We start from the raw sequence: 143,544 nt of genomic DNA, 5'->3' as shown, positions 1-143,544 counted from the left end.
CCTCCCCACATCACCAAAACATTTATCTTCCCTCTATTTTGCAAGACTAACTCATTTTGAAGAACAAGAGATTAGGGTTTGGCGATTTGGAGTTTAATCTTCAATCAAAGGCTTGCAATTTGTTCATATTAAGTAGGTAAGCCTTTTTCATCCTAAGTTGCAGTATTAGTATGCACATATTACCAGAAAAATTGAATGGGAGTGCATTAAGAATTGAATTTTTGCATAACCAGTAAAGTTGTGTTGATTTTGTGTTGTGATTGTGTTTGATGGTATTGTGTTTGCGGGTAATGTTGGGTAAGTATTGAGGTTGTTTTGGGATTGGATTTGATTAACATTGTCAATTAGAGTGCACAATGGGAGTGTGCAATTGTTGAAGGAAAATTAGGGCATTTTTGTTGGTTTATTTGGTGTTTGATTGTGTGGTTTGTTGTTGGCCAAGTATTGGTTGTGGTATTGGTCTTGTGGTTGTGGAGTGAAGGTGTGCATGAGGTTGAATTGGGGTAAACTGTTGTTGATTACAACTCTCATCATGTTTGTGAAATGGTTCCTACCAAGAGACCTAGAAATAGCGGGGCTGTTGCTAAGGGAAAAAAGAAAGCAGCCCCACATCTGAGTTATGTGCGCTTTGTATGTCCTGCAACAGAGAAGAGTATATTAAGACCATAACGGGCGGTCGTGGGTTTGTAAACAAAAAAGGGTTTGATTTTGAGAATGAATAGCTAGAGGTTGCTGATATGATTGGAGAGATGAAATGGAAGATATTATGTTCCCATCCCAAGCCCGTTGTAGAACCTCTAGTAATGGAATTCTACACAAATGCGTATGAAAGTAAAAAAGGGAAAGATTAGGATTAGAGGAATGAAGGTTAGTTTTGATACAACAACAATTAATCGATTTTATGGCCTTCTTGATATTCCAGTGGCAGAGGATGAACTAAATTCATTCTTCAAGGACCCAGATTATGGATTGGTTTTGCAGCATTAACCGCCGGTCAAGGTGTGTATGGAAAATGTCTAAGGATGGTTACAAAGGCATTTTGGCAAAATTCTTAATACCCCTACATTGATTGTGGTAGTACTTTGTGTATGCCTTGATTTTCCCTACTGTTCATCATAGCACAGTAAACACTGAGAGGGCACTATTGCTTTATGGTATTGCACAGTGGATGTGGGTAGATGTGGGCAATCTTATTTATTATCGGATTACGCACGTAGCAAGAAACCCATCAGTGTCTTGCTTGTTCCCTAATTTGATCACTGCCTTATACAAGCAAGCTGGAGTGCCAATAAGGGACAATGAAGTCTAAAGAAAGCTATCATCTCCATTGAATGGCTGTAACGCCCCACTTGAGGTACGTAGTTAAGATTTGATGAATGGCTTGAATGCTTATTGATTTATCCTCATTTGAGTTTGTATGTTGTTAATATTGTTTGGTTGACCCTTGGTTGAAAGGATATATTGGTTTGGTTGAGTGGTTGTCTTGAAAATTGGTAAGACTTGGCAAAATCTTGATGTTACAGTCTTCGTCGGGGCGAAGAAGAAGCTTCGCTGCGGCGATGAAGTGCTACATCCCCCGTGTAGCTGCTGTGAGTTTTTGTCGGGGTGAAGAAATAGCTTCGCCACGGTGAAGACTCGGCTAAAATTTTCCCTTGAGTTTTAGAGAATTCTTCCTTTTGGGACTCAATGACCATTCTACCCCTAATTAGCAGGAAAAGTGGGGAGTGAAATGCAAGGAAATTGCATGGAGAATAGTTTGAATGGGGATGTTTTTGCAAAGAATTAAGGTCATAGGTGGAATTTCAAAGAAGGAGCAAGGGTATATTGCAAAGAGTGGAGAAAATATGAGAATTAAGGTTTAGCTTTAGAAACTCTTTCATTCATTTCCTCCACCGCCTTTCATCCTTCAATTCTCTCAACTTTCATTCAATTTTCCAAGGATCTTTAAAGAGCTTTTGACTAGAAATTGATACAAGTTGATCCTAAGCACTTAAGGTGAGAATCGTTACTCTAGATGTGATTTATTGTTGAAAGAGTAGGATCCTTATTGAGTTTGTATTGAAGGTTTAAGAGAAAGTACCAAGCCATCAAGAGTAGAGAGCTTAAGTGGATTCTACTTGAGCCTAAGGTAAGTAAATCCACCTAAGTTGTGATTTGCATGATTGAATGAGGTGTAGAGATTATTATGATTAATGCTTTAATTTTTGTTTGAAATGAGTTGAGGAATTTATGAATGAGTTCAATGTTGTTTTACGAAGGAATTTCCACCATGAGAAGGGTGGATTGTGTTGATAAATTTTGGTAGAAGTATGGATAGAATTAGAAAATTTGAGAGGAATATTTGAAGTGTGTTTTCTTTGCAGGATGTGTGATGATTTAAAGGAGTTGAACTCCAATTTGGATGGTTGAAGAAAGTATAATTAAAGTTAGAATAGAGTTTATGTATGCACACATATTGTTTGATGAAATGCTTAAAAGAAGCATGAGTAGAAGTAAGAACCTTACTTTATGCACATAGCATATTGCATTTCATGAATGCATATTTGTATTTCATGAATGCATATAAGAAATTTTAGGCATGAGCCATCCATATGCATATGTTTAATTGAGTAATCACATGAGAAAGAAATATGAGAAATGAGAAAGAAACACTCTAAGAATAGAGATAAAGAAAAAAACCAATTCTCTTAGAATAAAGAAAAGAAAGAATTAGCACTGGAAATAAAATGAATATTAAGTGCTACAGAAAAAAAAGAAAATGTTGTGCGATGGGGAACCAGTGAGTGTAGAGTTTCCCGCATGAAACCACCATGAGAGAGAGCGGTCTCCGCCGTGAGAGAGCGGAATGAGAATGAGAAAAAGAATTTGTATAGCCGTGAGAATACATGCGATGAGAGCTATATATGAGAGAGAGTACACTCACATGGTCAAGGGTTCCGAATCCATGCATCGACCAAGACCGGCAAAGAATAAGAATAAGAAGAATATGACTAAAAATAAGATAAGACCAGAAAGAAAAGAAAAGAAAGAAAATGCATTGTTATGCTTTAGTGTCTCATCCATGCATGGTTATGATATTCTCCATGGGTGATGAGAATAGAAAGAAAGAAAAGAATAGTGAGAACTAGAAGTAGAGAAAGAACAAGAGAGATTGAATTAGAGAAAGTGACAAGAGTACGAACAGAATTGATGAGTAATGCACGGGGATTATAGAGTAGAAGATTTACTCACTGAGCATCTTTGTGCTCACTCCATTGTTTTCACAGGACATAGGTGAGGCGTGGTCGGATGGATGTCGGCAAGCGGGGAGACTTGGTTGCACTGTCCACTGTTTTTGAGAGTCTTTTTGTACAAATGATGTTGTACTATGTAAAGAATGTATTTATTAAGTAAAGAAAATTTTTGGGCCCAAGCTTTTTGATAAATATACTTGTCTTTTTATTAATATATTTTATGAATATTATAGTAGAAAGAAGTTGTTACAATGGCATTTTATTGGAAGCTACACGGTCAGAACATGGGACATCCTGGCATATTCGACCAAGGCCCATTGAGAGAGCTTCACATCCATCCACTGCTGCATCGCCACCCGTGTCAGATTACAAAGTATGAGAGATCAACTGACCTGAGTGAGTGATGAGGTGTCTTGGATGCAGCATGTCAGACTTGGGCCACCGATCAGATGACTTATTTGGCAGCATGTTGGCAGACTATGCAGAGGATTCAACACTTCCACCTTACTCAGGTCGGGGCTGATAGTACTCAGCCTCAGTTTTAGTTTCTGATGTACCTTGGCCATTTTGAGTGTGATATGCCAGATGATATGCTGGATGAGCAGCAAAGTGATGAGGAGCATAATGATGAGGTGTAGGATGATGAGGAGTGAGACGAGGAGTGTGCGGGATCCGAAGGATGTGGACCGTTGTTGTTTCCTTTGTTTTTGTCTTTCTTATGTTGTGTGCATGCTTTTGTTTTGTTGATGACATTTTTAGTGTTTTGATTTTCATTTTCTAGTTGATTAAGTATCGATCTTTATCGAGTATGTGTTTAACAAGAATGTGGTTTCGACTTCAAGGATACCATGTTGTTTCTTTTGTTGGTAGATATTTGAGTCCACTACAAGATGGACTCTTGGTGCTACATTGCGATCGCATTTTGCAATGCTTTCACGTTGGTAATTAATTCTTTCCCATAACCTCCTAATTGCTTTGACTGCAACATTGGGTACAATGTAGGATTTAGGTTGGGGGTAGGGACTTGTGTCAATTTATTCGTAGGAGTTTTGGGATGTTTGTTTCGTTTTATTGTTGTTCTAGCTCAATATATTTGTCTATGATAGTAAGTAATTCAATAACATGAAGCGTTGAAAATAATGAAAATTTTGCTTTAGTCTAGAAATTATTTTGAATGTTAGTTTTACTGTAATTTGAAACTCTCATGAATTGGTGTTAGAGTAGGTGTGATGAGAATGGAAAATGTCATATTTACCCCCTTAATGTCTAGTCTTTTATACTTATTTGTTGCCTAAATGTACTCATTATTATTCTATTTTGATTTAGGATGCAAAGGGAGGAGTTAAATGCAAAACGGAACTAATTAGGTGAATTCGGACAGTTTTGACATTGCTTCGTAATCTGGGCATAACTCTCTCATCCAAGCTCCGATTTAGATGATTCAAAATTCTGTGGAACCCTAAGAAAGAGATCTACAACTTTCATGTTTTGATTTTGAGAGATACTCACTGCATCAAGGTTGTAATCAGGCTTGAAGTTGACGCATCTGCATTGGACGTTCTGGAACATTCTGCCTTGTCATGCAATTCAAATAGGCAGTTTGTTATTGGAATATTTGAAGACCTGTTGCATGAGAGTTACAGCTGGAAACACCACTTTCCTATTTTATTTTATGACTTTATTTTATTTTCAATTACTCAGATTAGGATAAAGGTTATCTTGCGATTTTAGAATATTCTTAGGAGATTTAGATTGAGTAGAATTAGAATTCGAATTAGATATTTTTAAAGGGAGATTAGATTAGGGAATACAAGAACACACATGCCTCTCTCTTCTCTCTCTAGTGGATTTTAGTTTTTCCTTGGAATTCGTGATGGCCATGAGTGGCTAGTTTTTAGAACTTGGTTGAAGGAAACAACACCTCGGAATCAATAAACTGTGAGATCAATCTGGTTTTTTTCTTTAAGTGTTCAATTTATTTTTGAGTATTGGATGTTCTTCTATGCATATTTTCATGATTGTTGTGTTAATTACTAGGAGGCCTACTAGTTTATTATTTGTTGCAATCTACTGCTAAGTTAGATATCAAATCCGTAATTATTTGATCCCTTTAACTTGTGAAGCAATTAGGGTTTAAGAATTTGCTACGTCAGGAATTATTAAGTCTTAAGATGAACATTCAACTAAATTAAATGCAACCGCTTGAGTTTGTGTTGTTTAGCTTCATCGATCTCTCTAGGTCTTAAGGCTGCCACTAGATTAAATCTTTAGCGCTTGTCTAGGGTTGTTTAGTAGAAAGGTTAATTAGATCGCTTGTTTCTTAATTAATTACAACTAAGGAGAGATAGGAAAATAGTTCCAACGGTGAATATTCAGGGTATGAATTGATTTATTTTTGTATCGATGATCAGTTGTACGATTCCAATGGTGGATGCTGACTTAGACCAAGGTTTGTTATTTTGATTGATTGATTAATTTGAATTGTTGTTTTCCTAAAATTGTTTCTGTTTAACTCAAAACCCCCTAGCCTTGTTCACGTGACATTAAACTCGGCTAGACACTCTTCGTGGGAACGATCCCTACCTACTCACACTACTACGTGTATTTTTAGGATTTTAATTTTGGGTGCCTACCACAGCACGCCAAGGTGCCTTAGAGCCAATCAATTATTGCAGAATTGACTCTTTGTAATAATGTTCATTGATCAATAAAAGACATTTTATTCTATATCGTGTAAATCATATCTGTATGTATTGATATATGTTTTTAGGATGGTAGAACTATGACGAGGGTATCAACTGCTTCAAATCTTGATAGTAAAAACCCTATGATCACATATGGTGGCCATTCTAGAAATGTCCATAGCCCCAATATTATTCTGACCAAGGACACACATATTATGGTAAGGCTATCATAGTATTGAACGACCTTATCGAAAGGCAGTGATTGATCTCACTTGTCAAGATTGTTTGCTGAAAACCCGGTGCAACACATGGGTGCTTGCTGTAGGCAAGTTCACTAGACTGACTCACCAGAGGATTCCATATAGATGGTAACCCCAGTGTCTATGGAACAAATCCTCTAACAAATGGTAGTCCATGTGATCCTTAGACTTGAGATCACCGGAGCGCCTTGTTGATAATCCATAAACTATACAGTTTTCATTTGATCTTTTTGTTGGATTTCAGGTACTTTCCAGTGCATTTTTACCTGAATTGGTGCTTAATTCTTTACTTTTCGTGTTTCAGGTTAAAATGGACTTTTTGAACGAATAAAGACAAAAATAGAAAATTTTGACTCAGAATTGAGCGGATTTCAGAAGATAGGAGAGTTCCGGAGCAGGACAACGCACGATGAAGCTTGTTTCCAAGGAAGAGAGCCGAAAATCGAAGAATCGAACGAAGAAGCAAGCGGAGTGGCAGTTNACTAGTTTAACAACTTGTTACACTAAAAATTTAACTTTTAACTTATAACTAATTCTAAGAAATTCAACTAAAAACAAAAATGCATTCATACAAACTTAAATTCAACCAAAATTAATTTCCATTTTTATTGCCAAAAAGAGAAACTCACTACATACCAATCACCAGAACCCACTAAATCAAAAGCAATAATTCAAAACATGAAAGATCACTGATAATTTCAACCACCACCAACACCAATTTCAACACAAAAGGAAAAAAAAATGATTTCATGCCTGTCAAATAAAATCCGCATTCAAACAGTCCAAACAAACTCAAATCAAAATAACTCAATCACTAGAACAGACAACCAAAATTTAAAGGCATTAAATGAAATCCACATTTAAACAGCTTCAAAGCATACCCACATTCAAACTAACGTAGCTCACGGTGTGGATGGAGTAGCTCACGGTGGGTCTACTGAAGTCTCATGGTGGAGTCTGCTGGAGTGCTGGGTGCTGGCGAATGGCGAACGAAGCTCACGGTGTAGATGGAGTAGCTCACGGCGACTGGACAGTGGATTGAGTCAGCTGCTCTGCTTAATAGCTCACGGTGGGAAACTGACAAACTGTGGATGGAGTGGACTGTGGTCTGTGGATGGAGTCACGGTGGGAAACTGACGAACTTGAGTCTGGAATTTGGTCTTTAGAAGTTTTGAAATTTTCAGATTTGAACTTTGGAGAATGGAGGCAGAGAACGAGAGAAAGACGAAAGCGTGAGTGGCTGTCTGGCTGAGTGTGTGACTGCGTCTGCGTGAGGGTGAGAATAAAAAATTTTTGCTTTTATATTTAGGGTTAAACCGATTTAAAAATCGATTTTCGATTAACCGGTTTGAATTTGTTTTCAAACCGAAAACGGAACTGGTTATCTGATTTTTTGAAATCCCCAAACCAAAAACCGAACCGGTTTGAAAAAAAACCTAATTTTCGGTTCGGTTCAGTTTTCGGATTTTTTATCCCACCCCTATGTATATTAGTAATTTTTTTTTTTTTTAGAACTTGAGGGTAGGTGTAGGCCTACCCTCAAAGGGGCTGGATCCGCCCCTGCCTACGGCTGTGTCATTGTTTGTCAATCAATTAGTGAAAACTTTTAAAAAACCATTAAACCTTGAGCAAAAGAAATAATACAATATCAAGAAGCTAAAAGAAAATAATATAATAATATAATACTTTCCTACTTGAATAAATTTGTGAGAAGCAAAATCTTGAACAAATATACTGAAAATAACATCCAATTCACAAGGAAACACAAAAACTTTTTAATGGAAAAACCTCTTCAATGTGAAGAAAGCAAAAACTCACGGGAATCTAACGATCCACTTAAATCCAATATAATCAAAAGAGTTTACAGTAATCACAATCAACCAAAATATGTTCCACACAAATTTAGAGCTCAATTATAACTCTAACACAAGTAAAATACATAAATGTTTACAAAGAGATTGATTAAAATCACTAGAGAAGCAATCAAACTTCAAGCTGTATAACTTCAAATCCAGTCATTAAAATTAAAACTCAACTGTCTAGATTAAATATCCACACATCCTCTAACAAATTATAACATTGATATTGATATTAATAAATTATTTAAGACTTAAGTTTTTTTTTTTTTTTTCAAGGGATTTAGAAATTAATCTCTTTGCTAAGCTTTTAAATGAGATGTACAAAAAGAAACAAAAAAAATAGATTGTATGATAAGGGTCTTATATATATAGTATATATTAAACAAAATTGATTTAATATAAAAAATACTAGTAATTGTGAAAACATTGCATAGAAATTTCTATGGTATATGTAATTATATATATAACATGTTTGTTAGAAAAAAAAAAATGAATGAATATTTTTTTCATTGTTTTATTGGCGCGCCTTCCATTGGATTTTATCAATATTATTATTATTATAGTTTATTTTGGTTTTGTTAGTTAATATTCTTCACAATCAAAGTCATAAATCTATCAATAGAATGAATTTTATATGGAATCTAATAACTAGCTGTAGAATTTAAAAAAAGAATAGGCATCTAAACTATATATAAAAATAAAAAAAATATATATAATTCATCATTTTTCATACGGGCTTAAAAAATGAGACCCAAAATTTATAGAATGGGCCAATGTCTTGAAAGTTTGGCAAAAAAATATCACTAATACTATACTTATAAAGAAATATTACAAAATTTTTTATATAAAGTGAGGTAGTAAAAAATGAATAGGTTCTTTCATTTATTTTTTGTCACATTAATATCTTTATAAGTGTAACATTACTAAAAAAAAATTAAATAAATAGATTTATCTTTTTTAATTTGAGGGTAGGGGTCCGCCCCTGGTTTCATTTACAATGGTGCGGACCTGAAGGCAGGTGCAGTCCTGAAGATCAGCTGCAACAAAGGGGAGCCTGGATTTAATCAAGGAGCTGGTTTTGTAATGGAAAAAGGCATGAGTGAGTATCATCCTATCAGCTTTGTGACAAAGGAGCAAAGAGGGATTTTTTTCTGGCACCAGTACTCAGCTTCAGAGATGAATCTTATACTTTTTATTTCAAAATTACAAATTAATTTAACAAGAAATTTGGAAACAGAATCCTAGTGCTATTTATACGTTGCAATTGTAATGGATATGTTGTAATTTATTTTATCTTTATTATTACATGAAATTTTAATTTATAATAAATTTTACATATCTATTACCGTTAAGTGAACGTTTATGTTTTTTCTGTTAGTTTTTGTGAGCGGGGTGAAAAGAGTAATTTGGTAATCAATTTTATAGTCATTAATAACAATAAAATTATAAGTTAAGAAAATAAAAACAAAACGTTAAATCGTAGCCCCACCAACAACCACTTAGTACTTACTCGGCTGTGCGCACAACTGCTTGTACCCACCTAGTGATCAGAGCCATGCGCACCCCTTTCTCCACCATGTTTCCCCCAATCTCCTCAACAACACCACATCACGGGGAGGTGCGGAGTTGGGAGAGGAGAGTTTAAAAAAGCACGGAAGATATTCGATGAAATGCTGAAAGGTTTCTTTTTTCCTTTTGGTGTAAATTATGGTAGCAGTGGGCGGCTTGCTGGTTGCGATGGTTGAGATGTTGTGGGGGAGTGTTGGGTGTTTTAGGGGAACAACGGTAAGAAGTGGGGTGTTAGGCATGGGAGGATGAGGGCATTAAAGTCATTCAAATTCTTACTGTGAAAACTAACGACCACTACTAATGGCAGAGGGTTTTTATTAACTACCAATTATACCTTATCCTTCTCACTCTTCATTTAGTTGCAGTTAAGAGTTAACAGCATCCTTACAACAGAAAAAGTATCTCTCTTTCTATTCTTGTGAGGATGACCATGCCAATATTATCATTTCAAACAAACGTACTCTGAAACTGACTAACAGCCAGAAGGTTATTTTCTTTACTTATCTTAACAGCCTCTGCACTGTCTCTCAACACTTCCTCTCTATAAATATAATATAGATATTTGAGAATTTTATCCTTGAATTATCAAACAAACAAACATAAAAAATGAAAGGTGTTCTTATCATTCACATAATATTGCCTGTGTTTCTCTTCTGGGGTTTTGCTTTTGGTAAGGAGTGTACAAACAAAATACTTCCTGGATTTGATTCACAGGCTCTAAGAGCTAGCCTGGTAACAAATGAAACCTGGAAACAAGAGATGTTATCTCAGTACCAGTTGAATCCAACGAATGCTTCGGTTGGAGCAAATGATGGTAGCTGGGAATCGATGTATAAGAAGATGAAAAATCCTGGTGAGTTTAAGTTGCCTGCAGGATTTCTCCGGGAAGTGTCATTGCATGATGTGAGGTTGGGTCCGAATTCATTGCATTGGAGGGCACAAGAAACGAATTTGGAGTATTTGTTGATGCTGGAGGTTGATAGATTGGTTTGGAGCTTCAGGAAAACTGCTGATTTGCCAACTCCAGGGATTCCATATGGAGGCTGGGAGAATAGTACCAATGATCTCAGAGGTCATTTTGTAGGTACGTGACTAATAATGTCATTCATATCATTCTGAAAATCTGATTTATGTTTTTTTTTTTTTTTTGATTAACCTTCAATTGTAATGTAGCTAGTTATCCGAATTTTAGTTGACAATATGGTTTCAAATGACTTTCTTTCTTCAAAAATTAATTTGAAGGACATTACTTGAGTGCTTCAGCACTAATGTGGGCAAGCACTCACAATGAAACTCTCAAAGAAAAAATGTCGGCACTGATGTCTGCTCTATCCGACTGTCAGAAAAAAATTGGTTCCGGTTATCTTTCTGCTTTCCCATCTGACCAATTTGATCGCCTTGAAAATTTAGAATTTAAAGTCTGGGCTCCATACTACACCATGCACAAGGTAAACGCCACAACTTCTCTTTCTTTCACAAGAAGCAATTAATTATTTATTATATTTGTGTAAAATTTGACAAAATTCTTTAAACTTGCTAAATCTGACAGATTATGACCGGCTTGTTGGATCAATATACATATGCTCATAATACTCCAGCCTTAAACATGACCATATGGATGGCAGAGTATTTTACTAACCGTGTTCAGAATGTTATAAGAAAATATAGTTTGGAAAGGCATTATCAAACGCTTAATGAAGAAAGTGGTGGCATGAATGATGTACTTTACAGGTTGTACAACATTACGGTAAGTAACTTAAGCAAAATTTTGCTTTTAAAATGATGCAAAATCAAACCTCTTGCGCCCTCTCAGCAGAGGTTTATACATATAGTTGAATGATCAATTCTGATGCTCCACTGTTATGTTACTGAACTCAAGAGGGACAAAAAGCATTTCATATTGGCTCGACTCTTTGACAAACCATGCTTTTTAGGACCGCTTGCAATGCAGGTAACTTGTTAATCAACTAATGTAGGAAGGAAATTAAGAGCTTACAAGTACTTCAATTTGTTCTTTTCTCTTTATGTAATCCAATTTCTTATGCTGGTAGGATGATTTCCTATCTGGTTTCCATGCCAATACACATATTGCTCTTGTTGTTGGAACGCAAAGGCGATATGAAATCACTGGTGATGCTGTTTCCAAGGTAATTTTCAACTTCTTAGGTGATATGTATATATAATCATTTTAGTTTAAATTAAAAGTTCTGGAAAAAAAATTAACTTCTTCTAATATTTGTGTTGCCAGACAATAGGGACTTTCTTCTTGGACATTGTTAATTCTTCTCACAGTTATGCAACAGGAGGAACATCAGCCATGGAATTTTGGTACTAAAAAGAAGAAAAAAAAGGCATTTTGAGTTTAAATTTCTATTTAAACATCAATTGCCACCTAAATTTTCAGGTACTTTTTCTGAGTTTCTATCAATTATATCTATCCTTTATTTTTCTGAGTAGGCAAGATCCAATGCGGCTAGCAACCACTCTAAGTCCAGAGAACGAAGAGTCATGTACAACTTATAACATGCTCAAGGTATTCCATTAATCAATCAATCATTCACTGTGTGTGCTTAGAGCAGAATATATAACTAGATCATTTATCTTACAATTTCATATGTGAATTTCTTTCTGTAGGTGTCTCGCTATCTGCTTAAATGGACAAAATCAGTGGCATATGCAGATTATTATGAGCGTGCACTGACAAATGGTGTGTTTAGCATCCAACGAGGAACAGATCCTGGAATTATGATTTATACACTTCCCCTAGGCGCTGGAACTTCCAAGGCCAACAGTCATTATGGTTGGGGAACAAAATTTGACACTTTCTGGTGCTGTTATGGAACAGGTATAGAATTCATTGCTTTCTGTTGTGTTATAATTAGCCTTTTTAATGAACTGGATATTTGATAGATTTTAATCTTTCTGCTCATGTAGGAATTGAATCATTCTCCAAATTAGGAGATTCAATATATTATGAAGAGGGAGGGAATGTTCCTGCTCTCTACATTGTGCAATATGTATCAAGCTCGATTAATTGGAAATCAGGACGGTTTGTGCTACATCAAACTGTTGATTCTGTTGTTTCTTGGGATTCTTACCTTCGATTGACGATAACATTCTCTTCAACCGAGGTACCAACTTCATTTTATCATCTGAATCAGGATAATAAGTAGATTTTATATTTTCCACAATGTTAACGGAACTAGAGCTAGTCTTGATGCAATTGATCTCACTTATGCAGGAGGCAGTAAAATCAACCATGAACTTGCGGATACCAAGTTGGACATTTTCAACTGGTATCAAGGCAACATTAAACAACGAGAATTTGACTGTACCAGCTCCAGGTTTGAAATACAATTAGATAGAGAAGGGTTCAATTGTTAATTTTTTTTCCAGGTTGATCAATTAAAATTGTTTTTTCTTGATTCAGGTAATTATCTTTCTGTTACAAGAAAATGGAGCTCCAATGACAAATTAACCCTTCAGCTTCCCATCTATCTTTGGACAGAGGCCATTAAAGGTATCTTCATGAGTGATTTAATTACACAAAGTTTACAAAGTTTGAGATTTTTAACATTGACAAAGTTTTTCTTTGTTCAGATGATCGGCCTGAATTTTCTACTCTTCAAGCAATACTTTATGGTCCTTATTTGCTTGCTGGTTATTCTAGTGGAGATTGGGAAATGAACAATAAACCAGCTAAATCTCATTCAGAATGGATAATTCCAGTTCCTGCTTCATACAATGGCAAAGTGGTTACCCTTTCCCAAGTCTCCGGAAATACAACTTTCGTCTTGACGAACAACCAGTCGGTTACAATGGAAAAGATCCCGGTACCAGGCACTAATGCTTCTGTTTATGCCACTTTTAGACTCATCTTTAACAATGCAACTTCCTCAACATTTTTGTCAGTCAAAGATGTTGCTAGGACCAGATGACAAACTTGTGGTCTCCAATTCTCCTCGAAATGGTAGCTCTTCCGTTTTCCAGTTGGTTGCTGGATTGGATGGGAAACCTGAAACAGTATCACTGGAGTTGGAAAGCCGAAAGGGCTGCTTTGTGTATAGCGGTGTGAACTTGAACTTGGGTGCAATCATCGAACTCAGCTGCAACAAATCAGAGCCTGGATTTAACCAGGCAGCTAGCTTTGTAATGGGAAAAGGGATGAGTGAGTATCATCCTATCAGCTTTGTGGCAAAAGGAGAGAAGAGGAATTTTCTTCTGGCTCCGATTTTCAGCTTCCGAGATGAGTCATACACTGTTTATTTCAAAATTAATCCTTGACGAAGAACTTGGGACTAGCACTGCTATAATTGGATTCTTGTATTTCATTTATGCCTAGAGGTTAAGGTGTCATTATTAAGTTATTCAATTATATTTATATAATATCTAATTTCTTTATGAATATCTTCTTCTTTCCAGTAACATTATCTATCTCTTAGGTAATGAAATCTTCATAAAAAACATGAGAAAAATTGTTAAAAGTAATATAATGGTGCAACAAGGAATGTTACCTTTCGAAAAAAAATCTCTTGCTACAATAAAGATAAAAATAAAATGAAATGAAATAAGCACCAGTATAAGTAAGATGCTCTATCATTCAAATTTATAATTAGTAATTAACTATTTGTCACACAAATTATGCTGTAATTGTTAATTAATAAAGAAATTGATACTTTAATACTAGAATAGGATTCAATTAAAAGAAATTTTGGTTTGACTTACAATTATAAGAAACAATTTGTTAATAAAAAGTTAAATATTGTTCACCAATACATTTTAATATTACCTACCCTATATTAATTTAGTGATATAAAATATGATCATCATTAGATAATTTGCTGTTTGGATGCCATTTGACAATGCTAAATATATAATTTTAGATAAAGTTAATTAACTTTATACAATTTAAGGATGATGTAAATTTTAAGTTAATTTGGAAATAATTAATTTTTTTTAATTTTTATATCCTTTATTTTTAAAATATTATACATATATTTGTGGTAAATTTGATTCCATTGTTACAAATATATAACCAAATTGACATTTTAATTCATAAAATATTTTGATAGAAAATTGAACTAATTATTGAATATTATTAATTTAATTAAATAATTATAAATATAAATGAATTTACTACATTAATGAGGTTAGCTTGATATAATTTGATCTAGTACTGCAATAACTTCACTAATTGAATTGTACCCCAAGTCTATATCTATTTTATCATTATGTTTTTTTTTTTTTCTAAAACTTATTCGAAGTTTTTTATTAGTTTTTCAGTTGAACTTCTCTTTCTTATCGTACGTGATAATGTAGTTCCATTCCACCCATAAATATACGTAGAGACTAGAGCATTTTTTTCTTCAGGAGTACTAATCAAATGAAGGGTTTTCATTTCTTTCAAGTATTGCTTGTGTTTCTCTTCTGGGGTTATGCCTTCGGTAAGGAGTGCACAAACGAATTACCAAAAATGTCTGCAGTGGTATCAGCTTTATCTGATTGTCAGAATAAAATTGATTCTGGATATCTTTCTGCTTTCCCAAGTAAGCAATTTCATCTTCCGGAAAATTTAGACATCCACAAGGTAAACATTTCCTTTATTTCTGTTAGGGCCAAAAATCATCCTTGGCCCAAATAGAAAAACGGGCCCGACACTGAAGAAGAAGCCAGGCCCAATCCCGATATGACCGAGCCGGATTAGGCCCTTTCGGAACAAGAAATAGCCGGCCCAAACCACGTGGGCACGAGCCTCCTAATCCTAGTCCATTTCCTAGGTCCATGGGCAAATCTAGAGCCCACAGCCCCCTCAGAGTTGGCATCAAAGTCACATTAGGACTCCTACTCCCACTAGGATTGAGAGACCAGACAGTCACTATATAAACAGAGGCCAACCCTCTCACAGATGAGATTACATTACACTTTCACACCCGAAGCTCCTATTTGAGAGCTTCACATCACTGCCGTAGTCATAGTCCCCGACTAGACTTCTGGTAACGTCTCTACTCCCTAGCCCTCACTATATTAGCCTCTCTCAGCCTTGCTGACTTGAGTGTTGGAGTGCCTACGGCAAACACCACCCCGGTGTTTCCCGTTCACTTCATGTGTGTGTTTCTCTACGTGTGCAGGTGCAGTAGATCGTTAGTGGCCTCAACCTCATGGGATCAAACCCCCCTTCCGTACAGGTAGATTTTTACGTCTACAGTTTGGCGCCCACCGTGGGGCCTCTAGCAATCATTCGGCTCGACGAACCTGGCTACGTGGAGGAACATTCCATGGCTGACAATCCCGACAATGTTAACCTTGGCCTCGAGGCTAGATTGGAGGCTTTGACCTCTCTCATGCAACAAAACTCAGACAAGGTGGCCGCACTAGAAGCCAAGAATAATGCAATCCGGACCGAAAACGCGTCCATTAGGGCTGAAAACCAGTCTCTAAAAGAGAAGGTGAATCAATTCTATGATCTCGAGTTCTTGCCCAACCAAGTACCCCCCAATCGGTTCCGCGGCCCTATCCCATCCATGCAACCTCTCTCCACACCAGAGCATCGGCCCTCGGTCTCCGGTAAAGGGCCACGTCCGTTAAGCGCACTGGCGCTCGACGACTCCGTTTTGACTAATGGAGACAAAGATATGCCAACAGAAACCATCCAACCGACCCATCCTAGCCTCATGACCAAGACGATCCAGCAACAGGTTGCCTGACATTATAACCGCAACGTGAGGATCCGTACTTTCAAGATAGGCGACTGGGTCCTCCGTAGGGTCTTCCAAAACACCAAGGAGATAAATTCTGGCAAACTCGATCCCACTTGGGAAGGCCCCTCCAAGATAATCAAAGCAACAGGGAAGGGCGCCTACAAACTCCAGACCCCCGAGGGCAAAGACATTAACAACAGTTGGAATGCCGTTCACCTCAAACGCTACTACTACTAGGTGAACTTTGTTTTTTTTTCCTTTTTTTTTTTTTTTTCATTTTAATAGGATTAGTGGGCCTATCCACCTCCTCTTAGACAGTCGGCCTCATGGCCAAATATTTAATGAAGTACTATTCAAAAGTTTTTCATCTCCAAACCGACCCCGGTCGATGAATTACTTACACCTTCGAATCGACCCTGCTCGATTCACGATGACACCTTCAGATCGGCCTTGCCCGATAAACGTACTGACACCTTCAAATCGGCCCTGCCCGATAAATGTACATACACCTTTGAATCGACCCTGTTCGATTCACGATGACACCTTCAGATCGGCCCCGCCCGATAAATGTACTTACACTTTTTAATCAACCCTGCTCGATTCACGATGACACCTTCAGATCGGCCCTGCCCGATAAACGTACTGACACCTTCAAATCGACCTTGCTCGATAAACATACGTACACCTTCGAATCGACCCTGCTCGATTCACGATGATACCTTCATATCAGCCCTGTCCAATAAACGTACTGACACCTTCTAATCGGCCCTGCCCGATAAACGTACGTACACCTTCGAATCGACCCTACTCGATTCATGATGACACCTTCAGATTGGCCTTGCCCGATAAACGTACTTGCACCTTTGAATCGACCACGCTCGATTCATGATGACATCTTCAGATCGGCCTTGCCTGATAAACGTACTGACACCTTCAAATTGGCCCTGCCCGATAAACGTATGGACACTTTCGAATCGAACATGCTCGATTCACGATAACACCTTCGGATCGGCCCTGCCTGATCCACGGATTTGCACCTTCGGATCGACCCTGCTCGATCCACAGATTTACACCTTCGAATTGACCTTGCTCAATCTACGGATTTACACCTTCGGATCGACCCTGCTCGATCTACGGATTTACACCTTCGGATTGACCCTGCTCGATCCACAGATCTACACCTTCGGATCGGCCCTGCCCAATCCATGGATTTACACCTATGGATCGACCCTGATCGATCCACAGATTTACACCTTCGGATCGACCCTGCTCGATCCATGGATTTACACCTTTGGATTGACCCTGCTTAATCCACGGATCTACACCTTCGGATCGGCTCTGCCCGATCCACAGATTTACACCTTCGGATCGACCCTGCTCGATCCATAGATTTATACCTTTGAATCGGCCCTGCCCGATCCATGGATTTACACCTTCAGATCGACCCTGCTTGATCCACAGATTTACACCTTTGGATCGACCCTGCTCGATCCACAGATTTACACCTTCGGATTGACCCTGCTCAATCCACGGATCTACACCTTCGGATCGGCCCTGCCCGATCCACAGATTTACACCTTCGAATCGACCCTTCGAATTAGCATTGCTCAATCTACGGATTTACACCTTCGGATCGACCCTGCTTGATCCACGGATTTACACTTTCGGATTGGCCTTGCTCAATCCACGGATCTCCACTCCACCCGACCGACTAACCGACTCAACTCCACCCGACCGACTGACCGACTCAACTCCACCATCCTTATTCCTCAAGAACCAAGTATTGGATCTCCACTCTACACAACCGACTGACCAACTCGACTCCACCATCCTCCGTAGGAACCAAGTATTGGATCTCCACTCCACCCGAGCGACCGACCGACTCAACTCCACCATCCTTATTCCCCAAGAAACAAGTATTGGATCTCCACTCTACCCGACCGATCGACCAACTCAACTCCATCATCCTCCCTAGGAACCAAATATTGGATCTCCACTCCACCCGACCAACCGACCGACTCAACTCCACCATCCTCCCTAGGAACCAAGTATTGGATCTCCACTCCACTCCACTCGGCTGACCGATCGATTCAACTCTACCGTCCTTATTCCCCAAGAACCAAGTATTGGACCTCCACTCTACCCGATCGACCGACCGACTCAACTTTACCATCCTTACTCCCCAGGAACCAAGTATTGGATCTCCACTCTACCCAACCGACCGATCGACTCGACTCCACCATCCTCCCTAGGAACCAAGTATTAGATCTCCACTCCACCCAATCGACCGACCGACTCAACTCTATCATGCTCACTCCCTAGGAACTAAGTATTGGATCACCATTCTCCCTATGCCACCGATCGACCGACCGACCCGGTCTTTTCAAACTTTGATTATCACCACTCACCCCACCCCATGCCACCGATCAACACACAGACTTAAACTTGTCTAAAAGATTTAATCGCCCTTCCTACCCAACTGAGCCAGCACACTGCAACAGGCCGGCTCCCGTAACCAAACTGACACTCCCATGCTTCACGTCCAGGAGATTTTCCAAATCTGGGTGATTGGCTAGGAGCAGTCTAGCACTTGTTCACCCTCGAGGTGATCAAGCCAAGGGGCCTCGCCGATTCGGTCTTCTATAGTGGACGAGTGGGCAGCCATAGGTCAAATGTTTGCGCATTTTGTTTGGCCCTTTGGCATCCAATAAAGAGCGTCGTGGAATCACAAGTGCAAGTCTTACGGTCCAACAAGTCGGCCGAGCAGATTCCATCCCACTCGATCACCCGAGTACCCCGACCGAGCAAGCGTCCAGTTTAACGCTCATGTTCATTCGACCTAGCCCGCCGAGCGGACACCGCGGCAATAGAAACACCTCACCTCTCCAGTTGGCAGTATGTACTGGACGAGCTTATGAGCCCCCAAAGCCTCATTGACCATTCCGTCGACCCTTTATACCGATCGGGCACACCACTCCAATGATGGCATACTCCGGATCAGCAATGGATATCGAACGACCCCGGGACAAGGATCACCTGCAGGATCAGCTACACCAACAACCGGTCATCCCAAAAGGATGACCGAGCACCCATCGATCGCTTCCTACTCTCGGACTTAAGAAACTCTTAACTCAGAGAGTGGGCGGCAAACTGTTAGGGCCAAAAATCGTCCTTGGCCCAAATAGGAAAACGGGCCCGACACTGAAGAAGAAGTCAGGCCCAATCCCGATATGACCCAACCGGATTAGGCCCTTTTGGAACAAGAAATAGCCGGCCCAAACCACGTGGGCACGAGCCTCCTAATCCTAGTCTATTTCCTAGGTCCATGGGTGAATCTAGAGCCCACAACCCCCTCAGGGTTTGCATCAAAGTCACATTAGGACTCCTACTCCCACCAGGATTGGGAGACCAGACAGTCACTATATAAACAGAGGCCAGCCCTCTCACAGATGAGATTACATTACACCTTCACACCCGAAGCTTCTACTTGAGAGCTTCACATCACTGCCATAGTCACAGTCCCCGACTAGATTTCCGGTAACATCTCTACTCCCTAGCCCTCACTATATTAGCCTCTCTCAGCCTTGCTGACTTGAGCGTCGGAGTGCCTACGGCAAACACCACCCCGGTGTTTCCCGTTCGCTTCATGTGTGTGTTTCTCTACGTGTGCAGGTGCAGCAGATTGCTAGTGACCTCAACCTCATGGGATCAGACCCTTCTTCCGTACAGGTAGATTTTTTCACAAAAAGTAAATTATTATTATTTATTTGGTTTGGCTTTAAAACTTGATTCCTTGAACATTTCTGACAGATTATGAACGGGTTGTTGGATCAAAATACATATTCTGATAATGCTTTGGCCTTGAATATGACGATATGGATGGCTGAGTATTTTGGCCACGTGTTCATAATGTTATAAGAAAATATGGTTTGGAAAGCCACTATCAAACGCTTAATGAAGAAAGTGGTGGCATGAATGATGTATTTTACAGGTTATATAACATAACAGTAAGTAACTTACACTAGTTTTATTAGACATGTCATTAATTACATGTGAATTTATTTCTAATGCTGTCTATTCTGATACTTCATTCATACTGTTACGCCTAAAAATATAAGGGCTGACGTCAGGACCCTTTGGCCCGCAAAAGTCAGATCATTGGAACAGCCACCGTCTGCGTCTGTCAGGATAGTGGGCGCACATCAGGCCAGTCAGGAGGCTGTGGTGCTCCCATGTGTCCAATCCCTGCTCTAAATCGCGCAAATCACTCTGGAAAGTGGGCAATGTGACATAAAGAAGGATTTGCACGGATAATCCCACCAACTCGTAGATTTAGTGATGATTGCCTCAAGGCATCTTACTATAAATTAGGAATTCATCTTTCATTAAAGGGATTCGCACACTATTCGCTTGATTAATTACACTCTCTCTTTCCTTAGCAATTGATACCTTGTAATATCATTATAAAGTCAGTCAGCTAATAGCGACCTGACCCCTATCATCAATACAAGCATCAGTGGACGTAGGATTTGCTACCTTAGCATCCGAACCACTTTAAAAACTGTCTCCATTGCATTTACTGTCTCCTACCATTACTTTCACGTGTGATTTCGGGGCCCCCCACAACATTTCACACGTGCGTTTTGTTGGTGCCAAAATCACGCATCAACAGTTTAGCGCTAGAAGGAGGGCCTCATTTAGTGTTCATCCTTCATCAGGAGAGTCTCCAACCTACCAGTTCTACAACAACGAATGGCCCGCCAACTAGAACATGAGCAAACCAACTAGGGCACTCAGGGTTCTCCCCAAGCTCAGGGGGATAACTCTTCCAAAAAACCTTCAGCCCCACAGAATGCTGTGGGAGATATCCTGTCAAGCTCATAGCTTGACCCCACTATAAAAAGCTACCTGGAGAGGTTTGACAATACTCTCCAGACGGTCAACCAAAGGTTGGACTGTTTGGACCAAGGTGCGCCATCCAAGTCAACTGTGGCGGTACAACTGCCAAAAACGCCTGCAGGTCATGCGAAAGCGCGGCAGAGGGAAATAGCCTGTGCCGCGAGCACTGCAGCGCGAAGGCAAAAGGGTAAGCAAGTGGCAAAAAGCAAGCCCATGGGCTCCAAAGGGCCGGCAAACACTAACCGCATCCCAAGCAGAATACCGATCTCGCTGAGACTCGGTGAAAAGACACAGCCTAAGCTGTCCCATGCCACGTCGCAGGTACATACCCATAAAAGTGCTGGACGGGTCGATTCTTATCACCGTCAGCAAGCCAATCCTGGTCACCATCGTGCGAAGGGGTCACACACTTTGCGGGGCGGTTCTTACCACCGCGAAGGTCGTGAGAATACCCCACACCTCTCATCGCCATCACACGCCTCTAGTCAGCGTGTGTCGAGAGTGACTGGAACCGCCAACCGAGGCAAAGAAGAGCCCAACCTCTGGGCATTCCTCAATCGTAACCGCGAGAATCGAACTCGCGTAGGTGAAAGCAACCCCCAAGTGGCTCCGTTGCCGCAAATTAAAGAGCTGCAGCGAGCTCTAGACAGGCTAAGGGCCTAGCAAAATGAGCAGGGACAGGTCACATCTGCGTCCCCCTTCTCTCCCAAAGTGTTAGCCGGTCCACTCCTGCACGGATTTAGGATGCCTGACATGCAGGCATTTGATGGAAACTCCGATCCGCAGGATCATCTGTATGAATTTAACGATCTGATGGAGCTCCACTAGGTCTCAGACTTGGCAAAATGCCGCTGTTTGGCAGTAACATTGAACTCCCATGCCAAACAATGGTTCAGGTCGCTCTCAGCAGGGTCGGTCAGTTCGTGGCCTCAGATGATCACGACGTTCCTAAGGCATTTTCAAGCGAATCGGAAGTTTTCAATGCCTTTGAGCTACCTTAACAACATAAAGCAAGAAAGGGATGAATCCCTCCAGTCATACATTGACCGTTTCCATAGGGAACTCAATAAGGTGGCTCACACTCCCAAAGAGTCTGTTCAGACTCTTATTATAGCCGGGGTTCACTCGCAAACCGACCTGTGGAAGGAATCGCAAGCTGAGGACGATGTCTCCCTCACAGGATTCTACAATCTTGCGGAGAAATACCTCCGAATAGAAAATTCGTTGGCGGCGCTACGCCGTCATGACCCCAACGCATTGAGCAGTATGTCTGGTCGGGGGAAAAGTAGAAGAATTGATTGCAGAGGGGACACTGACGATCAGCAAAAAGGGAAGAAACCCCGCTACGAGCACAAGAAATCCTATGCTCCTGTTCCTCATCGCGACCACGACAGGGTTCAATATACTCCACTGAATGTGTCTGTATCGGCCATTCTTGATAAATCCGAGAAGGTCAGTCTGCTCGGTGAACCAGAACCCATGAAAACTCTCGTAACAGCCAGAAATAATAAAAAATAATGTCGCTTCCATTGGGACAACGGGCATCATACGGATGAATGCTGAGCTCTAAAGCAAGCAATCGAAGAGCTCATCAAGAAAGGGCACTTCAAAGAGTATATTGATGACTCCGCTTCGGCAAAAGAGAAGAACCAAGAGGAACAAGGAAGAAAGCATCGTGATCGCAGTGGGTATAGTAGTGTTAACATAATCTTTGGAGGACCGCACCTCACAAGAAATACGCGAGGCGCACAGGAAAGGTACACTCACAAAGCCCATCACGACCCGATCAGGGTGATGAGTACATCACAACGACCACAAAAGGCTCGAAAGGAGGAGCTGATTGACTTCTATGAGAAGGAGGCAGCTCGTTTGCATCACCCTCACGATGATGCTCTTGTGATCACGCCCCTGATAGGGTGCCATAATGTCTGTAGAATGCTCATGGACAACGGAAGCGCTATGAACATCCTGTTCCAAGCCGCTTTCGAAAGAATGAATTTAGACAAGGCTAACCTGAAGCTCGCTTCGATCCCTCTTTACGGCTTTACAAGGGACCACCTAATCCCCAAAGGAATGATCCAGCTGCCAGTCACGCTCGGTGACTACGACGAGGTGACTAGGGTTACTGAATTCCTGGTCGTGGATTGCTCATCAGCCTTCAATGGAATCTTGGGACGACCTCTGTTGAGAAGCTTCAAGGCTGTCACTTCCATATACCATCTCAAGATGAAGTTCCCAACTCCAACGGGGATAGGGGAAGTGAGCAGATCGCAGAGTGCATCTCGCGACTACTACATAAGATCAGTACAGATGGTGTGTAAAGGAAAGGGCATTTGGCGATGTGTGCCTCGCCAGGCTATGACGATTAGTCAGATCAAGCCATAGCCTGGCCCAGCAGAGGATAATATAGATCCTCAAATCCAGGAAATCCCTCCCAGCAGCCCGGTTGAGGATCTATCCGAGGTTTCGGTTGATCCAAAAGAGCCGAGCTGAGTGTTAAGAATTGGAAGTTGTCTCAACCCCAAGGTCGCGTCCGAGCTAATTAGCTTCCTGATTGAAAATATCAATGTGTTTCCCTGGTCACATGCAGATGTGGTCAGGATCAGCCCGGACATCATTTGCCATGCGTTAAACATCGACAGCAAAGCCAAGCCAGTTCGCCAGAAAAGAAGAGCAATGGATCCGGAGCGGTATGCCGCCTTGAAATTAGAAGTGGACAACCTCCTCCGAAATGGGTCCATCCGAGAGGCACTCTACCTGACTTGGGTTGCCAACCTGGTTCTGGTAAAGAAGCCAAATGGCAAGTGGTGAACCTGCGTCAACTTCAGCGACCTCAATAAGGCTTGCCCTAAAGACAGCTTCCCCCTGCCAAGAATTAACCAGCTCGTGGATGCCACCTCGGGGCACGAGCTACTCAGTTTTATGGATGCATACTCGGGATACAATCAAATTCTGATGTATGGGCCGGACGAGGAGCATACATCCTTCATTACAGACTGGGGGCTGTATTGTTACAAAGTTATGCCTTTCGGCCTCAAGAACGCTGGCGCAACCTACCAGCGATTGGTTAACCGAATGTTCTTCGACCAGATCGGAAGAACAATGGAGGTCTATGTGGACGACATGCTAGTCAAATCCCAGGTCGCCTCAGACCAAATTGCGCATCTCGCTAAAATGTTTGACATCCTCCGGCTGTATGGGATGAAACTGAATCCTTTCAAGTGTTCATTCGGAGTGTCATCAGGAAAGTTCCTAGGGTACATGGTTAACCAGCGGGGGATAGAAATAAACCCCGAGAAGATTCAGGCTCTGCTCGACATGGAGAGCCCGACCAGCAAAAAGCAGGTCATGTGCCTTAACGGGCGAATAGCGGCACTTACTCACTTCATATCAAGATTAACAAATCGCTGCTTGCCATTCTTCAATGTCCTAAAGGCTAACAAGAAGTTCGAGTGGACACCTGAATGCGAACAGGCGTTCCAAAGCATAAAAGAACACCTCGGGAAACCACCTCTCCTGTCCAAGCCTTTTCCCCAAGAAATCCTACTTCTATACCTGTCCGTTACTCAGTTCGCAGCCAATGCAGCTTTGATTCGGGAATAGGAAAAGGCACAGTGGCCAGTGTACTATGCGAGCAAGCGCCTGACAGATGCCGAAATGCGGTATCCAGAAATGGAGCGATTAGCTTATGCCCTGCTGATCGCCTCCAGAAAGTTGCGACCTTACTTCCATGCCCATACTATCCATCTGATGACTAATTACCCACTCAGACAAGTCCTTCAAAAGCTAGAAGCATTGGGTAAACTACTTAAATGGGCCATGGAATTAAGTCAGTTCAATTTTAAGTATAAGCCGATATCGACTATAAAAGGGCAGGCAGTTGCTGACTTCATCTCAGAATTCTCCTATCTTTCGAGCGAGCAATAGCCTGGCGAAGCCATTCAGGAAGATATTAAGAACCTGTCGACCTAGAGTCTCTACGTCGATGGGTCGTCAAACAGAAAAAGGGCTAGTGCCGGTCTCCTTCTTTTAAGCCCCGAAGAGGCTCGTATTCACGGTATTCTTCAGTTCAGATTTAAAGCGACCAACAACGAGGCTGAGTATGAAGCTCTGCTCGCCAGGTTACGGTTGGCCAAAGAAATTCACGGTATTCTTCAGTTCAGATTTAAAGCGACCAACCACGATCAGTGTGTACAACAATTCCATGCTGGTCGTCAACCAAATTTTGGAGGAATATCAAGCCAAGGAAGAAAACATGGTCCACTATCTGAAAGAAGCCAAGGCCGCACTCGAGCCATTCAAACATTTTGAAATTGCTCAGATTCCCAGAGACAACAACTCTGTGGCGGATGCCCTGGCAAGGATAACCTCGTCGTTAGACTCAGAGGCACCAGATACCATTCCTGTTTGGCTCGTCGAAACCCCAAGTATTTTCCCAATCAAACAGGTCATGAATGCGATCCATTCAGATTCCTGGATGACTCTTATTTTTCTGTACCTCAAGAATGGAATCTTGCCGGACAACAAGGTCGAGGCAAGGGTCATGCGAACAAGATCTGCTCGCTATACCATCATCGGAGAGCAGTTGTATAGGAGAGGATTTAGTACCCCTCTCCTTCAATGTGTAACCAGCGAAGAAGCAGACTATATTATGAGGGAAATTCATGAAGGGATCTGCGGTAATCACACCACCGCACGATCTCTTGCAAACAAGGTTGTTCGCCAAGGGTACTATTGGCCTCGAATTCAAGACGACGCTTACGGCTTTGTCAAGAAATGTGATAAGTGTCAACGGTTCACAAGCATATCGCGAGCTCCCTCCCATAAACTGATAACTATGACTAGCCCCTGGCCTTTTTCCATGTGGGGGATTGATCTTATTAGCCCCCTGCCAGTTGGGAAAAGAGGAGTCAAATATGCCGTGGTCACGGTAGATTACTTCACTAAATGGGTAGAAGCTGAACCGCTAGCCGCTATCACGACCAGAAAGTTGAAGGACTTCATCTTCAGGAATATTGTGTGCCATTTTGGAATTCCTCATACCCTCATTTCAAATAATGGAAAACAATTCGACAATGAGTAATTCAAACAGTTTTGTGACGAACTGGGCATCCATAAGAAATTCGCCTCTGTGGCAAGACTGCAAGCAAATGGCCAAGTTGAAGCTGTCAACAAAACCATCAAGCACACTCTGAAGGCAAAGCTTGGTGCAGCCAAGGGGAATTAGGCCGACGACCTCTCCGAAGTCCTATGGGCATACCAAACAACTCCAAGGACCTCCACCTCGGAGACACCATTTTCGTTGGCATACGGGTGCGAAGCAATGATTCCCGTCGAGGTAGGAACTGGTTCGCTTCGAAAAGACTTGTACAATGAGGCCGATAACGAAGCACTCATAAGGGCGAGCCTGGACCTTATTGAAGAACATTGCAGCAAGGCTTCGCTAAGGATAGCAACCTATCAGCAACGCACGAAAAAGTTCTTCGATTCAAAGGTCAGGCGAAGAGACTTCCAGGTCGGCGACTTGGTATTAAAAGAAGTTCTCCTCGGAGCCAGAGAACCAAGTGCGGGAGTTTTAGGGTCGAACTAGGAAGGTCCATACCGTATTGATAAAGTAATCAGACCGGGAACTTACCATCTCAAAAGGTTAAACAGTTCCAAGGTACCTCGGGCTTGGAATGCTGAACATCTTCGGCCATACTGTCAGTAATTCCGAACTCAGCTTTCCTTGTAAATTAATTTCTAATTTTTGTAAGTCATTTCTTTGTAAAGTTTTTATCTTGAGCGTTTGTAAACAATCTCTATGTATAATCCATTTCGTGTAAATAAGTTATGTTATCTTTAACTCAATGAATGTAAACGATCAGAAAGAACTTATGTATGATAAAGCGAACAGAAAATTGTAAAGGCAAAAATGTATTTCATTAGTATAAAGTACAACAGGAAAGAAGACATGACTGCAAGACCTAATCCAGCCCTTACAAGGCCGACCTCCTCGCCCTAGGGTTGGTCAGCTAGGGGTTTGTCTGCGGCATGCCCTGAACTTTCTGGTCGGAAGGCCGCCGCTTCATCGTCCTCCCAAGCCATGGACATGAGTGTTTCCTGCCAGTCTACCGGGAGGTCGAACATGTCAAGAAGAGGATTCTTTGGTCGCAAGGCATAAATGGAGTCAATTGCCCATTCGGTAGCCTTCTCCTCGAGCTCTTCTGTCAAAGAAGCAACTTTCCCTTCACTCTCCTGAAGTGCAGCTTCAAGAGCCTACCTTAGCTTTTCAGAGGTCTCTCTCCTTTTCTACTTGCGCGACCTGGAAGGAGGTCGCCTTCAGCTCCTGGTCCTTCTCCCCGACCAGTCTGGAGAATCTGGATACAGTCCTCTGCAGCTCCTTTATCTCCTCTCCCTGCTTCTCAAGCTATGCTCTCTGGAAATCCATAGTGCGAAGAGCCGTGTTTCTTTCGTTCAAATAATTGTTCGCTGATTCGAGAGACAGGTTTCTCTCTACTTTGGCAGCTTCTAAGTTTTGCTTAAGCACTGCGTTCTCTTCCTACAGGGTAGCACCTCCCTTTGCAGCACCTAGTTGTGCCTTTTCCATGGACATTCTCATGGAAAGAAGAGCCTGCGAACAGAAGAAGAAAGAGTTAGGTAATCAAAAGAAGTTAAGTCCTCGTCAAGGACAATTCGCTCACCTTGCTTATATGCTGGATTGATGTGGACATTAGGTCCACGTCGCTGGAACTCGCGAACTGCTCGAAAGATTCTGAAAGTCCACATTCCAGCAGGGCATACACCATCGACTGCAGGTACTCCGGCAGGTTCCCCAGCGAGTCCAACAATGTAGGACCCTTCTTTGTGGTCTCATCAGCCGACGTGTTGTCCATAGGCGCCTTACCCGATTTGCTCGTGTCAGGTCGCGACTTCTTTGACTGCTCGCCTTCAGATTCAGTCTCCGATTCCTCGGCCTGAATCTGCTTCCTCTTTTTCCGCTGAGCCATGGTTTTCATCCTTGGCCAAGCAGACCATGGCTGGGCGACCTTCGTGGTTCGCGTTGGTACGTCCTCTGTCGGCTGTGGCTGGGACGTTCTGGAAGGTCGCGCCCTCAGCCTGGGAGGCTGTTCATGCAGCTTCGGCCGCCTTAGCTTTCTTCGTCCAAAGAAAATTGATGGGCCTTCGACGAGGTTGCTCTGTTTCCTTCGCTGTCATGGTTGTTGCTGCATACAAGGCGAGGTTAGTGAAGACATTCTGTTCCACGACCAAGAAAAGAACCAGTTAGGGAAACTTACATGGTGGAGGTGGTGGAGGCTCTAACGATGTGCTGGTGTTGAAGAAACCATACTTTCGCAAATTCGCGGTTGTCACAAGTGTCCTCGCGTCGCGCTTGTCCTCAGGAAGGGAGCCGAACTGAAAAATTCTCCTCCTACCGTGGAGTAGCCCTATTTCAGTTGTCTTGTTAACTGTCAAGAAATAAAAACCTGGTCGTTAGAGCGAGCGCAATGAGTTCGCCAAAAATAAAATAGAAATACAAACAAAAAGAGAAAGATGCCTACTCGGGTCTTGGAAGTGGCAATGGCCATCATAACGAAAGAAGAAAAACTTCGTTTCATAGGCCCCCGCGTTGCTGGGATAACTGTGTATCCCGTCGGCAACGGTAGGTCACCTAGACAAGTAATATGAATCCTTGTCCTTGCTCTTCTTCAGATAATACGAGCAGACGAGCTCCAAGGCTGTCAGTTCCCCAGTCCGTTTTCCTGGCACGCGATGGACATTACAACAGCAATGACATACGCGTTCGGGGTCAACTGCATCGGTGCGACCCCAAAGTGGTCCAAAAATGACCTGATGAAAGGGTGTAGGGGGATAAGTCCTCCACCCTTGATGATCTCCTCGGAGATCATGGCCATGCCTTTTGATGGGTATCGCGACGAATGCGTCAGGTAATGGAATACGTCCACTTCGATGCCGAACTAGTTTATTACCCTCTCAAGTTGTTCCTCAGTGAGTACCAAGAATGTTAGTGTATATTAGTGTATGCCCTAGAAACCATTCGTGTTGTCCGTTTCAGAGCATTTTGTCTTGTATCTATATATATCATAAATAATAGAAGAAAGAGTTCTTCAATTCATATATGTAAATTGCTTCCTTTATTCAGTCATGCATTTAAAATAAAGTATGTATATGAATTGTCCAGATGATTCATTTAATAGGTAAATGAGTTATCGAAAAGGGTTCCTTACGGAAGNGGATAACTATGTATCCCGTCGGCAATGGTAGGTTGCCTAGACAAGTAATACGAATCTTTGTCCTTGCTCTTCTTCAGATAATACGAGCAGCCGAGCTCCAAGGCTATCAGCTCACCTAGTTCGTTTTCCTAGCACGCGATGTACATTGCAATAGCAATGACGTAAGTGTTCGGGGTCAGCTGCATCGGTGCGACCCCAAAGTGGTCCAAAAACGACCTGATGAAAGGGTGTAGGGGGATAAGTCCTCCACCCTAGATGATCTCCTCGAAGATCGTGGCCAGGCCTTTTGATGGGTATCGCGACGAGTGCGTCAGGTCGTGGAATACGTCCACTTCGATGCCGAACTAGTTTATTACCCTCTCAAGTTCTTCCTCGGTGAGTACCGAGAAAACCTCAAAAGGGATGCTAGGAGCACCATGCGGGGACGTGCTGGTTCCCTGCTTAGGTCTAGTATCCGAGGGGTCTATTTTGCTAGTCTGCAATAGCGACAAGCAGAGGGATTATTTGGTCTCCGTACACTATATCGTATGATGACATGGGAGGAAATAAACTCCCTAAACCCTAAATAAATACCCTAGCAACATGGTTTGAGCCGCCATTCGTGGCTCGAACCCGGCATAGATGGCTAGTCTCCGATGGGTTACCGGAAGACCGACGCCATTAACTCATGGAAAAAATGAGATGATGGCAAGAAAACTCTTACCTCTCGAAGTACAACGACGGTGTTTGCTTCAGATGTCGGAAAAATGCAAGTCTGGAAGACAAAGGTTCTTGGCCTGCGAAAATCTTTTGTTCTCTGTGAAAAAGGCTTTGGTGACATTGTCTGAGAACAATTTGTGGTTTTTATAGCGCGTGGATCGGCGTTTGGATTTCCTGGAATTGAAACGACGTTCGAGCGGTAAAGGTTTCTTACCATTGATCTTGGCCACGTGTCACTCATCAGCGAGGAAGGGTGAGCGAAACGACTCGATGAAGTCAGACTTTCACATTTCCAGTTGAAAAGCTTAAACGACGGCCATATCTCCCTCAGTGTATTAATTGCGCCTCAAATCTTCATTTAATGCTCGGTTAGGTGCATTGTTCCAACGCATATTGCATTTAATGTCCTGATAAAGCGCACTGTTTTAGCATGCAAGGCATTAAATGTGATTGGCTGACATTCCCCACGCAAGAGGTACACCTGTCAACGCAGGGATGGCTTCATTAAATGCCTTCCTGTTACCAGAATAAACGGGTGATGTCAGACGGAACCAGGTCGCTTGTCCTTGAGCATGCGAGGTCGCGCTCGTGCATATGCCGCCCCGACCTACTTTCGAACAGATTAAAGTTTTCAGAAGTCATCTAACTGCGGCACGACCTGTAGTTTCCAAGGTTCAATTCTCAAACCTTAAAAACTAGGGGGCTTTTGTTACGCCTAAAAATATAAGGGCTGACGTCAGGACCCTTTAGCCCTCAAAAGTCAGATCATTTGAACAGCCACCGTCTGCATCTGTCAGGATAGTGGGGGCGCGTCAGGCTAGTCAGGAGGCTGTGGTGCTCCCACGTGTCCAATCCTTGCTCTAAATCGCGCAAATCACTCTAGAAGGTGGGCAATGTGACATAAAGAAGGATTTGCACGGATAATCCCGCCAACTCGCAGATTTAGTGATGATTGCCTCAAGGCATCTGACTATAAATTAGGAATTCATCTCTCATGAAGGGGATTCGCACACTTTTCCACTAGATTAATTACTCTTTCTTTTCTTAGCAATCGATACCTTGTAATATCATGATAAAGTAAGTCAGCTAATAAGCGACCTGGCCCCTATCATCAATATAAGCATCAGTGGACGTAGGACTTGCTACCTTAGCATCCGAACCACTTTAAAAACTGTCTCCATTGTATTTACTATCTTCTACCCATTACTTTCACGAGTGAATTCGGGGCCCCCCACAACATCTCACACATACGTTTTGTTGGTGCAAAATCTCGCATCAACAGTCACAAATGGTGGGAAAGATTGAATTATTGGTCACAAATAATGGCGAGCGAAGATAAGACTTTCATGATGTTAACGCTAGCCATCCGCGGCCCAGCACAGACTAACAACAATGAAAGCAAATAGTCATGAGTGAAATTTCCGCGAAAGAGCTAGGAAATTTTCCATTCCCAACCTTTTTTTTTTTTTTCCACTTTTGTTTTCAGTTTTTGTTGGATTGAATGTGACTATGATGAACTTTCAAGTCAGTTTCAGGATGCTAAAGCTAGGCATCCGTGGCCCATGCCATCACTTAAAAACTTTTGACTATAATGAATAATGCTAAATTCGGAATTTAATCAATGCTAGTCAGTTTCAGGATGTTGCGGTGAAACCAGCTGGAAACTTAAGCTAGTGAACACGCTTAGTCTGTGAATTAATTATCTGTAAATTTGAAGCATAAGAAAAGAAGAAACACAAAATTAGATTTTAAAAGCGAATATCAACTGTTTATCCTCTATCCCCTGAAGCACAAAAACTGAAATAAAATTAATGCACTTCTCTTAAACCTACCATTTCCAAAGGGAGAAATTTTTATTCAAAAAAAAAAAAAAAAACAACAGTAGCTTGCGAACCATGGTGGATGCAGTTGTCTCATATGTGGTGGAGAGGCTTGGAGACTNTTAATCCATACCAATGCCCCAGTGACATGACTATCATCGTCATCCGTACTTATATCAACTCATGATATCTTTCGGAAGCATCCGGTATGCCTACTGTGCAATATAGTTGCCCAAATTTATATTGCTTCCATAAGGAACCATTTTCGATAATTCATTTACCTATTAAATGAATCATCTGGACAATTCATATACGTACTTTATTTTAAATGCATGACTGAATAAAGGAAGCAATTTACATATAAGAATTAAAGAACTCTTTCTTCTATTATTTATGATATATATAGATACAAGACAAAATGCTCTGAAACCGACAACACGAATGGTTTCTAGGGCATACACTAATATACACTAATAGTAACATTGACCTCCCATGCCAAACGATGGTTCAGGTCACTCCCAGCAGGGTCGGTCAGTTCGTGGCCTCAGATGAGCACGACGTTCCTAAGGCATTTTCAAGCGAATCGGAAGTTTTCAATGCCTTTGAGCTGCCTTAGCAACATAAGGCAAGAAAGGGATGAATCCCTCCAGTCATACATTGACCGTTTCCACAGGGAACTCAATAAGGTGGCTCATACTCCCGAAGAGTCTGTTCGAACTCTCATTATAGCTGGGGTTCGCCCGTAAACCAACCTGTGGAAGGAATTACAAGCTAAGGACGATGTCTCCCTCACAGGATTCTACAATCTTGCGGAGAAATACCTAATCGCAGAGGGGACACTGACGATCAGCGAAAAGGGAAGAAACCCCACTACGAGCACAAGAAATCCTATGCTCCCATTCCTCTTGCGACTGCGACAGGGTTCAATATACTCCACTGAATGTGTCTGTAACGACCATTCTTGATAAATCCGAGGAGGCCAGTCTGCTCAGTGAGCTAGAACCCATGAAAACTCCCGCGACAGCCAGGAATAATAAAAAATACTATCGCTTCCATCGGGACAACGGGCATCATACAGATGAATGCCGAGCTCTAAAGCAAGCAATCGAAGAGCTCATCAAGAAAGGGCACTTCAAGGAGTATATTGATGATCCGCTCTTGCAAAGGAGAAGAACCAAGAGGAACAAGGAAGAAAGCGTCGTGATTGCAGTGGGTATAGCAGCGTTAACATAATCTTTGGAGGACCACACCTCACAGGAAATAACCGAGGCGCGTAGGAAAGGTACGCTTGCGAAGCCCATCACGACCCGATCAGGGTGATGAGCACATCGCAGCGACCACAAAAGGCTCGAAAGGAGGAGCCAATTGCCTTCTATGAGAAGGAGGCAGCTCGTTTGCATCATCCTCATGACGATGCTCTTGTGATCACGCCCTTAATAGGGTGCCATAATGTCTGCAGAATTCTCGTGGACAACGGAAGCGCTGTGAACAAACCATTCCAGACCGCTTTCGAAAGAATAAACGTGGATGAACCCGACCTGAAGCCCACCTCGATCCCTCTTTACTGCTTTACAGGGGACCACCTGATCCCCAAAGGAACGATCCAGCTCCCAGTCACGCTCGGTGACTACGACGAGGTGACTAGGGTTATTGAATTCTTGGTCGTGGATTGCCCATCGGCCTTCAATGGAATCTTGGGGCGACCTCTATTGAGAAGCTTCAAGGCAGTCACTTCCATATACCATCTCAAGATGAAGTTCCCAACTCCAATGGGGATAGGGGAAGTGAGCGGATCGCAAAGCGCATCTCGCGATTGCTACATAAAAGCAGCACAGATGGCGTGTAAAGGAAAGGGCATTTTGAGATGTGTGCCTCACCAGGCTATGACGATCAGCCGGATCGAGCCACAGCCTGGCCTAGCAGAGGATAATATAGATCCTCGAATCCAGGAAGTGTCTCCCAGTGGCCCGGTTGAGGATCTGTCCTAGGTTTCGGTTGATCCAAAAGAGCCAAGCCGAGTGTTAAGAATTGGAAGCTGTCTCAACCCCCAGGTCGCGTCCGAGCTGATAAGCTTCCTGATTGAAAACATCGATGTGTTTGCATGGTCGCATATAGATATGGTTGGGATCAGCCCGGACATCATTTGCCATGCGTTAAACATCGACAGTGAAGCTAAGCCAGTTCACCAGAAAAGAAGAGCGATGGATTTGGAGCGGTATGCCGCCTTGAAATTAGAAGTGGACAACCTGCTCCAAAATGGGTCCATCCGAGAGGCACTTTACCCGACCTGGGTTGCCAACCCGGTTCTGGTAAAGAAGCCAAATGGCAAGTGGCGAACCTGCGTCGACTTCAGCGACCTCAATAAGGCTTGCCCTAAAGACAACTTCCCCTTGCCAAGAATTGACCAGCTCGTGGATGCCACCTCAGGGCACGAGCTGCTTAGTTTTATGGATGCATACTCGGGATACAATCAAATTCTGATGTATGGCCCAGACGAGGAGCATACATCCTTCATTACAGATCAGGGGCTGTATTGTTACAAAGTTATGCCTTTTGGCCTCAAGAATGCTGGCGCGACCTACCAGCGATTGGTTAACCGAATGTTCTCTGACCAGATCAAAAGAACAATGGAGGTCTATGTGGACGACATGCTAGTCAAATCCCAGGTCGCCTCAGAGCACATTGCGCATCTCGCTGAGATGTTTGACATCCTCCGACTGTATAGGATGAAACTGAATCCTCTCAAGTGTTCATTCGGAGTATCATCAGGAAAGTTCCTGGGGTACATGGTTAACCAGCGGGGGATAGAAATAAACCCTGAAAAGATTGAAGCTCTGCTCGACATGGAGAGCCCGACCATCAAAAAGCAGGTCATGTGTCTTAACAGGCGAATAGTGGCACTTAGTCGCTTCATATCAAGATTAACAGATCGCTGCTTGCCATTCTTTAATGTCCTAAAGGCCAAAAAGAGGTTCGAGTGGACACCGGAGTGCGAACAAGCGTTCCAAAGCATAAAAGAACACCTCGGGAAACCACCTCTCCTGTCCAAGCCTTTTCCACAAGAAATCCTACTTCTGTACCTGTCCGTTTCTCAGTTCACGGCCAGTGCAACTTTGATTCGGGAAGAGGAAAAGGCGTAGTGGCCAGTGTACTATGAGAGCAAGTGCCTGACGGATGCCGAGATGTAGTATCCAAAAATGGAGCGATTAGCCTATGCCCTGCTGATTGCCTCCAGAAAGCTGCGACCTTACTTCCACGCCCATACTATCCATGTGATGACTAATTACCCACTCAGAAAAGTCCTTCAAAAGCCAGAAGCATCGGGTAAATTACTTAAATGGGCCATGGAATTAAGTCAGTTGGATCTTAAGTATAAACCAAGATCGACCATAAAAGGGCAGGCAGTTGCTGACTTCATCTCAGAATTTTCCTATCTTCTGAGTGAGCAACAGCCTGGCGAAGCCATTCAGGAAGATATTCAGAATCTGTCGACCTGGAGTCTCTACGTCGACGGGTCATCGAACAGAAAAAAGGTCGGTGCCAGTCTCCTTCTTTTGAGCCCCGAAGGGGCTCGTATTCATGGCATTCTTTGGTTCAGATTTAAAGCAACCAACAACGAGGTTGAGTATGAAGCTCTGCTCGCAGGGTTGCAGTTGGCCAAAGAGATGGGCGCAACCACGATCAGCGTGTACAGCGATTCCATGCTGGTCGTCAACCAAATTTTGGGGGAATATCAAGCCAAGGAAGAGAACATGGTCCGTTATCTGAAAGAAGCCAAGGTCGCACTCGAGCCGTTCAAATATTTTGAAATCACTCAGATTCCTAGAGAAAACAACTCTGTGGCTAACACCCTGGCAAGGATAGCCTCGTCGTTGGACTCAGAGGCACCAGATAGCATTCCTGTTCAGCTCGTTGAAACCCCAAGTATCAGCCCGATTGAACAGGCCGTGAATGCGACTCATTCTGATTCCTGGATGACTACCATTTTTCTGTACCTCAAGAATGAGATCTTTCCGGACGACAAGGTCGAGGCGAGGGTCCTGCGAATAAGATCTGCTCACTATACCCTCATCGGGGACCAGCTGTATAGGAGAGGATTTAGTGCCCCTCTCCTTCGATGTGTAACCAGCGAAGAAGTGGACTACATTATGAGGGAAGTTCATGAAGGGATCTGCGATAATCACACCGCCGTACGATCTCTTGCAAACAAGGTTGTTCATCAAGGGTACTATTGAATTCAAGACGACGCTTACGACTTTGTCAAGAGATGTGATAAGTGTCAGCGGTTCGCAAGCATACCGCGAGCTCCCTCCCAAGAACTGATAACCATGACTAGCCCCTGACCTTTTTCCATGTGGGGGATTGATCTCATTGGCCCCTTGCCAGTTGGAAAAGGGGGAGTCAAATATGCCGTGGTCGCGGTAGATTACTTCACCAAATGGGTAGAAGCTGAACCGCTAGCCGCGATCACGACTAGAAAGCTGAAGGACTTCGTTTTCAGGAATACTGTGTGCCATTTTGGAATTCCTCATACCCTCATTTCAGATAATGGAAAACAGTTCGACAATAAAGAATTCAAACAGTTTTGTGACGAGCTGGGCATCCATAAGAAATTCGTCTCTGTGGTAAGACCGCAAGCAAATGGCCAAGTTGAAGCTGTCAACAAAGCCATCAAGCACACTCTAAAGGCAAAACTTGGCACAGCCAGGGGGAATTGGGCCGATGACCTCCCTGAAGTCCTATGGGCATACCAAACCACTCCAAGGACCTCCACCTCGGAAACACCCTTTTCGCTGGCATACGGGTGCGAAGCAATGATCCCCGTCGAGGTATGAACTGGTTCGCTTCGGAGAGACTTGTACAATGAGGCCGATAACGAAGCACTCATAAGGGCGAGCCTGCACCTTATTGAAGAACATCGCAGCAAGGCTTCGCTAAGGATAGTAGCCTATTAGCAACGCACAAAAAAGTTCTTCGATTCAAAGGTCAGGCGAAGAGACTTCCAAGTCGGCAACGTGGTGTTAAAAGAAGTTCTCCTCAGAACCAGAGAACCAAGTACGGGAGTTTTAGGGCCGAACTGGGAAGGTCTGTACCGCATTGGTAAAGTAATCAGACCGGGGACTTATCATTTCAAAAGGCTAAACGGTTCCAAGGTACCTCAGGCTTGGAATGCTGAACATCTTCGGCCATACTATCAGTAATTCCGAACTCAGCTTTCCTTGTAAATTAATTTCTGATTTTTGTAAGTCATTTCTTTGTAAAGTTTTTATCTTGAGCATTTGTAAACGATCTCTATGTATAATCCATTTCGTGCGAATAAGTTATGTTATCTTTGACTCAATGAATGTAAACGATCAAAAAGAACTCATGTATGATAAAGCGAACAGAAAATTGTAAAGGCAAAAATGTATTTCGTTACTATGGAGTACAACAGGAAAGAAGACATGATTACAAGACCTAATCCAACCCCTATAGGGCCGACCTCCTCGTCCTAGGGTTGGTCAGCTGAGGATTTGTTCACTGCGTGTCCTGAACCTTCTGGTCGGAAAGTCGCCGCTTCGTCATCCTCCCGAGCCATGGACATGAGTGTTTCCTGCCAGTCTTCCGGGAGGTCGGACATGTCAAGAAGAGGATTCTTTGGTCGCAAGGCATATATAGAGTCGATTGCCCATTCGGTAGCCTTCTCCTTGACCTCCTCTGTCAAGGAAGCAACTTTCCCTTGACTCTCCTGAAGTTCAACTTCAAGAGCCTGCCTTAGCTTCTCAGAGGCCTCTCTCTCCTTTTCTGCTCGCGCGACCTACAAGGAGGACGCTTTTATCTCCTGGTCCTTCTCCCTGGCCTGTTTGGAGAGTCTGACTATGGTCCTTTACAGCTCCTTTATCTCCTCTCCTTGCTTCTCGAGCTACGCTTTCTGGAAATCCACCGTACGAAGAGCTGCATTTCTTTCATTCAAATAACTATTCGCCGATTCGAGGGACAGGTTTCTCTTTGCTTCGGTAGCTTCCAAGTTTTGCTTAAGCACCGCGTTCTCTTCCTTTAGGGTAGCGCCTCCCTTCGCAATTCCCAGTTGTATCTTTTCCATGGACATTCTCATGGAAAGAAGAGCCTACGAACAAAAGAAGAAAGAGTTAGATAATCAAAAGAAGTTAAGTCCTCGCCGAGGACAGTTCGCTCACCTTGCTTATATGCTGGATCGATGTGGACATTAGGACCACGTTGCTGGAACTTGCGAACTGCTCGAAAGATTTCGAAAGTCCGCATTCTAGTAGGGCATACACCACCGGCTACAGGTACTCCGGCAGGTTCTCTAGCGAGTCCAATACTGTGGGACCCTTCTTCGCAGCCTCAGCAGCCATCGTGTCATCCATAGGCTCCTTGCCCGACTTGCTTGCGTCCAGTCGCGACCTCTTTGGCTGCTCGCCTTTAGATTCAGTCTCCGATTCCTTGGCTTGAATCTGCTTCCTCTTTTTCCACTAAGCCATGGTTTTCATCCTTGGCCGAGCAGGCGACGGCTGGGCGATCTTCGTGTTTGCGTTGGTATGTCCTCTGCCGGCTGTGGTTGGGACGTTTCGGAAGTTGTGCTTGTTGGCTCGGGGTCGCGCCCTCAGCCTGGGGGGCTGTTCATGCAGCTTCGGTCGCCTTAGCTTTCTTCGTCCGAGGAAAGTTGATGGGCCTTCGACGAGGTTGCTTTGGTTCCTTCGATGGCATGGTTGTTGCTGCATACAAGGCGAGGTTAGTGAAGGTATTCTGTTCCACGACCAGAAAAAGAATCAGTTAGGGAAACTTACATTGTGGAGGCTCTAACGACGCGCTGGCGTTAAAGAAACCGTACTTCCGCAAATTCGCGGTTGTCACAAGTGTCGTTGCGTCACGCTTGTCCTCAGGAAGGGAGCCGAACTGCAAGATTCTTCTTCTATCATGGAGCAGCCCTATTTCAGTTGTCTTGTTAACTGTCAAGAAAGAAAAACCAGGTCGTTAGAGCGAACAAGCTTCGAATGCAATGAGTTTGCCAAAAATAAAACAGAAATACAAACAAAGAGAAAGAAGCCTACTCAGATCCTGGAAGCGGCAATGACCATCGTAACGAAAGAAGAAAAACTTCGTTTTGTAGGCCTCCGCGTTGCTGGGATAACTGTGTATCCTGTCGGCAATGGTAGGTCGCCTGGACAAGTAATACGAATCCTTGTCCTTGCTCTTCTTCAGATAATACGAGCAGCCGAGCTCTAAAGCTATCAGTTTGCCCAGTCCATTTTCCTGGCACGCGATGTACATTACAATAGCAATGACGTACGCGTTCGGGGTTAGCTGCATCGGTGCGACCCCAAGGTGGTCAAAAAACAACCTGATGAAAGGGTGTAGGGGGATAAGTCCTCCACCCTTGATAATCTCCTTGGAGATCGCAGCCAAGCCTTTTGCTGGGTATCGCGACGAGTGCGTCAGGTCATGGAATACGTCTACTTCGATGCCGAACTGGCTTATTACCCTCTCAAGTTCTTCCTCGGTGAGTACCGAGAGAACCTCAAGAGGGATGCTAAGAGCACCATGCGGGGACGAGCTGGTACCCTGCTCAGGTCTGGTATCTGAGGTGTCCATTTTGCTAGTCTGCAAAAGCGACAAGTAGAGGGATTATTTGGTCTCCGTACGCTATATTGTATGATGACATGGGAGGAAATAAACTCCCTTAAATCCTAAATAAATACCCTAGCAAATGGCGGCTCAAACCCGACGTAGACGACTAGTCTCTGATGGGTTACCGGAAGATCGATGCCATTAACTCATGGAAAAAATAAGTTGATGGCAAGAAAAACTCTTACCTCTCAGAGTACGATGATGGTGTCTGCTTCAGATGCCGGAAAAATGCAAGTCTGGAAGACAAGGGTTCTTGGCCTATGAAAATCTTTTGTTCTCTGTGAAAAAGGCTTTGGTAACATTGCCTGAGAGCGATTTGTGGTTTTTATAACGCGTGGATCGGCGTTTGGATTTTCTGAAATCGAAACAACGTTCGAGCGGTAAAGGTTTCTTACCGTTGATCTTGGCCACGTGTCACTCATCAGCGAAGAAGGGTGAGCGAAACGACTGGATGAAGTCAGACTTTCACCTTTTCAGTTAAAAAGCTCAAGCGACGGCCATATCTCTCCCAGAGCATTAATTGCGTCTCAAATCTTCATTTATTGCTCTGGTAAGGTGCACCGTTCCAATGCATATTGCATTTAATGCCCTGGTAAAGAGCATTGTTTCAGCATGCAAGGCATTAAATGTGATTGGCTGGCATTCGCCACACAAGGGGCACACCTATCAGCGCAGGGATGGCTTCATTAAATGCCTTCCTGTTACCAGAATAAATGGGTGACGTCAAACGAAACCAGGTCGCTCGTCCTTGAGCATGCGAGGTCTTGTTCATGCAAATGCCGCTCCGACCTACTCTCGAACAGATTAAAGTTTTTAGAAATCATCTAACCGCGGCACGACCTGTAGTTTCCAAGGTTCAATCCTCAAACCTTAAAAACTAGGGGGCTTCTGTTATGCCTAAAAATATAAGGGCTGACATCAGGACCCTTTAGCCCGCAAAAGTCAGATCATTGGAACAGCCACCGTCTGCGTCTGTCAGGATAATGGGCATGCGTCAGACTAGTCAGAAGGCTGTGGTGCTCCCACGTGTCCAATCCCTGCTCTAAATCACGCAAATCACTCTGGAAGGTGGGCAATGTGACATAAAGAAGGATTTGCACGGATAATCCCACCAACTTGCAGATTTAGTGATCATTGCCTCAAGGCATCTGACTATAAATTAGGAATTCATCTCTCATTAAAGGGATTCGCACATTTTTCACTTGATTAATTATTCTCTCTTTTCTTAGCAATTGATATCTTGTAATATCATTATAAAGTCAGTCAACTAATAGCGACCTGACCCCTATCATCAATATAAGCATCAGTGGACGTAGGACTTGCTACCTTAGCATCCGAACCACTTTAAAAACTGTCTCCATTGCATTTACTATCTCTTATCCATTACTTTCACGTGTGATTTCGGGGTCCCTACAACATTTCGCACGTGCGTTTCGTTGGTGCAGAATCTCGCATCAACAATACCAAAGATGAAGAAGCTATTTCTATATATTATTGTTTTTTTTTTTTTTTTTTTTTTTCAGAGATAGTATTAACTTCTCTGATTATTTGAATCAATTTAGGGGTTGATTGAAGGATCAAAATTGGAATCATTCAATGTTCCACTATATTCACCTCGTGCTGAAGAAGGCATATTATTGAAAAAGAAGGATCATTCAACATCCATCAGCTTCAAACATTCAATATAAGCTGGTTCCAGATCTCCGACATGAAGAATCATGAAGGCCTAGAGTTGGACAGTAGTAAGTATTGAGAAGTAGGAGGCAGGATTGTAGCAGGTCGAAAGAGAGCGGTAGCAGAACCCCTTGTGGCTAGACATTTTGGGAAGGCCATCATGGATGATATGTTCCAAAGATTTTCAATCAAAGCAACTCACTACCTGGAAATGGAACCAAGAGCAGCATACCCGAGTATACTTGATAAAAAAATGAGCATTCTATATTAAATAAGAGAACGTGCATGTTCATGGAGGAAACTAAATGGTTCTTAACTGTGCCTTGGAAAATAAATGGTTGTGTCTTTAATGTTTCGTCAAATAACTACATAAATTCGAGACTGTGCTACGTACCTTCAATATCAAGGAGGTCCACAAGTTTAGGTTCTGTATCAAAATTTCTTGCTATGTTCTCATTTCATTTCAGAATCAAGTCCATGCCGTTTATTTTTGTGAACTTAATGACACTTCCCCACCCAAGGTTTGCCTTAATGACACTTTCCCATCAAAAAAGTTTCAAAATACTATTTTTTGTTAATACTCAAAATATACTTCACTTTTTCAGTCGATGTTCGACGAGTTACCAAGAGTTTGTGTAAGGGCATCTCCAACCAGATTTACACCAAAATGGTGTGGGAATTTTGCTCCAACCACACATCAAAAGCCACACTAAATTGGTGTGAATGAATAGTATCACACCAAATTTGGTGCAACACTATTTATCCACACCAATTTGGTGTGACGCTATTCATATACCACAAAACATATTTTATTTGCTTATTTTTGTTTTTTAATTTTTATTTATGTTAATTTGATTATTATTTATAATAATAAATTCATAATAATTATATAATTAAAAAAATGATGAAAAATTAAAAACAAAACTTCATTCAATGCAAATATTAAACTACAATAACTCAAAATAAATTAACACTAATTTAAAAACACTAAAATTAACAGAAAATACAACATAAACTAAAATAACAATTTAGTATTCCGGTAGATTAGTTCTAGATCCTTTAAGATCATCAAAATATTGGAAAGAACTAGGCTATAATAAGATCCTTGACCATGTTGTTGAGCTTTTTTTGCATAATTCTTGATTGCTCATTTTGAAAAAACTCACTCAAGCTTAGATCAATTATGGAATTCAAATCATTGAATAAAATTTTGTTATCTTCTTGACATAGACAAATTAAGAATACAGAGGCTCACCGTGCTCTTCAAAATGCATTGATTGATAATTTGTGAGAAGAATATACTAATTCGAAAAATTAAATTACTATCAATATGAAATTTTACTTTTGTGTTGTTTTTTTTTTTTTTTTTTTTTTTTTTTTTTTGTGGCATTTTATATTAGATGTAATTTTTTTTATATTAAATGTAATGTTTATTTGATTAAATAAATGCTTAATTTTATTAAATTAGTATAATTTTTAAAGTTATTATTATTTGATAAAAATATCATTCCTAATATTTGATTAACATATACAAAAATAATTAGTGAAATAAATTAATTGTTGATTATTAATAAAAAGAAAAAGAAAGAGAATATTTTAATAAATATTCTTTTTGATGTAATATTTGGTGCAATAAGTTGGAGATGCAATAGTGAAATACACCAAAAGTCACACCAATTTAGTGTGAAAGTTGCATCAATTTGGTGTTTGTGGTTGGAGATGGTCTAAGAGAGTTCTTGTAGAGTGGAGGCCGGTGGATCGAATGGTGGTGACCGATTGAATATTTGCCATCGGATCAGCCGAAAATTAGCTAAGAACAGAAAACCCTAGCTTTGCGATGGCTGGCAATCAACGAGAAATTAGGTGTCAGAGTGAGAAGGGTTTTGTAGAGAGGAGATTGCAGGTTTAAATGATAGTAACAGAGAGAATTTTCGTCGCTGAAATCGGTTGAAATCGGCTTTGGGTAGTAATAAAATATTAACTTTGGGTAAAAAAATGGTATTTTAAAACTTTTTAGATGAAAAAGTGTCATTAAGGCAAACCTTGGGTGGGAAAAGTCGTTTACTCTTATTTTTTTATTGGTTTTGGCTTTTTGAAGGCTAAAATATCATTTAAATGGCTATGTTTTAATTTAGATTAAGATCTAGAATCAACACCCTTCTATAGTTTGGCTTACTATTCTTTAATTTGCATATAAATGGATTTCCAGTACAAAATTGGAGCTCTTTCATAGCAAAAATAATAATAAAATACAAAAGAAAATGTTTATACTTATTCTAAATCACGTTCATTCATTATTAATTAATGGCATCATCGTAAACAGGGGGTTGTGATTTGTGAACTAAATTGACGAAGATACAGGCCCACACGGCCCCTAATAAAAAATGTAGCTCACAAATGAAAACAAAACGTGGTTCATTGACTTCTATATTATATATTTTTAGGGTGCCCAGCAGTCATCTGGTTGTTTCCTGGTATGTGCGGCACCTTCACTTCACAAACAGAACATGAAAATAAAGAAGACATTTTGGAGAATGTAATTTTGCAAGATATTCCTTTTTTTTTTTTTTTTTTATTTCAGATTAGGAGAATCTGATATTCAACCTAATTTTCTTGCAGCAAAACCAACTCCTTATAGAATGGTTCTTCTATTAGATTAACTGTTTGCTTGTAGACAATACAATTTGGCAGAACAACAATCAACAAATGAACCTTAATTATGCTACCGATTGATTACTGGTTTTGGTCGGTAGATAGGTCACAATCCCGGTGGTTGAAATACAAGTAGTTTATTTTACCAGAGGATGAGAGTGCTGGAATCGGAGAAAAACCAGCATACGCCTTTTCTGATTTTGTTAAGCATATTTTGGCAACATAGTTGAATTGTTCATGTTCGCGTACAAATGATTGGGCGGCATAATCCTCAGCGGCCATCCACTGCAAAAGGGAAAGAAAAAAATATCATGTTATGATCTTAAGACTTTTTGGTTGATGATTAAAAATCTAATATCTCACAAACGTAACTAATAGCCAAAAGCATTTAGTATATTAGTTTGTACAAGCAAGTACCTGAGCAGCTTCAATTTCTGAATCTTGTTTTTGAATGTCAGAGGAGCAAGGTCGTAGCATGCAAACAAACATCAAATCCGATTTTCGAAAGAATGCACGGTGGCTTTGCCTGTATGTCAAGAGTTGTAGAATTTGGAGAAATAGGGAACACGTAAGTAATCAATATCGACAATGTTGCGAAAAAAGACAGAGGGGATCATCAATTGAAATGAAGAAATGTTTTTACCTGAAGGCTAAAACTTCAACAAATTCTGTATCAACCTGAAGCAAAATAAAGCAAATAATAATAGAATTTTATCATCAGTTTGGAACATCGCAGAAAACAAATATATGTATAGCTCACAAATTTGATACTTGATTGTGTCTAAGAATGAGTAGATTAAAAATACTTACTCCTGTTTCTTCTTTAACTTCTCTAATTGCAGCTGTCCAGATATCCTCACCCTGTGGATAATAAAATTTCAGCTCTTCTAATTATTAAATAATTAAAAAGAGAAAATTCAAAGGCACCATGCTTTCTAATGAACCCACCTCCTCCGCAACTCCTGTAGGAAACTTCCATACGTCTGTACCTCCGAATTGTCCAGACCTCTCCTTAACTACGAGAACCTACCAAAGACGGAATAATTCAATTTCAAAAGTCCTCTCACCAATAAACCATCACCTTAACGTATGGTTGAGACTAATAAACATCTGATCGATCTACTGATCAGAAGGTGTATGGTCCGTACCTCTCTCTTATCGTTCAGGACAAAAGCACAAACTCCAATACGATGCGAAGAATTTGTAGGAATGGTATCAGAAGTTTTAGGAATCCAATACACAAGCATCAAGTAATCTGGTTCGGCATGGTGGTACCTAAACCCTTCCTGCTCAATTTCCAGATAAAAATTAAGAATCGCAAAAGATAAAAGAAAGTGGAAGAGAGACTATTAAGATAAATTGTGTTTAATTACTTGAACTGTGGGTTCCACAAGATTTGCCAGATGAATTGGCAATTTAATCCAAACACCCCTCTTCCCCTGCAAAATGTTACCGTCACAAACTGTAATTAAAAAAAAAAAAAACCACTCTTTATATTGGTTAAAATTAATAAGCCAATTACCTGTTGCCTCCAATATGATAATGATGTTCTAAGCACAGAAGTGAACACCTTGGAATCCATAGGCTTTTCCATGTTTACAGTAACTCCTCCATATGAATCCTCATCTGCATCAAGTACCAACTGCTTCTCAAGCGAAGATGAACTTGTTGAATTTGACATGTTTTTGGTAAGAATTGTGATTCTACAGAGCAATTAAAATACTTTAATCGTTAAGACTTAGAAATAAGCAAGCCAACGGAAGAGACAGGCTATATCATAACAAATTTGGATTATCTATTGTCAAAAAGGGTTTTGTTTTGAATGTCTCTCGTTGTGAGAGTTCCTTCTTTTATATAGAATCTATCGGGTTAATTACAAGGCTGAAAATCAGCCATTACATCTGCCTGTGCAAGGTATGTAGTTGACAGAAATAAACGCCTATCAATTATAGGCCTATATACAATATACTCTTCTATATATAGCTAGACTGAATAAGGTAGAATATATGCTGCCTTAATAGACTAGGCCAGCACATATCCAACTGTCAATTCTGCTAACATCTATGAGCAGACCTGTATCATCTATATTACGAAATTGAAATGATTCTATTAAAGTATCGTCGACAACCTCGTATTGTTCCTGATGGCACGACCATTCCCAATTTCGAAGACATCTGAGGACTTTAATTATTTTTGGTGAAAGTTTAGTCCTCATTTCATTTAAAATTCTTTCACTTGTACTAAATGTTTGTTTAAATGAGACGGTTGAGACAGGAGCAACGAAAATATCCAAGACAAGTCTTGATAATACCAGAAAAATACATTTTTTGGTTTTCCAATATTCTAAGACATCAAAGTTGGCTCTTTGTTGTGGATCTACTGGTAACACTTTGGGGGTTCCCAAATATTAGTGAAACTCATTACTCTGTACCTACATGGAGGACAGTACATTCGTTGTTGGTGCTTCTGAAGAAGAGGCTGTGCTTCGGGTTCGGGTCCTCTTCGGCCTATTAAGTGCACTCTAGGAGTCGAAGTCTTCATTTGTTTCTTTTGATGCAACTTTCCCGAGTATTTCGCCTCTTTACTGGTTCTCATACCTGTTTTCATATTGCAAATATACCTCTGCAAGACACTCTCTCACCTCTCCTAGTTGATTGGCATATGCTTCGTTTTGTAAATTTTTAGTTAATGCAACTAAACCATTTTTTAAACCTGCTACTTTAATTCTATGATCAAATATAGCACCTAAATAATAAAGAAAATGAATGGGTTTCCAATATTTAAAAAAAAAAATTCCATTGCCTTTATTGGTCCTGCTAAAATTGCATTGTTTATGTTTTTTTTCTAAATAAATCTGAAATTTTTATAATTATATATATTCTCAATGGACTAGTAGGATAATATACACCAGAAAATTGTAAGTGGATTGGTAAAAAATTTTAAGAAAAGAATGAATTTTTTTAGCTATATGCCAATCATTTTCTACAAAATAATGAGGACCTCTATTATTTGCTACAAAATAACTAATTAAATTAGCATAAGGTAAACATGAATCAAGCATTAAATAAGTATTATTCCATCTAACAAGCATGTCTAATGCAAAAGTTCTAAGAGACATATTTGATTTTATACAAGCATCTTGAAATTCAGTATTTCTTTTATTACTACTAGTAATCCAAGCTAAAGAATCCTTAATTCTATCAATATTATCTTTAATTATTTTCATACCACTTTTCATAATTAAATTAATAATGTGACATGCACAGTGTTGGTGAAAAAACTTCAAATTATCATAAAAAGGATAATTAATTTTAAAAAAATCTATAACTGTACTATTAGCACTTGCATTATCTAAAGTTAAACTTATCACTTTATTAATAACATCACAATCTTGTAAAACTTCAATAATTTTATTATAAATTTGTTGACCACTATGATTTACATCCATTAATCTAAATCCCAATAAAGATATATTTAATTTACATTCGTATCAAAATAATGACCAGTCACACAAATATAATCTTGTTTAGCTCTACCACTCCAAATATCGGCAGTATGAGCCACACTAACATGACAAGTATGTATTTTATTTTTTAATTCTAATTTCATTTTCCTAAACAATTTTATTAAATCATTTCTAGTTGCAGTTTTAGAATAACTTTTAAATCCTGGAAAAAATGAATTTTTAATAAATCTTTCAAAATATTTATCTTCAGCCATATTGATAGGTTGATCAGTTGCAGCAAATCAGCAATATATAAAGCTAATTGTTCCCTATATACATCAGAATTATAACGCCAAGTAGTACCCATATTAGTTATTTGAGTTTGATTGGTTTCTCTATATCCATGTTGAGTAATATGTTTATTAGCATGCCTTTTTAAAGTACTAGTACCATTACTTGAATCAGTTTTATAAGTATTTCTACAATACTTTCATCTTGCTTTCTTCACTTGAACTCCATTTTCTATCTCGTAAAACTTATTGAAATGCACCCAAACGTCTGATGTGTGCCTGTCGTTGGTTTCGACAGCAGCTGATGAACCCGCTTCTGCTTGAGATGAAGTTGGACGAGGACGATGATTATAAGGACGACTTCTAGAACCACCGGGAGCTATAGTAGCATGGGGAGGAGTCGGGAGAATATTATGAGGTGTATCGAATTCTGAGACTGGGAAAACATGACTATATGAATCTACTGCATTTATGTTTGTAAATTCAGGGAGACTAGGATAGTTCCTTCATCATCGAAACCGATGGGATGGAAATATCTATCCATTGTAGTTAAAAAAAAAATTTGATATAGAAGAAATAAAAAATTAAAGAAGAAGAATTGGAATTTGGAAATATGAATTGAAAATTGCAAAAACTAATAAAAATTAAAATGAGAGCAAATTGACAAATGACAACAAAGTGAGTAACTGAGAGATTTCAATAGAGATTAGAGAAAATGAGAGCATTTAGGATGTGAGAAAATATGAGAGTTTATGGTCTATTTATAGAAAAAAATGGGAAAAGAAAATGACCCCTCCAATTGCTATATTTCAAAGGTAAAAAGGGTATTTGCAACCAAAAAAAAAAGTATTTATTTAAAAAAAAAAAATTTTTTGCCCAACCCGCAGGTTGGCGGGTTTTTTTTTTTTTTTTTTTTTAAAAAAGGTAACCCATCGGGTTGCCATATTAAAACCCGGCCCGCCCGGTGGGGTACATGAGGGTCGAGTTCAACGGCCCGCCTTTTAGGCGGTTCGAATTGAACCCTCCTTAATGCGGGCCGGGTTAGGGTTGACTCCCCTAACCCGACCCATTTGTTCCACCTCTAGCTCTTTCTAATATTCTAGTTTCTCACTTACCGATATGTAAGCACAAATAGGGAAACTAACTCAGGATAGTAGAAATGACATGATGCATATGCACAAATGCATAAACTTTTTCTGTGCAATGCATTTTCTTTTTCTGCATTTCTTTCTTTTTCTGTTTCTCTTCTTTCTTTTCTGTTTCTATTCTTTCTTTTATGTTTTTCTTGCTTTTCTATTCTTTCTTTCTTTTCTTTTTTATTCTTTTTTTATTCTTCTCTTTGTTGATCGGACTCAGTTGAGGCATGGATTTGGAACCTTGGCCGTATGAGTGTATTCTCAAATTCTTTCTTGGATACAGTCCTCATTCACATGCACTTCTTACGGACTGTACAAATTCCATGCATGTGGGGTTATTCTTCTTCTCAGTCACTCACGGGCTCCTCATCGCATCAACCTTCTCTTCTCTTATCTTTTTATATTTCTTTAAATAAAATTTCAGGTTTGAGGTATTCTTTAATTATGTTCTTTAGATAATGATTCTACAATGAATTTCTTTTCTTTCTTGCTCTTTATTTTTTAATGTTCTCATATATGTATATATGCATGTAAATATGCTCATTCTTTGCTATTCTTTTTAAATGCAAATGCCCAAATGTAAGAATGCATTATGACATATAAAGATATCATTATGGAACTAATATCCTCTACTAACAACATTTCCATAACAAGGTAATATTCTAACATACTCATATATATGCACTTTCTTTGAAATTTCATCAAACACCTTACATGCACATACAAACCCTAAATTGGTTACACTTCCACATATTTTTCAAGCCACCAAAATTGGAGCAAATAACTCTCTAAGGCCAACATCCAACCTAGCCGAAAATTCAACTCCACCACTCAACATCCATTCTTCCATAATTCATCCAAAACTTCATCAACTCGACACATACAAATCATCATTTCTCATAGCCATGAGATTCACATATCAAACAACATCAATTTCAATCCATAATTCTCATCATCCAAAAAAACATACAAAATATAAGAAATTTCTCTACACAAGTATTTATCCAATCAAAGCTAAATTTGGATTTACTTATCTTGAATTTGAGCAATTCCAATACTATAATCTCTCATTGGTAGAATTCCCCTTCCTCTTAAACCCTAAGCATATAAACCATAAGAATTCAAAATTTTTAAATTTAATCTCACATCTTGATGTAAGAATCTTACCTTTGGATGCTTAGGATTAAAAATATATCAAAATGTAGTCAAAATCCTATGAATTTCCTTGAAAATTTAGTGAAGAAATTTGAGAGAATTTAGGGTGAAGGTGGCGTGAACTATGGGTGGAGTGGCTAGGGTTTCTCTTCTTGAACTCTTATTACTACATAATAATATATGTAGTTTCCCATTTTACTCTTGCACTTTCTAAAAATTCCATCTATGTCCCTTAGTCAATTACAAGAACACCCTCACTTTTATTAACTTCTCCATGTTATTCTACTTCTTTTCACTCCCCACTTTTTTAAGTAATTATGAGTGAAAAGACCATTTTATCTGTAATAAAGTTTTAAGGAATTTTCTTCACACTTGTTCAAGATAACTTTTACAAAATTCAATTAAGGGTATTAGGGCACAAATAAAGCTACGTACCTTGACGTGGGCATTACAATTCTCCCTTACTTGTCCCTAAAATTCAAACGAACAATTCGGGATAACGGCTCTGCATATCTTGTTCTACTTCCCATGTAACTTCTTCTATTTTTATGATTCCTCCATAGGACTTTTACTAATGGAATATTCTTGTTCTGGAGCTCCTTAACGTTTTTATCCAATATTTGTATTGGATGCTCCTCATAAACAAGATCCTCTTTTAAGTCCACTTCTTCTACTTTTAATATATGGAAGGGATCACTAAAATACCTTCGGAGCATGGAGACATGGAACACATTATGCACTTTATCCATATTTGGTGGTAGCGCTAATTTGTAAGCTACTTTTCCCACTCGTTGTAACACTTCAAAGGGACCAATGTAACTCAGAGCTAGCTTCCCTTTTCCGCCAAAGCGCATTACTCGCTTATAGGGGGAAATTTTGATAAACACTTTGTCACTCACTTCAAATTCCACATCTTTTCTCTTTAAATCCGCATAACTCTTTTGTCTGTCTTGGGCTTGTTTCATTCTATTTCTGATCAATTTGATGTCTTTTATCATTTTTTGAGTTATTTCGGGTCCAAGAGTTGTTTCCAAAGCATCTTTCTCGCCTACTTCATTCCAATGCAGTGGGGACCTACATCGTCTACCATTCAGAGCTTCATAAGGAGCCATCTTAATTGTAGACTGATAACTGTTATTATAAGCAAATTCTACCAATGGTAACATCTCATGCCAGGTCATTTTATAATCCATTCAACACGCTCTCAACATATCCTCAAGTACATGATTTGTTCTTTCAGTTTGGTCATCTGTTTGAGGGTGATATGTTGTACTAAATGCTAATCTGGTACCCAAGTTTCTTTGTAGACTGGTCCAAAAAGCTGAAACAAATCTAGAATCTCTATCTGATACTATGGTCTTGGGCACTCCATGGAGTCTAACTATTTCTTGATATAAATCTGGGCCAGCTGATCTGTTGTAGTACTATCCTTTAGTGGAAGGAGAAATGCGCTAATTTGGTTAATCTGTCTACTATTACCCAATCACATTATACGCTTTTTGAACTCTTGGAAGGCTTGTAATGAAATCCATTGATATATTTTCCCATTTCCATTCAGGAATGCTGAGTGGCTGAAGCAATCCCAATGGCCTCTGGTGTTTTGCTTATTTTCTGACACCACTCATCGACAATTTGCTTTTCTTTAATCACTTACAGTAAATTAGGCTAAATTTCTAACTTGAAAATCCTTCCTGGTATCACTTCAATCTATTCCCTGCACAATTCTTCTAATAATTCTTTCTGCATTGTGAGTCAGGACAAATAGGCTTTTCTACTCAAGGCATCAGCAACTACGTTAGCTTTCCCAGGCTGATACTTAATTTCACAATCATAACCTTTTACCAGCTCTAACCATCTCCTTTGTCTCATATTCAGCTCCCTTTGGGTGAAGAAATACTTCAAACTCTTATGATCAGTATAAATATTGCTCTTTGCTCCATACAAGTAATCCTCCATATTTTTAGTGCAAATATTACAACGGCCAACTCTAAATCATGTGTAAGGTATCTTGTCTCATACTCTTTCAACTGTCGAGAAGCATAGGCTATTACCCTACCCAACTACATCAATACTGCACCAAATCCCTGAAGTGAGACATTTGTATAAATATTATAGTCTACACCCTTCTGTGGTAACACTAGGATAAAAGCTGTGGTTAATCTTTTTTTTTAACTCCAAAAAACTTTCTTCACAGGCATCCAACCATATGAAGGGCGTTCTCTGCTTGGTAAGAGCTGTAAGCGGCTTAGCCAATTGAGCAAATCCTGCTACAAATCATCTATAATAGCCTGCTAGCCCCAAGAAACTTCTAACCTCCTTTACTATCTTCGGCTTTTGCTACTCAAGAATTGCCTTCACCTTACTAGGATCCACTAATACACCTTCCTTTGAGATAGTATAACCTAGGAAGATAACTTGATCCAGCCAAAACTCACACTCAAAAAATTTGGCAAACAGTTTCTTATCTCTTAATCGTTGTAGCACAAATCTTAGGTGTTCTTCATGCTCCTCTCTTGTCTTAGAAAAAACCAGGATTACTATAAATCGATCAAGACAATCATGGAACACCCAGTTCATTAAATCCATAAAGACTGCTGGGGCATTAGTTAACCCAAAAAGCATCACCACAAACTCATAATGCCCATATCTGGTTCGAAATGCGCAATATCTTGCTCTGCCACTCTTACTTGATGATAACCCGATCTCAAATCAATCTTCGAGAACACTGCTGCTCCTTTAAGTTGATCAAATAGATCATCTATGCGAGGTAACAGGTACTTATTCTTCACTGTCACTTATTCAACTCTTTGTAATCTATACACATCTGTAGGAATCTATCTTTCTTCTGCACAAATAGGATTGGAGCACCCCAAGGATAGTGGCTAGGTCGAATAAAGCCCTTATCTAAGAGTTCCTGAAGTTGCTTCTTCAATTCTTGAAGCTCACATCCGATAAGGGGCTTTAGAAATTGGTGCTGTCCCTGGTGCCAATTCAATGCTAAATTCCACTTCTCTTTCCAGAGGTAAACTTGGCAAATCTTGCGGAAATACATCTAGAAACTCCCAGACTACTGGCACCTTCTGAATCTTTGGTTGCGGGACACCAATGCTTTGCACTACATGGGCAATGTACCCAGAACACCCTTTTCTTAACATCTTTCTAGCATTTACATTGCTAATTAACATACTAAGCTGGTGGCCCTCGCCAAAACTAAACTTATCACTATCATCAATATTAAATCTTGCTTTCTTCTTTCGGCAATCAATCTCTACTCTATATCTCCCCAGGAAATCCATGCCCAAAATAACATCAAAATCGAGCTTATCAAACACAATCAAATCCACCGGTAACACCCTTTCATGGATCGCTACAGACTTCCCTGGAAGCATCTCCTGAGTTACCACACCAACACCATCTAGCAATTCTATCTTAATAGGCTGTCCCACTATAATAGGTTTCAAACCTAATCTCTCTAAGATCCCATGTGTAATAAATGAATGTGTGGCTCCATAATCAATCAATGCATAAAGGGGAATTGAATGAAATAATAATTGACCGATAACTGCAGATGGGCTAGCCTTGGCTTCACTCTATGCTACTATAAACACCCGGGCATTGGTACCTCTGGATGTCTATGCTGTGGGTGTAAGAGGGGCTTTGCAGTCTTTCATCATGTGCCTTGGCTATCGGCATCTATAACATACATTCCGGCCCAACTCTTTGAGACACTCCCCCGGATGGGTTCTCCCACACTTCTGACATGGGAGAAAATTAGTAGTCCTTAGCCGTTTATTCTGCCAATCCCTTCTATTCTGCTTAGGCTGAAATCTTTTCTTATTTCTCCCTTCTCTATTTCTGAGGACATCAATTCTATCTCTCTGTGGATCAGGAGGTGGGACACTAAGTGTTGCTGCTGATGGAGTGGTCGAAGTTAACTTATTCACGAATATTTCAGCCCGTAAGGCCTGTTCTAAAGCTTCACTATAAGTCTGAGGGGGCTGGGCACCTGCCATCACATCTCAAGCTATTTCTGGTTTTAGCCCATGCACAAATTTATCCCTCCTCAATTTCGGTGTGCTCATTATACCGGGTGCAAACCTCGCCAAGGAATTAAATCTCACTGAATATTCCTTCACTGAACTAGTCCCCTGCTGCAAGTTAATAAATTCTTGAGTCTTCTCATGAACCCTGTCAACCGTTTGGTATTCCGCCTCAAACAGTCGTCTGAAATCTCCCTAGGTCATAGTGGCTACCTGATGCACATCCTCCATCAACTCCCACCATATCTGGGCATCACCCCGAAACAGAAAACTAACATATCGCATCTTCTCCCAATCTATCATGGGGAACAGCGTTGTCATACGCTCCACGGATCTAAGCCACTCTTCTGCTACTATTGGGTCCGTCGTACCTCCAAATTCTAACGGCTGATGTTGACTGGGTAACCCATAAATAGGCTCAAGATGACTTTGTCTTACAGGGGGTACCGGCCTCTCTCTCCCCTTTCTAGTGGTCGGTACAATGACTGATGTTTCAACTCTCTCTGATATCGATCTCCCCTAACTCTCTGCCACTACTTGCTGTCAATACTACGAATCCTCGTTTCATCGAGGACAGGGGGAGTAGATCTTGACGGGTTGGATGGTTCACCCGCACTCACTACATTCTTTTTACCTGATCGGGTCATACGTCTCATCTAAATCACATAGCACCAACACTATTAGTCAACTAATTTAACTCATCTACTATAAGTAAGGAAAGAAACAACTTACAACAGTCGGCTACGGTACGTCAATGCGACGGGAGAGGTACATTGTCAATCCCAAAACCATGCTTTGATACCAAAAAATGTAATATTCTTTCTAGCTAGTAGTTCTTTGGAACAAAATATAAGTAAAACTCACTAAACATATTATAGAAAATATATATATATATAAGTATGAAATAGAGGGCCCATAACTAATTTTTCTTTATATACAAATCTCTACATCAAGTAATAAGTCACAAAAATAAACTCAAAAATACAGTCTGACAGTGTTGCCTTTCTCCTAAGCTACTTGACGTCCCATCCGACCGCATCTCATCTACTACCTGCAAAAACAGTGAAATCAATGGAGTGGGCACTAATTGCTCAGTAAGTAAACTCACAATACTTCTATTCTTTCTCCATTACTTAGATCCTGGATTTTCTTTCCTTACACCAAACTTCTCAATTTTTCTCTGCTCTTTCTAATATTCTAGGGTGCGTTTGGGTTACTATTTCTATCAGTATTTGGGATACAATTTTTGAAATATGTGATTGTTTTATTACTTAAAAAGTTGTATTCAATAAACACTACTCTTGCCATATTTGACCGTTATGTTGGTGGGGTCTACATCTGCAATTTTTTTTTTTTTTAACCTCTTTCTTCCTTTCTTCTTGTTCCTCTTTATTTCTTCAGTCTCTCTCCCTTAACCACCGTGACAAGTCTCTCTTCCTCCTGCCATCTGCCCTTCTTTCTTCTTTATTTCTTTCGTCTTCTTCGTTATTTCTTCAGTCCCTCTTCTTCCAAACACCAACCAGCGCTACAACTTCTCTTCCACCTGCATTCAACCTATGGCGAAGCTTAGTCAGGCCGATCTAAACTATTTCGGTGCACAGCTACCTGCTTCTTTCACATATAGACAACATGACGACTGTACGGGATAACATAATGACTGAACTGTGGACAACACATATGACTAGGTCATAGTTGTTAATAGAGTATATGTGTACAAACGATTATAAGGGTTGATAATTAGTAGCTTTGTCATATATGTATTAATGTGGTGTTTTAAAACAGTTGGATTAGTTTGAAATTAATATGAGTTTTTTTTTTTTTTTTAAATACTTAGTGGTTACAAAATTACCAATAAAATGTAAATTAATAAGTTTTTAGGTTATAATAATAAATTATTTTAACAAAATGCACCAAAATATTATATTAATAAATCATTTATAAAAAATATATCAAATAAATATTCAACAATTTATTCTGCACAAATAACAAGGTCAAATACTCTACCAAATACTCTATTATTCAAATTATATTCTCGTAATAATAATCCAACCTAAATCCCTAATACTATTTCAAAAGAGAAGTGCTAGTCTTACAAAGACAAATACAAAGAGGGCATACAAAGACAACTCATACCCTTGATCTTCATGATTTCTCTCTCTCTCTCTTTTTCCGTTTTTTCTTTGTTTTTTCCTTCACTTTGTAGCCTTCTTTGTATAAGTCTTTGTAAGGATAGCATTTTTCATTTCAAAAATCCTATCCAAAATAACAAAACAAACGGACCCCTAGTTTCTCACTTACCGATATGTAAGCACAAATAGGGAAACTAACTCAGGATAGTAGACATGGCATGATAAATATGCACAAATGCATAAACTTTTTCTATGCAATGCATTTTTTTTTTTTTTTTTTTTGCATTCCTTTCTTTTTCTGTTTCTCTTATTTCTTTTATGTTTCTATTCTTTCTTTTATGTTTTGCTTGCTTTTCTATTCTTTTTTTTTTCTTTCTATTCTTTTTCTTTCTTTTCTATTCTATTATTTTCTTTGCCAATCGGACTCGGTTGAGGCATGGATTTGGAACCCTGACCGTGTGAGTGTATTCTCAAATTCTTTCTTGGGTACAATCCTCATCCACATGCACTTCTTACGGACTGTACAAATTCTTTTTTCTTATTCTTAGGCTGCTTACTAAAGGCAGCGTGCATGTGGGGTTATTCTTCTTCTCAGTCACTCACGGGCTCCCCATCGCTTCAACCTTCTCTTCTCTTATCTTTTTATATTTCTTTAAATAAAATTTTAGGTTTGAGGTATTCTTTAATTATGTTCTTTAGATAATGATTCTACAATGAATTTCTTTTCTTTCTTTCTCTTTATTCTTTAATGTTCTCATACATGTATATGTGCATGTAAATATGCTCATTCTTTGCTATTCTTTCTAAATGCAAATGCCCAAATGTAAGAATGCATTATGACATATAAAGATATCATTATGGAACTAATATCCTCTACTAACAACATTTCCATAACAAGGTAATATTCTAACATACTCATATATATGCACTTTCTTTGAAATTTCATCAAACACCTTACATGCACATACAAACCCTAAATTGGTTACACTTCCACATATTTCTCAAGCCACCAAAATTGAAGCAAATAACTCTCTAAGGCCAACATCCAACCTAGCCGAAAATTCAACTCCACCACTCAACATCCATTCTTCCATAATTCATCCAAAACTTCATCAACTCGACACATACAAATCATCACTTCTCATAGCCATGAGATTCACATATCAAACAACCTCAATTTCAATCCATAATTCTCATCATCCAAAAACACATACAACATATAAGAAATATCTCTACACAAGTATTTATCCAATCAAAGCTAAAGTTGGATTTACTTATCTTGAATTTGAGCAATTACAACACTATAATCTCTCTTTGGTAGAATTCCCCTTCCTCTTAAACCCTAAGCATATAAACCATAAGAATTCAAAACTTTTAAATTTAATCTCACATCTTGATGTAAGAATCTTACCTTTGGATGCTTAGGATTGAAAATATATCAAAATGTAGCCAAAATCCTATGAATTTCCTTGAAAATTTAGTAAAGAAATTTTAGAGAATTTAGGGTGAAGGTGGCATGAACTATGGGTGGAGTTGCTAGGGTTTCTCTTCTTGAACTCTTATTACTACATAATAATATATATTAGTTTCCCATTTTACCCTTGCACTTTCTAAAAATTTCATCTATGTCCCTTAGTGAATTACAAGAATATCCTCATTTTTATTAACTTCTCTATGTTATTCTACTTCTTTTCACTCCCCACTTTTTCAACTAATTATGAGTGAAAATACCATTTTATTCCTAATAAAGTTTTAAGGAATTTTCTTCACACTTGTTCAAGATAACTTTAACAAAATTCAACTAAGGGTATTAGGGCATAAATAAGCTACGTACCTTGATGTCAGCGTTACATAATACTTATCAAATATTTAAATAACTTTCCACAAAGTGCATCCATCTATCTATGTAGGGTTTGAGAAAAATGAGTATATATATGTAGGATAATCTTGTAATTAAATATATAGTATAAGGGTAATTTAGTATAATTAATACTAAAATTGTCGGGCTGGGTCGGGCCTGAAGACATACCCAAGCCCAGCCCGTACCCGAGGTCGGGCCTTAAAATTAGGCCCAGGCCCAAGCCCAAGCCTGCGAACATCGGGTAAAGCCTGACCTTTTCGGGTAGGGCCAGGTATCCGAAAATATCGGGCCCATTGTCATCTCTAGTCCTTGGTTTCAGTTCCAATTCCATGGTTCAGGTCCGGTTCTTGAAGTGGTAGATCCAGATGCTAACCCGCACAATGTCGGTTCCACCAATTTTGGAATCAAAATCAACCCTGTGAAAGACAGTTCTGGTTAGGAATCAAAATCGCACCTCGAGTACCCGTTGGTTCTGGTTCTACCCTAAAAAATTTTAGCCCTTGTTTATATTGCATGAATAACGTGGTAAGAGACTTTAGGTGAATGGGAATTAATTAAAGTTGCAGTTGCAGGCGAGAGTTAGTTAATGACATTTTCATCCCTGATCTTTGACAAAGTTTTTAACTACGGCCAACAAAACCAAGAAAAGCAGCTTCAGTCCCTTTTTCTCCATTAAATGGTGTAACGGCACTTTTGTCCTTTTGTACAAAATACAAATAAGTGAATAACTTTATGAAATTTTTAATTACAATTCTTAAAAGAGTAATGCTATTGGTCCATAATTGATCTTAATAAACTCACCTCTAAATTTACTCAATTAATATTTTAAACATATATAAATGTCTAAATAAATCCTATCCATTTACAAAATAACTCTTTGTTTTATATTTTTACTAATGTTACACTTAATCTTTGTTTTATATATATTCTTCTTATTTTTTTTTTTTTAATCTTCATTTAATATATCAATCAAGCATATAAACAATTGTGCATATTGGCATCACATGCGTTGTTTTTTTTTTTTAGAAACAATAAAATATGATGAAATAAGCCCAAAAAATTAAACGCATATATGGTATTGACCAAAATAATTTCATCTTGATTATTTCAAAATAAAGTTAGGGTTTATAATGTAGAAAAGGAAGTAGAAAATTAATATTAATAGCAGAAAATTTATTCTAAATAGATTGTGCATAAAATACTTTTAAGTCTATTTAGTAATTTTCATAAAGGATAAAACTCTAATTAAGAAAATAATAATTGGGATCAACTAAGATAAAAAGTGGGGGCCAATACCATCACTCTTTTTTTAATTTAATAATAAATTAAAAGATAAAAGAAATAATAGAGTAAAAGTTAAAACACATGTATATATAAAAATTAGGTAATATAATAAATAACAACATTTGAAAATAAAAATAAAAAATACTAACCCCAGTTCCCAGTTCCCAGCCCCACCCTCACCAGCCAACTCTAGCTCGTCCCACCACTTTCCATAGCTAAATCACTTGACAACCCCAATTAGCCTGATTTTTACCAAGTACAAACTACAAAAGACATCGATTATCTTCCCGACCTCAGTGCAAGATAGATGGTGAAGAAGATGTTTATGTTCACAAGGCGTACTTGGATCAATTTGAGAATGATTTTACATTATTCCTCAAATTACAGTCAGAAGAGCTGAAAACTGGAGGCCGCATGGTCCCTTCCACAAATGGCTAATGATAAACACAACCCCTAATCTTTGCAAGCGATTAGGGATGGCTGCAAATGATTTGGCTTCGGAGGTAACTCACACTTTTTCTGTGTGCGTTGTCCGGGTATTGATTGTTGGCTAGTTAATTAAAAGGGCTCTTGAGAATTACAATAATGGCAGCTATATATTATATTTTGATTTAGATATTGCAATAAAGAGGATTTCACCTTAATTAACGTTGGCTCGGAAAATCAGTAGAGTCTACGCCCTTATTTTCACCAAGTAATGAAAAATTCGAAATACAATAAAAATTGAAGGATCAAAGGTGTCTCTTCGATTAGATTGTCTCCTAGTCGAATTAATTGTTTGGTGAAGGGGAGGACGACCGAAATCTACTTTACTAAAGTCCCCTTTATTGGATGGAACCACTTTATCATTTTGGAGGAAAATGAGTAAATTATGTTTAAGCAATGTTTTAATAGTTGGACCGAGCCTTGGCCCGGTCAAGGGGCCGATCCCTGGGTTGTATGGTCTAACCGGTGGATCGGATGGATGACGTCAACATAAAACCTTAGTATGAAAATTAACAGACATGTCCTTAAGAAATTACACATCAGTCCCTATAGGCTTGAAATCTAGCAAACACACCCTTATAATATGGCCAAGAAACCCTAGCTTCCATGACTGCAATCCACCCCAGATCAGCCCAATGCTGGACAAACCAGCACCATGTCTCCACGAAAAACCTAATCCACCACAAAACACCACCATTTGCCACAACAAACCTACCATAAACGAGGGGAGATGTCTAGTGTAGATGGCAAGCTGGTGAGATGGTGTCGGTTCTAAGTGGATGATATGGTGTGGACGGCTAAAGGTCATGCATCGCGAAGAACCCGGATTTGGCAAAGGTGAGGGCGACGAAATCAGGCCAAAAAAGGCGTGAATCGGCTTCAAAGGTGTTTTCGGTGATTTTGGGTGCAAAATATGTCGGAAAATAGCAAAATAGTCAGCGAGAGTTGATTGGTTCTTTTACCCGACAATTGAAATGGCAGCTCAACATTGTTCCGCCAGTTCAATTGCGGTCAATCCGAGCCAATGGCTGAATCGAGTTTAGAGTGTCATCGGACCGGAGAAGGGGTTGGTTCGCAATCAAACTGGTAAGTGCTGGCTAATTAGTGAGCGTAAGCAACAATCTCTCTGATGTGGGTATTCTAATAATAATAACAAAACTATGGTTTCTACAAAAACAATCATTTATATATCATGCCAGCTGAGATCATAACATTATTTTATATGTAACTCAAATTCAGGGGCTGATTGTAGCATCAAGATTGGATTCATACAATATGCCGTTCTTTGCACCTTCTGCTGAAGAAGTAAGGCATATTATTGAGAAAGAAGGATCGTTTAACATCCATTGGCTTCAAACATTCCATCTAAGTTGTGTCCAAAACTTTGACAATGATAATAAAAAAGGCTTAGAGTTAGACAAGTACGCGGGAGGCAATCAAGTTGCAGATCGTTCAAGAGCAGCAGTAGAGTCACTCCTTGTAAATCATTTTGGGAAAGCCATCATGGATGATTTGTTTCAAAGATTTTCAATCAAACTAACCGAGCACTTAGAAATGGAGGAAGGAGCATATCCGAATGTGTAAACTGCATTAAATTCTAATTTGTAAGCTTTGTCTGGTATTACTCCTTCGTGCTTGTGTGAATCATGTTCGAGAGTTTTATGTCAATAGATATACAGTTCTGTTGGATGCCATCCTCATCCCTACCAACTGTCAATTTATTTAAAGTAGTTTCCTTTAAAACTTTAAGACACTTAAAGAAATGTATATATTCTATTAAAGGTGCCGACTAAAATAATAAAAATGGAGTAGAAAGTGTCATTACATTTGGCCCATTGTTGATCTTGTTTAGCTTATCTGCAACTGCAAGTACACATCGGCCGTGGATTGGTTTTCCTGATAAGGACAACAATTAGTGCCTACGCTAGAAATACGTCATTAATTCATTTAATGGGAGCTGCCGTGACGTTAATCAAAACTTTAACTTTGTATGTTAATCAACAGTTATGTATCATCCTAATCTTACACGTCTCCATAATAATCAAACGACGATCCCAAAGAGCAGCTTTTTCTAGAACTTGGTGGTTTGATGCGTGAGGTGTTAAGACATAAGGGCAATAATGGCGTTAGAGCAAGTTCTACATATGAATGGAGGAGATGGAGATAATAGCTATGCTAACAACTCTTCACAACAGGTCAGTCGGATCAATTCCTCTCCCTTTCTCTCTTTCTTGCCCTCTGTTATTTATTCACTGATCAATTGCACCATCATCTTTTAGAAAGAGGCCATCTTGAAAGCTAAGCCCCTGCTACAAGAAACCATGACTGAATTCTATTGCAATAACTTCCCAGACTGCATCAGATTTACAGATATGGGGTGCTCTACCGGGCCTAACGCACTTTTGCCTACAAGGGAAATTTTAGATGCCCTTCACAAAACCTGTCACAGCTTGAACCGAAAGCCACCTGTATTGCACGTCTTTCTCAATGATCTTACTGGAAATGATTTCAACACAATTTTTAAATCACTTCCAGGGTTTTATGAGAGACTGAAGAAAGGGGAGAATCAAAATGAGTTTTTGTCATGCTTCATTGCTGCAGTGGCCGGATCTTTCTATGGGAGACTATTTCCTCCTCGTTTCCTTCACTTTGTTTTCTCCTCTTACAGCCTCCACTGGCTCTCTAAGGTACAATTAAGGTTTTTTTAATCAAATGATTATTAATTTGTCATGATATAATTGAATCAACCCACATATGAGTTGGTTTTTTCCTTGCTAATTGATAAATTTGAACTCACATAAATAACCAATAATAAGACTATTTTTTCAATTATTATGAGGTACCTGAAGGGCTAGTAAGTGAACTGTCGATTCCGGTGAACAAATGGAATATTTATCCAACAAGAACAAGTCCACCTGGTGTACACAAGGCATACTTGGATCAATTTGAGAAAGATTTCACAACATTTCTCAAGTTACGTTCACAAGAGTTGATTACTGGAGGCCGTATGATCCTTACACTTAGGGGCAATCAATCAAAGGATGAATCTTTGAAGAATTATCGCCCTATACTTTTGGAGTTAATTGGACAGACATTGCACGAAATGGTCTTAGAGGTTTCCATCTTTTACTCTTATACATCTGTATACGAGGCATGTGAGATATGATTTATACATTTCTCTCTCTGTTGTAGGGAGTAGTTGAAGAATCGAAATTAGACACATTCAATATTCCAATGTATGCACCTTCTCTTGAAGAAGTAAGACATGTGATTCAAAGAGAAGAATCCTACTATATCAATCTACTCGAAACGTTCGAGCTAAGTTGGGATGCAGGGTCTAACAATGGTGAAAATAGCTTAGAGGGAAAGTATACAAGAGGCAAGCAAGTGGCAATGAAGTTCAGACCTGTAGTAGAGCCCATTCTAGTGAGCCATTTTGGAAATGACATACTGGATGATTTATTCCAGAGACTTTCTATCAGGGTTGCAGATTGCATGGAAAAGGGGTTAGGAGTGCACACAAATGTGATCATTTCCTTAACAAAGAAATGATTTATGTGTTTTATCTAATTGCGTTATCAATCATTGTTTTTCTAATAATCTTGGAAATGTTTTAGTTTGTAATATAATAATTTTTCATGAGTTCAAACATTACATATGAGCAAATCAAGCAAAGGTTGAGTTCATAAAGCAATCATCCACGAAACAAACAGTAAGAAACTTCTACAAGACACTTGATAACCAAGCTGCCACTAAACACTCCAGAGTTCATAATCATAGTTACAACACCATTACTCATCATATACATTAGGGGGAAGGAGTGAGGAAGAAAATGTCTTCAAGCCAATCATTGCTGGAGAATTGCCACCATATACTAATAGCCCTTGTTTGCCATCCCGACACCCACCTGCAAAAGCACACCAGCCGCGAGGTCCAGGATGAATATTCGAGTCCTGCCCATCATCCCACCGTGTCCACACTAATGTCTCCGAGTCCAATGAATAAAGTTCACCAGAAAATTTTCCTGCTCCCATGTGACCCAAGTCACTCGGGTCAATTTCTCCACCATATACAATTATGTATTTTCCAATCCCAACAGTAGAAAATACACTGCGGGCCGTGGGATTTTCACTGTCCATGGGAGCGATGAACATCATCCACTTCCACTCCGGCGATACCATATACAACCCATATTTTCCCTTGGGCCACAACCAACCCAGGCCCGCCTCTACCCTTGCAATTGTTCCCTGGCGTTGGATATTTGATCCACTTTTGATCAACAACATCAAATTGCCCATAAATCATTCAGCCGGCCAAAACACCACAACCACCGAAAATGTCACATGGCGATCATCACAGTCATGAGTGGTAGCTCCATGAGCGGCCCAGCATCAGCGCTAGATAGTAGGGTCCACTTACTTGTAGATGTATCAAAAGAGTAGAGTTCATTCAGCTCTTTATGTGTACCATCTCTACCACCAATACATAGATGGTTTTTTCCAACAGCTGCCATTTGTGACACCAACACGTGGTGGAGGGCATCCTCGGTTACATCCGCCACAGACCATGTTAGGGTTTCAAGGTCAAGTATGAGCTTGTTGTCAACCGGACTCGTGGCGGTGAACTCGCCACCAAGGCATAGATTTTTGTCCTACAGTGCTATGGCATGAGAGCTTCTGGCTCCAGGCCCAGTCCCTTTTTGGTCCAACTGAAATAAAATTACGAAGGCTAAGTTGAACTAAACTTGGTTGCTCGAGTGTTGAGAATGTTATTGCAACAAGACCAGAAATGGTCAAACTAAATAATGTGGATGCTATGAAAAAGTTGTAATGTAGTTTTATTAGTACAACAAAGAAGACCAAGCAAGATCATTTGTAAAATATCCACTGTTCCTACATTGACTTCAAGATCACTGATGCCTAAGTTTTTAGCTTGAATTTGATATTTCATTTTTACTTCCCTCAGCTTATCCTGTAATCTGTTTCAACATTTGCTCTGACTAAACCCAATTTTACACATATCTCTATCAAAGAGGCCAAGTAAAACCAGAAATGTCGATTAATACTAGACAATTAAAGCTAAGAGGAAAACAACAACCATAAACGAACTAACTTGAAAATCCCATTCAACTACTACTTTAAGTTTTGATTAAAGGAACAAAGAGATCAATAATCAATCAACAAAGAGAAAGCTTGCAAGTTAAGATTAGAGAAGGCTTTAGATTCCATGAAATTACTAATTCCCAAAAGAAAAAAGCCAAACAATTTCAGCAGTCTGAAAAAGCCCGCAAGTTAAAATTTACATACTCTTGGTTTCCAAGAATTACAGAAATTCCTTACAAAGCACAATCAAACTAAACAAACTCAACATTCAGAAAAGCCTGGAATCTACAATAAAAATTCTTCAGAAAAATCCTGGTTTCCAAAAATTTAGAAATTTCCCTAAAAGGAATGATAAAACCAATAACTAAAAAGGTTGCATGCTCAAAATCAGAAAAAAAGTTAGATACTCTGTTTCCATGAATTTTTACAAGAATTCCTTAACAAAAATAAAACCACCACCCACCTAGTTGGATTGATGAAGAAGCAATTAATTAAAGCATATTGAACCGAATGAAAAATGTGAAGTTTTGCTAAAGAATATTAAAGCAAACCTTGACCCAATTGCCTTGCATCGAAGCCATAATCACTTTAAAAAGATCGCGATCTACCACCACCTGGACACACTCGCTCAGTTTCCAACTTGAAACTAAATTCATGGAATGTTAAAATTATAAAGGAACTTAACAGTCAATGAGGGCACAAAAGAAGATCAAGAGACTAGAAATATAGATTATATCATTGATCATCTGAAGATGAGTTTCATCGTACCAATGCCAATACATACAGAAGACATCTGGTTGGGTAACTTACATATATGCCCTCTAAACTGTTGTCATTAGAAAAGGTTGTTTAGATTAATTTTTAGAACAGGCATGGGTGTGCGGGTGCAGGTGCTCTTGCGTAAGCGGTATTCGGAACCTAATACGAAAACCACTAAGAGTAAACAACTTGTTCCCACCCAACTTTTCGCAAAATGCCTGTTCCCACCCTTGTTTCAAATTCCAGATTCTCACTTTTAAATTAACAAAAACCGTTTAATTTAATTATCAGGTAAATGGTCCTTTTCTTCCACTCTCTTCTTCCTCTCATCTTTGTTTTAAAACCGGACCGAGATCCGGTAGCTTTTCCGGTCCTGGTTCAGGTCTTAGGGGGGTTTTTATAATATTTCAAAATTATAAGATTAATAAATTTTATAGGGGTGCTAGAATATGTCAACCAAACCAAGCGCAGTGGCTTTGGTTGGTTTTCTTGGGGATTTCTAGTTGTTGTTTGGGTTGTGGAGTTTCATCGTTGGTCGTGTTTGGGTGGGCGATTTGGTGATGCGTCATTGCAGGGTTAAAAACAATTTATTTATTGAGGGCAATATGGTAATAGTTCTTTCATACTTGTGTCAGATCCTAAAAATCTTTAACGTTGTTGGTTTCTGGGTGAGAATCTGGAATTTATGAACCTAGGGGTGGTAACCGTCGTTTCGTGAAACCTTGGGTGGGTACATGTTATTTACTCAACTATTAATCACCCGTTATACCTCCACAGCAATGGATATCTATATATTTAATACTACAATATCCTAATTCCTAACTCTTCCATCTCCATTTTTTATCTGAAATTTTTATGAGAGTAGTGTTGGATGACCCATGTTTATATATATATATATATATATATTATATATATATATATAATTATATAATATTTTTTTTTTGCTATTAAATTAATTATTCTGAGTTCTGAGTTCATTCCTTTTATGATAAGGGTATTGAGAAGGAATCAAGTTTTATTTGTCTGAGTAATTGCTGGACAGAATTCTTCCTACCATATTTTTTATAACTTTTATATTCTTTTCTCCTTTTTGCCTTTGGCGTAATGGTATTAAGGCCAAAAGAGCATGAATCCCACCACACAGGCCGACTGATAGTGACATGGAGGAATTATTTAATTATACCATGGATCCTTTTAGAGGATTTTATATGTAACATCATGGTATATTTTCTAATATTGTAGTTGAAGATTTGTAACAGTATAGTATTTAGTTAGAGATAGAATAGAATGTCGGTTCATATTTTACAAGTATTTTTTCATATATGTTTATTTGTAAGGTACGAATGAATGACAAAACTGATACTCCAGTTGATAATTCAATGATAAATGCACAAAACATTTACCAGAGGAACCAAAGAATTTCTGTGACCCCTGTTAAGGTTTACTTGCGGTTAAACAAAAATAATGGTAAACTTTATTCACCTTCACTTAACAACCGTGTAACGGATAATCCAATAGGAAAAATGCAGAGTTTTCTCTGTGCTTGCAAAAATTAGGAAATTTCAGAGAAACTTTCTCAAAATATTCAAAACTTCAGAAAGATTACCACTTATTTCTTCAACTAGGAAATCTTCTAGTCTAAACCGCAGGAGACCAACAAAATTTCTTTGAAAAGAAGAATAAAAAAAAAAAACCTTTTATGTGTACCATTGCTTTTTAAATTGTATTGCGCTTGAGATTGCAGAAGCAGAAATGAAGCTTTATGGTGGCGATGGATTACTGTGTTGTGGAGGGGTACAATCTCGGTTGTTGAAATACAGTAGCTGGGTTTTACCTGAGTTGTGGTTGTAGATAAGGGAGAAACCCCTGCATAGTCCTTCTCTGACTTCGTTAACATATTTTGGCTACATAATTAACAGTCTATGCTTTCGTACAAATGGTTGTGCTGCATACTCCTCAGCTGCCATCCACTGTCAACACAAACAATAACCAAAATCAATTTTATTACTGATTAATGATTATCAAAACTTTGTTCACTGTTCTTTCAAAGCAATTCTCGTTTAGGATCACTGAGATTTGAGTAAATAGTAAGCTTTTCTTTTGCAATAAAAATGGGTTCACACCTCAATTTTACAAACTTTTTTATAATCTCGACGTAATATTTTGAAATTGGTCAATTGTTAATCAAGCAGACAAGACCCATTATGATTGATCAATTAGAGCTGTCAGGCTAAGATTGTAAAAAAAGTTTATGATTGGATTGTAAGTGTAATATTGTCCTTCTTTTTTACCTTTCAAATAAGCGTATAATCCTAAAGTTTGCTTGTATTTGACAAGAACAGATCAAAAATGTTCAGTGGCTAATTCAATCAATTTACATTTTAAAACCATATGTATATCATTGTCTACAAAGAAATTAAGCACCTTGAGCACTTCGATTTCCGAGTCTTGTTTCTGAATATGAAAGAGCGTGGTCTTAGCATGCAACGAAAATAAATCTGATTTCCGAAGAATGATTGGTGACTTTGCCTGTTCAAGAAAATTTAAAAAGTAGCATAGAGATTGTCAATGGCTGACAATTGCATGGGGAATCAATTACACTTCAATTCAAAGGAAGAATGTTGCTACCTGAAGGCCAAAACTTCCACAAATTCTGCGTCAACCTGAACAAAATGAGCAAGGGGTAAATTATATTCTGCTTTTGTTAAACCTGAGAAAAAGATAGATAATCTGAAACTCAGTACTGTGTCCATAAATTGCTGATTTCACACTACTCCTGTCTCTTCTTTAACTTCTCTTACTGCAGCTGTACAAATATCCTCACCCTTTAGTGGGTGATACAATTTTAGTTCAGGAAGTTCTTGTTAAAATAAAATAAAATAAAAACACCATCCTTTCAATGAACTCACCTCATTAACAACTCCGGTAGGGAGCTTCCACACACCTGTACCTCTGAATTTGCCCACTACTCTCCTGAACTACCAGAACCTACCAAATGCGATAATTTAACTTAAACAAGTCCCCTACCAACAAATGTAAGATCTTTCTTTTAGCTTATTATTGTTGAGACTTAATTAGGCAGTAACACATTAGATTGGTGATAACTGATAAGAATAGGTGAGGAACCTCTCTCTTATGGTTCATGACAAAGGCACCAACCCAACGCGATGCGAAGCATTTTCAGGAGAGTATCTGGGGTTTCAGAATCCAGTGCACACATCAGTAATCTGGTTCAGCATGGGTATCTGAATCCTTGCTGATAATTTTGCAGAACAAGATTAAGAAACTCAGTCAAATGTATAAGAAATGAAAACCAAAGGACAAAAGATACTAATTTTATTAAATTACCTGAACTGCAGGTTCAACAAGATTACAATCCATGGGCAATTTAATCCAAACACTTTTTTTTCCCCTGCAAAATTTGACTGTCACAAACTGAATATACAATACTCTTCAGTAAGTTAATTGGTAAAACAATGATAACTCATTACCTTCTTCCCAATATGATAATGAAGATTTAGCGCAGAAGCAAACAACATTCACTTCACATAGGCTTTTCCATGTCTACTGTAACTCCTCCATGTAAATCATCAACTGCGTTAAGTAATTCACTGTTGAACTTCATTACTTTCAAGTACCACGGGCTTCTCAAGAGGTAATGAACTTGAATCTGGCTGTTTCTGATAAGAGATGGATTCTTTCGTGAGGTGCTGAAGCATAAAAAGAGAAAGTTGACTAATCTTAGACTTTGAAACAAGGCAAGCCAATGGGGTGAAAAGTGATATCCAACTCATAACAAATATAGGAACATGACCAAACCCACTGAAATTTCCAGAAATTAATAACAACCACCTAGGGAAAAGTTTGCATCAGAAATTTAGATTTACATGCAATATTATTATAAAATGAGTCAACCTTTTGAACCGGTAAACCGAAGATAATGATGAAGTGGTAGAAACGCAATTTGTGTTTGATAACGAGGAGAAGTACAGAAGATGGTAAAGAATTTCTGTTGGCGGAGTATTGCAATAGCTTGCTGGTTCTAAGACTCTCTGCATGAAATAATCAAATAATAGAGATCTTAGACTCTCCGGCATGCTGCATATATAATATATGATTATATACATCTGCTGAGATTATTTATAGGGGTTAGAAAGATTGATAGCGTGTCAAAAGGGTAGCTTCAATATTTGAACGTTTCAATTACTATGTTGAACATTGAATATGAACTGAGTAAGAATTACTGTATGCTTTCTCTTGAAAGACGTCGGAATATAAGCCCTTGTTAATGTCACAAAAACGATTGATAGTGGCTTTGTTTTTGTGCAGTTTTTTATTCATATTTTAAATAGAATTTTGCAAATTTAGAAAGTGAGTGTTGAGAGGGTTCTTGGTTCGTGGTGGGCATTTCATGTTGTTTCAGCGGAGGCAGGACGCGGCTTTTAAATCAACTGAGCATTACGCGGTCTACGCTGCTTTTGATTAATCTTACACACTTATACTGTGTTTTTATTTTTTTTTTAACATATAAATGAAGTCCAGTCAACTCTAACACCAGAGTCCAATTGACTTTAGCACTAGAGCAATTTTTTTTTTATTTCTTATTTTAAAAAAAATTAAAATAACTTTTATATATATTTACTATTTTTCTAAAAAATAATATATATTATGTCTTAATTTTTTTAAATAAAATATAATTAGCTAATTTATGTGTTAGTTAAAGCATGAAAATTGTGAATACATTATGAAAGACTTTTCATTTTATAAAGCATTAAAAGGTACTATATAAATCTAAAGGGTTGACCTGACAATCAAGAATATTTGATCCTTCTTTTTTTTATTTTGGGTTGGTGACCAGGCCCTAAAGTTAACAGTCGAGTAAACACCCTATTACAATCAAGGTGAATTGAACTCAATACCTCTTCGGTAATACACTACGAGTCCTTATTCAACCACTTGGCCACTCAAGGATGGATGGTTTGTTCCCTTTCTTGAGTTTCTAGGTTTAAACATTGGGGTCATCTACTATAATAACATATTAACATTATGGCTTACCTGATCCTTTGGATTTGTAGGGTATTTAATGACCATATGGATTAGTTGGGATTAGTTAAGGTGCTCGCAAGCTGGCCCAAACACCCCACTTAGAAAAAAAAAGAGGGCATTTTTCAAGAAATAACCTGACAAAATTAAATAATAAGATGAAGTAAATAGAAGATCAATTGTTTTAAAGGTAAAATTTGCATAAAACTTTTATTAACCAACCATCAGGTCCATCACCGACAATTAAGCATAATTAGTCTTTGATATCATAGTTATTAGTATCCTATGATACGAGATACATATCTTACGATACGATTCAATACATGTCGTCAACAATACATATCAGAGAGTATATCTTAAACCTTTCGATACGCTAATATGTATCCTATGATAATTTACGTATTTGTTTGAATCCTTAAATATATCGATACAAACCGATACGACTTTATTAATTTGAGCCAAAGCCCAAAAAAAAATTTACAGTTCGGATTCGGGTCAGCCGACCCAATTCACTAAAACCCGCCCAAATTTATCCTTCCATAATTTTACCCTAGCTAGATTCATTCCTGGTGAAAGAGCAGCTACGCCTCTTGGTCCCCACTCCTCAACAATTAAACCAATTAAGTTGGACATCACCCAAGTTTTGGACGATTTGATTCAGGTAAATTAAGCTGCTCCTTTTCTCTTCTCATTATAGATTTAATCCCTTGCTTTTTGTTGAAGACTTTACAAATAATGTAATATTACAAAACCCTTCATTTATTCGTCTTGTTCATCATAAATCACAAAGTGATTTTACTTTCCATGGGTTACTTACGTTATTTATGCAGTCCATGAATGGCATTTAACATGCTATTGCTTTATTGCTTTTAATCGAATAAGGAAGCCTAGTTACAAAGTTAAACCCTTTTACATGGAATCCTCTCACCTTTTAATATTCAGTCAAAGTAACCATTTGGGTATTTGCCGTTAAACAAATTGCATTAAGGTCAAATTAATTTTGCCCAAATCTTTTTAAACTTTAGATTACAATATACTGGGATGAATATATGATATTATTGAAATGCTAAATCTTTAGTATTAGATGATGCCATCTTTTAATAATAATTTATTAAGCGAAACCAATCAACACAACGATCAGTTGAAATCATGGTCAAGACCCTCCTTTTATCCCATACACACGTACACCCATACAACTTCTAACATCATCTAAAATGGCTAGTGAATATTAAACAACAATATAAATAAAGAACAAGAATATAAATAACGAACATATACAGAAATGAAGAACAAGAACATAAATGAAAAACATATATATTAAACATGTTAAAGAACATAAATCTAAAACATATATGAGATCTTTTGATATCTGTAATATTATAATAATATTACAACACCCTTGAGGTTGAGGGAAAGTTTAGAAATATGGAAGAAACATTTAAGAACTATGGTAAAGATGTGTAGAGAAAATATGGAAGGGAGAAGTGAGAGATTCTTGGTCAAGAGAAATAAACAAGAGTTTTACAAAGTTCCTCCTCCCGAGAAGGTAAAAAGCTTTATTTATAGATAAAAGGTATATAACCACTCATAAATGAGTCATTGAATACATGACTAAACTTTTTTACTTTTTTTTTTTTTTTTTTTTAAGCCTACAATACTTGACTTTTACAAAACAACATAGGAAAGATACTATGTTGAGATGGGAAATTGCCATTTAGTTCACCCCTATTTTACATAAAGGACACAACCTTTTGTTTTAAGACACATAGAGCTTTAATCGTCTGACAAGTTGGTAACGTGCCACGAGTCTTCATCCTAGAAATTGAGACAACCCATTAATTGAATCCAGTCAGCAGGGATCTGTCAGGAAAATTATCTGGATGAGTTTCCGAAGAAATGTCTGGAATTTGAGATGTTTGCTTTGCAGAAGTACTTGGTGCATGCATGTACTGTTGTCGTCTAGATTTACGGAGATAGTAATCACGAGACTGCTAAAGCTCTTCTTCCTGCACAGTATCTGGCTGTGAGTCTAGGTACCACCATTCTGGATAATCTGAATTGGCATCGAATTGAGTAGTGATGGAACGTATGCATGTCTATTTGGCTTGAAGTAATTTCTCAGCATAGGCTGGAGGAAAGAGTTCCCATGGAGCATCATCGCGAAAGGATGGCCATATTTCATCTGGAATGATCTGATTTTTTTCAAAAATGATTTTTTGAATTGATCTAATCTCAACAAGATGGTCAAACATGTTATGAACGATGTCATATGGATAAGATCGATGAAATGTGATTTGATGCTGAGAAAAATAGAGGCCATCGAATCTGATGGAGTGATGTCTGTGGAAAAACATGATAGACCATGCCATTTTGGTAGACATAGGACCTTTGTATCGGGGAAGCTGATGAGCAAACATAGATTTCCATTTGTCGAGGGTTTTGAACCATCGAAGAAAGGTCATTAAAGAGCGTAATTCAGGGGTTAAGGATAACTGATATTGGGAAATTATTTTCAATATATGATGGATCGGGAATTGAATGGCAATGTGGTACTGGTGTAACATATGCCAAAAGAACCATAATAATTCTCCTGGAAATATGATATCAAGACCTGAAGGTAAACAAAAGATTTTTGAAAAAGGGTGATGGACACCTAACAAATCATACATGGATTGTCCACATTTTTCAATACATTGAATCTGATAAGAAAACATGAGGGTAGTAATATTTTCATCAATAGTATGAGTTCAAACAAGGTCATCAAATTCAGGAGGTACGTCTGGAGTATGATTTGGTGAAGAAGATGATGAACAGGAACTGGACTGGGTTAATGGTTGGAACATGATAAAGGGAAGAGGTTTGGATCTAGGGTTCATGCAACCGACTTGTTTAGTTTTAGGTTTGGATAAATAATCTGCAATGGTGTTGGTGTGACCTTTGATATGTTGTCCAACAAGATGGAATTCAAACCTTTCAATGGCAATTTTTTACTGCTAATACTTCCTTGAAAGTAGAATGATAATGCTGCTGGTGTGGTTTGAATTGTCCACTCTGGTATCCACACAAATGTCATACCTTGTCATCATCTTATTCAAAAAGCACTACACCCCAATGAGTGTCACTAGCATTTGTCTAAAGAATTCGTTTCCTAGAAGAAGGAATTTTCAACGGCAGTGTATGGAAAGATGTGCGCTTGAGACTCTTGACTGCACTTGTTTGCTTTTCAGACCACGAAGGAGGATTCTTCTTAAGCATCTGTGAAAGTGGAGTAGTGAAACGAGACATGTTGGGAATAAAACTGCGCATGTAATTAGCAATTCCCAAGAATTGTTGTATTTCTTTCTTGGTTATGAGAACATCTAGGAATTTTTGCAACTCATTAGCAATATGAGGCTGAAGATCATATTTGCTGTCAGTAATCACCATACCAAGAAAATCAATCTTTGTTTACCCTAACTGCATTTTCCTCTAAGAGATCATAATATCATAAGTGTGTATGATATCAGCAAAGTCATGAAGAAGACGTATATGAGATTTCTCATTGTTTGAAAAGAGAAGGATATCATCGATGTAAATGAGACATGTATGCAGAAGGGGAGCAAAAATCTTCGTCATAGCTTTCTGAAATAGGGAAAGAGCGCCCTTAAGCCCAAAAGGCATGACCGTCCACTAGTAGTGTTGGTTGGGAATGCAGAAAGCAGTCTTAGGACGATCATCAGGATGAATTCCAAGTTGCCAAAATCCAGCTTTGAGATTAAATTTGGAAAATATCTTTGCATTATGGAGATTAGCAAAGAGAACGTGTCTGGAAGGCAGAGGAAATTTATCATCACGAAGAAAGAAATTCAATGGCTGATAATTGATAACAAGTCTGAGTTTTCCTCTAGCTTGTTCAGCACGTTTATTGATATAAAAAGCTTCACATGCCCATTGAGAGTCTGTAGGTTCGATCAATCCTTGAGATAAAAGCTGAGTACATTCTTGTTGGGCTAGGCTGAGATGTTTTGGTGACATGCCTGAATGACTAGCTTTAGTGGGATTCATATCTTCGCTCTTGATGAATGGAAGATCGATAAAAAAATCTGAATTCTTCCATAATGGATGAGCACATTTAGTGAGAAAATATATATGAGAGTCTGCACAAGAGCGGGAAATAAGCTAGGTCTTGATCTACTCAATAGGATTGCCTTCAATCTGAAATAAATTAGGCTGAGTTGTCCAGGATTGGAAAAACATCTTGTACTGAACACCATCAGGGAGGATTATAAGTTTATTGAGTTTAGAATAAACATCAAAATCTAGAACCATATCTTTTCCAAATAGATCGGAACCAAGAACTTTATGAAAAGTGAAACATCCTGGGAAAAATTGGATTTTAATGGGTTTGCTGATCAGATGAGTAGTGAAAGTGTCACTATAGCAGTGTAGAAAACTTCCTAATGAGGTTTCAACTGAGAGGCTGGGAGGATCTTAGGGTTGATAATAGTACGAGTAGCACCAGTATAAAAAAATGCTATGATTGAAATGGGATTGGAGTATTTAGTCGGGAAGATCTAAACTTTTGCTGTAGGTATGTGATATGAGAAGGCTAATGATGGAAGGGATTGTGGTACTTGTTGGATATGGTAGAAATAATGACAATCATCTGAATCAGAGAACTCAATATCAGTGGCTGCAAACTAGAAAATAGTGTCTGAAGTGGGTTCTTCATCCATTGAAAACCAACTTTTAATATCATCATCAGAAAAATCTATATCTGTGAGTTGAGAAAGCTATTGCATCATTTTGGTTGATTGCTTGGGCTTGTTTGGACAATTTTTGGCAAAATGACTAGGGTGGTTGCACAAATAACACCAATTAGATCGTTTGCCTTTGCATTTCCATTTCCGAAGAAACTTGCGGTGCTTGAAACATCAAAATTTGCGTCAGGCCGGAGCATTAGGTGGAGAAAACTTGATGCGTTTGGAATGAAACTTCTTCTTGGTAGGACAAGAACATGAGCGATCTGATTTGCATTTGATCTACAAGTCTGGTCTTTGACAAACCTTTGTCAACTGCTTAGAATGCTTCAGATAATCGTCAAAAAATTATTTTTGAGAACAGAGCTTTTCCAGAGCAAGAATAACAACTGATAAATTTCGCCAAGAGAAGTGGAACCAAGTTGTGTGTTCTGGGACTGCATAAGCTTGGTTGCTTCACAACTTAGGGATTCTGGAATAGATGCTAAAAAGGCTTGCTTCATGTTAGGATCATCCATACCCCTAAGTATATGATATCTTTTTACCATCTCTTTGTAATACCTATCAAGATCTTTCTTTTTTAGAGAACAGCATCGCATCTTAAAATATTCTTCTCTGACCTGATTCTCATAAAAGTGAGGTAATCCACAAAATTCATCATAGAGGAGATATATAGCTTGATTAATATCTGGCATTTGGATGAACAAATTTTGTCTATACTCCTGAAGACTCATCCACCAATCACGAAAAATGCTACCAAATCTAGTTGTAAATTGCGTAAGTACAGTAGAGACTTGGGCATTAGGTTTCAGCATCTCAACTTGTAACCAGGCCTAAAATTCATACATCCGAGCTCTCCATTTGTGTAGAGGAAGATCATCGACAGTAAAAATGTGGAGCTTTGCTAAAGTTGTATAAGAGTCACGTTCAGCCATAGTATGACGGGATTGTCGATACATAGGCGGAGAGTTTGAAATGGAATCATCACCTTCAGACATTTCATCATCAACCTCAGAAACAACAGGTGGTCTGGACGATTCAGGTTGATGGGTCATTAGTTGGGGATAAACATTAGGATGTTAATCAGAAGTATTACTGTCAGAGTCAAAGCCATTATCAAATGATTCATCAGTCGAAGGTATATTAGCTTTTGATTATGTTTGGAAGGTGGATAGAGAATTCTGAGAAATACCTGAAGTTGCAAGACGTTGCCTTTCTGTCATGTCTCTTAAAAAAAAGCTCATAAAATTAGAAGAGATAGGATTTTCTAAAGAGTCAGGATTAGCAAAAGGTTGGCGGTCTTCCATTATCATTATTTGCATTAGAGCCTTATCCTTAGACAAAGAACAATAAGGCTTAGGAGATGGAGGATCTGAATGACTGGAAGAGAAAGAGTCAGGTATATCAGCGGATAGGGTCTGCGGTTTAGTAGAATATTTTTCTCGCTTCTTTTGTTCATGTTCTAGCTTGATTTTTTCATCACATTCTTTGCGGAGCTTGGCATATAACTGTTCAGTGTTGCCAAAAGCTTGAATAGCACCAGAAGGTATATGAGGTGAGACCAAAGGTTGACTAATTTTTGGGAAAGGTGAAAAAGAGGGTTGTGGCCATGCTGTTGAGAAGTCAAAAGGATTTGGTACCAAAGATATTTCAGGGAAAGTCTGTGGTTTTCGAAGTTTTTGCTTAAGATATTCATGTTGAAACGATGCCATTTGGGTTTTTAATGACTTCATTTATGCTTCCTTCTAGAGAAATTGAGCTAAATAGCCATGAGAGGTGTTGACAATATGCATTAATTCCTGATGGAGCTGATCAATCCGGTTTTGGAGATGATCAATTTGCTTTTGTAACCGAGAAATAAGCATAGTGTGGTACTGAGAGTGAGAGTCCACCTGATGAGCTACCAGATCTAGTTTTTGTTCAATTCTGGTAATGGTTTTGTTTTGGGCTAAAGCATTTTTAGTCTGCCAATTGAGAACTACTTCAGCTTGGATGAGTTTTGGCATGGATCCATCAAGTTGTATAACTTTGGAAGGAACCACTTTTGGTTGTTGAGTCACAGTTTCCTTAAAAGAAGGAAAGTTTGTGTCATAAATGAAATATTGTCCTGTCTATTGGGGTTCAGGGGATTTAATCATTATAATGGACTGAACAGGTGGAGTATGAACAAGGGTTGAATGGGTTGGTTTGTTTTCTTTTGCAATCCACCAAAGAACCTGCTGATAACATGGTAAAGGTTTTTTAAAGTAAGGTGAGTTAGTAGGTTTGGATAGTTTTAAAGGTGATTTAGGTTGAGGTTTCGGAGGGATGTCCCATGAAGGATTAATGGATGGTGAATCTTTCCTAGCTGGTGGAGAATATTTGACATAATAGTCAAATTCACCAGATGGTTGACCAAGAAGGCCAACTTCAAGATCATGGTCTTCAAATCTAGAGTGAAGATCTTTTTTACTGCACCAAGTTGTCTGTTTTTTCTGTCTAGAATAATTTCGTCTAGATATATAATGCTCATCTATTTCCCAAATAGGATCATCACGGCAGGCCAAACATTGGCAGTCAATATCAAATGGGGTGTGACTAATGACTGGATCAAATTGATGATAGACAGGAGCACCAGATTGTTGAAATGAATGAATGGAAAGTCCAAGTTCTCGTACTACTGGAGCTAGTATGATTGGAGTGATCATGAATTGAGTTTGTCAAAAACTTAAAGGTGGAGCACTGGGAGTTGCTGGAGACTTAAATCTGATAGTTGTTGTTCTGTCACTGTTATCATGCATGGTAGATTCTGTAAAAACCATCGGAGTTTCTTTTTTATTAAGAGACTCATAACTTGTCACCCAAGAGTCGGGTAACAATTTAATCAAATCATCTCTAAAAATTTGCCTGGGAATATTGATGCAGTGAGGAGCATTCTAAGAGTCAACAGTACAGAGCAGTGCATCAGTAGTCGTAGGGATAGCGAGATCAAGAGCATGGTCTTGGATTCGCCAAATCATTTGATAATGCAAAGTAGCTGCAATACTTCCTGGATTTGAATCTGCACCAACGATCTGTAATTGAACTTTAAGGGCTTTGGAGCAATGAACATCAAAGAAAGACATGTTGAAATTAGGAAACAGTGTCATAATGATTGTCCCAACAATTAAAGTTGTTTGTGCTATCCCTATACAAGCATGTTGATATTGGACAAATCTGGTGTCCAACAAAGCGATTCAAACAGAAACTTGGAGTCATTTTCTGCCATGATAAGATAGAGCTAGCCGGATAGCGCCAAAGTGTACATGAAAGTATCCTTCATGGATCCATTGAGTAATGGATTCTTGAGGGATTTCCAAAGTGACATATTGCTCTTGCGTTGTGGCTGGAATTCGACACTTGTCAAAAGTACTAGTCTGAACATACTCTTTAACTGGCTTTCTGGAAGGTCTTACAAGAGTCTTAAAGGTTTTAGACAAAGAAGACGAAGACTTGGAAAAGGCTGTGTAAGGATTTACAATGGGAGGGATAGTATCTTGGATTTTTTGGTTTTCTGGGATATAAGATATTTCATACAAACTATCTACTTTAGAAGAAGATCTAGATAAGCTAGTATTTATGGGAGCAGTAAACGTAGATAAAGCTAAAAAGGATTCCATGTACGTAAGTTCAACCTCTTCGATGTGTAATATCACCTCAAATGGTAAGGATAGTGCAAGACCCACACATTAAACATAAAATGAAATTTAAAACATAAAACAGGAAATATAAAACATAACCAAAACTTAAAGGAGCCAATATCCGAGGGGAGGTAGTCATCCACACACACAAAAATTGGAACCAATAAGTAACTTAAAGAAGTCAATATTCGAGGGGAGGTAATCCTCCGCACACACAGAAATTGGTTGCCATAAGTGGTATGGCTCTGATACCATAAATCTGCACCCACAAAAATTGGAGACAATTAAATAATATAATATTAGAATACCAAGTAATTCCTAGTTGCATTGTTTTATGGATAACAACTTTATAGACCTCTTGTATATGAATTTGGATTTGTTTTCCTTATGTTTATGCTTCTTTATTTGGTTTATTTTAACCTCTTTTGGTCCATTAGATTAAGACTCATATTTGAATCATGAGAAATAAGGAGGGAAAATTAAATGATATTACATGGGAGCATTGTAAAAAAGTGAACAAGGAAACTAGATTGCATATTAAATGTTACTATTGTGGTATACCATATTGGGGTGGTGTAATACGAATGAAAAATCATCTTGCTGGAACCTATATCCAAGTTAAGCCACGTAGTCAAGTTCCCAAAGATGTTAAGATGAAATTTCAAGAGATGTTGGTAGCAAAGAAAGTTAATAAGGATGATGATGAGGATGATATGGTTGACATTTTTAAAGAGCAAGATGTTAATCCAAATAAGGGTAAAATTGATAATCTTCTTAGTAAGGGAAAAAAAGGAAGTGGTTCCTACTCTAAGCAAAGAACTTTAAATAAAGTTGTAAAAGATAGGGAAAAGGTAATTCAAGGTATATGTAGGTGTCTTTATGGCAATGAATTACCATTTAATTTAGTTAAAAGTCCTCTTTTTGTTAAAATGTTAAAGTTAGTGGGTGATTATGGAAGGGGATTGAAACTTCATACTTATCATGAAGCAAGAGTTTCTTATTTGAAGAGAGAGGTTGATCTTGTGGGAGAAAAACTTGGAAAGTATAAAAATGAGTGGAAAAAGAATGGTTGCACATTAATGTCGGATGGGTGGACGGATGGAAATGGTAGATCATTGACTAACTTTCTTATTAATAGTCCAAGTGGGACAATTTTTTTGAAATCTATTGATACCTCTGAATTTATAAAAATGCTCAAAAAATGTTTCAGTTACTTGATACTGTTGTGGAGGAGATAGGAGAAGAGCATATTGTACAAGTGGTAACTGATGGAGCATCCAATTATGTAGCTACCGATAGAATGTTAGAAGAGAAAAGGAGAAAACTATTTTGGTCTCCTTGTGCGGCTCATTGTCTTGACTTGATTCTTGAGGATATTGGAAAGATTCCAGTATTCTGTGATACCATTGCAAAAGCCAAGCAAGTCACAAGTTTCATTTATAGGCATACATGGGTGCTTAATTTATATAGAAAAATTTCAAAGGATAAAAAGCTAGCAAGACTGGCAGTAACGAGATTTGCAACCTCGTTTCTCACATTGAGTTGCATTATGGATAGTAAACTAGCTCTTAGGTCCATGTTTGCATCGGAAGAATAGGCAAATAGTACACATGCTACTATAGTTAAAAGGAACAAAGTGGTGGATATATTATCTTGAGTGATACAAGATTTTGGAAATCCATACAATTTCCCTTGAAATGTGTGGATCCACTAGTGGAGGTTTTTGTTAGTGTATGTCCTAGAAACCATTCGTGTTGTCGGTTTCAGAGCATTTTATCTTGTATCAATATATGTTTCCTTTATTCAATCATGCATTTAAAATAAAGTATATATATGAATTGTCTAGATGATTCATTTAATTGGTAAATGAATTTATCAAAATGTTCCCTACGGAAGCAATATTATTTGGGCAACTATATTGCATAGTAGGCATACTAGATGCTTCCGAAAGATATCATGAGTTGATACAAGTACAAATGACTATAATAGTCATGTCATTAGGGCACCAATATGGATTAGCGGTTGGTGAACTATTTTTCGAATATGACCGAATAACGACAAATCACTTGAAAAAGCATGTAGTCAATGATTTATTGTTTGGTTATATCAGTACACGATGTAGTCCTTTAACTTGAGACATCGTGGTCAGATCTGATACGGATGCGTATGGTTCATATGGTGTATAAGTACGAGACTAGTCATGTTTTGTATGATAAAACATATTTGGTCAAGCGTTGTTTATATGAGGAAACAAACGATGATCAAGACAAGATCCATTGACTAGGAAATATAGGATCAAGAGTACCGTTAACTCCATCCAGATCCAGGTTCGTGGATGAACGTCAATAAATGTTGGAAACCAAAAACCTCTAGTCAGAGTATATTATTAGTCACATGAAAGTAAGTTTGTGATGACAAGTTTCAGACATAATGATAGACGATTCGATAGAAGATCAAGTTTAGGATTTTGATGTTCCATAAATCAGTACTCGATCAGGATATATCAATGGAGGTACTTTACCTGCATGATACATATAATCTGAAAAGGGTTTGATGAAGTATTTCTTCATCGTGGTTTAGGAACTATGGTACATTGCTAGATGTTTACCATAGTCGTGGAGCCTCCAAACAAGTTTATTGATTCATCCGAAACTGGCTCACAACTAATCCACGGTGGACCTACATGGTCACACCAATAGCCTTGAGAAGTTAGAAAAGGATAAGAGAAAGAAATTATTATCCGAAGATGGCTAGCACCTTCCGAGGGTAATGACATGATTTCTATGGTAATTGTTACATAAAAAATTATTCGTGACATTTTAAAGATTAAAATGGTCAAGCAATAACTAATTGTATTTAATTAAGATATCTAATAACTTTTAATAGTTAAAGGGCAAAAAGATAAACTTACGGTTGTTAATGTAAACTAGTGTAGTTTACTTAAGCCCTTGAATAATATTGATTATTCAAAGACCAAATTACTAAATGCTTGAACTCTTTTTAGAATAAGATTTTATTAGGGCATGCAAGTGAAAATAAGTAATTATACAATAACCCATGTATATATAAATGCAAAAAGTTGCATTTTAGATTAAGTTGTTCATTGTACACTTAAAAGAAAAACACAAGTTCTCTCTTAGGTTTGGCCACCCTCTCTTTCTCTCAAGGTGGTGTTAAGTGTAGAAGGTTCATAGCTTTGAATCTCGGCTTCATCAAACCTAAGCTCTAGGAGAAGGTATAATGTTCATTTATGCTTTATTTAAAAAAAAAAAAATAATCCTTTAATTCATATCTTAGCTTGCATGTCTTGTTTACATGTTTTCCATCATTTTTTTGCCACCTCTTCATGGGTTTTTCAGTTTTGAGGCTTGTAGACGGTGATGTGAAACCAGCAATGGGATACATCTATGAAGCCATGAGAAGAGCAAAGAACCAATTGCAAAAGAATTTCAACAATGTGGAGCATTGATATAGAGAAATGTGGAAGATAATTGACACTTGTTGGGATTTTCAACTTCATAGGCCACTTCATGCAGTGACATACTACTTTAATCCTAAGTAAGTGTTGATCATTTTTTTTAATCCATATAAAAATTGCTTAAAATTTTGAATTTAGAAATCTAATTTATGTTGATTTTATATATTAGGTACCATTATAATCCAAACTTCAATCTAGACAAAGAAGTTAAAAATGGATTGCACAAGGTAATTGAGAAGATGAATCCGGATGTGGAAACAAGAGTTGAAGTTGATGCTCAATTTGACAAGTTTACAAGAGGAGTGGGATTATTTGGAATAGATATGACCATAATAAGAAGAGACAAAAAACAACCGAGTATGTTTGCTTATGTGTTTGTTAATTTTGTTTTTTTTTTTTTTGTTTTTTTTTTTTTGTTTTTGTTATAACTTAATAACGTGTTGGTTACTTTTTTATTTTTAAACAGCTTTATTGTGGGACAACTATGGAGAAGAGTGCAAAGAGTTGCAAACACTTGCCATAAAAGTCTTAAGCCTTGCATGTAGTGCCACGGGTTGTGAAAGAAATTGGAGCACCTTTGAACATGTGCATTCTAAAATAAGGAATCGTTTGGAGCAACAAAGATTGAAGGCTCCTGTCTTTGTTAAATATAAACTTCAATTAGAAATGAGGCAAAAGCTTAGGGAGGAGAAAGGAGAGGCATCTGATCCAATATGTTTATCGGACATAGAATCCGATGATGAGTGGATTATGGAAAAAGAAGATCTTTGCTTTCCTGATGATAATTCATGGATGTATGTTCAAGAATGCTTCAACCTAGATAAAGGCTCCTAGCAATAAAAAAGTTAATCCAATAGTTCTTTTAATAAAAAAATTGAATGTACTATATATATTGATGGTTTGATGATTTCTTTATAGGACCAAGGAACTTGAATGCTAGTAGCAAGAAAGCTAAAGAAAAAGTTGATGAGGAAGATATATGGCCCATTTTGCGTGAAGAAGATGGAAAAAGTGGAGAGGAAGACGTGTTACCTACTTTGCATGTTAATAATAACACTCATGGAGATATGGATATTGACATTGACCTTGGAAATAATATGAATGGTTAAAAGAAAATTATATAGATTTTTAATTTTGTAATTAATTTTAATTATATAAGACTATAATTTAAAGCTCATAATATCACAAAATTCATTAATTAATCTTGTAAATGATATTAATTTTTAGAAATTTTTTATTATTTTATTATTATTATTTTTTAAAGAAATATCATACAATATGATACGTGATATACGATTTGTAAAATTAAATTTTCGATATGCGATACGATACGCAATTTGACAATCATGTTTGATATATATTGTTGATGCGTGATTTTGATACCAACGAAACGCACGTGTGAGATGCTAAGCTGGCCTAGAAAACACACGTGAAAGCAAGAGAATCGAGAGCAAATGCAGTAAGAAAGGGGTTTTAAAGTGGTTCGAATGCTAAGGAAGCAAGTCCTACGTCCACTGATGTTTGTATTAATGATAAAGGTCAGGTCACTTCAGCGGATTGACTTTACAATGATAATACAAGGTATCAAATGTTGTATATCCTAGAGAGAGAGTAGCTAATCCCTCAAATGAGAGGAGAGCTCCCAATTTATAGTGGGATGGATTAAGGTTATCATTACTGAATCTGTGAGTTGGTGGGATTATCCATGCAAATCCTTCTTTATGTCATATTGCCCACCTTCTAGAGTAATTCATGCGATTTGCTGCAGGGATTGGACACGTGGACGTCCTCTAACCTTTCTTCAGTCTGGCGCGCACCCACTATACCGACAAGAGTGTGCTGCTTGCATCATTACGCGACGCGACTTCGCCAGAATGTCAGCAGACTCTTCCCGAGGTCTGACTTTTCGCACTTAACTGGGCGCCACGTCAGTCCTATTTTCCCAAGCATAACAAAAGTTTTCTAGTTTTAAGGTTTGAGAATCGAACCTTGGAAACTATAAATGCCTCGATTGGGTGTCCGAAGAGATTCTGGTCGCTACAATCTGCTTGTAAAAGAGATCGGGACACTTTCAGGTAGTTGAGGATCTGCGATCTCATGGCCATCTACCTGGCCTCGGGGACTTGATGCTAGTGGTGACCCCGACCTGAGAAGATTCTCGACCTGTTCTCACTTGAACTTTTTAGGATGAATGGCCATGCTACTTTGGAGCAGGCGTCACATCGCTTCGAGATTGTCGAAACCCGAACAATAAGGCCGTCTCGCGATCATTGCGAGATGGTTGCTTCGTGGCCGATGAGGCTCGAAGAGTCGCATCGCCTCGCGACTGGTGACGAAAAATGTAGTTGGTAACAACTTCTTCAGATATCCGTTACACCTTTAGCTGTGAGCGCATTAAATGAAATGCTCTTTGTTTTGACAGACGTGTCCTTAAGCTTTCTGGTCGTGATCGCGGCTAATGGCTCGGCTTCAACCCATTTGGTGAAGTAGTCTATCGCAACCACGGCATATTTCACTCCCCCTTTACCAGCCGGCATGGGGCCAATGAGATCGATCCCCCATATAGCGAACAGCCAGGGGCTGGTCATAGTCGTCAGTTGGTGAGAGGAAGCTCGCGGTATGTTCACGAACCGTTGGCACTTATCACACTTTTTGACAAAGTTGTAGGTATCTTCTGGATCAGGGGCCAGTAGTACCCCTGACGAACAATTTTGTTGGCAAGAGATCATGCGACGGTGTGATTACAGTAGATCCCTTCATGTATCTTCCTCATGATATAATCCGCCTCTTCGTTATTTACACATCAGAGGAGAAGAGTGTTAAACCCTTGCCTGTACAACTGATCTCCGATAAGAGTGTAATGGGCAGATCTTGTTCGCAGAATCCTTGCTCGACTTTGTCGTCAGGCAAGGTCCCATTTTTGAGATACCGAATAATGGGGGTCATCCATGAATTTGAATCTGTTACATTCACGGCCTGTTCGATTGGACTGATATTGGGGATCTCGATGAATCGAACAGGAATGTTCTCCGGTGCATCCGAGTCTAATGATGAGGCTATTCTTGCCAAGGCATCCGCCACAGAATTGCTATCTCTAGGAATCTGAGTGATCGTGAAGTGCTTGAATGGCTCGAGTGCGGCTTTAGCTTTCTTCAGATAATTGATCATGTTATCTTCATTGGCTTGCTACTCTCTCAAAATATGGTTAACGACCAACATGGAGTCACTGTGGAAGCTGACCGCGGTTGCACCCATTTCCCAGGCCAACCTTAGTCCAGCGAGCAAAGCTTCATACTCGGCATCATTATTGGTTGCTTTGAAGCCGAACCGGAGAATGCCATGAATACGAGCCCCTTCGGGACTTAACAAAAGAAGACCCGCCCCGGCCCTCTTGCTGTTCGATGATCCATCGACGTAGATGGTCCAGGTCGAGAGGTTTTGAACAGCTTCCTGGATGACTTTGTTGGGCTATTCCGACTCGTTCGTTGGATGATGCGAGAACTCTGATATGAAGTTGGCAACAGCCTGCCCTTTAATAGTTGCTCTCGGTTTGTAATGGAGATCGAACTTGCTGAGTTCCATGGCCCATTTGAGCAATTTACCCGACGCCTCTGGTTTTTAAAGGACCTGTCTAAGCGGGTAATTAGTCAATACATGAACTGTATGGGCATGGAAGTAAGGTCGCAACTTTCGGGAAGCGATTAGCAGGGCATAGGCTAATCGCTCCATTTCTGGATACCGTATCTCGGCATCCAACAGACGCTTGCTCGTATAATATACTGGCCATTGCGTTCTGTTCTCTTCCCGAGCTAAAGCTGCACTGATCGTGAACTGCGAGACGGACAAGTACAAAAGGATGATCTCTTGTGGGAGAGGTTTGGACAGAAGTGGCGGCTTCCCGAGGTGTTCCTTTATTCTCTGGAAGGCCTGTTCGCACTTGGGAGTCCATTCGAACTTCTTATTGGCCCTGAGTACATTGAAGAATGGCAAGCAGCGATCTGTTAGCCTCGATATGAAGCGACTTAGCGCTGCTATACGCCCGTTCAGGCTCATAACCTGTTTTTTGTAGGTCGGGCTCTTCATATCAAGGAGAGCTTGGATTTTTTCGGGGTTGATCTCAATTCCCCGCTGGTTAACCATGTATCCTAGGAACTTTCCCAAGGATACTCCGAATGAACATTTGAGGGGGTTCAGTTTCATTCGGTACTGTCGGAGGATGTCGAACATCTCAGTGAGATGTGCTACGTGATCTGAAGCGACATGCGACTTGACCAGCATGTCATCTACGTAGACCTCCATCGATCTGCCTATCTGTTTGGAGAACATCTGGTTAACCAGTTGCTGGTAAGTTGTACCAGCGTTTTTGAGGTCGAAGGGCATAACTTTGTAGCAGTATAGTCCTCAGTCTGTAACAAAAGATGTAGGCTCTTTGTCTGACGCGTACATCAGAATTTGATTGTATCTCGAGTACGCGTCCATGAAACTCAGCAGCTCGTGCCCTGAGGTAGCATCCACGAGCTGGTCAATCCTTGGCAAGGGAAAACTATCTTTCGGACATGCCTTGTTGAGGTCAGTGAAGTCGACGCAGGTCCACCATTTGCCGTTAGGCTTCTTTACTAGAACTAGGTTGACAACACAGGTCGGATAGAATGCTTCTCGGATGGATCCATTTCGAATGAGGTTATCCACCTTAATCTTCAAGGCAGCATACCGCTCCGGATCCATTGCTCTCCTCTTTTGGTGAACTAGCTTGGCTTCACTATCGATGTTTAATGCATGGCAAATAATATTTGGGCTGACCCCGACCATATCTGCGTGCGACCATATCTGCGTGCGACCATGCGAACACATCGATGCTTTCCCTGAGGAAGTTGATCAGTTTGGTAGCGAGCTAGGGATTGAGATTTTTACCGATCCTTAACACCCTGCTTGGCTCGTTCTGGTCGACCAGTACTTCAGTCAAGTCCTCAACTGGCCCACTGGAAGGGCAGTCCTGAATGCGAGGATCTATATTATCCTCGACTGGGCCAAGCTGTGGCTCGATCCGGCTAATCGTCATTGCCTAGTTGTGATTGCCGCGCGAGGTGCCTTTGCCTTTGCATGCCATCTGCACTGCTTTTACATAGCAGTCGCGAGATGCGTGTTGAGACCCGCTAACTTCCCCAATCCCCGTCGAGGTGGGAAACTTCATCTTCAAATGATATATTGAAGTGACTGCCTTGAAGTGTCTCAACAGAGGTTGCCCCAGGATTCCATTAAAGACGGATGGGCAATCCACTACCAAGAACTCAATTACCTTGGTCATCTCGTCTAAGTCACCCAGCGTGACTGGGAGTGAGATCGTTCCCTTGGGGAGCAGGTGGTCCCCTGTGAAGCCATACAAAGGGAACGATGCAGGCTTTAGGTCGACCTCGTCCAAATTCATTCTTTCGAAAGTTAAAGCGAACAGGATGTTCACAACACTTCCATTATCCACTAACATTCTCTGGACATTATGGCACCCTATGAAGGGTGCGATTACAAGGGCATCATAGTGAGGATAATACAGCCGGGCCACATCTTTTTCGGAGAAGGAAATTTCCTCCTCCCGACAAACCTTTTGTGGTTGCTGTGCCACGCTCATCGTTTTGATGGGGTCGTGATATGCCTCGCGAGCATACCTTTCTTGGGTACCTCACGAGTTCCCCGCAAAGTGCGATCCCCCGAAGATTAAATTGAGGGTGCACACTCCTTTCTGATCACGGCGCTTCTTACTTTGTTCCCCCTGATTTTTCTCTTGTAAGGGAGTAGAGTCATCAATATACTCCTTGAAATGTCCCTGCTTGATGAGGTTTTCGATCGCTTGCTTGAGAGCTCGGCATTCATCGGTATGGTGCCCATTGTCTCGATGATAGCGACAATATTTTTTACTGTTCCTGGCCGATAGGGGATTTTTCATGGGCTCAGATTCTCCGAGCAGGCTGGCCTCTTCTGATTTGTCAAGAATAGCCGATACATATGCATTCAAGGGGGTATATTAGTTCCTATCGCGATTGTGACGAGGAATTGGGGCATAAGACTTTTTGGGCTCATAGCGCGGCTTCTTCCCTTTTCGCTGATCGTCAGGAGCCCATCTACGATCAACTCTCATTTTTTCTTCCCGACCAGGCGCACTGCCTGAGATGCCGCGATCGCGATGGTGGAGTGCTGCTATAGAACTTTCAATACGGAGACACTTCTCCGCGAGATTGTAAAAATGGATGAGGGAAACATCATCCTCAACCTATAGCTCTTTCCACAAGTCGGTTTGTGGGCGAACTCCTGCAATGATGAGAGTCTAAACAGCTTCTCGGGAGTGTGAGCCACTTTGTTGAGTTCTCTGTGGAATCTGTCTATATATGATTGGAGGGATTCATCCCTCTCTTGCCTTATGTTGCTGAGATAGCTCAAAGGCATTGAGAACTTTCTGTTCACCTGGAAGTGTCTCAGGAACGTCGTGCTCATTTGAGGCCACGAGCTGATCGATCCCGCTAGAAGCAACCTGAGCCACCGTTTGACATGTGAGGTTAAGGTCACTGCCAAACACCGACATTTTGCCAAATCTGAGACCTGGTGAAGCTCCATTAGGTCATTGAATTCATATAAGTGATCATGCAAATCAGAATTTCCATCGAACGCCCGCATGTTGGGCATTCTAAACCCCGATGGTAGCGGGGTGGCTAATATTGTTGGAGAGAAAGGGGACACCGATGCGACCTGCCCTTGCTCGTTTTGCTGAGCTTTTAGTTGGTCAAGAGCTCGCTGCAGCTCTTCGATTTAAGGTAGCTGTGCTACCTGGGGATTACTTTTCGCAACGTGGGTGTGACCCTCACGGTTACGGTTGAGGAATGACCCGTAAATTGGATTCCCCCTCGCCTCTGCCGGCAGTCCCGGCCAATCTTGGCACACGCTGGCTAGAGCTGTGTGATGGCGTTGCATTATTCGGGGAACTTTCACGACCTCCGCGGTGGTGCGAACCGACCCGTAGAGTGTCATAGCTTCCCACGCGACGATCAAGATCGTCCTGGCGGTAATGAGAATTGCCCTGCCCAGCACTTTTGTGGGAGTTTTCATGCGACGTGGCGTGGGATGGCTCGGGCTGCACCCTTTCACCGAGTCTCAACGCCATAGGTATTCTACTAGGGGCGCGGTCGATGTTTGCCGGGCCTTTCGAGCTTTTAGGCCCATTTGCCACTTGCTTACCCTTTCTTCGGCGCGCTGCAGTGCTCGTGGCACTAGCTATCGCCCTTTGCCGCGCTTTCGCATGACCTGCAGGCGTTTTTGGCGGTTACACAGCCTCATTCGACTTGGGCGGTACATTCTGGTCCAAATGGTCCAATCTCCGTGTGACCGTTTGGAGAGTATTATTGAACCTCTTCAGGTAGCTTAGAACGGCAGGGTCAAATTGTGAACTTGACGGGATGTTTCCCGCGGTAGTCTGCGGGGCCGAGGGTACCCTAGGGGAGGCATCCTCCTGCATTTAAGGGATCCCCTCAGTATTCTGTTTGGTTTTCTCAGGTTCAAATCGGTGAGCCATTTGCTGTTGTAGGGCCGACAGGTTAGTGATTCTTCTGATGAAGGACGAATGCCAAATCAGCCCTCCTTCTAGTGTCAAACTGTTGATGCGTGGTTTTGACACCAACGAAACGCACGTGTGAGATGCTAAGCTGGCCTAGAAAACACACGTGAAAGCAAGAGAATCGAGAGCAAATGCAGTAAGAAAGGGGTTTTAAAGTAGTTCGGATGCTAAGGAAGCAAGTCCTATGTCCACTAATGTTTGTATTAATGATAAAGGTCATGTCGCTTCAGCGGACTGACTTTACAATGATAATACAAGGTATCAAATGCTGTATATCCTAGAGAGAGAGTAGCTAATCCCTCAAATGAAAGGAGAGCTCCCAATTTATAGTAGGATAGATTAAGGTTATCATTACTGAATCTGTGAGTTGGTGGGATTATCCGTGCAAATCCTTCTTTATGTCACATTGCGCACCTTATAGGGTAATTCACGCGATTTGCTACAAGGATTGGACACGTGAACATCCTCTAACCTTTCTTCAGTCTGGCGTGCACCCACTATACCGACAAGAGTGTGCTGCTTGCATCATTACGCGACGCAGCTGCACCAGAATGTCAGCGGACTCTTCCCGAGGTCTGATCTTTTGCACTTAACTGGGTGTCACGTCAGCCCTATTTTTCCAGGCATAACATATATATTTGGAGATGTCTTCTGTAAATTCTAACATATTGAGAAAAGTAAGAAACAGGAATTACCAAATTCATACCCATATGTATTTTAATCACAATCAAATAACAAATAATGGGTCATGTAGAGAAAATATTCATTTATTTGACGATTGATATTCTTCTCTCACAACAACTTTGTTGAGATGAAATGAAACGTCAAATGACGCTTCAACCAATTATCACTTTATAGCCAAATGAAACGAAGGGGGTAAAAAGGTCATTTATGAAAAGTGAAGACTGAAGACGCAGAGACGTACTCTCACCTCGATTTAAGAGCATTATTACTTTTTGTAGTGTTGTGTGTATTTGTATGTCTCGCTCTTCACAGACAACCTCTTTTCTTATTTTTAACGTTCACTCTCTCCGTGTAATCTCAAGAAGAAGGAATTGAAGAAGAAGAAGAGAAATCCATAAAATATTCTGACAAAACACACACACAAAACATGTCTTTGGGTTATGCAGAGAAGCTCTCTTATAGAGAAGATGTGGGCGCCGTTGGAATGTCTGAGATTTTCGACCCACCCCACGTATTGCAACAGAAAGTACACTCCTTTTTATTCACTTTTAACTTTTCTTTTCTAGTTTTTGTAACTAGTTTTGCATGTTGCTTTTCTTCTCTTATTCTTGTGTTTTGTTTTGTTCTTGCTTTCTTGTTTTTTTTTTAACTTAACATTAAACACAGGTTGATTACTCAGTAGTGTTTGGGAGGTGACATGATATACGGGTTTTGTATGGAATTATTTTTGTTGGGCTGAAATGGGTTTGAATGTGATTGTTTTGTTATGGGTTTATTTGCTTTTTTTATGTTCACCTTTAAAATGGCGAGATTGCTTGTTAATTTTTTTTTTTTTTAATTTTTTTTTTTTGGTTGAGAAAGAATGTATTTCGGAGGTGTATTCTTTTTTTATGTTCATTAGAAATTTTAGGGTTTCATTGCTGTGGGTACTGTCAAAATGTTCATTTAATCTAATATTGTCGTACATTAGTTTGTCGGGCAAGTGATTCTAAGAAGGAAGATCATGGACTAGGTGCGAAAGAGAATGTGCAAACGGTTTGCTTGGGATCAAAATTATTGTAGACTATACTATATGATTCTAGATTATTTATGTTTTCATGGTGAAGGATGACACATTTATTTTGTATTATATAGCTCCTAGAATAATTTTTTTAGCTATAGATATTATAAGCAAATTTATATAGTTGCTTTTCTGCTCTTAATAAAAATGTATATGGTTGCATAAAGCCATTTGCATGGGGAATTCTTGTCCCAAGGGCTGGTCATACTTTTGCATTACACATGATTTGTATAATCTGAGTCATTTTAATTTCATTTCAATGAATTTCATAATCTTGTTATAATTCTGTGATTTCAAACCTCTTTTCTATTTAATTGCAGATTACACAGCTTGCAGCGATGATAAAGCAGGTTTGGAACTCTTTAACTTCCCTATTCTCTAGTGCTTATGGAATCTTTCTTTTTTCTTTAATTTTTTTTTTTTTTTTTTTTTTAAATTATAGGAGCTGCATGATTGATTAACAAAGTCTTTTTTGAGTTGTCTTTTCCTGTGCTTGCAGAGTAAGCATCTAGTGGCATTTACAGGTGCAGGAATATCAACTTCATGTGGTATTCCTGATTTTAGAGGTCCCAAAGGAGTTTGGACACTTCAGGTGAGAACCATTTTCATTTATCTTTTTATTCCTAAGTTTGGATAAATGGAACCGAAAAGGCCTTTCTGTATAGACACACACGTGCATCTCATATTTTGGCAGTTAATACCAATCTTATATATTGAGTTGTAGCGTGAAGGCAAAGGTGTGCCTGATGCATCACTCCCATTTCATCGTGCTATGCCAAGTATTACTCATATGGCTTTGGTTGAACTAGAGAAGGCTGGCATCTTAAAGTTTGTTATTAGCCAGGTTAGAGTTCTTCATTTTGTTATCAAGATATTATGCCATATTCCATATTTTTCCTCCTCTGGGAACTGCAATGTGAACTTACAATGCTCAGCAATTTTCTCTTTTCTTTAATTCTTTCTGCCCCATATAAACTTTCAGAATGTGGATAGCCTCCATCTTCGATCTGGAATACCAAGGGAGAAACTTGCAGAGTTGCACGGGAATTCTTTTAGAGAAATTTGCCCATCCTGTGGAGCAGAGTAATTTTACATTCTGTTTTTCTGCTAATGATGTGGCTCAATATTTTGGTTTCATTGTTCAGCAGAATCTCTCAGTCTATCTCTTTGTGGAGCTTCTATTATTGTTCAGATATTTAATCAAGTTTGCTATATGCAGGTATTTGCGGGATTTTGAGATAGAAACTATTGGCAAGAAAAGGACACCACGGCGTTGTTCTGATGTTAAATGTGGGGTGAGACTCAATGACACCGTTCTTGATTGGGAGGTAAACTAGTTTGTTGCTTTGCTTCGTTCCACTGTTTTTGAGGATAAGTACTATGATGCTTGCTTCAAAATCTGCGTTAGCTGTGATTTAGGAAATTTGTAAACTTGTATAAATGGTTTATGGTAACTTGTTGAAGTTCATGCTGACACTCCTCGTTTTATCATAGGATGCTTTGCCAACATCAGAGATGAGTCCTGCGGAGCAACACTGTCGGATGGCAGATGTTGTACTATGCTTGGGAACCAGGTGGGTTCCTTTATATGTGTTGATATCATCTTATTATCTGTAACAAAACTGTCATTTGCTGCTTTGTATTATACATTACTTGTGGAGGTGTTTGAAGTTGAGCTGCCCACTTCATTATGTGTTGAATGTTATGGTTTCAAAAGTAGATGAAGGGGTCCCATCACTTTGTGGTTTTGTACTGTTAAAAAATTCAGGTTCCTAGATGTAATTTATCTGATTTTGAACATCCTTTTTTTCTGTATTTCCCCTTTTTCTCTCTTTAGTGTCTTAGTCAGATTGCTGTGATACAGTCTGCAGATAATTCCAGCTTGCAACCTTCCTTTAAAAACACTTCGTGGTGGGGGTAAGATCATAATTGTAAACCTTCAGGTATTTTTTTCTCTCCATTTTCTTTTACTCATGCATCTGAAGCACGATTTGTGCATACAACCCATGTAGACTGAATATTTAAGTGTAGCTGATCAGGAAGTTAAGGTTGCATTAGTGGCTACACTGAACCCAAACTAAGAATTTTGAGTTTGTCTTTTGTTTTATTAAATGTGAAAGTAATGCCTATTTTGTTTATCCAGTCTTTTACCTTTTATTTGAGTTTTCATTAACTATATCATAATTTAGGGAGATGTGTCACCAGGATCATGCAGAATAATGCAATTTCTTGGCCAAATGAATGCTTCATGCAACCAATTACATGATTCTTTCGTGAATCATGCTACACTATTTGTGAAAATAGTTTAATATGGATGGAGTTCTTTGTCTACTCCACAAGAGGTATAGCATGGTGGGATGCTTTTGTATCTCAATTAGCTCGATCTTCTCTGCTCTTCTAGGTCTATATTTTCAGTGCAGGCATTTTCTCTATAAATTGTCTAGTCTTAGCTTGACTGCACCCTTTATGGAATTTATTTAATTTTGCAGCCAACCCCAAAGGACAAGAAAGCAAGTTTGGTTATCCATGGTCTCGTTGATAAGGTACTCATGTCATTTTCTGAATTGATGTGGAACAATGGTGCTTGTGTACTAAAATTTTGTATAAAATGCTTAATAAATTTCATGCAACTACAAATTATGTGATCATTGGTGCTGTTTGCCATTTATAATTATAGCAATTCCTTACCGCACTCGTTAGATGTTGTCAGTGTCAAGTTGTGATATAGAATCAAGAATAAGGATTATGTAATAACTAACAAGTGGATGGCTTTTTGTATAAAAGCATATATAGTCAGTAAGGTAGAGTTAGTCTCAGCACTTTCTGCTTAGTACTTACTCAGGGTGGCTCAAACCTGATTGTAACATAAACAGACCTGCAACGCTCCTGGTCACTAAAGCTATATGTTGAGGGGTGGAAAATCCTTTTGATTCTTGGACACTGCCTATCTTTGACATTTATACTCTTGCATTTCTTGTTTTGGATACTTGAGGGTTTCTTTTAAGTCCAAAGAGCAGTTTATGTTTATATTACAACTAATATAAGTGAATTTTTGTGAGTATTTTCTGAAAGGAAATATGTACTGTATATTTTCCTTGAGGGTGAGTTGAATTAATATGTACAGTATATGGTCCTTAAGGATGAGTTTAGGTAATCAGATATAATATGTACAGTATATGGTCCTTAAGGGTGAGTTTAGTTAATCAGATACAATATGTACAGTGTCTACACTCTACACGCTAAATCATCACTCAGCTAGACCAAGTTGACAATTTTTTTTACTACAAAGAGATTAATTTGAACGACAGGTAATTGCTGGAGTTATTCATGACCTTAATCTTTCGATTCCACCATACGTTCAAGTTGATCTTTTCCAGATTAGTCTTACTCAGTTCTCTAGACTATCAATATCAGGTATCATTTCTTGCTTTTTGCATCCTTTTCTTATCCAATTAAACATGGACCTCTGCAAAGTTTTTTTGGTGATAAGCTTACTAAGCTTAGTGTCAATTATGAATCTTAACCTTGGATTTTTCCTTTTTCCTGAGGTATCAGGATCACCAGTATCGTTATTTTGTGTAAGTGTTGGGATGTGCAAATGCACAAGATTTTATATGTACTTCAGTTTATCATATTCCCATTTGTGGCTTGAGTTACACAAACCAAAAACTTGGTGGAATAACTAATTGCTTTTTGGGTCATGGGATCAATACAGAGAACAAGTATGTAAAATGGGCTCTCAGAGTTGATAGTGTTTTTGGACCCAAAGCTCCTTTGCCATTCATCAAATCAGTTGAGGTAGGATTTATTACTAATCTTATCCAAGCGTTGATTTTACTGCTCGAATTTTTGTGCAAAGAGTATCTTTTAAAACTGTCTTTCAGTTGCTTTCAGTTACCTATCTGTTTTCCAACCATTTAACTTTTTTTCTTTTTTCTAGCTTGAATCTGAATTTAATTCTTATGTATTTTCAACATAGGTTTCTTTCTCAGACAGGCGAGATCTCAAATCAGCTGTTTTACATAAGCAACCCTTTGTGCTTAAAAGGTACTGTCGTTTTTAGTAAGTGCTGGAGGGTGGAATATAACGCCCTTTGCTTGTGGAGATGTAAACTATATTTAGCCACTTTACCAAATAAATCTAGTAGATTCACTGAACCGCTATCTTTTCTCTGGTCTTGTAACTATGAATTTACTAGTTGCTTAGTCTAATGGTTTTTACATGGGAGATTCTAATATATTTTTATCCTCCATGTTTGTCAATGCACTAGGGAAATGCTTAGAACAAGACCATTTACATTGGTCCTTAAGCTCAATTTTAGTGATGGTTGTGGTTGTCAGTGCACCAGTTTGGAGTTACCGGTCAGTTTGCAGGTAATGTGATATCTGTATGCTCGCAATTTTGGTTCATCTTTTGGGCTTAACTCTTTTTTCCCCACATGCATCAACTATCAGCTCTAAAATTAGACCTCTTAAAAAAAATTCTTCAAGAAAATTCTCAAACAAAATCATAGAGATAATTCACATGTTATAATGTACAATGCAGGAACAAGGAGATAGCATCAGCCATGATAAGGATGCTGTGGTCGAGATGTTAAGGAATTCGGCGATCCAAAATGAGTGCTTAGGGCAGGTTTCTCTTGTTGAGAGAGAGATTCTTCTATCTCCAAAAAAGGAAATTGCTGTGTGTGCTGTTGCAACAAACATAGTCTGGTATGACAGTTATTTTGAGAACTCTGCATTCTTTGAAGAAACACCAAAGAACAACGAACATTTACTGAGAATGCCAAATGACAGCCTGAGGTATAGCGAAATGCCTACAAAAAAACTGAAATGTTATTAGCTTCACAAGTATGCTATTTGATGGATATATATATTTAGGAAGATGATGTGCTAGCAGGACTGGAATGAGGGTCGACTGGATTGCATAGATGATGTTCCTTTAGATGTTGATGGTGCTTATACTATTATCTATCAATGCAAAATTTTGCATGCTTGCACCTGCTCTTCTTACCGTGAATATGGATTGATGGGGAAGTGACTGTTTTGACCCCATGTTTGTAAATGTTAGACCCTAACCAGTTTAGTGAAAGAAGTGAAAACTTTTCATTGTCTTTGCATCCATATGCTCCTGCTCTGCTCTTCATGCTTTAATTGAGATTTTCACTACTTGGTTTAAACTTATCAGTAAATGAAGTTAAAACACATTTTCTATAGATTTTACCAGTATGCCAGTTGTATCTTCAAATACAAATTGCTAATATTTAGTCGATTCCAAGTATAACATATTTAGAATGAGAGGTGGCCATGTTCAAAACTCTTGAAAAAGACAAAAAAAGACAACCGACCACCGTTTTTTCTCGTCCTTTTAACATTGGTTGATAAGGAACATTACATGCATCATGTGTTGATTAAGTTTATTTGAATGAACTATTAAAAGTATTACCAAATGTTCTCATGTTCAACATGTTAAAATTGATATTTAAAATTCATAAGACAATTATACAAGCGTTGATCTCTATGTAAGGTCTCAAATCTCATGCCCCCTTTGGATTTGGTTGTAAAGACAAGACATTAGATAATATTATTTTTTAAATAAATAAAAACTAAATCATCAATGAAATTAATTTTTTTTTTATAAAAAACTGTATAACAAAATCATAAAACTATCTTTGATAAACACATCGGATATGATATAACAATACTACAGTATAAACTACTTTTACAAAGTACTTTTCAAAGATATATATATATAGCTGAATAAACTCATATTGACACTACTCAAAGATATTATCATAAATATAGAAACTGAATAAATAAATAAACAAATAAAAATAGTAAGCCACGCACCATGCACCGAGAAACTGAATGGTGGTGGTTGAAGCTCGTGGAATTCAATTTCTGGTTGTTGTCGTTAACAGGACAAATAATGAAACATCAAAAAAATCAGATCGAACTTCAAAGAGTGTTTTAAACAACTTCTATTAGATACGAAGACACGCAACCATCTTGCTGTCCACGTTCTTTTTGTTGTCCCACAACTTCTATTAGATACGAAGACACGCAACCATCTTGCTGTCCACGTTCTTTTTGTTGTCCCGGTAGTTTTATTTTCACCTTTCAAGATTTGATTTTGACCTTCTTCTTCCCCTGTCCACGCTCTTTTTGTTGTCCCAGTAGTTTTATTTTCACCTTTCAAGATTTGATTTTGACCTTCTTCTTCCCCTGTCTTAGACTTAGAGTCCAATAAATAAACATTACATCCCACTCTAATTTATTTCAGCTTCTAGATTCATTTCAACAATTGATACTGACTTCTGTTCTTCTCTTGTGAGTTTCTTCATCTGGGTTCTCTTTAGTTTCACACAATATTGATTGTAGCTTCAGAAACTGCTGCTTTGACTAGCTTATTAGTGTAGTTCATTCATGACTCATGTTTATACTTATTGTATTTGATTATGTTGATTTGGTATGTGATATTTCTGGGTTTGTGGAGATGCTGAATCTTTTATTCAAGTTGGTTCATTGGCTGTTTATGTGTGAATCTAATTCTCATCATAGTGCTCATTTTCTTACCTCTTTTGTTTTATTACCTTGCTTTCAGACTGTCCATTAAAATCCTTCAATTGTTTTGACCCAGTTATATAAATATGAGATATTCTTGATTCTTGCCAAATATGTAGTCTTTTTTTCTAGTTATAGTATTTTGCTTTAATATCTTATATTTGATTTTAGATTTTGATCCCCTGTTTTTTAATTCTTTTGGTTTGCCAGAATTTAAGCGAAGTTTGGAATGTTTATTTCTCAGTATTATTATTTCTCTCTGTATCAATCATCAATCTAATATTCATATCAATTTTCAACGCTTAGGTGCCTGTTGCTTGAATGGCGGCAATACTGGCTTTACAAGGTGGTTGTTGCCGCAATAATGATTTGATTAATCAGAGATCAATGGATAACCTCAGTTTCTCAAACTCCGTATCAAAGTTTGAGAGGCAAACATGTAATCCAACTACGACCAGTAAATATTTCCAGTTTCAAGTGGAGATGCAACAAACTGAATTGCCCTCTAGATTAGGAACCAATGGACGACCTGTTAAAATGGTACCTACTAGTGAGGTAATGAAAAAGAAAACTCCATCCGATGGCAAAGCAGAGAGAGTGAATGGTACAAAGCAAGTAATTAATGGAGCAAGTCTAGTTAAGAGAAAGTCTACTTCAGCCCTGGTTAGGACTCCAAAAAGGAGGGACTCGGATGAACTTCCACCAGTAGAGGGGCTGAAGGTTCTGCCTTCAGATGAAAGTTTCAGTTGGGCTAATGAGAATTACAACTCTTGGCAAAGGACAGTTGATGTTTGGTCGTTTGTTACTGCATTTCGTCTCCGCATTCTGTTTGACAACGCCAAATGGGCATATTTTGGAGGCTACACAGAAGATAAGCAGGTGAGTTTTGGCTGGCAATTTAGGATGTTATGTACTGCCATATTGGCTTCTAACTGTACTCGACTGCTAAAACTGCTTGTTTCATAGTTAGCTAAGTTTCTCTTTATTTCTTGGTTTACTGGACTTGGGTCTTTTGTCTTGCTTTGGTGTTTATGAACTCTCTTTCATTCAGAAAAACAGAAGACAAAGAACTGCCTCTTGGCTACGGGAACGTGTACTGCAACTTGGTCCAACTTTTATTAAACTTGGGCAGTTATCTTCTACAAGGTCTGATCTTTTCCCACGCGAGTTTGTTGATGAGCTTGCCAAGTTACAGGTACTTCTTAGTTCCTATTTGTAAAAAGATTTTCTTCTCACTTGATTTGACTTTTAGGAGCAGAGATCCTATAATCTGTGTAATTTCATTTCATTTTATACTGAAAAATAACATTCTTTTTATATGAATTTAATGTTTTCACTTAATGTTCTTCAGGATAGGGTCCCTGCCTTCTCACCTGAGAAAGCAAGACACTTCATTGAGGATGAACTGGGTGCTCCCATCGAACAGTTGTATAAAAAGTTTGAGGACCAACCGATTGCTGCAGCTAGTCTTGGTCAGGTGTTTGATTCTTGTTAGTTTCTATAGTTTCTCAGTTTGTGTTTTTTGATCATGTTATTAGAGTTTGTCCATGCTCAGCGGTCATGGAGACTATCTTCAGTGTGATATGACTTTACACACATGCTGGGCTTTGCCACCTAAAACTTAAGTCTCTGAGTTGTTTTCTCTATTAATCATGCAATATTCTGTTTCTAGTGGCATTTAAAAGAATATCCATATGCAACTGCAGAAAGTATACTTATGAACTTCCATGAATTAAATTCCTTAGGCTAACTTTCTTCACATTTGATTCAGTTTTCACCTGTGATCATTCGCCTTTGCTCATTTGATTTGAAAGGATCCTGTCTATAGGTACATCGAGCTATCCTGCATAATGGAGAGAAAGTAGTTGTAAAAGTTCAAAGACCTGGTCTCAAGAAGCTTTTTGACATTGATTTACGTAAGCAACAGACTCTTTCAGCCAATTTTTCCTTCCCCTGCTGTTGGGTTTATCAGTATATTTAATTTTTTGAATTAAAATGAGGCAGCACAAAAGTTAGCTGTGTGTATTCATGTATTTCTACCTATGCAGTCATATAGATGTTGTTTTACTGATTGTTTTATTCTATCTTCTCGAAATTATAGATCATGCTGGGTTCAGTGTTTTCGTATTGCTACATGGATCTTTTGAGTTTGTTTATTGTTCTCCAGAGGTTTCATTGTTGCCTTATTTCCTGCATCTCCCATACAGGAAATCTAAAGCTAATTGCAGAATACTTCCAGAGAAGTGAAACATTTGGTGGCCCAACACGAGACTGGCTTGGCATATATGAAGAATGTGCCACGTAAGTACTAATCATCTGTCAGTTGCTCAGTTGATATTTTACCACGAGATTAATTATGAAACACTAGTTTCCAATTAAGCATATGAACAGTAACATGTCTCCATGTCATGTTAATTTGTGTTCTACGCCTGTCCATGTGAAAAAATAACTTTCACAACAGCATCTACAATATCTTAATTTTTTAAAAACAACATTTATCTGTGTTTTGGTGGAGCTATGTATATTTGTATGACATGTTTATGCAGAAGGTCCTCATTAAAAATGATTTTAATAAAGCATGGATTTCTTCGGTGTTTTGTACACTAATTGCGAGGTTTCAAGCTTATATTTGTTCACCCTTTCATTGATTTTAGGATTTTGTATCAAGAAATTGATTACATAAATGAAGGCAAAAATGCTGATAGATTCCGCCGAGATTTTCGGAATGTCAAGTGGGTCCGAGTACCAGTATGTTTTACTCTCCAAGACTGCAACTCAACTGATGCATTATTCAATTAGTTTTTCAATTAATTTTTTTTTCTCATATTCTCATCATCTATAGTTTTGGAATTTTTAACAAATATAAATCTAGTCTTTGAAGCTTAGACCCTCTCAGGGATTCCTGACTATAACTCTTTTCCTCTGTAGCTGGTGTTTTGGGATTATACTGCCACAAAGGTGTTGACCTTGGAGTACGTACCAGGTTTTACTCTAAACCAATGCTTTGTTTTGGTTCAGAATGTTATCAAGGGTGTATTATAAAGTTGCACAATCTACGTTTTTGGAGACAGAGTAGATTTTATGCTGATAAGGATTGATATGAGAGTGTTACTTATGTATCAGGCATTAAGATAAATGAATTGGATGCACTAGATTTACGGGGTTTTACTCGTTCTCAAATTGCTTCACGGGCAATTGAAGCATACTTGATTCAGGTAATTAATATTAACTATCTAAACCGATTTATGTAACTACTTCTTCCTAACCTGAACAAGATGACAAATATATGAAGCCCCTTGAGGACCTCGTTCATTATTATGCCATGAGATTATAGATAGCTTTCTTTCTCACAATTTAGTCATTTATAGAATTTTGCCAAAAATGCAGATACTCAAAACCGGTTTCTTTCACGCTGATCCTCATCCTGGAAATCTTGCCGTCGATGTGGATGAAGCACTCATCTATTATGATTTTGGCATGATGGGAGAGATTAAATCTTTTACTCGCGAGAGACTGCTTGAACTTTTTTATGCAGTTTACGAGAAAGATGCAAAAAAGGTCTACTTTCCATCTGTTTTCTTTTATAGTTGACCCGTTAGAATGAAACTCTGAAAGGAAGTAAACCATATACTTGTTATCTTTATTTATTTCATTAAATCGACTTTTATATAAGCATGTAATGGCTGTACTTTCCAACTTATCCTCATTGTTGTCAACTGCATTGGCCTTATCCTTAGAACTATTTCTGTATACTTTGGTCTAATTTTCTTTATACAAAAGAAGTTGAGAGAAGTTGGTCCCAAGTATCGAAGCTCAAATAAATCAAATTTTGCTCACTTCACTGGCCCCAACTGAGCAACTGTTTTTCAGGTTATTCGGAGCCTGATAGATCTTGAAGCACTTCAGCCCACAGGAGATTTGTCATCGGTAAGTCACCATGCTGTACCTTTAAAGTATCAACATTTCAAAAGAAAATTGTTTACTATTGAATAATGCTTGTTTATTCTTTCCCTAGGTGAGGAGATCTGTGCAATTTTTCTTGGACAATTTATTGAGCCAGTCACCAGATCAGCAGCAGACTTTGGCTGCAATTGGGGAGGTAATGTAAACATGTAGACTAAGAAATCATGGGCACTGGTGATGAATCAGCTAATACCGGTGAGTGATTTATATAAATAGACTAAGTTTTTCTATCTCTTGCATCTTCTTTAGGATTTATTTGCAGTAGCTCAAGATCAACCATTTCGGTTCCCATCCACCTTTACTTTTGTTATAAGGGCATTCTCAACACTTGAAGGTCCTCTCTCGCTCTCTCTCACCTCTTTCTCATCATAAAAATCATCACTTCAAATCAAAGTTACAGAATATATCGCATTTATCCTACATAAGATTTGGCTATGATATTCTCTTGCAGGTATCGGCTACATCCTTGACCCAGATTTTTCCTTTGTGAAGGTTGCAGCACCTTATGCACAGGTTATATCCATTTTCCTCAGCATTTCTGATTCACTCTCCATAGCAGCTTTTCAATATGTTTTTCACATCTGCCAATCATTTTGTTATTTAAGAGTATAGAATTAATAGTTCCTACTGCCAACAGGATCTATTGGATATAAGACAACAGCGACGCAGTGGGACACAACTGGTGGAGGAAATAAGGAAACAAGCTGATGATGTATTGCACTTTGCCTCTGTTTCTCCCATTTCTTCGGTTTCTTGTACTCGCCATCAAATAGAAAACCTTAAACCCAAAAACAAAACAAAAAAATAGTTTTTTTTTTTTTTCTTGGCATTTATAAAAAAAAGTATTAAGGTTAAATTTCCATCATTGTTAGAATTAAGATCTCCTGTCCATATTTCCAGGCAAGATCTTCTACCATATCCATGCCCTCAAGAGTTCAAAGAATTGAAGAGTTTGTGAAACAACTTGAAGTTGGAGATTTAAAATTACGAGTCCGGGTGCTCGAGGTAATCATTTATTGTATTTGTCTCTAAATAATATAGGTGTAATATGCTTTCAGTTTTTCTTTTATTGCAGTTTGACAATATATTTTGATTTGAAATCATAAAATCTTTATTAACCAGTCTGAAAGAGCCGCTCGGAAATCATCAATTCTGCAAATGGCTACCATTTATACAGTATTTGGAGGTACCCTGCTAAATCTTGGGGTCACCTTAAGTGGTCAAGGCAGTCAACTTTTTGCAAATGGATCATTCATTGGTGCAGGTGACCTTTTCTTTATACATTCAAGATGAGACTGCAATTTTCTCCATAAAAATAACTCATTAATGATCTATATACACTGACACTCTTGACTTGCCAAATTGCAGGAGTTTTCTTTACATTGTTTCTGAGGTCGATGCAAAGGGTGAAGAAACTGGATAAATTTGAGAAAATGATATAAATCTATCCCTGGAACATTCCACATTTCTTTCACGTGTATAACAATTATTAAATTACTGCTCTTTCTTTCATTTTATTTTATTTTATTTTTTTTGGTCCTTTAACAATATAAGCTTCATGCTAAAGAAAAAAATTGCATGAAGGCTCTGTTCTTCACATTCTTATTTTGCAACAAGTAAAAGAAAGCAATGGCTCCCTGATGGGATATTGATAGCTGTACACATTGTACAATTGAAAAACATTCTGTTTTAATACAGAGAAACATAGAATGGTCTACTTGATTAGCCCCACTATTACAATCTAGTCAAGGAAATGCTTATTTCTGCTTCACCTCATAGATCTACACAGGCCACAATATTATCGATACCAAAATTCACCTTACCACAATTAACAAAATTCCCCAATAGATAAAGGAAGATATATATTGATGACGAATTTATCATCTCTGCTTGCCTTATTTAACAAAATTCAACAAAATGAATTGCTATACCAATGCAATTATCATCTTCCAGGAGTTTGTAAAGAGTAACATGTCAGCTGTCAGGGTTGCAAGAAAACGAACCCTCAAGTGTCAAAACCCTCTTCAAAACTTATTCCAAGTTCCATGACAGGCATGAAACTCAAGGGATGGACCAAATAATGCAAGATAAAATTATCCAAGGAGCTCTCTCAGTATGGTAACGTTATGGCCATAAGCTGTTTAAATTCAAAACCTCAATCAAATTATCACTAGGAAGAATCACCTCCTTCCAGTGCCTTGGTGCATAAGCAAAATCACTGAATCAAAACCTATAAATTGTACACAAGTTTCTAGTTACAAAATTACTCAAGTATAAATAATCAATAACTTATTCCATATGTGGAATTTGTAATTAATGAAAAGAAGACAAGTTTTTGTTACCTCCACAAGGAATTCGATGAAGAAAATGGTAAGCATCTGACGGGAAGCAAGCACTGGGAACAATCATGCAGTGCATGGTAATCCCTATCTGGACTGGCCCTGATTCCGCTGCTTGTCCAAAGAAATGTGGATCACAGATGCAGCACGAGTAAACTAGTGCAAAAGAGGGGTTGGCCAGATTTGTAACTTCCTAAGCCATTTGCTTAATAAGATGGTTTAAATCCTCAAGATCTCTATAACTGGTGTTTCCATCAATTAAGTCCGCTAACTTAACGGAGTTTGATACCCATCCAAACAATGACATACGCTTGAAAACCTCTGCAGTTTTGTCCATTTTTCCTTCTCTCTGAAATTGGCGAGCAATAGACCGACATGAAGCAAAATCAAGCCTATGTCCACTTTCTCCCATTTCATCAAGTAACCTAAAAGCTTTAGAAAATTCCTCCTTTTCACACAGGGTGGTTATGAGAGCTTTGTATGCCCGCAAAGATATTGGCATACCCTTCTCCAGAATCAAATCCCTCAACTGCAAGGCTTTCATCAGATTACCTTCTTTACAGTAAGCATCAATCATTACATAATAGGTGATTTTATCAGGCTCAATTCCCTTCCCTACCATCTCTTCAAACAGAGCAAAAACCTCAGATCCATGCCCCATTCTATTGTAACCACTTAACAGTGATGTGTAAGTAATGGTTGTTGGCATCACATTCTTTTCCTGCATCTCCAGGAAGAGTTGTCTAGCTTTCTCCATATTTTGAACCTTGCAGTGCTGATCAATAAGAGTAGTATAGGTGACATGATTAGGCATTACTTGCCTTTCCAACATTGCTTCCAACAATTCGTGGGCTTCCTTGAGTTTCTTTCCCTTACACAAGCCCCCTATTAAAGTGTTGAAAGAAAGAGTGGAGGCCAAGCCCTTCTCCAACATATCCTGAAACAGTTCCCATGCTCTCTCTAGGTTTTCTACTTTACAGCATCCATCAAGAAGGGCAATGTAGACAAAACTATCTGGTGGGACACCCCTTTTCAGCATCTCATCCAATAACCAGAATGCCTCAGTTACATTCCCAGTTTTGCAAAAACCATCTATCATCGTAGCATACGTTACACTGTTGGGGTTCAAACCTTTTTCTGAGATGCTATGAAACAAGTTCTTACCTTTCTCAACATCACCTGCCTTGCATAATCCACAGAGCAATACATTATAAGTAACTATGTTTGGGTCAATGCCTTTCATGCACATCGCATCTTGAAGTTGAAAGGCCCTACCTATATCCCCTTGTTTGCAAAAACCAGTGATGAGGGAATTGAAAGTGTAAACATCAGGAACCAACCCCTTCTCTAAAAGTTCTGATAATATTACCAAAGCTTCTGGCGCTTTTCCATTCATTGATAGGCAATTGATGAGCACACTATACATTTGAACATCTGGAAGAATCCCTCGTGCAAGCATGCATCTAAATGTTGAGAATGCTTCCGTTATGTTCCCCTCTTTGCAGTGCCCATCAATAATGGCTGTGTAAATTACATCATTAGGCTCTAGGTCACAACCTAGCATCTCATTGAAATACCTATCCGCTACCTGCATCTCCCCTACTTTACTATAGCCATGGATAAAAGCTCCATATGTATAAGTATTTGGCTTTAATCCTTTCCCTAACATTTCAACCAAATAGGTCCTTGCTTCTTCCATCCTTTTGGCTCTGCAGAGACCATGTATAATAGAATTGTAACAAAACACATCGGGAGAAATTCCTTCCATCATCATCCACTCCAAGAACCTTCTTGCTTCTTCAATTCTATTTGTCTTGGCATAAGCTGAAATAATATTTGTGTAGATGACAGAATTTGGCTTCAAACCCCTCATAATCATTTTTCCCAAAACAGAATTAGCCTGTTGAAAGTTTCCACAATGGCATAGCCCATTGATTATCACAGCGTAAGTAAACACAGTGGGAGCCAAGTTCTTCTTCTTCATCTCATCAAATAAATCAAGAGCACTAACTATATCCCGTCCTCTGCAATACCCTTCTATTAACGAAGTATAAGTTCTTGAACTAGGTACAAAACCCATTCTACTTATCTCAGACATCACTTCTCTAGCCTTATCCATGTTACCACTCTTAGAAACCCCATTAAGTAGCATGTTATATATGACCAAGTCTATCTGATTACCAGAAGCAACCATCTCATCCTTCAGCTTAAAAGCCTCTTCTACATCACCTTGTTTCACCAACCCATCAACCAAAGCATTGTAAACAAGCACATCAGCCTTCAAACCCTTCCTGGTCATCTCCGATAAAACCAACTTCGCATCACCCAATCTTTTTTCCACGCAAAACCCATTAATAAGATGAGTATAAGTATAACTATCAGGAACCAACCCCATCTCAAGCATACAATTTTTCATCTCAACCGCTTCATCAACTTGCCCCATTCTACACAACCCACCAATGAAGACATTATAAGTGACAACATTCGGACTACAACCCTTCTCTCCCATCTCCAAAAACACCCGTTTGGCTTCCTCAACATTTTTCGCCTTAAAATGTGCATTGATCACTGTGGTATAAGTATACACATCAAAACCCACCTTCAATTCATTCATTTTCTCACAAACCTTCCAAAATAACTCCAATTTGTTCCCTTTCAACAACTCCCTCAACAACACATTACAACAAAGCACACTAGGCCTAAACTCGGTACTTTTATCGCAACTAAACACATCAACAGCCTCATTTAACAACCCTACATTCCTAAACCTATCAACGAAAATATTAAACACAACACCATTACACGCAAACCCACTACACTCTCTGTAACACCCATCAATAGCATTCAAAATATCACGGGTTGAGTTGTTATTACTACTAAAATTACTTGCTATTCTTTCAATAACATTACTAGCAGGTCCGTACAGTTTTGAATTGCACAACGAAACAACAATAAAACACAATAAATCTAACTCATTTTGCGGGGTATCCATATGGCGTTCGGACCAATGGAAGAAGTTGAGGAGGCGTATCGGGTCGTGGGTGGCGCCGGATTGGAGAATAACAGATCGGACCACATCCTGGTTCAACTTGTTGGGCATGTCTGATGTGTTAAGGAGGAGTTGCCAGTTGTTCTGATTAAGGATGTTGGTGATCTCTCGTACCGTGTCTTGTTGGGTGATCTGTTGCACCGATTTGGTTGAGACGTATCGGGTTCTAGTCCTGTGCACGTGAGAGGTCACACGTGTGAGCCTCCACATGTTTCAGAATGAATCTGAAGAAGATGAAGATGAGAAAATTTAACTGTCCGCCATCCAAATTTCCATTTAACAAAATGGTGATGAAAATCTTTTTGATTTATTTTTGGGTTAAAAAATATGACATCGTACACTTAAGTGTAATTAATGCAGCAAAAAGGATTAGGGTGAAAAGGTTTGAACATTTATAGGTTAGAGTATAATAAAGAGAAGCTGATTTAAAATTTGAAAGGCAAAACACATTTCTCTCGGCTTCTCTTTCTCATAACAGGATTCAAACACCTTTCTCTCTCTCGTTTTTTCTTCTAATTTTCTGCAATTTCTCAATTTCTTTGCTCTTTACATTTTTGTCATTCCTTGCCATTCCCGATTAAGTTATAATGGCTGAGATCCTTAAAGAAACAGAAAAAAACTCATCTACTCCCCAAATTGTAGGCACCACTGGGTCTACCAAAAATGGAGAAAAAGAAGTTGTGGTTGAGTAACTTCCGATGACTGAAGTTGCTCCACCAGGAGAGAAGACGGCGTCGACGGAAGACATTCTATTGGCGGAACAAGGGAGGGCAAGAGTTGAAATTGAAACTGAAGAGGAGGATGCCGACGCAAATTCTAAGCGTCGGACATACCAAGAGTAAAAGCAAAGGATCGCTTAAGCGATCTGGTATATGACAGAAGATCGCTTAAGCGATCTGGTATAAGCAATTTTAGATCGCTTAAGCGATCGTGCATCTGGGCAGAAGTTGATTCTGCCTTGGACATGATCGCTTAAAGCGACCAACGTTAAAAGCAAAGGATCGCTTAAGCGATCATGAGTCTGGGCACTTATTTATTGTCTTGTTCATGATCGTAGATCGCTTAAGCGACCAACTGTAAAAGCGAAGAATCGCTTAAGCGATCCTGTGTCTGGACACTTATTTATTATCTTGTTCATGATCGCTTAAGCGACCAATAGTAAAAGCGAAGAATCGCTTAAGCGATTGTGCATCTAGGCAGAAGTTTATTCTGCCTCGGACATGATCGCTTAAGCGATTTGTAATCGCTTAAGCGACCAAGGTTAAAAGCAAAGAATCGCTTAAGCGATAGAATAAATCGCTTAAGAGATCGTGCGTCTGGGCACTTATTGATTCTGTCTTGTTCGTGATCGCTGATCGCTTAAGCGACCAAGTGTAAAAGCATAGAATCGCTTAAGCGATAACATAAATACAATCAGATCTCTTAAGCGACTAAGTCTAAATACACAGGATCGCTTAAGCGAGAAATGAAATCTCTTAAGCGATCCAGTGTATTTGGATTATTTTTATTGTATTTCACTAGATTGGTTAAGCGATTAACAGTATCTTAGACATATAAGGTATACGATTCATTCAGTGGATCATGACCTTTATTATATTTTAATTAAATTAGTTCTTTTATGACTATATTAAACATATATGGTATAAAATATTTACATCTATATTAAACATATCAGGTGTACGATTCGTTTAGTGGACCATGACAGTTATTATATTTTAATTAAATTAGTTCTTTTATGGCTATATTAAACATATATGGTGTAGAATGTTTACGTCTATATTAAACATATCAGGTGTACGGTTTGTTCAGTGGACCATGACCGTTATTATATTTTAATTAAATTAGTTCTTTTACGGCTATATTAAACATATATGGTGTAGAATGTTTACGTCTATATTAAACATATCAGGTGTACGATTCATTCAGTGGACCATGACCGTTATTATATTTTAATTAAATTAGTTCTTTTACGTCTATATTAAACATATGTCCATAAACATGGAAAATAAATATTGAAGTAAATTACCCTTAATCGCTTAAGCAATCTCATCTATTTAACCTTGATCTACAGAGTGCAAAGCAGATGGTTGCAGAGTTCAATTTTATATCAATATTATATTTTTTTATATTACTTTCTTGCCAAGGACTAACAAAAATAATAGAATAACAATAGATTTTTCAGTTTTATGTACGATGCTGATTGACAAAGACCGAAGTGTTCTTTTCACATTCTATTGAAATGAAAAAAATAATTAATAATAATAAATAATTAATTAAAAAGGACTAAATATTAAATAAACATTATGGAATATAATTTCTCACCGAAGTATATCGCTTACTGCATCGCTTAAGCGATCCAGTATATCGCTTAAACGATCCAGTACAAATAAGTCTGATCGCTTAAGCGATCTTCTACCATATATCTGATCGCTTAAGCGATCTGCTGCCATATACCAGACTTATACCAGATCGCTTAAGCGATCTTCTGTCATATACCAAATCGCTTAAGCGATCCATCAGATCCAAAACACATTTTCAGCCATCTTTACCTACAATCGGTGCTATCACCCCTAGCTACTCACAATGCAAGAAAATATTCAACAAATTTCACTCCTTTCAACTTGCATTACATCAAACACAACCCAACAACCTAACAATTAAATCAAAATCATAACCGAAACCCTATCCATTATTAAATCTTTGTAAATCTAAATATAAAATGTAAAGAGGAGATACACATACTTAGACGAAATTTCAGGAGAAGGAGGAGGGGAATCTTTGGAGGAGAAGATGTTAATGGTGGAGGAAGAAGAAAGTGTTAATGGCGGAGGAACAAAAAGATATAGGGGAATGAGGAAGAAGAAGATGTAGAGGAAGGAGGAAGAAGAAGATGTAGATGAAGAAGAAGATGCAGAGGAAGAAGAAGATGTAGACGAAGCTAAGAAAAAACAGCAACCAAGGTAGAGATGCGTTAATGGCGGGAGGAAGAAGAAAGTGTTTGGGTTTGTTTGCAAGAATTTCGGGTTTTTGGGAATATAGTATAATTTTTAAAAGATTACATAATACTTCATTAATCCTAATTAAGCACTAATCAAGTTTAATTACCCTTCATCAATAATAAAGCTATTTAGTTAACACTTTAAAACTTCATAGCCTTTTAATTCAATTTAAACTTGAGATGGCATTTTAATAAACTGCCCCGATGAAGATGAAGAAGAAGAAGCAGGCAAGCAGAAGCTGTTTCTTTTGAGTTGAAATGGAGAGGATGGTTTTATTTTTTATTTTTCATTTCGGGACCCCTAAGCTATCATCAAATAACAAAAATACTCATACAACATCTTTGGTCATACAATGTAGTATAAAAAAATTAAAAAATATGATTTTTTATTTTAAATTAAAATTAAATTTTCAATTAATCATCTTTTATCATCGCATAATGTTATATGAAAAATATTGTATGCGTAATATTATTCAAAATACTCGGAACTATTAGTAAGTGTTAATATTTACAGTTTTACACTCTCAAGAATCCATAAGTATTACAAAAAAGTTACCTTTATATAGTTTATTTCAACACCTCATTTTTTTTGTTATCTTAAATTCAAATTATAATGAATTTTGTTCAACTTTATGTAGATGCAAAAAATCTACCGTCATGAAAATAGGGTCTGATCCTGTGAGGTTGAGGCCACTGACAATCCGCTAGACCTGCACACATAAAAGGGCAAGCGTGAAGCTTCCAGAAAACACCGAGATGGTGCTTGCCGTAGGCACTCCGACACTCAAGACAGCGAGGCTGAAAGAGATTATTTGATAAGAATTAAGGAAATGAAGAATTACCAGGAGTCTTGTCAGAGGCGTCGGGTTCTTGGGAGCAAGAACTTAGGAGCAAATAGATGGTTTTGAGTAGTGTAGATTGACTATGGGAGATTGCCCCTTGATGAGAGGGCAAGTCTATATTTTTATAGTGAACCCAAGGGGCTGGAATCCTAGTAGGACATTGAGTCCTCTTTTTTGGGAGATAATCCCTATCAAGAAAGAAATATGATTTCTTGACCTTATCAGATTAAGTTTAATAGTTTAAATAAAATTTGGAATCTTAGTAGGACACTAAGTCCTATTTTGGGAGATAATCCCTATCATGAAAGATATATGATTTCTTGATCTTATCAGATTAAGTTTAATAGTTTAAATAAGATTTGGAATCTTAGTAGGACACTAAGTCCTATTTTGGGAGATAATTCCTATCATAAAAGAGATATGATTTTTTGACCTTATCAGATTAAGTATAATAGTTTAAATAAGATCTGGAATCTTAGTAGGACACTAAGTTCTATTTTGAGAGATAATCTCTATCATGAAAGAGATATGATTTCTTAGCCTTATCAGATCAAGTTTAATAGTTTGAGTAAGATTTGGAATCTTAGTAGAAGAGGAAATAGAATGGGATTCTGATTTCCTATTTATAGACTGTTGCAGACTAATGGGCTGAAACCCAAATTAGCTTAACTTATAGGATAGCTCAACGCATAGAGTGGATAATTCGTAAGGTGATTTTAACCGTAGACCCAATCGAGATTGGGTTGAAGCCTTGGGTCATGACATGTTTATTTCGTTATTAGGGCCCGTCCCCAAGACGATTTTAGCACAACAGTTAGCCCCCACTCTGTAAGTTAAAGAGTATTTAGCTTAGAGAGTAGATTTAATCGAATGAGTGCAGACTGAGCGGATTAGTGATAACAGCTCTCTTAGGTGGATGGATCGTTGTGTGGATTGGGTCAATGACTTGTCCATTTGAGGTGCAAGTCCTTCAATCGGCTAGGCCGATTGAATGTGTAAATCTATAAATCGGTCTGGGCAATCAGGGCATAAACCGGTCTGGGCCAATGAGGGCATAAACTCGGTCTGGGCCAATCGAGGGCAAAATCGTTGGGCCAAGAGGGCATAAATCATGAATCGGATTGGGCCGATCGAAGGCGTAAACTCGTGAATGGACTGGGCCGATCGAAGGCGTAAACTCGTGAATCGGCTGGGCCGATCGAAGGCGTAAACTCGTGAATCGGGCAGGGCCGATCGAAGGCGTAAACTCGTGAATCGGGCAAGGCCGATCTAAAGGTGTAAAGCCATGAATCGAGCAGGGCCGATTCGAAGGTGTAAATCCGTGAATCGGGTAGGGCTGATTCGAAGGTGTAAACTCGTGAACGAAGGTGTAAATCCGTGAATGGGACAAGGCCAATCCAAAGGTGTAAATCCCTGGATCGGGTAGGGCCGATCCAAAGGTGTAAACTGTGAATGGGTAGGGCCGATTCAAAGGTGTAAACTCGTGAATCGGTAGGGCCGATTCAAAGCTGTAAAACCGTGATTCAGGCAAGGCCGATTCGAAGGTGTAAATCTGTGCATCGAGGAGGGTCCATCCGCCCCAAAGGTGTAAATCTCTGGATCGGGTAGGGCGATCCGAAGTGTGTAAACTCGTGAATCGGGCAGGATGATCCAATAGTGTAAATCCGTGAATCGGGCAAGGCCGATCCAATGGTATAAATCCGTGAATGCGGCAAGAACGATCCAATGGTGTAAATCCGTGAATCGGGCAAGGCTGATCCGATGGTGTATGCTAAGTGGAGTTGTGTATGGGCTTGCAATGGTCGGCGTGATTGACTTGGTAGGTTGTAAGAATCAGCAGCATGAAGAGTGGTGGAGATGGAGAATGAAAGCATGAAAGCATGGATTCTAAAACCGGTTTTCAAACAAAGCTTGGAAAAGAGATTATACCTACTCTTGCTTTGGTTGATGAGAGAGCTTCAAAAAGATGAAACCCCACACTTAACACCACCTTGAGAGATTAGAGAGTGGCTGAGAGAGAGTTTTGGTTTGTTTTTGTGAACTAGTCAAGAATGAACAAAAATGCAACCTTTTGCATTATATATACTTGGGCAATATTGCAATTATTTATTTTTCACTTCCAAGCCCAATAAAATTTATTATAAAGGGACCCCAGAATTTAATATGCTACCCTTGAATAATCAATATATCAAGGGCCCATGTAAACTAAACTAGTTTACATAACAACCCAAAAATTTACCCCTTTACCCTTTAACTATTAAAAGGTTATTTTTGTTCATCTTATAATCTTAACACTTAGATATAATAATTAAATATAATTAATTATTGCTTGACCATTTTAACCCTTAAATGTCACAAATGATTTCTATGTAACTATTACTATAGAAATCCCGTTATTACCCCGGAGGTGCTAGCCCTCTTCGATAATCATTTCTCTCTCTCATCCTTCTCTAACTTCTCAAGGCTATGGTGTGACCATGTAGGTCACCGGGATTAGTCGTGAGCAGTTCTGGATGAATTTGGAAACCTGTCCGGAGGCCCAACGACTATGGTAAACATCTGCAATGTGCATAGTCCCTAAACCACGATAAAGAAATACTTATCGAACCCATTTCAGATCATAGTACCATGCAGGTAAAGTCCCTCCATTGAGATATCCTAATCGAGTATGGATTCATGGATGTCAAAATCCTAAACTCGATCTCTACCGAATTCGCATCATATGTCCGGAACTTGTCATCACAAACTTACTTTTGTATGAATATAATAGACTCTGGCAGAGATTCATGTTTTTCGACATTTATCGAATTCGTCTAGGAACTCGAATCGGATGGAGTCAGCGGTACTCCCGATCCTATATTTCGAGTCAATGGACCCCTCTTGACCATCGTTTGTTTCCGCATATGAACAACGCATAACCAAATAGGCTTTATTTACAAAACATGATAGTCTTGTACTTATACACGTATGAACCATAGCATCCAATGGATCCGACTACAATGTCTCAGGTCAAAGAACTACATCATGCACTGATATAACCAAACGATAAATCATTGACTACATGCTTTTCTAATGATTTGTCGTATTCGGTCACGTTCAAAAAACGTTCACAACCGTTATACCATACCAATGCCCCAGTGACATGACTATCATCGTCATCGTACTTATATAACTCATGATATCTTTCGGAAGCATCCGTATGCTAGTGCAATATAGTTGCCAAATTATATTGCTTCCGTAGGGAACCCTTTTCGATAATTCATTTACCGATTAAATGAATCATCTGGACAATTCATATACATACTTTATTTAAATGCATGATGAATAAAGGAAGAATTTACATTATGAATTGAAGAACTCTTTCTTCTATATTTATGATATATATATAGATACAAGACAAAATGCTTGAAACCGACAACACGAATGGTTTCTAGGGCATACACTAATATACACTAACAAACTCCCACTTCACTAAAGCATTCGATGTTGTATCTCATAACCCATCTTTCAAGATGATGGTCCAATTGCTTAATGTCATCGCCTTAGTCAGTGGATCAGCTAATTTTCTGCGAGAGTCTTCAGATCAAAATCTCTCCAGCTCCAACGAATTCTCTCAAAAATGGATTACGCTGAATGTGTTTGGATTTTTGGTGTGCCCTTGGTTCCTTGCCTGTGCAATAGCTCCAGTATTGTCACCGAACATGCTTATCGGGTAAGCCCTGTTCAGAACCACACCAAGTTCAATTACGAACTTTCGCATCCAAAAGTCTCCTTCACGCTTCGAAGCAGCAATGTATTAACTTCTGTAGGGGAGTCAGCTATGGTTGTCTGTTTGGAACTTTTCCAACTAACAGCACCTCCATTACATATAAAAATGTACCCTGACGTAGACTTTCTATCATCAATATCTGATTGGAAATCAGAATTGAGTATCCTTGAATGTTTAACTCGGAACATTCATAACTCAGAACTAGATCCTTAGTTCTTTTCAAGTACTTAAGGATCGATTTTACAACCCGACCAATGTTTCCTCCCTGGGTTTGACTGATATCTGCTCGTAACAACTTACAGCATAAGCTATATCAGGTCTTTGTACATAGCATTGCGTACATTAAACTAACTACGGCAGACGCATAAGGCACATTACGCATCGCTGCCGCTCTTCATCGGTCTTTGGACCCATCTCCTTAGAAAGATGAAGACCGTGAGTGAAGGGCAAGAGAACCTCTTAGAGTTCTCCATGCTAAATCTTTTTAGCATTTTCTCTTGTACAATTTTTGGGATAATTAATTACCCTTTGTTCTATCTCTATAGACACGAATGCCAAGGACATATGTCGCTTCTCCTAAGTCTTTCATCGAGAAGGTTTTGGACAACCAAACCTTAACCTCTGTCATCATGCCTATATCATTTCCCATAAAAGTATGTCATCTACATAATAAGAGAAACGTGATGGCATGATCTTTAACCCATTTGTATACACAGGGCTCATCCGGATTCTTGACAAAACCAAACGATTTGATTATGGCGTCAAATCGAATGTTCCAGCTTCTTGAAGCTTGCTTCAATCCTAAATGGATCGATGCAATTTGCATACCTTATGTCTTCACGCAGAGGATACAAAACCTATCAGTTGTTCCATATAGATATTTTCCTTAATAAAACCATGAGGAAAGCTGTTTTGCATCCATCTGCCAAATTTCATAATCAGGTATGCTGCGATGGCTAGCATTATACGGATGGAATTAATCATAGCTACCGGCGAGAAGGTTTCCTCATAATCCAATCCTTGTTTTGAGTATAACCTTTCGCCCACCAGTCGAGCTTTGAAGGTCTCTACCTCCCCATCCTTGCCAACTTCTCTTGTAGACCCATTTACAACCTATAGGAACTATTCCCTCTGGTGGATCCACAAGCGACCATACTTGTTGGCATGCATTGATTCTATCTTAGAATCCATCGCTTTAGCCATTTTCCTGAATCTCTATCCAGTATTGCTTCTTCATAGCTTCTAGGATCTCACTAGATCATCTACTCCCACTAAGTAAATTCAAAATCTTGCTCATGTAGGACCCAATCTCTCTGGAGGTTTCGACATTCTAGAAGACTTTCGTACTGGAACCATAGTATGATACTGAGGTTCGCTGAGTGGACGTTCCATCTTCAGCAATCTCGGTTCTGGCTCTTCGAACTCTTCCTTGAGTTCAATATTTCTTCAACGCCCGCTCAAGTCCTCTGATCTCGTTCAAGGAAGCGCATTCTACGATCCAAACTCTTTGATCACTTGGAGTAAGTAAAGTCATAATACATACTCTTAAGAATATCTCATGGAACCGACCCTTCTCGGATTTAACATCCAGCTTATCAGATTAACCAATTTAACATAGCTGGGCAGCCCCAAATCTTCATATAATTCAGACTTGGACGTTTTCCATACCATATCTCATACGGTGGTTTTCTGGACAGTTTTAGACGGGACCCTATTAAGGATGTGCACAGCGGTCTGGAGAGCATACCCCACAGAGACATTGGTAAGTCGTAAAACTCACCATCGATCGTACCATATCCAATAAGGTACTATTTCTCCTTTCAGAACATCCATTAAGCTGGGGTGTATAAGAAGAGTCAAATGTGAGATGATCTCATTTTCTTTTAAGAACTCTTGAAACTCTGTACTCAAGTATTCACCCCACGATCTGATCGTAGTATTTTAATACTCTTTCAGTTTGATTTTCTACTTCATTCTTGATTCTATGAATTTTTCAAAGGATTCAGATTTGTATTCATTAAATACAAATACCCATATCGTGACATATCATCTGTAAAGTAATGAAGTATTCAATCCTCCCCTAGCTAAAGTACTAAATGGTCCACACACATCTGTATGTATGAGTTCTAAAAGTTCTTAGCTCGCTTCCTTTACTCTTAAAGGGAGACTTGGTCATCTTTCCTTAGAGACATGATTCACAGGTTGGATAGGGTCAGAACCCAATGAGTTAGGATCCCACTTTCTCCAAGCTGTATTAATCTTCTCTCTCCTATATGACCCAATCTATGATGCCATAGAATTTTAGGATTTGATTTAGATCGAGTTATTTATTAGAATGGTATTGATTGAAGCACAGTCATTCAATTCTAAGACATACAAACCATTGTATTCACAGCTTTACCAACTAAACATTTCCAAAATGTATTGAACATTCATTTCCATTAAACAGTACAAATAACCTGTTTACACAAAGCAGAAATAGAAATGATGTTTTCTGTGGCCTTTTCAAAGTACAATACTTTAAACAAATTCAAAACATGTCCTGAAGGTAGTTTAGTGAGCAAGTCCCCATGGCCTCGGCTGCAACTCGTGCCCCATTTGCCATCCTCAAAATGATCTCGCCCTTTGTCACCTCAGAACTATTCTGAAGATCCTGCAAAGACATACAAAAATGAGATGTTTGCTGCTGAATCTAATATCCAGGAATGACTATCTGAATTAACACTTAATTCATATTCAATCATAAGACATTGGTTCGTACCTGCTTTTCCTTTGCCTTTCTTCAGACTGTTCAGGTATTGAGGCAGTTCCTCTTCAGTGTCCATCTTTTCCACAGTGGAAACATTTTCCTTTGCATCGGCCTCTCTGCCTTTGCCGCTGGCTTCTTGAAGCTCTATTCTTGGGTCCAACTTTTGGACCTCTCTTTGGTAGCACTTTGGGCTTTTATTGGCCTGCTAGTGGAGGCGGCAAAGACATCCTCATGTCCTTTCCCTTTCAATTCTGTCTGTGAAATTCTTTAAGCTCATTTAGCAGTTCAGAGAGGTTTCTCTCAATCTATTAAGATTGTATAGTTATAAACGGTTATAACTTGGAGGAAGGGATTGTAGAACAAATTACTTTGAGGCGGTCTGGCATGACCACCCCTATTCATCCATTCGATCTAATCCATTGATATTTAAGAGTATGATCAGCTGGAGGTTCCCCTTCCCTCAACTTCATGCTAAAGAGAGATGCACACAATTCATACTCAACCACTCTTGGATTTTCGCTATACAACTCTTGTAGAGCTATGAGGATATCAAAGCATTTGAAACCTCTTCAGCTTGTTTGAAGTTCTCTTTCATGGAGACTAACATATAATTTTTAGCCCTCTACTATCCTCTCTCCATTTTTCAAGAGCATCAAGCTCAGCTTGTAGAGATCCACCATATCAAGTGGAAGAGGTGCTTCCAGGACATAGGCAATCTTTCAAAATCTAGAACAATTCTAAGATTTCTAGCCAATCTTTTAGGTTGAGTCCGGTTAACATGTTGTTGTCCATTATCCTAGGAGACATTGTTGGCCATTTTTTTTTTTTTTATTTATCACAAAGATGAAACTGCAAAGAAAAGTAACTTATTAGTGTCTTGTAATCTTTTAAACCTTCTAATGCATAATCAAATTAGCTTCCACTATTTATTCGAGTCCTACACTCCCTTAAATAGGTACGGAAATTTTCGTTGGATTAAATTTCTTATGGGGAATCAATCTTATCAAATTCAAAACCTCACATAATAGAATTCTTGGTTAATTAAGTCTAATAAGTAGGAAACTCTTTTCCTTTTATATCCCTATATAAGGTTTGATTCATATTCCTTGTCCTAGCTTCGGATAATCACATAATAGAATTCTTGGTATCCTAGGCTAGTTAAATCCGAACCTTGTGCTTCTAGGATGGCATTTTCATCATGTCCTCACATAATAGAATTCTTGGTCAAGGTGAAAATATCCATCCAAGAACAAGATCAACTTAATTCTATGATATAAGATTAATCCTCACATAATAGAAATCTTGGGATATTAAAATTTATCAAAGAATTTAGTTATCCCACAATGGGAGACTGGATTTAATAATTTAAATTGGGGAGATTTAGGTTCAAATTAGTTAATTTATTTTAGCATGCCATGTTTAATTAACAATTCATACATATCACATATATGCATAAATTAAAGCATGTGGGTTGACCATGGGCTTTTCGAAAATAAATCTAAAGGCAAACTATTTACCCTAATACTATATCTTCGATTGGATCGTCATCGGATGCTCTTCGGTTCCCGCCTAGCCGATTCACTTACATATTGGATCTTAGGCACGTAGGCCGATTAAAATAAATAAATAAATTTAATTATTACAAACCATTAATAAAAGATATTACAAACATTTTGAATATTTTGAAAACCAAATGGCCACATGATCAACCCTCTAATCTAATATTCATTCATCACATAAATAAATATTAAACATTCATACCAAATATAATAAACAATTATTTAAAGGTATGAATATAAATATATAAATATATCTCATATATTAATAGTATATATATATATATATATAATATATTAATATATATATATATATATATATATATTCATGTGGTAATTTAATATAACTTTGGGCCATGCAACAATTACCATTTCATAGGAATCATTACACAAACACTTTTGTCAATTCCACACAAAGATATATTATTTAACTATTATCATTATTTCAATACTTTTCACAAAAGTCATGCATGATAGATAAAGTATGCATGGTATAGATAAATGGGATATATTACTCCAAGAGGAATCATTCTATGACACAAGTTACTTTAACTAAAGTAATACTTTTTATGACACATTTGTCTTCTCAAAGACAATCATGTCATCTTGCATCATCAATTTTTTGAAACCATTCAAACAACCAAATTATTACATTTCAAAAATATAATAATTATGTCATGCAATGATGCTTATTAAGATATTTAATCAAATTAAATATCCTACATTAAAATACCACCATCATATATAATATCATAATTCATCATATGAATGAATAATCCATAACTTTATGCTAACATCAAATTCCACCACTAAACACTTGCAACATTTGCATACACTTCATGCAAAAATATACTTTAATCAAATTAAAGGATAACACTTTTAGCATGTCAAAGCATAAATCATTTAACAAAGTCATGGAAATGAACATGCATGAACATTTTTCTAAATAAACATCATGCAACAACCATCATCCAAGCATACATTTTGACCCTTATGGAACAACTTCCAAAACACATTACAAACTTATTTATTAAAACAAGAATCAAATGAACAAAGAACATGCATGGCCGAATCTAGCAAGAAATATTCTATGCACTTATCAAGGCATGCATAACACTTTTGTCACCATAAAATATATAATTTATAAATTAAACATATAATGATTCTTGCATGCTTCAAATTAAAAATAAAAACATCTTTATACATTTTATGTCATGGCCGAATCTGATTCCAATGAAAAAATAATAAACATTTCATTATCATATTACTAGGCCAAAACAAGAACATGCATGTCACTTTATACATGATTAACACAAGAACACTTGGAAAATGTCATTTTGCTTATAAATTTGACAGCAAGGAGCTTTAGCTCTGATACCATTTGTAAGAATCAGCATGCATGAAGAGTGGTGGAGATGGAGAATGAAAGCATGAAAGCATGGATTCTAAAACCGGTTTTCCAACAAAGCTTGGAAAAGAGATTATACCTATCCTTTGCTTTGGATTGATGAAGATAGCTTCAAAAGGATGAAACCTCCACACTTAACACCACCTTGAGAGATTGAGAGGTGGCTGAGAGAGAGTTTTGGTTTGTGTTTTTGTGAACTAGTCAAGAATGAACAAAAATGCAACCTTTTGCACTATATATACTTGGGCAATATTGCAATTATTTATTTTCACTTCCAAGCCCAATAAAACTTATTTTATAAAGGGACCCACGAATTTAATATGCTACCCTTTGAATAATCAAATATATCAAGGGCCCATGTAAACTAAACTAGTTTACATTAACAACCCAAAAATTTACCCCTTTTTACCCTTTACTATTAAAGGTTATTTTGTTCATCTATTAATCTTAATACTTTAAGATATAATAATTAAATATAATTAATTATGCTTGACCATTTAACCCTTAAAATGTCACAAATGATTTCTATGTAAAATATTACTTAGAAATCCCGTATTACCCTCGGAAGGTGCTAGCCCTCTTCGGATAATCATTTCTCTCTCTCATCCTTCTTAACTTCTCAAGGCTATTGGTGGACCATGTAGGTCCACCGTGGATTAGTGTGAGCCAGTTTGGATGAATCTGGAAACCTGTCCGGAGGCCCAACGACTATGGTAAACATCTAGCAATGTGCCATAGTCCCTAAACCACGATAAAGAATACTTCATCGAACCCATTTCAGATCATACGTACCATGCAGGTAAGTCCCTCCATTGAGATATCCTAATCGAGTATGGATTCATGGAATGTTAAAATCCTAAACTCGATCTTCTACCGATCGTCGATCAAATGTCCGAACTTGTCATCACAAACTTACTTTGTTATGACTATAAATAGACTCTGGCCAGAGAGATCAGTTTTCTGACATTTACGATGTTGTCTAGGAACTCGAATCCGATGGAGTCAGCGGTACTCGATCCTATATTTTCGAGTCAATGGATCCCCTCTTGACCATCGTTGTTTCGCATATGAACAACGCATAACCAAATAGGTTTATATACGAAACATGATTAGTCTTGTACTATACACGTATGAACATACGCATCCATATCGGATCGACTACAAGTCTCAGGTCAAAGGACTACATCATGCACTGATAACCAAACGATAAATCATTGATACATGCTTTTCCAAGTGATTTGTCGTTATTCGATCACGTTCGAAAAACAGTTCACCAACCATTAATCCATACCAATGCCCCAGTGACATGAATATCATCGTCATCCGTACTATATCAACTCATGATACTTTCGGAAGCATCCGTTGCCTATTGTGCAATATAGTTGTCCAAATTATATTGCTTCCGTAGGGAACCCTTTTCGATAATTCATTTACCGATTAAATGAATCATCTGGACAATTCATATACATACTTTATTTTAAATGCATGACTGAATAAAGGAAGCAATTTACATATATGAATTGAAGAACTCTTTCTTCTATTATTTATGATATATATAAAGATACAAGACAAAATGCTCTGAAACCGACAACACGAATGGTTTCTAGGGCATACACTAATATACACTAACATAGTTGAAACCTTTAAGGGCTATGTGGCCCAGTCGGCGTGACCGACTTTATAGTTAAAAACATTTGATTGAAGCTGGAGCAGTGACATGCATGGCATGCATGTTTTAAGCAAATAGTCGAATAGAGAGTTAATATGCATGATGTGCATGTGTTATGGACTGAATAAAGAGTGAGCTAAATGGAAAAATGGGCTACATGTATTTAAGTAATGGGCCAAATAGATAAAGATTTAACCAAATAGAGTGGTAGTTAAAAGGAGACAATGACACATACCTTTCCCTTTCAAGTGTTGCCACCTATGCTTGCTGGACCGAGTGGAGAGAGGGGTGTTACTTTCTATGTCGGAGCTGAACCAATTAAAGTTGAGTGGGAACGTGATTCACTTTTGGGCTAATCCGAATGGGCACATTAATATCGTATGTGCAGACCCAAATATCATTGAGTGGACTACTCGTGTTGTTTAGTGGTGCTGAGTTGCAGTAGGGAGTGGAAAGTTTACAGATAACGGGGAGCGTGAGGGCTTTTGTGACAGGTGTGCTGGAGATTATGATGTAAAGGTGGTTTGAGTTGATATGTATTGGTTGGAAAGGGGCGATGGTTCGAGTTTGGAGTTTTGGAATACAGTGGGGTAAGGAGATTAGGCGAGAATGGGGCAGCGTCACTTAAGCAGGTTTTGTTTGGGGGGTTTCTCTTCGTGTTTAATAGATGACTTTATGTGTTTTGAGAGGATTATTGCTGTGTTTTTAGGATTTCATTGTGTGATTGGAGAAGCTGTTAGGGCGATTTTAGGAGAACAGATGGACGGGTTTTGGGTTTCAAAGTGGTGGCAAATCTCCATGAAGTTGAATTGGGATTGGATCAAGGCTGGTCGAGTTTGAATTACCTTCTAATGGAGCGGAGGTCCTGGAGATGGTGGCGTATTGCGGCATCTTCTTGAATGAACAAATTGACTGGTTTTGTGACGGGTAATGCATTGCAATGCTCTTATGACAGTGGCAGACCACCTAGTGGTTTGATGATTGAAGTGAAAAGGCGCGTGTAGAGAGGTTAGAGATAGAAGCTATTGCTTTATCTGAACAGAGGATTAGAGAAGAGATATTGTTGAAGCAAAGTCAATGAATCGAGTGGCTTAGGAACACCACTTTAAACTCTGACACATTATTATTCTATTATTAATTTAGAACAATAATATGAGCTTCAAGGTCTTGTACTACTCACTGAATGGATATAATATAAAATAAATTACGATATGCCGAATAGATATAATATGGCATGTGAATAGATAAAACAAACGAAGAAAAAAGAAAAGAAAAGAAAAATTCTTATCGTGATGGGATTTTCTGATTAACATTGTCAGTCAAAAGGAGTTCTGTGTCGCCTCCCATATTGTAAGTTGTCGTTGGCAGATGATTGTCAGGGCCCCACGGTGGACGCAAAACTGTAGATTCAAAAAATCTACCGTCATGAAAATAGGGTCTGATCCCGTCAGGTTGAGGCCACTGACAATCCGCTAGACCTGCACACATAAAAGGGCAAGCATGAAGCTTCCAGAAAAGACCGAGATGGTGTTGCCGTAGGCACTCCGATGCTCAAGACAGCGAGGCTGAAAGAGATTATTTGATAAGAATTAATGAGATGAAGAATTACCAAGAGTCTTGTCGGAGGCGTCGGGTTCTTGAGAGCAAGAACTTAGGAGCAAATAGATGGTTTTGAGTAGTGTAGATTGACTATGGGAGGGAGATTGCCCCTTAATGAGAGGGCAAGCCTCTGTTTTTATAGTGAACCCAAGGGGTTGGAATCCTAGTAGGACATTGAGTCCTCTTTTTTGGGAGATAATACCTATCAAGAAAGAAATATAATTTCTTGATCTTATCAAATTAAGTTTAATAGTTTAAAAAAGATTTGGAATCTTAGTAGGACACTAAGTCCTATTTGAGAGATAATCCCTATCATGAAAGAGATATGATTTCTTGACCTTATCAGATTAAGTTTAATAGTTTGAGTAAGATTTGGAATCTTAGTAGAAGAGGAAATAGAATGGGATTCTGATTTTCTATTTATAGACTGTTGCAGGCAATGGGCTGAAACCCAAATTAGCTTAACTTATAGGATAGCTTAACGCATAGAGTGGATAGTTCGCAAGGTGATTTTAAGCGTAGACCCAATCGGGATTGCTTTGGGTCATGACATGTTTATTTCGTTATTGGGCCTCGTCAAGCCCAAGACGATTTTTGGCCCTAACACTTTACTCATGGAAAATAAGTATACATTAATCAAATTAAATCTCAGAATCATTGTTAATTAACTTAATTTAATAGTTTTACAGAGTAGGAGATAGGAATTTTCTTATGTTAAATTATTTAAGTTTTAAGAACATTATGATATGTGTTTATTATTATTTATGCTTGATGAAGATTTATTCTTTCATTATTATATCATAAACTTGTATTTTTTGAAATAAGAATTTAAACAATTTAATCGAAATAAGAATATTTATATTAAAAAAAAAAAAAAACATGTTGTTATAGGTGAGGAGACGGATAATAGTCGTCCATGTTTGGGCTTTCGGCCCACTTAAGTAAACATTTTGATGGGAAGATGAAGTATACAATCTCAATGGATAGATTTTCCGAGTGAGGCATAATGAATCGTGTCAAATTGAGAAGGTAACGTCATCTTCAAATGATCTTTTATATGACTCAAATTCTTTATTATAAAGAGTTTATCTATAAAAATAAGAGTCTAACGGACTTTTTATTCTTTAAATATAAATTAAAGAGTAAGTTTGACTCTTCACATCTAGAGAGTCAAATTTCACTCTCTATCCTAATTTTAAATAATAAATTACAAGTTTCTTTATTATTATTTATCTCTCCTATTAAGTTTCTTTATTGAAAAAACATATTCTCTCTCTTAAAATTTAAAAAAGTGTATTAGATTTGAATAAAAATTTTGTTCTTTATATTTAAAAATTAATGAAAATGCTTTTTATTTATATGAAATATACTATTTAAAATAAAGAGCATCATTGGAGATGCCCTAAGAGCGGTAATTGAAGAGAGTTTGAGCATGTCTAAAAGATATTTTTGAGAGGGCAAAAGAGATAATTGAAAGGTTGGAGTATGCTTGAAAGAGATTTTTGAGAGGGCAAGAAAGATAATTGAAGAGAGTCGGAGTATACTTGAGAGATTTTTTTAAAGGACAAGAGAGACAACTAAAATGTTATGTCTAAGAGAAATCTTTCGATGAATAGATTGATTGAGTGATTCAGGGTGATTGACATAATCTTAGTAATTAACTACAATAATAACATTCATATTTCATCAAATTCTAATATGAGCACGTCTGCATTAGCCTTTTTATTTATGTGAATCATTTTAAGGAAAAAAAAAAATTAGAGTTTCAACATAGAAAAATATAGAAACTTTTTTAGAATTCAAGCTCAAGGGAGAGCCCAACCCAAAAGACTGACCTGATAGGTGGGAGAACCCTTAGGCTTAAATACCACACCTAGTGGGTGTGAGATCCCGATGTGGAATCATAACATTGCACCCTCTTTCAAGAGTCGACGTCCATGGTAGCTTTCACTCTATCAACACTGACCCGACGGTAGCCCTTTTCCCCTTTGGTCAGCTTCACTCACCTATCAGTCATTCAATGCACATTGCACCTTAATCTAGCCTATACGTAGCCCTTTCCGCAGCCTAACTCTCAACGAAAAGCACCAATGTTAGAACTCAAGCCCAAGGGAGAGTCCAACCCAAAAGACCGACCTGATAGGTGGGAGAGTCCCTAGGCTTAAATACCACACTTGGTGAGTGTGAGATCCCGATGTGGGATCCTAACATTACATCCCCCTTCAAGAGTCGACGTCAATGACAGGACAACTTTCACTCTATTGACACTACTAACCCGACAATAGCCCTTTCCCTCTTTGGATGGCTTCACTCACCTATTAGTTATTCGATGCAACACCCCCTCCCAAGGAGAGCATACTGCACCTTAATCTAGCCTATAGGTAGCCCGTTTCGCAACCCAACTCTCAACAAGAGCACCAATGTTAGAACTTAAACCCAAGGAAGAGCCTAACCTAAAGACTGATTTGATATGCGGGAGAGCCTCTAGGTTTAAGTATCACACTTGGTGAGTGTGAGATACTGATGTATGGTCCTAACAAACTTGTACACATGGACAATGTTTAGTTCCAATCAACTCGTTCAGTACCCAATAAAGTAACAGTACCAACAGGTGAAGAACATGTAAAACTAATAAACTATATATGCAAACAAAAAAATATTTAGACGGGTGGGCGGTGGATGGTGGAGTAATAACACTCACAAAATCTAGAATTCATGGTATAAATAATACTAGAATTTAATAAATTTATATTATTGATCAAAATATACATATGATAAAATTATAATTTCAAATACACATGAATTCATACAATCTCTTGAAAACCTAGGATTTTAAAAACTTGGGAGTCGTGCTTTGGATTTCATTCAAAAAAAAAAAAACCAACTTTCCAACAAATATTTTTACAACCAACGAATTACTAAACATTATTTTAAACGAATATGTTCTAAATTATATCCACATCTCAACTGTACATTAACAATAATTGATTCAATGTTTACAACCATTATATCGAAAATAAAAATTAAAAACTCATTTTCTCACCACCACAAAATTACAAAAATATCTCACTAACATAAATCTATGCCATAGTGCAGTATTTAGGGGCACTATATTCACAATAATTGTAATAAAAACAATTTATTTTAAAAGATCCAAAAATAGGAGAAACTCCATAATTGTTTGCTAAAAGTAAGTTGAATATACATAATAGTTTAATAAACAAACAACAGTGGGCTGTGATAATCAAGAAAACTCAAGTCAACGAAGGCTCTGAACAATTGTTGTCTCGTATGTTAGACAGACTTTAAACAGGGAGATTTAAAAAATTCCACACGTCACATCATGAATGCTGACGGATGAGAATTAATTTGACAAAACTATCATCCGCCAACCAAAAGTTGGTGGGAGTTGGATCAGGTACCACTTAATTTGTGCAAATTGAACGGAAATACAACCAAGAAATAGTAAAACAAGCCAACTACTACCATACTTAAAAATGAATTGTGATAATTTGCTGTAGAATTACAAAGATGCTACGAACCTTGACTGGTTGACTTTATTATTAATGAGATTTTTTTTTTTAAATTTTTGGGTTCAAATTTTGAAACCACTTACTAAATTAGTTAAAGTGCGTATAAACTAATTTGAACCCATTGAAAAAAAAAAAAAAAGAGAGGGTAGGGGAAGGAAAGATGCCATGAATTGGAGTTTAATGGTTTAATGGTTTGTGCTGCACATTGATGTTATCGCCGGGTTTGGTTATAAAAAAGACACACCAGAGAATAATAATGTATCTATAGTCTATACATCTGGGGTCTTGTTTGTCGTTTCCATTAATTTACAACACTATTCCGCTGCTTCTTGCTGGCCCTTTCTGTTTTTACTTTTATGTACATCGTCACTTGCTATATCTGTAATACACCCTTTTAATTCAATTCAAATAATATTTACATTTCCATTTCCATTAATACTACACATTTAATGTCATATATTTCCAATTCATTGAATCTAATTACTAAAATTGTTAAGTTAACAAGTGACTTTTAAAATAAATTAATATTATTTTGGCCACTCAATATAATGATGTTTAATTTACATAATTTTATAAATGAACTTTTCATGTATAATTTTAGAAATAACTTTTCTAACTCAGAATTATCTTCATTCCAATTATATTTAAAGAAAAAAACACACAATATAATGCTAAACATTTTTCTACAGATAATATGCTAATTTTGAAAATATTAATTTTAAATTTAAACAATATTCTCTTGATATTTTAATTTTAAAAGTCGGTTTTAGATCTCCCCCGCACCAAACATTCTTTTTAACGTTTGCTTTGTGGAGGCGGTAAATAAAGTTCATTTAAGAGGCCAAACTAGTAAATGTGCAACTGCGTGTGCCACGTGCTCATACTGTTCCTCCTGTTCTTTTTCTCTCTATATATATGTACTCACTCCAGTTCAATTTCAACTCACCATCTCCCTCACAAGCATAATTCTTGACCTGATCTCGCAATCAACACAACGCTGGTAAATTTTAATTTCATCGTCCTTTGTGAATATTTTTTATTTTTCGAGAATCTCCAGACCAAAAAAATGTATTGTAAATGCAAATTTCTTGTTTTTTCAACTTAGATTCTGCTGTTTTTGTTTTTATTTTGTTTATGTTTAGTTGCCGAGAAAACTTCAGTTTTTGTTTTAGTTTCAATTTTCTTGCATTTCTCGGCCGTCAAATGAAGGTTTGGTAGCTAGTTATGGACGCATTTGTTGGTACAAATATAGGATTATTTCTATTCTTTTACTGTATATATAAACTAGGAATTAATGTTTTCAGATTTTGTAATAATTAATTATCAGATTAGTTTGGACGTGATCTAAAGTTTATTTCTTCTTCTTCTTCTTGTTTTTCTTTTTCCCATTTTCTAAACTACTAATTGTTTGTGCTTCGTTTGTTTAAAAAAAAAAAAGTGAGGGAGAAGTAACCCTGTCTTTGTTTTGTTATTTGTTTATCTTTTAAGCGACTTCATGCTTTTGCTATGAATTGCAGAATAAGATAATATATATATATATGTATGTTAACGGCTCATATGTATTGTGCTCACTGAAAGTGAATAAAAATTATTATTGCAGCTGATTTTCATTTAAGTTGACATGGCTCCAGCAGCAGCATCTTCGGATTCGATAAAACCTAGAGGTGTTGTATTTATTTTGTTTTTGATTAATCTACATAATTCATGGATGATTGGTTTTATGTTGAAGTCTCTGTAATTTGTATTAAAATGATTGTTCCCTCTTTGAGTGGTTTATGTTCGAATTAGGTATTGTTTTTGCTCTAAAATCATGTGGCTGATTAATATTTATTATGGAAATATGAAGTCTAAAGCCTGGTAGAAATCTAAAAGTGCTCAGATGCTTGCTGGTTTTTTCAATCTTTTTGGTTTATTTTGTGCAGATGTTTGTATCGTTGGGGTTGCACGTACACCCATGGGTGGATTTCTTGGTTCCTTGTCATCCTTGCCCGCTACCAAGCTTGGATCTATTGCTATTGAAGGTTAGAATATAGCCTTTCTTCTTCTTTCTTTTTCCCTTTTCAGTTGAATCATTTTTTCTCTCGGTCATTTCTTTCAGCTCATTTGTTTCTGATTGTTGTTTTCATCAACTTGCAGCTGCCCTTAATAGAGCAAATGTTGATCCGTGTCTTGTACAAGAAGTTTACTTTGGCAATGTTCTCAGCGCAAATCTAGGGCAGGCTCCTGCTAGACAGGCCGCATTGGGTGCAGGAATTCCTAGTTCAGTGGTCTGTACTACTGTTAACAAAGTTTGTGCATCTGGAATGAAAGGTGCATACTGTAACATTAAAAAAGTCTTTTATATGCATTATTCTTAATGTAATTGCATTCAAGGATATTGACATTTTTGTGCTTATTGTTGCAGCTACAATGCTTGCTGCACAGAGTATTCAGTTGGGCATCAATGATGTTGTTGTGGCAGGTGGCATGGAAAACATGTCTAATGCACCTAAATACTTGGCAGAAGCAAGGTTTGTATCCCTCTATCATTCATCATTCTTTTATTTTGAGACTCAGAGATTTCTGATTCGGTATTTGTATGCAGGAAAGGGTCTCGACTTGGACATGATTCTCTTGTTGATGGAATGCTAAAAGATGGATTATGGGATGTTTATAATGATTGTGGCATGGGAACTTGTGCTGAGATATGTGCTGATCAACATGCAATAACAAGGGAGGATCAGGTATAATATTACTTCTATTGTTTACCAGCTGGACCAGTTCGTAAAGTTTCTTTTTATTACCTTCATAAAGTTTCTTTTATGGCAATTTATAATCCTTAGATTAAATTCGCTTAACTCATTCTACAAAATTTTCTTTTAATCTTGCCTGTCTAGAAGTTGGCCCAATTCATATCCTTGTGTTATCTGCAGGATAATTTTGCTGTTCAGAGCTTTGAGCGTGGTATTGCTGCCCAAGATGCTGGCGCTTTTGCGTGGGAAATCATTCCGGTTAGACATCTAACTAAAATTAGATAGGTGCTACTGTAGGTTTCCTATGCATATTTGCATGCTGAATTCAGTTGAATGCAGGTTGAAGTTTCTGGGGGAAGGGGAAAGCCATCAACCATTGTTGATAAAGATGAAGGTTTAGGGAAGGTAATTTGTGCTGAAACTATTTTGCTTTGTTCTCTCTCTTTCCCTCCCTATTAAAGGAATATGAACATATGAGTATGCAAAATCAGTTAATGACATCTGACATCCTGTTTAATGATGTTACATATGTTTCTTTTATCTTATTCCAGTTTGACGCTGCAAAACTGAGGAAGCTCCGACCAAGTTTCAAGGAGAGTGGAGGCACAGTTACAGCTGGCAATGCCTCTAGTATAAGGTTCATTACCTTTATCATTGCATATTTATTTTTTAAACTAAATCTTACTTATCTAATTAGTTGTAGCATGTTTTTTAAATTTAAACCATAATTACAGTGGAACCACTTAAATGGTGGCTTCTTCTTTATGCTAGAGTCTTGTTTGCAGTTTGATTCTCTGTAACCTAAAGCTACTAAGAATCTGCTATATCTTTTTTAAGCCTTTGTGAAATACTTAATTTGAATAAGCAGAAAATACCTTTATTACTGGTTCAGCATCTTAATCCATGGTAGTGTATGGAGTGGCTCACATTTTGGGTTTATGCCTATCGTACAAGGGCTTGAAACCTACCTTCTACTAAAAGTGAAACTGCTCTTATTGACAGTGATGGGGCTGCGGCATTAGTTTTAGTGAGCGGAGAGATGGCACTTAAACTTGGTCTCCAAGTGATTGCAAAGATCACAGGATATGCTGATGCTGCTCAGGTACTTTGCATACTGATGTAAATCTAAAGGAGTTATTAGAATGACTAGTAGACTATAATACTATTAAGTGGAAAGTGACTATATTTCACATAATTTATATTAACTTTTTATTATTTTTACTTTTCATGACTTGATGCTCATATGATATTATTTTGCAGGCACCAGAGATCTTCACAACTGCTCCAGCCCTTGCAATACCAAAAGCTATTTCAAATGCTAGCTTGGATGCTTCTCAAGTTGATTATTATGAAATAAATGAAGCCTTTGCTGTAAGATTTTATGCATGATATTAACATTGTTTCCCTGTCAAGCTTCTGAGCTTGCTGATCTTAAATTATTTCATTGTTGTTCGAAGGTTGTGGCCCTTGCAAACCAGAAATTGCTTGGACTTAATCCAGTGAGTTCTCTAACTTATTCACATCTCTGTGTGTGTTTGTTTCCCTGTGCAAGTGTATATGCAAGCATTTGCTTATTTTTTTTAATTGAATGTGTTTATGTTTTGACGTATAAACACCTACGGTCAGAACATTAAGCATCTACTCTAATATTCCGAAAATTGTCTTTTCTTTTTAGTGAAGATCTTTTCTTATTTTTTTGACAGGATAAGGTTAATGTTCATGGTGGAGCTGTATCCTTGGGACATCCTTTGGGATGCAGTGGAGCTCGAATCTTGGTCACACTTTTGGGGGTATGTTATTTACAATATTTACTCTATTATTATGTTCGATTTTTTGCGTTCTGTGGTCTTCATCAATGAATACTTGTAGGTATTGAGGCAGAAAAATGGGAAATATGGTGTTGGTGGTGTTTGCAATGGAGGAGGTGGTGCATCAGCACTTGTTTTAGAGCTTGTGTGAGCGCTTTATGTTAGGTAAGTGTCATGCATAATACATTTCCAATTTAGATGAGCATATAAATATTACTTATAAACATAATTAGGCTGTGCTTTTTGCCAAGGAGATTCCTTTTTTATTTTTTTACGAGAGAAAATACAATAATAAACCCAGGCATCAATAACTATATTAGCAACAGATGTGCTTTCTTTAACTTGCAAGTATGTGGAGCATATTTTATATGAAAATTAAGTGTAATTACCCAAGATAACAACTCTTTCTTCCATTCATGGGATCACTCTGCGCCTTTTCTCAAAGATTTCGGCTGCTTAAAAGATTGGTATTTTTTGTGGGGTATTAATGTTTTTGAACTCTGTGCATTATCTCTTTGTCTGAGACATGACTCTTACTTGTCTGTGGTTCAGGATAGAAATGAGCATGGGTCTTCTTCTGTGGGATGAATCTGCGGTCATCACAGTTAGATTGTTGTGCAATTTTATCTCCGCTTCTTTTTCATTTTTGCTTCCTTCTCCAATAAAACTGAATTTGTATTAAGCTGTAGGGAGATAATAATTTTCCATTGCTGCTTTCTCTCTCTCTTCTCTTTCTTCCCTACTCGTGTATACAAGTTCCGTAGATGGTATGAGATTTGATTATCACCATAGAGCCAAGAATTTGTTTGCGGAAACAATTGAGAGGAATTATATAAGATTGATCAGTTCTGCTGCAAATTGACCAGCATGAAGCAAATTGAAATTTTATATTTGCCTTGTATATTTCTATTCAACATAAGAGGTCAACCACAATTTAGACCTGTTGCATAAATAAATTATCTACTGCTTTAACTCCCTAAACAGTTGCTTGTGAATGTCCTGTGAATTGTGATACCAATCAAATAGACGTTCCAAACTAAGTCACCAATCTATTTTTGTATTTATGGATTATGACGTTATAAGATGCTCTTAAATAGTGACTCCAGTCTCGTAGAACCATTGAAGTTACTGTAGCTGATAGAAATAAAGACTTGTTGGGGTCCCTCACAAGTCACTCTTGTTGATTGCGAATGTCAATTCGTGTTTGGTGCACTGGCTCCATAAGGGCAAGAATCATTTTTTCTTTTTTACCCTTTTTAAGATTTCCTAAATATGCCTTGCGGTATGCCAGCCGTGATCGATTACATCAGCTATCTCAAAATAACCAAAAGTAGTGGTGGTGATTGTAATTTCTTGGACTACATGAACTAACTGAATTAAACCAAATGTTGTTATATAAGCTCTGTCAAACAAACGAGAGTGTAATATGTCACCCACACTACGTTATATTATTAGTTATAATTCTATTTCTATAGCAGCAGTTATATTATACTATTAATACAACAAACAATCCACTAACAAATAACGATGTTTTAGTGATGTATAATTTCCACTATATTTTAGATAACTTCTAAGTCTAACTGATGTTTTAGTGCTTTAAATTACTAAAAACATGGTCGCATGGTAATACTGTGAACACGAGTGATAGGATGGTGTGGCAGGTAGTAGGAGATGGAAGCTCCCTGAATGGTGTGATTAGTGAATAGTGGTTAAATGCATAGCTGGAATTAATGGAAGCAAACACAAACACCGTTTTAAGTCGTTCAACTTTGGTGGGTCCTCACACCCCCATCCCAACATTTCTTGTCTTTGGGCCCATTTGGCCCACTTCACTTTTTTTTTTTTTTTTCTTTTTCCTCTTCTCCTTCGCTCTTCTTTATCAACACAACACAACACCACCTTATTAGAACGCAACTGACCACCATCGAAAACGACTTCCCACTTCTTCTCAAATCTCTCCTCTACAACAATCGTTCATGGCTGTAAGCTCTTAAGTCTTTTTTTTTCTTTTTCACTTTTTGGTGATGAATTTTTCACTTTTCTTCTATTTTTTGGTCTTTGAAATTAAAATTAAACACATATGTTCAGCGTGTTGTAGATGTGTTGGCTTTGGTCAAGTTGACAATTTTGCCGGGGTTTCGTATTGAGTATATGTAAAGATTTATGGTTTCTTATTGTTCAGGTGTTTGATATTTGTGATTTCTTCTGAATTTTGAGGATTTCCGTAAGATTTGGAAATTTTTGATAAAACTTATGAAACTTTATGGGAGATTAATGATGACTTTTAAAACTTTATGAGAGGTCTGTTGCCTAATAGTTTTGAATTTTCATGAATTATAATACCCATTTTGAATGTTATTTCCCTCTTATTTTGTTTGTTTGGTTTTCTTATAATATGATTTTATCTATACTATTTGCTCTTTAACCCCTTATTTATTGATAGATTGTGTTTATCAGTTTATGCTTGTGTGGTGTGTTACTGCTTTCATCCAGTGCTACTTTAATTTCTGTTAATGTATTATAATGGCTTTCTCTTCTAGTAGATAAAGAAATTTCAGTTGTGCTCGTTGAGAAAAATTTTGTTCTCGTTCTTGAGGATTCGGGTTGGATTTTAGCAACATAATTTCTACATTATAATCACATGTCATCGTAGTCGTATGTGGTTATATGTATTATAATTGCCGTTTTATTGGGCTTATGGACACATGGAGATTGCATTATTCGTAATAATTTTCCACTTGTTGCAAGTTTCCTCTTAGATGTCTGACCCCTCATGATATCTGCAGGAAAAAGGTCAACCATTGCCAAAGTTTGGTGAATGGGATGTTAATGACCCAGCATCAGCTGAGGGATTCACGGTTATTTTCAACAAGGCTAGAAATGAGAAAAAGACGGGTGGGAAGCCTGAATCACCTGCAAAAGATGATACTCAATTTAAACACGGGACTGTTCTTGGAAAGCCTCAATCTGTAAGTTTCTATTTGACCATGCTTATGCCTTAATTAGTTGTTTTTCCAGTTAGGATTTTCACAAATGATAGGGTGTCTAGTGCTTCCAAATCACTATTGAGATTTCATTAAACTTAATACTTTGTTGCAGCAATTCAATCAAATTCTAGAAATTTCTGTTTCTTTTTTCGTTTTTTTCCCCCTTCCAACTTCAATGTGTAATCATACTCCATGTTGGTTTACTTTTTCATCCAGGTTAGCCTTCATTTTTTCCATTTATAGCTTATGATACAGTATTTCTCATCATTCACCCTTTATGTTTCTTCATTTTTGTACTAGGGTTGTGGCCATGTTAGGACATATCCTGGTTTTTGTTTATCATCTAGAAAAAGAAAATTTCACTTCACAGTACTGTGTGCTCACTTTTTTTTTCTCGCATACACCAATCCTCCTTAAATTGATTTCCCCTGTTTCCTCAACCAAGGCCACCTCTTACTTCAGATGACTACCATTGTTTTGCTGTTAGAGATCTTTATACAGAAAAATAGTTTACATACAAATTGATGTGGCTTGAAATTAATATGACATCAGACTATGTGTCAGACCAAGAGCCACCCTACTTATACTGTGTATTGCTATAGAGTTATAGAAAGTATTCATATCATGTACTGCGATGGCTTGGCTTTTAAGATGCAATATCACTTTGAATGTTTTTTCTACCATAATTTGTTTGCTTCTACAACATAACACCTATGTTTTATTCTCCCATCTTAAGGGGCCTCATTTAAGTGAAGAACTGTCGGTGACATTGACTGATATTCCATTAATTGATTTTTGCCTCCATTTCTAAGAATTGGCAATAGATGATGAACACCTAAAAGTAACGTATTAGTCACTATATATTGGTATCGTCCCCATTTTTAACTGAGAAAGTGCATACATTAAATATTGTGATCTAAAATTCACATGTTAACAATTTTTTGATGTGATGTTTTCAAATTTGTTGATATGCAGAAAAAATGGTTTTGCTGTATGCAAGCTGCCCATGCAGAATCATGAGGAAGCTCTTATCTTGTGAGAGCTTCATAAGAAAAGCATTATACATCTATAAATTACATATGATCCAGAAGACTGGAGCTGCTTTCAGGAGCTATGATGGGTCTTGCTGGAGTGAGTCTGTTTGTTGTGACTTTAAGTTTTGGTGATGATGTGATTTTAGGGAAGAATATGATGAAAGAACAATGTTTTTATGTTTATGTAATAGCGGTAAGTTATTGTTTTCAATATTTCACGAATTGACACTGTTAATTGTATTTGTACTCTATATTGTTTCAAGTGGGTTTGTTTTTCTTTGTGTGAAAGTGTGCTGACTTATCAATTAGTTTCAGCCCCAGATTTATTTGGTTTTCCAGTCAGGGTGAGTTTCTATCTTGTCGATTAAACAGTAAGTCGAGTTCAATTCAATAATGAAATTTTAGGTAGAATATAAAGCTTGGGTAGATGACTTTTGTCTATAAATCAACATTCTCGATAAGATAATGCCCAACCCAAGTCACAAAAGACTTTTCCCATACGGAAAGGTTAATGAAGAGTCAAAGCAACATTTGAGCTTGTAATCTTACTATAAATGATCTTAGACTTAAACTCTTGATATTCCACGTTTCCGATCGAACAGGTGTTTCAGAAGGAAGGCTTGGAGGACACTAGCCCCAATGAGAAAAGCTGATTCAAGCATCGCCTTTTGAAGTGCTCTGTTGCTCATGTTTTCGTTCACTGCAATGCACCCAATTTAGATCCCATGTTCAATGAATCCCTTTGCTGGATTAACCCACCAACTAGCTTTTTTTTTAAAAAAAAAAAAAAAAGAATGGAACTCATGCTTGCAAGGGCATTAAAGTTGAGCTAAGGCTCTACTTAAATACAGATTTATATATATGCGTGGAAATCCTCAACCATGTTAATTCTTAGCTAGCATTTAGAGATTCACAAATTGGATTAATGGCATGGAAATTTTAGATGTTCAAATTAAATAATGTTACCTATTGCCTGGCGATCAGTCTGAGCATCTAACCAGTGTTGTTCAAATTGAATATTATGAAGGGCTTCCCCCAACCGAGCTATCTGCTCTAGCAATGGTGAAAAATGTTCTGTAAACATTCAAAAGAATAATTTACCGTTCTTTAGTGGATAATAACGTCTGAAAATTAATAAAATATGTCTCACCATCTTTGGCATGTTGATCATAAAATGCAAAGTGAGCAACATGAACATCAAAATCAATAGTTTCATGATAAGGCGACTTGTTGGTAAAGCAAAAGCGGTAAACTCCTCTCTTGCGTACCACAAACTCATATTTTCCACTGATCTTGTCTCGAATTTCATGAATTTGATCTCCTGAAGGTCCCTTAATCTGATAATCTCACCAAAGTGGAGTGTAATCAATAGATTTTGAAGTGAGAAAATATGTTTTATAACATAATAAAAAAAATAAAAAATAAAAAATTACAAGTGACCAAAATCATAAGATGAACAGATTGCTAATTAGGAGAATATATGTTCATGATGTTGCAGTGAATTGAACAGAGGACTGATTTAAACAACACTGGTAATTAAGATGAGAGTAAATTAAAAAGATAGAAAAAGAGGAAGAAAGAAATACCACGAGATCAACACCATCGTCAGTGATATGCCAAGGAGTATCAGACTTGATAACAACGAAAGAGAGATGAAGAGTGTCTCCTTCATATTCAACATTGTGAGACGGACATTCTTGTCTGTCTATCTCAAATCTTATTCCTTCTGTTATTCCCACCCTACTTACAACAACAACAATAATAATAATAACATGTTTCAACTCCATATTAAACGATCAACCTCTGATTATCTAAATCATATTCTTAATCTTTATGCTTGTTTATTAATTGAAAGAGAGATGGAGAGAGGTGGTACGAGGTTATCTCGGCAACTAACATTTCACTCTTTGTGTCCTCCTAGGATTCTATTTCAGTTACTATGTTTGACCACGTAAGTTCTGCTTTCATACGTATACGCCGTCGTTTTTTTTTCCTCTACCTTAGTCTTTGTTTCATTAATTGAGAATCTGATTTTAAATCTTCAAAATGCCATTTTTTTTCCCTTAGCGACGAATCTTCAATACATATCACAAAGTACGGGACTCAACGGAGCCATTTTATAAATAACTTCTAATGGGTTTATTAGCGGTGCACTTTTCTTCTTGGCAGGAATAGGTTATGAAAGAATACGTCTTGGTTATCTTGGTGGATTGGCTATCCCAATTCCAAAGATATTCACCATAATCAGTATCTTATTGATGGCTTCCCTTGCATTACCGTTTTAAAACCACTTAAAAAACCGAAGAATTTATGAAAATGCTAGTTTCTACTTGAACTTTCAATGTCATAATGAATGTAACACAGATGATCACATAAACTCAAGCATCTAACTTTGGATATCACTAGATTAATGATTGTGTTTTATACATTGTATTTATATTACTAAGTATATGCTTCTTCTGAACAATTGATTTTGCAGGTACAAGTCAGGTCAGTCAAAAGTTCCCACTTCCCAGTAAGTGAAGTACATTTACATTTGTGTAACACCACTCACAGCATCTACACTGTAGGGGATGGGTGCAAGATCTTTCTTTCCTCAAAAGCTAGCCTCTTGAATAGTCGCTCTTGATGACAGCTGAACTCCATGAATAAATCCCTCAACTCCTTTGCTCTCCTATACTCCTCAGTGCCACAACAAACAACCTTTAATTCATGCCTAACCACGCCATTTGTCTTCTTTAATTTTTTCTGCAACATGCAGCGCAAATTCATATTAAGAAATGACGAGTCTATACTCAGCCAAAATGAAGTTTGCATGTTATGAAAAATAAAATTTGCGAGGACACTGTTTTATCATTGTTTCTCTAAGGAGCTTGTAGGGGAGAGTTGTAAAGGCCAAATTCATTATCAAGAGATGTATGCAATGCAACAACATCCTAGAGTAAGATCTTCCGTCCCCAGTCATCCAAAATGAAAGTAACAAGTTACCTGAGAATTAAGCATGAAAGTCCCTATTGACGCCCTAAATGCATCATGTCTCGAAAAATTCTTATTTACCACCCATGGCCTGCACAAAAGAAAAGGGAGGAAAGATATGGATCTGAAATGCCAAGTACACCAGGTTGTAAATGGTTCTCAAAGGTAACTTTAGTTGCTGAAATATTCATTAAAAGAAAGCTAGTACATAATATCAAAATCATGCATTATACTTCAATGGCATAACATACCTTCCTTTTGAGGATACGATGATTTGATCTGGATTACTCAAAAAATTAGATAACTCCTCAAGATTCTTCTTAGAATCTAACATAATAGCACCTCGAGTAGACAACTCTGATAGCAAACTTGGAAAAATATAAGCTTGGGGTGTGATTCTCGTTTGTTGATGAATGAACTCAATGACTGTTGAAGGGGATATTTCTTTCTCCAAATTCTCAAGAAATATGATATAGTGATAGCCATCTCCTCCTATTTCTATATCTATATCTTGGAGATCACCAGTATTCCCTGACAAACATGGAAAACCCAAAGATATTAAAGCTTGACTGCTGTTGCATTACAGTGTACGAAAGTAAGTGCAGGTAGCTAATAATTTAGGAGCCAAAAGAACTTGGAAATAGAGCTCGAGTTGAGTCTTTAAAGAACAAGGACAAACCTTCACATAACGAAATGCTACTTATAGATTGTTTGGCACATTTACCCTGCAAAAGCAAATACAGTGTCAATTGTTGCTCCAAAGAGCAAATTTTACAGGGGCAATTCTAGACCACCATATACAAAATAACTTACCCGCATTAAACATTGGTCAAAAGTTGACTTCTGCTTGACAATAGAGCTACTGTTTTCTCTACAGCCAGCACTACTCTTGCAAGTGGCAGAATCACCATTAGAAGCTGAAATATGTTTATGATCAGCACCCCCAATTCTCTCCCTTGCTCTCTTTGCAAAAGAAGCCACATGGGGATTCAGTTCTACATTAGACTGGACAATGCATATGTTTTCGACCTTCTTCTCCATTAATGTACCAGCATTTGGACCATGCTTCCAACAAAGTATGAAACGGCACAAACACTCTTCTTCCCCACTAGCAAAAGAATGTTTTCTATGTATCACCTGCAAGAAACTAAAATATTTAGAAAAGGGGGAACAGAAGCATCTAAACATAAATCTACTCTAAATTCAAATAGTATTCCCACAAATCTCCTAACTGCGTGGCAAACTCAAGTTTTGAAATTGGAGCCACTGTAAGAAACCAAACATCACATTACAATGATGAAATAAATGCAAAACTCATGTTTAAAACTGGTGCTGGTGTAAGAAACACCATGAAGTGAACACAGAGCGAACCATTCTTTCGCCCTTTTACCAAAGAATACCACACAGTGGCATACACCAAGTTTTGGAAAAATCATCCCAGTCTCTTTTCCATTGTCAGGACAATCCAAGAGAACGAACCAAACATAATCAAACCATTCTTTCGCCTTTTACCAAAGAATACCGCACAGGCATACACCAATTCTTGGAAAAATCGTCCCAACCAAACTCCTTTTCGTTGGGACAATCCAAGAGAATCACATTTTTTAATACAAAATACAACATTAAAACCACAAACATAAACAACAATGTTAAACCCAAAACAAACAATACAGTGATGAACCAAACAAAGTCGAATCTCATATACTCAAAAGCTACCTCAAAACTATTGAAAATACTGAGGCTACGTTCGGCAGCATGAAAGTCTCCTCAGAATCAAAACTAGAAATCTTCCACTTTAAGAAAAATTAAAAACTAAAATCTCCAAACACAGCCATGCTTTGACAAAAATAAATAAATAAATAAGAGGTCACATATTTATAATCACAAACACAATGCACAGAAAGAAAGAATCGTTACGGACATTTTCCACAACGGCGTCGAAGAAGCGGAAATCGTTGTCATTAAAGGCGTGAGAGGCGCAGACACGCAAGCCGGCGACGACCTCGGAGCATTCACTGTCTTGTAGCTGTACGGAAACCGGACGGAACCTGCCCTCAAACTCCTCCAACTTTTGCAAGCTTTTGAACTTGCTCGCAGAAAAGGTTTCTTCATTTTCAGGGGGGAAGTTAAGCAACCTGACGGTCAACTTCTCACCGTCACGGTCAAGGAGCAATTGCGCACTGTACCAGGCGTCGTCCGCGTACGAACGGAACTCCAGTTCATTGTCCGCAGGTGGCAACGAATCCACTGGAATCGACATTGTCGAAACCTTAGCGTGTGAAAGCAAGAAATGTGCTTTTATCGTACTTGCTGGATGGGTGTTATGAAACGTGGGTGTCTTTACAGTTCAGAAATCAGAGTACGGAGAGAGTGTTCCTCTAAGCTTATAAGTCGGTCAAGTTAGTGAAACCAGTCGGACCGGTTTTATGCTTAAACCGGTTACTAACCGAGCTGACTAATTGGTTCGGTTAACCGGTTTTGAATTTTTTTATTAGATGTAGTTGTGATTGAGAGAAGAGTTAATAGAGCAAGGAGAGGGGTTTGGTTTTGGAAAGTAAACAACTTTATTCTGACTCAAGGGTACAACAACAAACAACTTTTTTTTTAGCTCACGCATCAGACAACTCCATGTGATCAAACCCTTTCAAATTTTTCTGAAACCACCATGAAATTAACACTAACCAAAGTTAGAGAAACAATTTCTGAGCGCCATTCAGAATGATAATCACAGCAAGGATCGGAGAAGAGAGAGAATGAGAAAGCTCTTCAGCTTCCCAGAAAATTAAGCAAAGCTCTTCCCCCAAAATCCCTTACTCTTTATTACCTGTTTGATGGAGACGTATAGTTTGCAGCTTGCGTCCGGCGATCTGCAGTCCGTGACTCTCGGTCGCAGCTCACTCTCACACTCACTCGAAGGCCCCACACACCTGGCTAAAGTTCGTGAAAGATGTTAGAGACTTGGTTTTAGTTTAACACTTTTGCTCTCCAGGGAATTTACATTTTAGTCCTAATGACACAAACCGGTTTAAAAAACCGGTTTCAGTTAATCGTATTTTTTAAGAGGTTAAACCGGTAAGCCAATCGGTATCAAGATATTATCACGTTACCTTTACTTAATATTAAAATTTCATACTATAATCTTAGTTTTTTAATATAATTATAATTTATTATATTTGTTCATTAATATATTTTGTATAGTATAAAGAATCTAAAAATTATTCATATAATTTTTTAATAAAATATCTGTCTGTAAAATATTTGTTTATTTAATTTTAAAATTAAATTATATTGTAATAAGATCGAAATATATTTTGATAATACTATAGCAAAAAATTGAGTTAATATAAATATATAATTTTTAGTCATTTTAATAATAAAATATACTTATAAGTTATATTTTATCAAATACATAAACTACTTATCAGCTACTTATAAATATTTTAACCAAATACATAACTATTTAAATTTTAAATATTTATAAATTCAAATTACCTTATAAACACTATATAAGTTTCAGAAGTTTGGCCAAACAGGCCCGAAATGCCATGTCTCTTTGCTCATAAAGTTGATCAGGGAGGTTAGTGTATACTTAGAAATCCTTGGGGTTTCCTTTGAGCTTCAGTTTGGATGATCTATCGGTGGCAAGAACTAGTGTTGTTTCTGATAGATGAAGATATTTGTGGACCTTCACCATTGGCTTAGAATTTCTGGGACCAAAAACTGTTAAGAGGTTTGCCAAAGGGGTAAATGAAATCTTGAAATTGCACAAGGCTGAAACTCTGTAGATACATTCAAAATCCTTTTGATAGATGTGGACATGACTGAAGGAGTCGCAGAGTGCTTATTATGCAAATGCCCTTTTCTTCAAGTTTTAAGCTTGAGATATAATACAGAGGAAGTAGTAGAATATTGATTTTAGTATTTTTTCAAGAGATTATGCCAAATTGATAAATTTAATATTTTATGAGATTCTTAAGATTATTTTGAAAACTTTCAGGAGTATTTTGTAATTTAACGAGGTCTCTTTTGAAATTTTGTCAGGGTGTCTCTAAATCTTGTCCTTGTAAAGTATAAAGAACCAGGTGAATTAATTCTTTCGAATTTTACTCTCAT

At 38.1% G+C, this 143,544-nt stretch overlaps 10 protein-coding genes and 3 pseudogenes across 15 annotated transcripts; 7 read left to right on the top strand and 6 right to left on the bottom strand.

The window, feature by feature from the left end:
* Positions 1 to 10,211: 10,211 nt before the first annotated feature.
* LOC116132949 lies at positions 10,212 to 13,898 on the top strand. Its single transcript, XM_031418617.1, is given in 13 exon segments — positions 10,212 to 10,689; positions 10,848 to 11,053; positions 11,155 to 11,352; positions 11,485 to 11,556; positions 11,657 to 11,752; positions 11,854 to 11,933; positions 12,063 to 12,138; positions 12,240 to 12,450; positions 12,540 to 12,736; positions 12,847 to 12,949; positions 13,036 to 13,125; positions 13,206 to 13,497; positions 13,499 to 13,898. Coding segments are annotated over 13 exon segments (2,490 nt in total). The 3' UTR covers positions 13,890 to 13,898.
* Positions 13,899 to 43,814: 29,916 nt separating this feature from the next.
* On the bottom strand, positions 43,815 to 45,697 carry LOC116132955 (annotated as a pseudogene).
* A 16,057-nt stretch (positions 45,698 to 61,754) lies between these two features.
* Positions 61,755 to 63,378, top strand: LOC116132954 (probable caffeine synthase 3). Its single transcript, XM_031418622.1, has 4 exons — positions 61,755 to 61,931; positions 62,016 to 62,423; positions 62,576 to 62,851; positions 62,929 to 63,378. The coding sequence occupies exons 1-4, from the start codon at positions 61,857 to 61,859 to the stop codon at positions 63,286 to 63,288; spliced, it is 1,119 nt and encodes a 372-aa protein (XP_031274482.1). The 5' UTR covers positions 61,755 to 61,856; the 3' UTR covers positions 63,289 to 63,378.
* A 165-nt stretch (positions 63,379 to 63,543) lies between these two features.
* On the bottom strand, positions 63,544 to 65,419 carry LOC116132948 (annotated as a pseudogene).
* Positions 65,420 to 67,501: 2,082 nt separating this feature from the next.
* Positions 67,502 to 76,434, bottom strand: LOC116132947 (annotated as a pseudogene).
* Positions 76,435 to 82,516: 6,082 nt separating this feature from the next.
* LOC116132945 lies at positions 82,517 to 83,625 on the top strand. The gene is made up of 4 exons (XM_031418616.1): positions 82,517 to 82,596; positions 82,686 to 82,873; positions 82,983 to 83,342; positions 83,435 to 83,625. Exons 1-4 carry the CDS (start codon positions 82,517 to 82,519, stop codon positions 83,623 to 83,625), a joined length of 819 nt encoding a protein of 272 aa, XP_031274476.1.
* Positions 83,626 to 91,112: 7,487 nt separating this feature from the next.
* On the top strand, positions 91,113 to 96,947 carry LOC116132983 (NAD-dependent protein deacetylase SRT1-like). 3 transcript variants are annotated; one of them, XM_031418663.1, is made up of 15 exons: positions 91,113 to 91,323; positions 92,178 to 92,207; positions 92,357 to 92,449; positions 92,582 to 92,701; positions 92,840 to 92,940; positions 93,077 to 93,185; positions 93,352 to 93,431; positions 93,722 to 93,800; positions 94,347 to 94,400; positions 95,166 to 95,271; positions 95,573 to 95,655; positions 95,837 to 95,904; positions 96,128 to 96,230; positions 96,403 to 96,659; positions 96,742 to 96,947. In XM_031418663.1, exons 1-15 carry the CDS (start codon positions 91,225 to 91,227, stop codon positions 96,743 to 96,745), a joined length of 1,386 nt encoding a protein of 461 aa, XP_031274523.1. In that variant the 5' UTR covers positions 91,113 to 91,224; the 3' UTR covers positions 96,746 to 96,947. The 3 variants fall into 3 exon arrangements, with proteins under 3 accessions (XP_031274523.1, XP_031274522.1, XP_031274521.1); XM_031418662.1 differs by having other exon boundaries at positions 96,738 to 96,947; XM_031418661.1 differs by having other exon boundaries at positions 96,403 to 96,947.
* Positions 96,948 to 98,012: 1,065 nt separating this feature from the next.
* On the top strand, positions 98,013 to 104,117 carry LOC116132982 (protein ACTIVITY OF BC1 COMPLEX KINASE 7, chloroplastic). Of its 2 annotated transcripts, XM_031418659.1 has the most exons (18): positions 98,013 to 98,186; positions 98,727 to 99,299; positions 99,472 to 99,615; positions 99,772 to 99,897; positions 100,249 to 100,336; positions 100,628 to 100,721; positions 101,075 to 101,168; positions 101,349 to 101,403; positions 101,544 to 101,635; positions 101,808 to 101,978; positions 102,291 to 102,347; positions 102,436 to 102,519; positions 102,633 to 102,717; positions 102,835 to 102,896; positions 103,021 to 103,095; positions 103,284 to 103,388; positions 103,506 to 103,647; positions 103,752 to 104,117. In XM_031418659.1, the coding sequence occupies exons 2-18, from the start codon at positions 98,742 to 98,744 to the stop codon at positions 103,823 to 103,825; spliced, it is 2,106 nt and encodes a 701-aa protein (XP_031274519.1). In that variant the 5' UTR covers positions 98,013 to 98,186; positions 98,727 to 98,741; the 3' UTR covers positions 103,826 to 104,117. The 2 variants fall into 2 exon arrangements, with proteins under 2 accessions (XP_031274519.1, XP_031274520.1); XM_031418660.1 differs by lacking the exon at positions 98,013 to 98,186 and having other exon boundaries at positions 99,012 to 99,299; positions 99,772 to 99,892.
* Positions 103,911 to 108,018, bottom strand: LOC116132981 (pentatricopeptide repeat-containing protein At5g61990, mitochondrial-like). Its single transcript, XM_031418657.1, has 2 exons — positions 104,726 to 108,018; positions 103,911 to 104,613 (listed from the first exon to the last, which is right to left on the bottom strand). Exon 1 carries the CDS (start codon positions 107,979 to 107,981, stop codon positions 104,916 to 104,918), a length of 3,066 nt encoding a protein of 1,021 aa, XP_031274517.1. The 5' UTR covers positions 107,982 to 108,018; the 3' UTR covers positions 103,911 to 104,613; positions 104,726 to 104,915.
* Positions 108,019 to 128,840: 20,822 nt separating this feature from the next.
* LOC116132956 (acetyl-CoA acetyltransferase, cytosolic 1) lies at positions 128,841 to 133,302 on the top strand. Of its 2 annotated transcripts, XM_031418623.1 has the most exons (15): positions 128,841 to 128,894; positions 129,495 to 129,558; positions 129,817 to 129,915; positions 130,031 to 130,204; positions 130,299 to 130,404; positions 130,479 to 130,617; positions 130,807 to 130,884; positions 130,966 to 131,031; positions 131,178 to 131,263; positions 131,629 to 131,728; positions 131,887 to 131,997; positions 132,084 to 132,125; positions 132,330 to 132,416; positions 132,496 to 132,599; positions 132,987 to 133,302. In XM_031418623.1, the coding sequence occupies exons 2-14, from the start codon at positions 129,516 to 129,518 to the stop codon at positions 132,583 to 132,585; spliced, it is 1,221 nt and encodes a 406-aa protein (XP_031274483.1). In that variant the 5' UTR covers positions 128,841 to 128,894; positions 129,495 to 129,515; the 3' UTR covers positions 132,586 to 132,599; positions 132,987 to 133,302. The 2 variants fall into 2 exon arrangements, with proteins under 2 accessions (XP_031274483.1, XP_031274484.1); XM_031418624.1 differs by lacking the exon at positions 129,495 to 129,558 and having other exon boundaries at positions 128,852 to 128,894.
* A 993-nt stretch (positions 133,303 to 134,295) lies between these two features.
* Positions 134,296 to 136,806, top strand: LOC116132965 (protein NOI4). Of its 2 annotated transcripts, none has more exons than XM_031418634.1 (3): positions 134,296 to 134,416; positions 135,221 to 135,403; positions 136,397 to 136,806. In XM_031418634.1, the coding sequence occupies exons 1-3, from the start codon at positions 134,411 to 134,413 to the stop codon at positions 136,439 to 136,441; spliced, it is 234 nt and encodes a 77-aa protein (XP_031274494.1). In that variant the 5' UTR covers positions 134,296 to 134,410; the 3' UTR covers positions 136,442 to 136,806. The 2 variants fall into 2 exon arrangements, with proteins under 2 accessions (XP_031274494.1, XP_031274493.1); XM_031418633.1 differs by lacking the exon at positions 136,397 to 136,806 and adding an exon at positions 136,158 to 136,259.
* Positions 136,807 to 136,890: 84 nt separating this feature from the next.
* LOC116132964 (transmembrane emp24 domain-containing protein p24beta2) lies at positions 136,891 to 138,242 on the bottom strand. The gene is made up of 4 exons (XM_031418632.1): positions 138,042 to 138,242; positions 137,606 to 137,792; positions 137,422 to 137,529; positions 136,891 to 137,155 (listed from the first exon to the last, which is right to left on the bottom strand). The coding sequence occupies exons 1-4, from the start codon at positions 138,240 to 138,242 to the stop codon at positions 137,022 to 137,024; spliced, it is 630 nt and encodes a 209-aa protein (XP_031274492.1). The 3' UTR covers positions 136,891 to 137,021.
* Positions 138,243 to 138,807: 565 nt separating this feature from the next.
* Positions 138,808 to 141,960, bottom strand: LOC116132976. Its single transcript, XM_031418650.1, has 6 exons — positions 141,353 to 141,960; positions 140,245 to 140,568; positions 140,111 to 140,156; positions 139,683 to 139,962; positions 139,444 to 139,522; positions 138,808 to 139,203 (listed from the first exon to the last, which is right to left on the bottom strand). The coding sequence occupies exons 1-6, from the start codon at positions 141,689 to 141,691 to the stop codon at positions 139,015 to 139,017; spliced, it is 1,257 nt and encodes a 418-aa protein (XP_031274510.1). The 5' UTR covers positions 141,692 to 141,960; the 3' UTR covers positions 138,808 to 139,014.
* Between the last annotated feature and the right edge of the window lie 1,584 nt (positions 141,961 to 143,544).

Source organism: Pistacia vera, unplaced genomic scaffold, assembly GCF_008641045.1.
Source record: "Pistacia vera cultivar Batoury unplaced genomic scaffold, PisVer_v2 Contig264, whole genome shotgun sequence".
Lineage (NCBI taxonomy): Eukaryota > Viridiplantae > Streptophyta > Magnoliopsida > Sapindales > Anacardiaceae > Pistacia > Pistacia vera.
The sequence above is the reverse complement of the archived record's forward strand: the minus strand, read 5'-3'. Positions and strand labels throughout refer to the sequence as shown.

Excerpts from the sequence above, each read along its gene's own strand:
- LOC116132965 (XM_031418633.1), top strand. Across the intron at positions 135,404-136,157 it reads TTCTTGGAAAGCCTCAATCT|GGGCCTCATTTAAGTGAAGA; the intron begins GTAAGTTTCTAT and ends TCCCATCTTAAG.
- LOC116132954 (XM_031418622.1), top strand. The coding sequence starts at position 61,857 with ATGGCGTTAGAGCAAGTTCTACATATGAATGGAGGAGATGGAGATAAT. Across the intron at positions 62,424-62,575 it reads GCCTCCACTGGCTCTCTAAG|GTACCTGAAGGGCTAGTAAG; the intron begins GTACAATTAAGG and ends AATTATTATGAG. Across the intron at positions 62,852-62,928 it reads TGCACGAAATGGTCTTAGAG|GGAGTAGTTGAAGAATCGAA; the intron begins GTTTCCATCTTT and ends TCTCTGTTGTAG.
- LOC116132945 (XM_031418616.1), top strand. The coding sequence starts at position 82,517 with ATGTGGAAGATAATTGACACTTGTTGGGATTTTCAACTTCATAGGCCA. Across the intron at positions 82,874-82,982 it reads AAGAGACAAAAAACAACCGA|CTTTATTGTGGGACAACTAT; the intron begins GTATGTTTGCTT and ends ATTTTTAAACAG. Across the intron at positions 83,343-83,434 it reads ATGCTTCAACCTAGATAAAG|GACCAAGGAACTTGAATGCT; the intron begins GCTCCTAGCAAT and ends ATTTCTTTATAG.
- LOC116132983 (XM_031418661.1), top strand. The coding sequence starts at position 91,225 with ATGTCTTTGGGTTATGCAGAGAAGCTCTCTTATAGAGAAGATGTGGGC. Across the intron at positions 92,941-93,076 it reads TGCCCATCCTGTGGAGCAGA|GTATTTGCGGGATTTTGAGA; the intron begins GTAATTTTACAT and ends TGCTATATGCAG. Across the intron at positions 95,656-95,836 it reads CATTCATCAAATCAGTTGAG|GTTTCTTTCTCAGACAGGCG; the intron begins GTAGGATTTATT and ends TTTTCAACATAG.
- LOC116132964 (XM_031418632.1), bottom strand. The coding sequence starts at position 138,242 with ATGGAGTTGAAACATGTTATTATTATTATTGTTGTTGTTGTAAGTAGG. Across the intron at positions 137,793-138,041 it reads ACGATGGTGTTGATCTCGTG|ATTAAGGGACCTTCAGGAGA; the intron begins GTATTTCTTTCT and ends TGAGATTATCAG. Across the intron at positions 137,156-137,421 it reads GACTGATCGCCAGGCAATAG|TGAACGAAAACATGAGCAAC; the intron begins GTAACATTATTT and ends GGTGCATTGCAG.
- LOC116132956 (XM_031418623.1), top strand. The coding sequence starts at position 129,516 with ATGGCTCCAGCAGCAGCATCTTCGGATTCGATAAAACCTAGAG. Across the intron at positions 130,205-130,298 it reads TTGTGCATCTGGAATGAAAG|CTACAATGCTTGCTGCACAG; the intron begins GTGCATACTGTA and ends TTATTGTTGCAG. Across the intron at positions 131,032-131,177 it reads AAGATGAAGGTTTAGGGAAG|TTTGACGCTGCAAAACTGAG; the intron begins GTAATTTGTGCT and ends ATCTTATTCCAG.
- LOC116132976 (XM_031418650.1), bottom strand. The coding sequence starts at position 141,691 with ATGTCGATTCCAGTGGATTCGTTGCCACCTGCGGACAATGAACTGGAG. Across the intron at positions 139,963-140,110 it reads TAGCATTTCGTTATGTGAAG|GGAATACTGGTGATCTCCAA; the intron begins GTTTGTCCTTGT and ends CATGTTTGTCAG. Across the intron at positions 139,523-139,682 it reads ATCGTATCCTCAAAAGGAAG|GCCATGGGTGGTAAATAAGA; the intron begins GTATGTTATGCC and ends TCTTTTGTGCAG.
- LOC116132982 (XM_031418659.1), top strand. The coding sequence starts at position 98,742 with ATGGCGGCAATACTGGCTTTACAAGGTGGTTGTTGCCGCAATAATGAT. Across the intron at positions 100,337-100,627 it reads GCTTTTTGACATTGATTTAC|GAAATCTAAAGCTAATTGCA; the intron begins GTAAGCAACAGA and ends TCTCCCATACAG. Across the intron at positions 102,718-102,834 it reads GGCATTCTCAACACTTGAAG|GTATCGGCTACATCCTTGAC; the intron begins GTCCTCTCTCGC and ends ATTCTCTTGCAG.
- LOC116132981 (XM_031418657.1), bottom strand. The coding sequence starts at position 107,981 with ATGTGGAGGCTCACACGTGTGACCTCTCACGTGCACAGGACTAGAACC.